At 35.6% G+C, this 142,877-nt stretch overlaps 11 protein-coding genes, 1 long non-coding RNA gene, 2 other non-coding genes and 1 pseudogene across 20 annotated transcripts; 8 read left to right on the top strand and 7 right to left on the bottom strand.

Moving 5' to 3' along the window:
• Positions 1-2,493: 2,493 nt before the first annotated feature.
• LOC142638392 (uncharacterized) lies at positions 2,494-6,396 on the top strand. Its single transcript, XR_012845010.1, has 2 exons — positions 2,494-2,668; positions 6,088-6,396. It is a non-coding gene; the product is annotated as an uncharacterized LOC142638392 (long non-coding RNA).
• Positions 6,397-14,224: 7,828 nt separating this feature from the next.
• On the top strand, positions 14,225-24,587 carry LOC142641084 (acyl-CoA hydrolase 2). The gene is made up of 17 exons (XM_075815458.1): positions 14,225-14,361; positions 14,461-14,553; positions 15,156-15,223; positions 15,348-15,429; positions 15,860-15,906; positions 16,073-16,198; positions 16,943-17,020; positions 18,668-18,755; positions 20,290-20,402; positions 20,578-20,640; positions 20,720-20,775; positions 22,428-22,532; positions 22,684-22,740; positions 23,223-23,324; positions 23,830-23,878; positions 23,967-24,035; positions 24,198-24,587. The coding sequence occupies exons 1-17, from the start codon at positions 14,337-14,339 to the stop codon at positions 24,270-24,272; spliced, it is 1,296 nt and encodes a 431-aa protein (XP_075671573.1). The 5' UTR covers positions 14,225-14,336; the 3' UTR covers positions 24,273-24,587.
• Positions 24,588-28,474: 3,887 nt separating this feature from the next.
• On the top strand, positions 28,475-31,821 carry LOC142638385 (F-box/kelch-repeat protein SKIP4). Its single transcript, XM_075812418.1, has 3 exons — positions 28,475-28,765; positions 29,777-30,284; positions 30,985-31,821. The coding sequence occupies exons 2-3, from the start codon at positions 29,791-29,793 to the stop codon at positions 31,580-31,582; spliced, it is 1,092 nt and encodes a 363-aa protein (XP_075668533.1). The 5' UTR covers positions 28,475-28,765; positions 29,777-29,790; the 3' UTR covers positions 31,583-31,821.
• Positions 31,822-32,746: 925 nt separating this feature from the next.
• LOC142639026 (uncharacterized) lies at positions 32,747-36,397 on the bottom strand. Its single transcript, XM_075813113.1, has 2 exons — positions 36,110-36,397; positions 32,747-33,599 (listed from the first exon to the last, which is right to left on the bottom strand). Exons 1-2 carry the CDS (start codon positions 36,312-36,314, stop codon positions 33,379-33,381), a joined length of 426 nt encoding a protein of 141 aa, XP_075669228.1. The 5' UTR covers positions 36,315-36,397; the 3' UTR covers positions 32,747-33,378.
• A 6,667-nt stretch (positions 36,398-43,064) lies between these two features.
• Positions 43,065-51,015, bottom strand: LOC142641055 (pentatricopeptide repeat-containing protein At1g05600-like). 7 transcript variants are annotated; one of them, XM_075815421.1, is made up of 5 exons: positions 50,852-51,015; positions 50,690-50,776; positions 48,870-50,391; positions 45,969-46,040; positions 43,065-43,680 (listed from the first exon to the last, which is right to left on the bottom strand). In XM_075815421.1, exons 3-5 carry the CDS (start codon positions 50,337-50,339, stop codon positions 43,645-43,647), a joined length of 1,578 nt encoding a protein of 525 aa, XP_075671536.1. In that variant the 5' UTR covers positions 50,340-50,391; positions 50,690-50,776; positions 50,852-51,015; the 3' UTR covers positions 43,065-43,644. The 7 variants fall into 7 exon arrangements, 5 of the variants coding, with proteins under 5 accessions (XP_075671536.1, XP_075671534.1, XP_075671535.1 ...); XM_075815419.1 differs by having other exon boundaries at positions 43,066-43,798; XM_075815420.1 differs by having other exon boundaries at positions 43,066-43,798; positions 50,690-50,742.
• On the top strand, positions 44,001-45,248 carry LOC142638318 (uncharacterized; annotated as a pseudogene).
• A 17,520-nt stretch (positions 51,016-68,535) lies between the features above and the next one.
• On the top strand, positions 68,536-72,386 carry LOC142638147 (riboflavin biosynthesis protein PYRD, chloroplastic-like). The gene is made up of 3 exons (XM_075812145.1): positions 68,536-69,652; positions 71,067-71,365; positions 71,595-72,386. The coding sequence occupies exons 1-3, from the start codon at positions 69,248-69,250 to the stop codon at positions 72,208-72,210; spliced, it is 1,320 nt and encodes a 439-aa protein (XP_075668260.1). The 5' UTR covers positions 68,536-69,247; the 3' UTR covers positions 72,211-72,386.
• TRNAV-CAC (transfer RNA valine (anticodon CAC)) lies at positions 68,553-68,626 on the top strand. The gene has a single exon. It is a non-coding gene; the product is annotated as a tRNA-Val (tRNA).
• Positions 72,387-74,876: 2,490 nt separating the features above from the next.
• Positions 74,877-77,864, bottom strand: LOC142638711 (voltage-dependent chloride channel 1, chloroplastic). The gene is made up of 4 exons (XM_075812778.1): positions 77,030-77,864; positions 76,472-76,639; positions 75,884-76,090; positions 74,877-75,300 (listed from the first exon to the last, which is right to left on the bottom strand). The coding sequence occupies exons 1-4, from the start codon at positions 77,756-77,758 to the stop codon at positions 75,124-75,126; spliced, it is 1,281 nt and encodes a 426-aa protein (XP_075668893.1). The 5' UTR covers positions 77,759-77,864; the 3' UTR covers positions 74,877-75,123.
• Positions 77,865-79,496: 1,632 nt separating this feature from the next.
• LOC142638311 (uncharacterized) lies at positions 79,497-82,737 on the bottom strand. The gene is made up of 2 exons (XM_075812329.1): positions 82,488-82,737; positions 79,497-79,802 (listed from the first exon to the last, which is right to left on the bottom strand). Exons 1-2 carry the CDS (start codon positions 82,599-82,601, stop codon positions 79,737-79,739), a joined length of 180 nt encoding a protein of 59 aa, XP_075668444.1. The 5' UTR covers positions 82,602-82,737; the 3' UTR covers positions 79,497-79,736.
• A 1,815-nt stretch (positions 82,738-84,552) lies between these two features.
• LOC142638252 (uncharacterized) lies at positions 84,553-88,089 on the bottom strand. The gene is made up of 3 exons (XM_075812272.1): positions 87,493-88,089; positions 85,886-85,940; positions 84,553-85,247 (listed from the first exon to the last, which is right to left on the bottom strand). Exons 1-3 carry the CDS (start codon positions 87,856-87,858, stop codon positions 84,916-84,918), a joined length of 753 nt encoding a protein of 250 aa, XP_075668387.1. The 5' UTR covers positions 87,859-88,089; the 3' UTR covers positions 84,553-84,915.
• A 1,222-nt stretch (positions 88,090-89,311) lies between these two features.
• On the bottom strand, positions 89,312-97,471 carry LOC142640458 (serine/threonine-protein kinase BSK3-like). Its single transcript, XM_075814565.1, has 11 exons — positions 96,933-97,471; positions 96,167-96,482; positions 95,855-96,075; positions 95,305-95,440; positions 94,953-95,086; positions 94,746-94,851; positions 94,249-94,334; positions 93,896-94,084; positions 90,832-90,984; positions 90,420-90,533; positions 89,312-90,065 (listed from the first exon to the last, which is right to left on the bottom strand). The coding sequence occupies exons 2-11, from the start codon at positions 96,246-96,248 to the stop codon at positions 89,811-89,813; spliced, it is 1,476 nt and encodes a 491-aa protein (XP_075670680.1). The 5' UTR covers positions 96,249-96,482; positions 96,933-97,471; the 3' UTR covers positions 89,312-89,810.
• Positions 97,472-102,694: 5,223 nt separating this feature from the next.
• TRNAP-UGG (transfer RNA proline (anticodon UGG)) lies at positions 102,695-102,766 on the bottom strand. The gene has a single exon. It is a non-coding gene; the product is annotated as a tRNA-Pro (tRNA).
• A 59-nt stretch (positions 102,767-102,825) lies between these two features.
• LOC142638700 (uncharacterized) lies at positions 102,826-103,975 on the top strand. The gene is made up of 3 exons (XM_075812763.1): positions 102,826-102,968; positions 103,081-103,142; positions 103,577-103,975. Exons 1-3 carry the CDS (start codon positions 102,911-102,913, stop codon positions 103,700-103,702), a joined length of 246 nt encoding a protein of 81 aa, XP_075668878.1. The 5' UTR covers positions 102,826-102,910; the 3' UTR covers positions 103,703-103,975.
• A 17,733-nt stretch (positions 103,976-121,708) lies between these two features.
• Positions 121,709-127,425, top strand: LOC142640399 (AT-hook motif nuclear-localized protein 11). The gene is made up of 5 exons (XM_075814470.1): positions 121,709-123,279; positions 124,748-124,815; positions 125,164-125,295; positions 125,963-126,124; positions 126,981-127,425. Exons 1-5 carry the CDS (start codon positions 122,847-122,849, stop codon positions 127,209-127,211), a joined length of 1,026 nt encoding a protein of 341 aa, XP_075670585.1. The 5' UTR covers positions 121,709-122,846; the 3' UTR covers positions 127,212-127,425.
• The last annotated feature ends 15,452 nt before the right edge of the window (positions 127,426-142,877 follow it).

The following is a 142,877-nucleotide window of genomic DNA, read 5'->3' as shown; positions in this document are numbered from 1 at the left end:
CTTTAGCTAAATTTTAAGTGAAACCATGTTTTGAAAATATAATTTCAACACTTAAAATTGAGTTTTATACTTTGTTTGATAGGAAGAAAAGGGACAGAAGGGATTCATTTTTCATGGCTTAGTTTGAAGGAATGTGAAAAGAATCAAAGATGAAGGAAATGTGGAAAGAAATAGTTTCCATGAATCCCCATTCCCCCCCCCCCCTTTTTTTAACTTTTCCTCCAAATCTTGGGAAAATTACACTTTACCACTTTAAATTATACACCAGGTTATACTTTGTATCATAAACTATTCAAATGCACACTTTACACCTTAAACTACCACACTTATTACACTTTGCACTCCGATGTTAGTTTTGCGGTTAAGTTAAACGGAAATTAATAGTACATGGCTTGTACATGATATTTGCTTAAGTGAAGCATTGTTTAAAGACAAAAACACCTTCTTCATAAACAATTAAAAACAAAAACTTATTACATTTTTTTTTCCAGCTCCTTCTCTCTCGCATGCGTAATTGCGTACAACTACAGATCTAATGATTTCCGCTGAACAAAATATATACTATATAGAACCCATAATAATAGTATATTTACCATTAGGGATGGCAAAATTGGACATGACCTACAAACCCGACACGACATAACACGAAATTAGTAGGTTATGAGTTGAGACTTTAATGGATTCGTGTCATATTTAGGTTGACAATACTAACCTGTTTAATAAACGGGTTGGGTTAGTGTCCATTATATGAAACCCGTTTGACCTGTTTAAATGACATTTTACCAATATACCCTTCAAATCCTAGGTATATAAACTTATTAGTTGTTATGGTTTTTTTTTGGAAATATTATGATTGATTATTTGTGATATTGAGATATGTTTTTAGTTTTGAATGATTATTAGTGATGCAGTTACTCGTTATTTTTGAATTTTATATTAAAAATATTTATTTGTTTGGTTTTTCATAATTCATATGGTTAATACTAAATTAAGTTTTTTTTCTTGCATTTTGATAAAATCTAATAAATAGGTTGACATGACTAACCCGTTTAATAAATGGGTTGTGTTAGGCTTAAAGAATCCTGACCCGTTTAATAAACATGTTGGGTTAAGGTTGGCCCATATAGTCAAATACTTACGAGTCAACACGACACGAACTCTATACTCGAACATGAATTGTCACCCCTATTTAGCATATGATTTTTCATTTTAAAAGGAACAACAGAAAAAAGCTACAATTATAGAATGGCTTTTTGTTAACTTGGTACGTACGAGCATTTGTATGATTTTATCAAACTAATTTTAAGTCTACGCTCGGTATATGATGTAATCTCCTCCATTTTGTATATGTATACCATTTTTGAAAAAAGTTTTATTAGGAATTGAAAAAGTTTTGACAGTTTTTTCAATTCCTGATAAATTTTTTCCAAAAACGGATTTGTTAATGAATGCCCTAATGACATACATTAACTGGACCCATGATGTATTCACCATTTTGTGGTGGAAGATAATCAAATTCATTCTTGCAGAACTTTTGGCACGCCAAGATATTTCTAGAATACGATTATGTATAATGAGCATTTTATAAGAAAAGTTGATTATGTTCTAAAATATTTTGCTTTCCAGCAATGATTTGAGAGAGGGCAAGGGCCCGGAAAAATAAGGAAAAGTTTTTGTTTTAATTGATTGTGAAGTGTGGTGTTTTTGTCTTTTAATTTTGTTTCACCTCATCAAAATCATGTGCAAATCATTTACAAGTTATATGCTATTAATTTATGTTAAACTTAATAGTGAAAGTAACGTCGAGTGTAAAGTGTCGTAAGTGTGATAGTTTAGGGTGTAAAGTGTACATTCAAAATTATTAATCTGATATATAGTTTAAGATCGGGTGTAAAGTGTCATAAGTGTGATAGTTTAGGGTGCAAAGTGTGCATTCAAAATTATTAATCTGATGTATAGTTCAGATGGTAAAATGTAATTTGCCCATAAATCTTAGAAAGAATTGTTTTTTTTTAAGAGAGAGTTTCATCCTATAACAGTTTTTGGGTGTAGGCAGGAATTAAACCTCAGATCTCTTATTCAAACATTAAAAATTTTACTAATTGAGTTAACTCGAACCCACAAATCTTAGAACGAATTGAATTTTTTTAATATTACTTTTATATTATCATAATTAATTACCATAGAGTATACAAATTTATAATTTATAGAGATAAAATAGTAATATATCTTTTATTATTATTATTTTCCGTTCTCTTCCTCTTTACATCTAAAAACTTTTTTTTTTCTTTTAAGTGTTTTCCTTCCCTTTTTTTCACTTTTCACGTCTTTTTTTTTTCTTTTTTTTTTAAAAAACTAAAAAAGTTTCCAAATAATTTGATAACTGTATCAATCTTTAAATAATTACTTATCATTAAAAAATAATATTATTTTACAAAATTTACCACCTAAATATCGGCTATAAATATTAGATTCCCAAAGGTTCCTTATCTCAAGTCTCAACCACACACACACACCCACAGCATCTTCTCTTCTCCGAGGGTGAGCAGTGAGCACCTTGCTTCTCTTCCCAAACCCTTTTCTCAACACTTCCCCTTTTTTATTCTGAAACTAAATTTTCTCAGATCTCAAACTTTCCCGGAAAATCTTCGCTGGAGCCGTTTGCTCGGTGAGAAAATATGCTCCAATTGTTTCGGTCCCTGTTTGGTATCGCATTTACTGTTCATTATGTTATTTTTTAAGCTAGCTCTGTTTGGATTTCAAAATCTTTCATGCTTTCTTAGACCCGTGTTAGTTTTGGTTTAGAAAGATACTTGAATTGGAGCTACGATAAGTGTTGTGGGGGGTTTTGGTGTTTATGGTTTTCCAATGTTTAAAGCTTTTACAGCTACCAGATGGGGGTTTTCTTATGTTGGGGTTTTGGGCTTAATTCTCATCTGGGTCTTTGCATAAAAGCACTTTTGTTGTCTATAGTTTGCTCTTTTATGGTTCAACGCTGCTTGTTTGTTGTGATCTCTTGTGTCTTATATTGTTTTTGTGTTCCTGTTTGGTTGCTGAGAAAGTTGAGGAAAATAAAGGAAGTCAAATTATGACATTGATGGGGTTTTTCAATTTGGTCTGCACGAAACCGAAAGCCATACTCGACCAACCCCGAAATTTTTTATGGTGTGGGTGTGTGGAGTTTCAAGTTTTCATGGCTTCCAAAATATGGAAATTCCGGAGGATTCATAAGTTTGACTTAATTTATTTCTTTTTTCATTGGCAATCAAGCAGGATCTCGAGGGTTGCTTTAATAATGTTGTTCTTTTGTTCCTGTTTGGTTGCTCAGAAAGTTGAGGAAAGTAAAGGAAGTGAAATTATGGCTTTGATGGTTTTTCGATTTGGTTGCATAAAAACTAGAGCTTTACTCGACTGAACCTGAAATTTTTGATGGGGTCGGTGGATGGAGAGTTCAAGTTTTCGTGGCTTCCAAATGATGAAAATTCCGGAGAATTCATAATTTTGACTTAATTTATTTCTTTTTCATAGGCAATCAAGTAGGGTCACTTGATGTTTCTGTTTTCTTGAGATCCTTTCTATTTAGGCTTAATTTTATTAGCATTGATTTGAAACACACACAGTTTTCTTGTGCTAGTTTTCTTTGGAACATACTTAGACAACTTTATATGGGGTATAGATATTAATCATTGGTATGCAATCTATTTCACATTCAAAGAATGTATTCATTTTTTTATTTTTGAAATTTGGTTGATGATAATTTTTTGTTCCTTGGCATTATATTAAGGGAAAAGAATAGGAGTACAGGACTACTATCAAGTTCATATGTGAATTAATGGGAAGGTCTCTAGTGTCTACTTTAAGATCAAGATTTTTACCTGCAGTTGTTCCAACTAAACAGTCAAATAGGTTCGCATGCAACAGCTTGAGAAAAAGGATTGGTTAGAAGTCAATTCAAGTTGATGAGTTTTAACCATCTATGTTTATTGTTTTAATATCTCAAATATATTTTAAGAATTGATTTTTAAATTACCAAATTTAAAATTTAATGTAGGAAATCAAGTTTAGCTGATTTTTAGTATAGTTGATCTACTAAGTGGGACTCATCATATGGGTTCCCAATCCTTTTTTGTAATATCTACATGATTTGATATGTGATGTTAACAAAAAAAAGAAAAGAAAAAAGGGTCATGATGGGTCTCATTTAGTAGATCAAGTCTACTAACCATAAACTTAATTTGAAGATCTTTACATTGAAATTTGATAAATTTGGATTATTTTGGAAAGGATATTCAAATTGATTGGCTAAAACTCATCAAATTAACATTTGTTTTTAGTATGCTTCTTGTTTCCAAATGTAGCAATTATATCCTAATCCTTTTTTCATACGAACATGTCATTGTGGACAATTTGTATAGTTTGAGCTATCCAATGGTCAAGTTTGATAACCAAATTCCATTACGTGAACGTCTTTTTATATGTTGGAATTGTTGTTGTAAAGCATGTATTTGGATTGCAAGATTTGATCACATCGTATCCAATGTGTCAACAATATACTTAGTGTTTAACTATGTTAAAATCGTATTGGACACACACACAGTCTTTTGACATGTGAGTCTCTTGAAGAAGGTATGATACTTGATCCTCCTTAAAAAGGCGTGTTCTTGACCTATAAGAGTGGTGGTTTGTAATATTATCAATATTTGCTTTTGGTTGATATATATTTTCCTCATCCACGCAATGTGTTTTGCACTATTTTCGAGCAATGTTAGTAACACAACATTTTACACAACTTTTGTCACAACTCGCCACGTGGCAAGTTGTGAGTGGTGGAGATGTGAACCCACATGGACTCACAATTTTTTCTTCATCACTCATGGCTCACCATGTGACAAGTTGTGGCAAATGTTGTGTAAAATGTTGTGGTACTAGCATTGCTCTTTTTTTTTTGTTTTTTTTTTTTTGTTTCTGAAATAAATTATTAACCCTTTATGATTATCCAAGTATTGACTCATTAAAATATTCTATTAGAGTTGATGGAAGGCCTTGTGGAATTTTAATCATTTCATGGTGTAGATCAATTATGGTTCTAGCTATGCAATTAGGTTTTTATGCCATATTATATGAAGAAAAAGGGACTGCTTACGACCAGTGGAGGGGAATTCAAAATTATTTTGCATTTTAAGTTCTAACCATCTAACTATCATCTATTCTATATATTTGATCAAATTAGGTTGAATATTTAAAGTTAAAAAAGTAGATTAGCCGAATTTTATTACACTTTGTTCTATTTTTTATGACTAATTATGCTAATATGCTCTAGCTCAAATGGCACTTCCTTCTCCCATGAATAATGATGGAGAGTAAGGTTGTGTTGTTTATGCCTCATGTTCTAATAAGGTGCAAAATTTGTATTGTTTAGTGTCCCTGATAACATGTTGGTTTTGGGAGGAAAAAGATTAGGATATATCCTATGATAAGTCTTGTTTAATAATTTCATTTCACTAACAGCTTTACCTGAAGCCTTTTTTTTTTTGGGTTGGTTTTTGTTACTCATCACGACTGGATTTTAGCCTACTCATCACTCAGTTGTAATACTTCTAGAAAAAGAATTTTTAGATTGGATGGGTGCAAATACCAAAAATTGCCTCTCTTTCTTCTTTTTTCTTTTCTTTTCTTTCATGCTGATATGGCATGAGCATAGATGATTGTATTGTTAAACCTGTTTGAAAATCTGTGTGTGGACTTGCTGTCACATTTGGATTCCTAAGTAATTCCCGCTCTATTTTCTTGTGCTTGGGCCTTTTCAAGTTGCTGCAGCACTATTGCAAGCTCAATTGCTTTATGCTACATACGAGTTACAAGACTGGTTACAATCAAATCCTCAGTAAAGAGTTAACCTTTTTTGGGATAGTTATATGACGGTGTACTCTGTAATTACTGCCATTGTGTAGGTTGTGGTTGCTTGATTACTTGCATTGCAACTGTTGCTCATTTTGCTGTTTTATATCTTTATTATGATTTTGCCTTCATGTGTTGATTATAAATTTATATTTTGTTTGTTCCTTTTTTTTTTTTTTTGGTAATTAGATTTTGTTGCTTATTCTAAGATGTGTACTCATTTTTGGAGCTGGGGAGAAGTGGGTTTTGCTGCACCAAGATCTCTTCGTGGACTTTAAATTTTATTTTTATTTTTATTTTTTTTTAATTTAGCTGCTAAAATATTTGGAATTTTGCTCAACATTTTGACTAGATTCAAATTGTCGACTGACTTTTGCCAACAGATGTTGAATTTTCTACTATTTCTGATGTAGTTCAAGTTTGTAGTTTCTATACCAGACCCGGATATAACCTACTTCATTAGTAATTTTGCTGCATCGTGATTGATCTCTTGTTGAATCTGGTAAGCTAATGCTTGGTCAATCTATAGACTATAGTTATGCTTGACAAGGCTTGTCGATATTAAACTAAGCCTTGTCAACCTTGAAAAAGCATTGAGCAACTATCCCCAAATAATGAAATTATCAATTGTCCACTAATTCCTAGAAACTACTTCAATATAAGGATCTAAAACGAATCCACCAAAATTTAATCCCAATCATCAATTATTCACTTACTCTGAACCATTTCAATATGAACATCTCAAAAAAATGAAGAAGGAAATGGCTCCTAAGAGCATCTACATTTGTATGTGCAAATTTTTTTTCATTTTGCACATCTAAAATTTATTTTTTTTATTTTACACATTTTTACAAAACATCAACATCAGTTTACTTATTATACACATTTATTCAAATAAAATATTTATTTTTTAACACGGTGAACAATAACCATGAGAGTGAGGTGAGAAAGGAAATGAGAAAAAGAGAGTGGAGAGAAAAAAGAATAAAAAATTATTTATACGGTAAACAGTAATCATGTATATATATGCACAGTTACTGTTCATTTACAAGACCATTGTGTATATTTAGACATTTTTACAAAGACTGGTATAGGGGTTTTTGGGTTAAAATGTGCAAAATTGAACACTTTTTGTATTTTAAAAGACTAACCACGAGCTGGTGTGGTTGCTCTAAGGCTTCATAATATCCATAAAATCTTGGGTTCAAAATCTCTTGCTATCATCCTAGGCCCATTTTCATGAGATTTTTCTCTGTAATAACTTGGTGTGTGTAGGACAGAAGGATTGGATATACTCGAGAGAATAATCAGATTATCAAAAAGGTTTTGATATTCTCATTTGTATAATAAATAAAAAAAAATAATAAAAAAGAGAGTTTATGTTAGTATGATATGTGGATTTGAAAGTAAGGTATGTATATGTTAAAAAAAGAAAAAGAAAAGTATATGTCCACTTATTTAGTATTAATAAAATATAACAAAACAGAAGGTACATATAAATGTTTCTTAATACATATCACTTCAATCATTTATGATACATCAAAATGGAACTTGATACTCTTTTGAATCCTAAAATCATCTATGATATGCTATAAGTTGAGTGAATTGATATAACATAGTCAGCAATCAAAAAAGGAAGAGAGGTCTTTTACCAAAGGTTGTACGTGGATGGTAGGCAGGGATAGCAAGCTAAGCTCTAGGTACAGAAATTAGATGAAGAAAGGTCCTCCTTGATAGCTCATCCAAGGATCTTTAACATGGGAAGCTTCTAATTGGGAAATTAAGAATGTCATGCAAGACTCGGGTTGGGACTGGAACCAGATTCCTTTTGATCTCCCCTCATACGTCAAATTAATGCTTCAAGCCATCCCAATTACTCTAACAGGAAAAGGCAACAACAAGTTAGCTTGGGTTGATAATCCTAGAGGCATTTTTTATTTAAAGAGTGCCTATAGTCTTGCCATGGGTGTTGATCCAAGTCCCCTTTCTCAGCTTGCAGGTTATGGAAATCCTTGACTTTGCCTCGTATTAAAACATTCTTGTGAATGTGTGCTCACAATAGCATTGGAGTGGAGTGTCTCACGAGAAGAGGGGTGGTAAATGATGAGTATTGCCCCCATTTGTCAAAGAGAAGCAGAATCAATTCTGCATGCAATAAAGGACTGTCCTCGGGTTCAATCTGTGTGGAGGCAACTGGGTGTGCAAGCCACAAATCACGGGTTTTGGATGTCAAATTTACAGGAATGGTTGAAATACCAATGGGAAGATGAGTAATAGCTTCCTTGTTGGTAAACCTCCTTGGAAAAGATTTTTCATTTTGCTGTTTGGAATATTTAGGGTATGTTTGGTAACTGTTTTTCTCCTTATTTTTTGTTTTTAAAAACAATTTTCTATTTTTGAGACTCGAAAACTTGTTTGACAACTCAAAATAGATAGATAACAAAAATTGTTCTCAAAACACAAATTGTGAAGAAAATTGAAAACATGCAAAACGTAGTTTTCAATTTCTACTTTTCAAAAGTCAATAAAAATACGCATTAAATTTAATAAACTTGTCTTATTTAATGAGTTAGCATTAGAGTTCAAATCCTAGTAACAACATATTTTAGTATTTTTTATTTTTTTTCTTTAAAAAACTATCTTTTTAATTTCTACTAACCAAACATGATTTTGATTTCAAAAATAAAAGAAAATTGTTTTTTCATTATATTTCCAAAAACAAGTTTTTGAACATAACCTTAGAAGGCAGGAATAGTTTTGTCTTCAATATGAAGAACCAAAACCCAGGATTGGCATCAAACATAATCAATCAAACGATGGAGTTCATATATTGTGTATATTCGCCTAGAGGTCTGGCACGCAATATCATGAGAAGAGTTCAATGGGAGAGACCACCATGAGGCTGGGCAAAACTGAATATGGATGGGGCTTTCATTGGCAATCTGGGTTAGCAGGTTGTGGGGGTGTTGTGAGGGATGAACATGGTAACTGGCTTGTTGAGTTTTCCAAGAGTATTGGGATAATTAGCAGCTTTGTGGCTGAGTTATGGGGTCTTAGGGATGGGCTATTGTTATGCTATAATCTAAATATCTAGTCTCTTGTTGTTGAACTTGATGCTAAAGTGATTGTTGATATCTTTCATAACCCACACTAAGAGAATAATGTAATCTCACATATTTTGGATGATTGTAGGCAAATGGTGTCCCGGTTTCGCTAGATCTAGTTTTAGCATTGCTATCGTCAAGCTAATTGCTGTGCGGATGTGCTTGCTAGGATGGGTACTGATCAGGACCTTAATTTTATTTCTTTTGATTTTCCGCCTGTGGACATTAGGAGTATTTTGGAGGAAAATCTCACTGGTATGTTATTTAACAGGCTTTGTCTTGAACCTGATGTAATTCATTAGTTTTTTTTAATGAATCGTCTGTTAACCAAAAAAAAGATATAACATATATATATATATATATATATATATATATATATATATAAATAAAATCAAGAATATGAACATATTACTTGAGTGAATTGATAAATATATAGTTATTTCTATCAATTTAAATGCACAGTATATTCTTTTTATATTCTTTATTGCATGTGTTATTTGTACATCTTTTGACTTTTTTTTTTAATAGTTGAATAGTTGGAGTGAAGGGATTTGAATGCCATATGTTTTTGCTATAAATGCCAGAAGATGTCAACAATTGAGCTACAAGACTTGTTTTAACATAAATTGATTGCAAGTTGAAAATGACTGGGACTAAATTGATTGCTATCAAGATGTATAGACCAAATTGACAATTATCCTAAAATGTAGGGGACTAAAATGTTATTTTTCACCTTATTTCAGTTGTTTGCGAAGACAACTAAATGTGAAAAATAAATTATATTATAAACTATTTTGAAATAAATAATTAGTACACAGCCTATAGAGTGGTAGATGATAAATAAGCTAAAATGAAAATTGCACCTTCTAAATTTGCTTGAAATTCATTTTAATTTTCTAACTTTACTTTCATTCAATTGAGTCATCTAAATTTTCAAATTTATTCAATTTAGGTCTTCTGTCAAATTTTATAAAAAATTGCAATTAAAAAAAAGTTTTTCACACATGAAAATAACTTTAATATTAATGAAAATATGTTTGTAGATTTTTTATGAGAGATTTTTTTTTTCTTTTTTTTTCCTATTAGTTAATTGTATACTTAATGGAAATTTTTTAATCGAATTTGACAAAAAACCCGAATTGAATAAATTTAAAAATTTAGAGGACTCAATTGAACAAAAGTAAAATTAGAGGATTGAAATGAATTTCAGTCAAATTTAGATGACACAATTTGCATTTTAGCCTAATAAATACATGAAGATCTATGAATTTGTGTCATTATTACATGTCAAAAAATTAATATTTTGACATAAATGCAATAATCTTATTAATAAATAATATATATATATATATATATAATCTCATTAATAATATATATATATATATATTTTTTTTGATACAGGATAAAAATTATATTATAACCTAATCTAAGTGTATATGTGTAAATATTTATTTTGGAGACTTGAACCCTAGCCTTTACCCCTTCCACACTCCAGAAGAATTTTATACTTGTAGAGTGATCATTATGCTAATGGTACACGGTGTTACAAATACTATATATATTGAGTTGGAAGTCTACAGCCTATAGATAATAAATGCAATTTGTGTCATTATTACATGTCAATAAATTAATATTTTTGACATAAATGCAATATATATATATAGGCGAAAACAAAATTTCAGCCCTTACATTTCGGGGTCACAGTCATTTTGATCCCTACATTTTGGTAATAGTCAATTTAGTCCCTAATAATTCCAACTTGAAATCAATTTGGTCCTTACTGTTAACTCATTAATGAAAAATGTTTATGTGGCTAACAGATTGCACAGTTGGCACACTTCACTCTTATGTGGCTATTAAAATAATAATATAATTGGTATTTTTAAAAGCCACGTTAGGATCCAAAAAAATTGGAAACAGAAAAACAAATCATATTAGAGAAATTAAACAAAAAATTTTGAAAAGGAGGAGCTTTAAAAAATTTCCTAGTTTTAACCAATAAATCTTCCCTATAATTAAATCTCACCCAATACACCCCACGTTGTTGTATTTTTTTTTTTTTTTGGTTCCAAAATGTAACTTACATTTATGTTTTCATGTAATAAATTCATCTTACTTATTGTTCTTTACTTCTGAATTTAAGTGCAAAATATTATGCCAAAAGAGTTTTACTATAAAGAAGCAAAACAATAGAAACCCATTTAAGTTCTTAGTTCTCTTAAGTTAGTTTTTATTTTATATTTTTTTTATATTCTCAATTTTTGAACTCTTTTGTGTATGTTTTGATTATTGTATTTAATTTGTGAGTGTGTTGATTTTTTCAATTAGATTATCACTAGAAGAAAATTAGTATTAAGAAACTATTTTGTTTACTATTGTTTTGTGATGGCTATAGCATAGATTAAACATTATCCAAATAAGAATGATCAAACTCATTTCATATCTTATATTAAGAAATTAACACAAGACACAAAGAGAATTTTAAGGAAGAGAATTTTAAAATATGAAAATAGATAAACACTGATAAAGTCTAAACTTTAAACAATCAGATCTTAAAATAAATTTTTTATTAAAATCATTAACTTATTTTATAATTTAATATTACTATTTATTTAATAATTTATTTTTAATTATTTTAAACTTTTTGAGCTTACATATGAATCTTCATTAAACTGTGTATCGCACGGGAATTAGGAATGGCAACGGGTCGGGTTCGGGCCGGGTTTCTTTATGCCCAAACCCGATCCACGAGCTTGAACCCATTACCTGAACCTGCCTCATTTAATAAATATGTTTTTTTTTTCCAACCCCAAACCCGCCCCGCTGGGCTCCACGGGCCCCGTCCCGTCTAGGAATGGCAACGGGTCGGGTTCGGACCGGGTTTTTGCATACCCGGACCCGACCCGCGGGCCAAGACCCGGAACCCGGACCCGGCCCGATTATTAATCGGGTTTTTTTTCCGGGGCCCATACCCGCTCCGCCGGGCCCCACGGGCCCCGCGGGCCCCGTTTATCTTCTTGGGCCCAAATCTAGCCTAACAAAAAAATTTTTTTTTTTTTAAGCCCATTAAATTTTTTCCCTAAATTCAAGCCTATTCAAGCCATTTAACATGGCCCAAATGCCAAAATTTGGCATTTAGGCCACATTATAGGGCAACCAAATCAAACCAAATTATAAGTTAATCATAAATCAACAAATCACAACTAAGATTTTAAATCAACAAATCACTTAAAAAGCTATAAAATAAATCCCACAAGTCTAGGAAATTACAAAATGTCTTATCCTCCAACTAACAAATGAAAAAGACTAAGAAATTCTTACAAAATGTCTTATCCTCCATAACCGGGTTTTTATCCGGGGCGGGTTTCGGGTCGGGTTTCGGATTTTTTTATAAAACCCGAACCCGCTTCGAGTTTTTTTTAAAAACCCATACCCGACCCTATTCTTTATCGGGCCGGGTAAAATCCGGCCCATTAGGGTCGGGCCGGGCCGGGTATCCGCGGGTCGGATCTAAATTGCCATCCCTAGTCCCGTCATGCCATGCCCTAAATCACAACACAAATGCAGATATCAAAAACACAAGTTTCAGATATATGAATTTCCCTTTTAAAATCACAAATACAAACACAAATCCTAATACAAATACAAACATAGATTTCATAAAGAAAAAAAATTCAGATTTTCCCTTTCAAAATCACAAACACAAATGCAGATCCTAACACAAACATAAACACAGATTTCACAAACACAAAATTTTCTGATTTTCCCTTTCAAAATCACAAACACAAACATAGAAATCCTAACACAAACACAAACATAGAAATCACAAACACAAAAATTTCAAATTTATGATTTTCCTTTTCAAAATAAAAAACACAAACACAAACAAAGAAAAAATAATGAAAGACGAAATGAACCAAAAAAGAAGAAAGAAAAATCACGGGCGTGAGGCTGAACAAACAAAGACTTGAGGTTGAATGAGGCCATGGGGTCGTGAGGTTGAGCGAGGCCGTGAGAGAGTAGTTGAGCGAGGTCGTGAGGGGGGGCTGGTGGCAGTGCATGAGAGCTTGAGAGAGAGAGAGAGAGGGCAGTTGAGTGAGAGGAGTGTTAGAGATTTCAGTAATATATAGGTAGGGTTTGATATAAGTGACATATATATAGGTAGGTATTTTAGTAATTTTACTTTAAGTTTAAACGGGTTGGGTCGGGTTTGGGTTCGAGCCGGGTTTTTACCCAAAACTCGAACTTGACTGAGACTCGCTTCGGGTTTTTTCTTAACCCAAACCCGGCCCTATTCTTTATTGGGTCAGGCCGAGCCGGGTACCCGTGGGTCGGACAGAAATTGTCATCTCTAATAGGAATAATACTGGTATAGGAGTATTTCAGGACTTTTAGTAAAAATTCATTAAATCTAATTTCATTTCTTCAAATTTTTCTCAATTTTGAAGGAATGAAAATTTGAGATTACGAGAGAATAAAAAAGAATGACTAATGAGAGTTCACTCCTAATTTCACTCCCTCTATTAAATCTCCCAAATAAAGAAAAAAAAAATCTAAAATTATCCCTTCAATAACTTTCCCTCCTTTCAAATGAGGAATATTCTTAGATACTTTAAGAGCATCTCACATTCATAGTGAATCTCACTGTAAATTCAATCAGTAAAATGTGAGACCAAAAAAAAAAAATTTCATGCTTGGAATCTAAGAATTACTCCCCAAAACAAAACTAGTAAAAGACAAAAGTGAGTTAATTGGCAACAACAAATCTTTGCCATATCTGTGATGGGCCATTAATGTTTGACCCTTTGAAGTCTCAACAACCAAGTTGTCGAAAATGAATGGGGTTAAGTCTAATAACTCAAACATTTCTATAATTTTATGGCAACTTTGCTATGAAATGAGCCGTAATTGGTGGACATAAGCGGTGGACATAAGATAGTGAGCTCATATGGTCCATAATTTCACCATTCATAAATTCTTACGCAACAAAATTGTGACAAAGTTGTTAAAAAGTTTGTAGTCCTAAAAATATCACCAATGATTGATTTCTCTTCAACTCTCTCAGATAAGGAGGGCCCCACACAGTCGGAGAAAGCATCCACTTCCATTGGCTAGATCACATCAAGCAGTGCAAACTGTTATCCTACACCGCGAAACACCAAACCCCTAACCTTTTCTCCCTACATGTATAGCATATGATTACTCTGCTTCTTCTTATAAAGAGCCGGAACGGAACCGCTGTTGACTATTTACCGCTTTCTTATTTTAACGTCTCTCTCTCTCTCTCTCTCTCTCTCTCACTTTCACAATTTTCCGTTGCTCAATCAATTTCCAATGGCTGCAGTCGACACCGAATCAGGTCAGAGAGTTTCAAATTACAAAACAAACATTAAAAAAAAAAAAAAAAAACTATGTCTTTGTTTGAATAATTGAGTTGAATTTTGAAATGGTTTGGCAGTGATGGAGTTTCTGAGCTGTGTCCCGTTGCTACAGAGGCTACCAGGCTCGTCTCTCAAGAAAATCGCTGAAGTTGTCTTTGTCAAACGCTACGGTATATTACAATTCCATTTCTCATTATTATTATTATTATTATTACTATTACTACTAGTAGGTAATTGTAGTTATAGATTGAAACGTTTGTTTATGTATTTTATAATGAATTAGTAAGTTTTCTTAGCTACTAAACAGTAAAAACATTCAGAGTTTGTTCATTTCAGTGCCAATTTATGAAATTTTTTATGTTTTCTAACAAGGGATTAAACTAATACCACAATGGAGGTTCTTGATTGAGTTTCTCTTTTGGAATTTTTGACATGTTGAGTTTTTTGTAGTTAGATATTATTTTTTCGTGTGAGATTGTATAAGGATTAATGAAAAATTCTTATTGGATAATGTGGGTGTGTCTCTGTGATAGATTTATACCTTTATTCGCATTTTATGAGATAGTTTTGAAAGTTCCAATTTCATGAATATTTGAATTTTATTGGTGGGTTTTGAATATTTATACAAATGATTAATAAATTTTATTAAAATTTGGGCGGAGTGGCAACCCCGTTATCCCCGCACCTAGTTCCACCCATGCCCTTTTTGGAATTTTCTTTACTGAGCGGGGTTAGCAATGATTTTTTGTTTGTTTAATGTGTTGGGTTGTAGATCCTGGAGAGCATGTTGTTCGTGAGGGTGAAAGTGGCGATGAAGTTTACTTTATATGGGATGGAGAGGTAAGCTTACCTGAGATAATCTCTTTCTTAGAGTGATGAATATAGTTTTTTTATCCCAAAAAAAAAAATTCCTTGGAAGGATGATAAATTTAAAAGGCTGAAAGTTTAATCTCCTGGTTTACAGGCTGAGGCTGTCGGATCTGTTGCTGCTGATGAAGAAAATCGTACAGAGTTCCAATTGAAGCGATATGATTATTTTGGTTATGGTTAGAAATTGTATTCTGTTTTTGTTTTAATTTGTAAGCTATTTATTGTTGTCATTCAGCCAAATATGAATATGTTGGTAATTTAGTTTATTATTGTTATCATCTACAGAGTTATGTTGACCGGTTCATTTTTGAAGAGTTTATATTTTATATATGGGTTTTGGTGCAATGGAGGGTGTTATTATTTCCAAAGTATCTCTATATATGACATGTTTCTCACAGAAGGGTGCATAAAGTTGTTTGTTATTTGCTATATTGGTACCTTATTTATGACAAATTGGTGGCATTGATGGTCAAAGTGGCCTTTACTCTAGTTTATCAAAAAAAGTGGCGATATATTTATGTTGCTTCTTGTGTTATTTGCATCTCTGTATATATGCCTAATATGTTGTCAAAAAATTATGGGAATAATGTGAACTTTTTGTTGCAGGCATGTCTACACTTGTTAATGAGGCAAATGTAATTGCTTTGACTAAGGTAGCTGCAAAATAAATACACTCACATGTATATCATTTATCTTTGGCTTTTGCTTTCCCATAACATATACATCATGCAGACTGCTCAAGCTTATTGAGATTTATCTCCAGAAGCTGTTTTTGTGCATGACTGTAGTGAGTTTCTAATGTTTTGTTTGTCATGGCAGCTGACATGCTTGGTGCTACCCCGTGAACATTGTAGATTGCTGCAGACAAAATCAATCTGGAATGCAGAAAAAGCCCTCGAGACATGCTCACTTGTGGAGAGTATATTACACTTGGAGCCAATAGAAGTGTGTTTTTTAACTGTTGTTTGACAATCTTCTGTTTTGATTTTGAGTGTGTACGCTTCTGCATAGAGCTTTTTCATATTGATTTTTCTTGCTAGCATATTTTGTTCAAGCTTTCTACAAGTACAACTATTCTTATTGTGTTTTTGTTATTGTATTCCTGATTACTTCTGGGTATTTTGTTTTTATGTTCACATGCTAAGCATTACAAATGAATTTTTCCTTATGAAATTATTTTATGAAAGCTCATACATTTTCATGTAAATCATATTATACTTGTCAGATCAAATACAAAGAATTGTGGATGTGTAGTTTTAAGAGGATTAAAAGAAGAAATTCATAAGCCTATTGTGCAAATTTGGAAATAGTGAAAAATTGTCCCAACTGGCAGACAAATGCTTTGGAGCCTCATTTCCAAGCATGGGGAGTTGAGCTGCACGACTCCTTTCTTGTCATTCCTCATGGCTAATGCCACATCCTTCTTTTTATTCTTTGCTAATGTGTACATCCCTCTGCCTTTACCACCTGTTGGACCTTCTTCTTATTCTAGGGATAATGAATTCCCTTTTCGTAATAATTTGATCTAGCATTTTCTGTACAAAGTTTATTAGACTATCCATGAGTTTCTCGTGTATCACCTTCTAAATTTTGTTTTTTGTTCTGGGAAATGTTTGCCATATGCTTATACAGAAAAACTCTGAACTTTAGGTTTATGCTAAAGATGCAACTTTGTTTTTCCCTTTTAAGGTAAACATATTCCGGGGGATCACCTTACCAGATGCGCCAAAGTTTGGAAAGGTTTTTGGAGGACAATTTATTGGACAGGCAAGATTAAGCTGCTCTCTGTCTCTCTTTCCTACTGGCATGTTTTGTAAAACAAGTTTCCAGTAAAAACAAGTAATAGATAATTGCATATTGTAATAGCCTGTACTAGGGCAGAATCTTTGAACTAGGACATATTAGAGAACTTGTATACATGTGCTTGTGGTGGGTCAACGTTTGGGAAGATTTGCCAATGATAGTTATGAACCTTTTAGAAGAAGGTTTAGGGTTCAAAATAGAAAATATTTGTTTTATGAATGAAAAGAGAAGAAGAAAAGGAAAAGGAAATTTTCAAATCTGCAACAGTGGCCATGAACATTACCTGTGAATAATATTGTGAACAGTACCACAAGAATGAAAAGAAGAAAATAAAAAAGAGAAATGGAGGAAAAAGAATACTAAGACCAATGTGCTTCAATTCTCAATATAATCAATATTTTATTGATCAACTCTAACTTCTTTGAGTACAGTTATATAGATCCTAACTTTTAACTTCTCTTAGTAGAACTAGGACTGTTACTTTGACTACTAAACTAGACCCTAAGTGAGTTGAACCAAAGCCAATACATAAAGTCCCATAGGCGAAGTAAGACTTACTTTTTAATAGAAGAAAACCCAAGGCCCATAATAGTGGCCCATACCCAACAATTGTAAAATCACTAAGATACCCTTGACTCTAGAATGGCTAAATAATAATTAAATTATAAAATCTAATTAGCTACCATGGACACGTACTCTTGGGCTTTGTCTTAACCTTCAACTTCCAAAGAGGATATTGTTTCTGTAATCATGCTATGGTTGCACTATCTATCTTCCTCTTATTCATCTGCATGTATGATCTATACAAATCTAATCACTTGCAAATTCACTACATCATGTGTTTGTGGAAGTTGAAAAACGATTACTTTCTTGGAGTGTAGTCTTTAAAGTTGAATGTTGAACATGGCAATGTATGGTTTAATGTTTGCTGTTTTTTTCAATGTCAATATGTCACTTGATCTCTAGACTATCTTTTGAGAACTTTCAAGACACTTATGTCATTAGATTATAGAGTGACTTACACTTCTTTAAACAATTGTCTATATTGCTTTCATATACTTTTTTAATTACCGATTCTTCCAAAAATTTAAGCTATTAGGAAGTGAAAAATTTAACCACTTAACCATAATTGTAACATTTTCCCTCTTTTGTGGGCCTAAACTCCTCCTTAATGAGCGAGTTCCAACACATGGGATTTTGAACGATTAAAATGGGAGGTAAAATGGAGACTGGGAATAAACTCAAAAACCTCTTGTTCTGATACTATGTTAAATTACCGATTCTCTCAAAAGCTTAAACTATTAGGAAATGATGAATTTAATCACTACCGCAGCATCTGGATTTCTCTGTGCATGAATTTAAGTTAAGTTCAATTTGAATATTTATTACTGTCAACATTTATTAGTAATTTTTTGTAGTTGCTATAAGAATACTCATCCTTTTTTTCCAGTGTATTACATTTTGGGATAACCCGTGCAGCTCAAACAAGTATATTTTATATATATAAATGGAGTTTAATTTTATCGGACACAGACAGTGAATGCAACTTGGAATCAATAATGGCTGGAGCTTTTAACATACTCAGTCTTTAAGATGATGTGTGCTGTGCAGGCATTGGCTGCGGCATCAAAAACTGTTGATTTTTTAAAGGTTGTCCATAGTTTGCATGCGTATTTTCTTCTTGTTGGGGATTTTGACAGTAAGTTCATTTCTGTCACCTAGTGTTAAACTTCTGTGGATAGCATTTCTTTCCAATGTTATTACTCTGTACCAATTTTTGTCCATCTTTCTTTAGGATGTCTCATAACAGTGCATGGACGTCCCGATACTACCTTTACGTTTTTGAATTGGAATGCAGTAAAAATAATAAATATTAAAGGAAGTAGTTATGCAGATATCAATTGCATGTGACTGCCATCAAATAGTAAACAAAGCTTAGGCAGTTTTCTGGTTTTTTCTTCCTCAATTCACAAAATTTTGTTTATAACTTCAAATCCAATTGATTTTCTTTATAATAAATTTATTGACAACTTAAATTGAAATATATAATGAACTATGTGAAAAAGAATCTCAATAAAAGCATTGTTAATTTTAAGGCTTTTAAAATTTCATAGATTTAAAATTTCAGTAATTACTTCCATATATATATATATATTTATAAATTGCACATATTTTTTGATAAGGATATGTGTCATCTGTAATTAAGTTATATCCATCATCCATTATCTTATTTTTGAGATAGTCTTTTAGTTTTAGGACTCAAATTTGCGCAAAATTAGTTATGTCACTTGGTGTAATGTGAATCACCTTGGGGTTTCAACATTGAACATTCTCTTAGCTTCAACTTTAATATTTTATATAAAAATATATAGATTCCTTGAGACATTCAATTTATGACGATTGACAAACAAAAAGGGATAGAGGGATTGTTAATATTATTATGATTATTACCATTTTTCCTTTTTATTTCTGGAGGATGTATGTTGGTCTCTAATCTAGCTAATTGAAAGATAATTGTTACTTGTCTCGTCTCAACTGCAGTAACAAATAAGTAATAAGAGAAACAAATTTGTTCCCTACCAACTTAATGTTAGACTTTATATTCTCAATTTCCTTAAGACTTTTCTACCTTACATTCTTGAGAAAAGCCCCCCCCCCCAAAAAAAATAAAAAAAACCCAGTTGGAGTCATCCTAGACAGTACTTTTCCCCTCTGTTGATTTTGCCCTTGCCTCTTGTGTGTGGGTGTAACCCTAAACAGTGGCATCCATTTTGACAGAAATACTATAGCATGACTTGATTAGACTAAAAAAAGTGATTGGATTTGGAGGTGTAACAAGTCTAGGCCTGTTTCAAAATATTTCTTTTTACGTTTAAGTTGCTTGTCTCCAAGCCTCTTGTTGTCTGCGTAAAAAGCCCAAAATATTCTTCATTTTTAATGACTGCATAAAGAAGTAAAAGTTCGAACAAATTATGGCTTTGAAATGGTTTTGTGCTTGAAGTTTTCATGTCAAATTATTGATTTAATAAGTTGTGGATTCATGCAGTGTTGAAGTATATACTGTTCTGCATTTCTGCTACTGGAACTAATATTATATCTTCATGATTATGGAACTATAATTTAAATTTTTGCACAATGATATAAATTTCTGGTACCCTAATCCATTATCCCTTTCATGGATTAAAATTAGTGCGAAAGTTATTAATGGTATGCATGTAAATATGCCTTTGTAGTGCCAATTATATATCAAGTTGAACGAGTACGTGATGGGAAAAGCTTTGCTACCCGAAGAGTAGATGCGATACAGAAGGGGAAAATTGTATTCACATTACTTGCTTCATTTCAGGTATGAGTTGATTGCATGCTATAGAAATTTTCCTGAGTTGGGTTTGGCTAGTGGTTACTTTTTGATCATGATGCATTTTTGTTGCCATGAATTTTGTAATGTGGTTTTGATGGTGTGAATATTTAAAATTATTTTAGTGTTGCAAATGTAACATTTGATTAAGTTGAATTTACAGAAAGAAGAAGAAGGGTTTGACCGCCAGGAAGCAACAATGCCTTCTGTACCTGCTCCAGAGATGGTAACTAATATTTGTTTTCCATTTTTTATTAAACATTTTCCCATTTCTTGCTGTTTTAATTATTTTCTCCAACTTGCAGCTTCCATCAATGGAAGAGCTACGTGAAAGACGTCTCACGGATCCACGTCTACCAAGGTAAGATTTGTACCACGCAATTCACAGGTTATTGCTATCTGCCCTTGCATATGGACGTTCCATATCTCCACTAGTTAGATATAAATGATTCATCTTTCCTTGTGTATTTCATGTTATTCTATAAATGATTGGTTCTTGGTTATTGTTTTGTTTATTTGTTTTCTTGCTGATGTGCTTTTACGTACTTTATAATGATCATAGTAAACACTAGTTTTGGGAGTTTTTAAAAGAACATTATGGAATGGAACCAAATGGAATATAATGTATTTGGAAATTTTATAAGAAGGAACAGAAATGAAATAAATATATAGTTTTATTATTATACCCAACTCCTTTTTGTTTTTTCTTTTGTCTCAAAATAGGGATAAAATCGATAATTTACCACCATTTCATTAAAGGATTGAGTGTTCCTCCCACTTTTGGAAGGAATGTTTAGAAGGGAATGGGATGGAATGAGCATTCTATCCTAATCATTCCATTCCTTCCTTCTAAACTCCCCCATCTTTCAGAGTTATTAGGTTTAAGAAGAATGACTTGAAGAATCTGTTTATGAATCAAGAAATTCAAGTATAGGAGAATTACTAAATTCTTTATTTGTTGCTTCATAAATTTTAGGTTCGGTACAAGGCTGCCTCATTTAGCAAGCAAAACCATCTTTAGGATTTAAAAGAAAGTAAGTTATATATTACTTATCAAAAAAAAAAAAGTAAGTTATATATTATATAGGAATTCACCATTCCATAGGTTGTGTAAGTGTTTAAAGATATAAGGCTAAGGATGAATGTCCACCTTTACTTGCTTTGAAGATAAGATGCTATTTTTGGTATTGTCAAACTCACTATATAGTTATCTATGCTACATGGGAGTCTTAGGATACACGTGGTATGGTTGATAGTATACTTCTCTACCAGGCTATTAAATAAAATGTTACATGTTCATTATATATTCATGAGTACAAATTCAGTTCTTTTTTTTATGAGGAAACAAATTTCATTAAGAGTGCAAAGGGGAACAACCCATTGGAAGTATACAAGAGATACACCGAAGAGTCAATAATAAGTATAAAAAACAAATAAAAAATAAAAAATTTAGACAAGGTAGAAAGGAGAAAAATAATCACTGGCAGCAAATGCATGCAAGCGAACCTACACAAAAACAGTGCTTTCTCTATATCAGATCCTATTTGATATAAGCTTGTGAGCCTCCAGCAAAGTAGACCGTGATAGCCTTCCAGTTAGAGCCTAAGAATAAAGTGAACCATAATTATGTCTGTATTTGGCTTCACTTGAAGATAGGCACCAGAAAATCTGCCATATATGTGTGAACTGTCAACTTGTTTAAACTGTATTTTATTTAATGCTATTAATATTTTTCTGCTAGTTTTAGGAATTGATAGAGACAAGCATGGGACATTGTTTCATAGTTCTGTTCAGTTTGCTTATGTTTTGTTTTGAGTACGGTTGCTGGTTTTCCTGGGTAATGTGTGCTTTGCAGTAATTGTGAAATTGGATGGATTTTCATTGTTATTGTACCTAAAGATCATCTTTTGATTACGAGTCTAATAACTGAATGAACGCTGTAGTTTGGTTAGATTATTGACTCTAATTTTTTTCATCTTACATAGCTAAAATGTTTGTGTTTGGCTGATTCAGGACTTATCGGAACAAGGTGGCCGCTAAAAATTTCATCCCTTGGCCCATAGAGATACGGTTTTGTGAGCCCAGAACTTCAACCAATCAGACTAAATCTCCTCCAAGGTTAGCCTGGATTATTGTGTTTGATATTCATCTTTTCCTATGGGCTAAATATGCGCACCACTTATTCTAGAAATATGGATATGGTTTTTGCTTGCATGCAAATCCATGTTTACAAGCCACATCTTTTGAGTACATTTTATTTGTATTGCAGTTTGAGGTATTGGTTTAGAGCAAAAGGCAAACTCTCTGATGATCAGGCCTTGCATAGGTAAGCAAAACCTTTTTATAAATATATATCCAAGGTGGGTTCTGCTTTGCTTGAATAAAAGATGAGCAGAATAAGTATTTCATAATGACTGAGCAATGTGGCCTTTTGTATTGTTCTGCATAGTTTTTGAGGGAGCCTTATACTGTAATTATTGATACATTCCAATTAAGTTAACGTGCCATATCATCTATCTGTTATATTTACATGACTAAAAATCAGCCTCACTGTTAGTTTGACCCTTCGTAGAGGTCAGGATGAAAATTTTTGTTGTTGGGCCTTGCCCCAAGAAAGGTTTAGTTGGCATATATAAAAGAGTTCTTTGGACAGTTTACCAGCACAAATAATGCCCCTATGCGATGTTTGTTGTACTCTTAATCAAATATAAATTCAAATATTATTAATGATATCTGGATAAAGGTCCAATTTACTTGGCTTTATTTCTGTTCCTTTTTTTTTTAATACACTTTTTTGGTCATTTGCAGATGCGTAGTGGCATATACTTCAGATCTGATATTTCTTCAAGTTAGTATGAATCCCCACCGTAGGAAGAATTTGAAGACAAGTGCTGTTAGTCTGGACCACTCGTAAGTATCTGTGCTATATTACGAGATAATTAAACACCGAAGTGTGTGGCCAATATGTCAAAATTATAGAGTACTTCTATATTTCAGTATCAGTTTCACAATAGGCCCTGCTTTTATAGTGGAGCTTAAGCTGTTATATGTCTGAAAATGATGACCAAATCATATTTTGCTAACATGGTTTTAGATTTTAAACGAGAAGCATAAAGTGAATTCAGGTAACTATTGCCTAGTAGCAAACTGCATTTAAAAAAGAAAAAAATTGGACAATTCCTTTTGTATTGTTGACTAGATGCGCTGCTACTATCATTTATCAAATGATGTTTCTGGTCATGTCTTTGAAGTATCTCTGTTGGCAAACTTAAATATCCCAACATACATGTTGCCAACTATATATTGTATGTGCATTTAGGTTCACGGTCAAAGTTGATTTAAGAGCATTCCTTTGCCACTTTTTTTTTTCAATCATTAATTCATTACTATAAGCTTGTATTCATTTCCATCTCAGGATGCACTTTCACCGGCCTGTCAGAGCTGATGACTGGCTATTATTTGCGGTACGTGCCATATGTTTTTAGTTCTCATGTCTAGTTTTGTTTAGATGCTTATGCATGCAAGTTTGTTTGGGTTTATTTTTCCCCCCAGATATTCAGTCCTGCTGCCTACAATGCACGCGGCTTTGTTTCTGGTGAAATTTTCAATAGAAAGGGAGAGGTAAAGATTTCATTATATGTTCATAAACAGCAGAAACAATCTTCTTTATTCATCTTTAATTACCTCCCACTCTTTTTCACTCTTTCTTTGCTTTTTGCTGTTTTTTCTCCATCCAAGTGATGTCTGTGTCATGAGCTGATTTATGCATGTCTTGATGAGCAGCATGTTGCATCGGCAACTCAAGAGGGCCTACTTAGGGTGCTTAGAAGTACAACTCCACCTGCGTCAAAGCTGTGAACTGGTTGATGCTAGGCCGTGCCAATGGAGTATTATGCTAAACTTTTGGGTGATCCATCAGGTTTATTTGCCAAGATTTTGCCCATTCCCCCAATATTTACCTTTTATAGTAAATATTCAATAATGATTTCTGCAGTTGTAACAAAAATGAAAAAGGGCGAAAGTCAATTATTCCAACTATGTAGCATTTAAGATTTGAATTTTCTCTCTTTCTTTTTCTCTTTTAAAATTTTTATTTTATTTTGTTAAGTTTGTATAACATTTTTATTTTTATTCTATTGTCGGTATCTATCTGTTTCTAGTTTCATATAAAAATGTTTTGAATTAAATGACAAAAACCCAACTTACTAGCACTGTATTAATTATTGACCATACAACTATACTCATCCATACATAAATAATATACGAAGCGTACACTTAGCCAGTCAAATGCTTGAACAATCACAAGCCTTACTATTTTCTTGTCTTGAATCACTAATTTTATAACAAAAGTTTATTATAATATGATAACAATGTACACAAGTGTAACAAACTCTCTGTATTTCTTAATTATCAAATTATATAAAGTTATATTATATTTTACTATACAAACACACATTCACGCAAATAACATTATAAAATATATATATATATATATATATATATATATATATATATATAATGCACACAGTTAGTATCAAATAGGCACACACATATGACATAAATTTATAATAATAGACACACTCATAACAGATAAACACTCACCCTTTACTCTAAGAGAGAGAGAGAGAGAGATCTGTGATATATGTTGTTTGATTTTAGGCTAGGCTAATGTGATCAGCAAGTGCAAAAATATTTTTAAAAATAAATTAAACAAGTAAAAGAATATTTTATATATATATATATATATATATTTGAGCCCCCTCATTGCCGTGTAGTGCTGCTCATGGTACACTCTTTATTGCACATTCTGTATACATTCTATGTCCTCACGATTTTAACAGAAACAAGATTTGAAAGGAGTGTGTATTGTGTGTGCAATAGCAACTTAGCCAGTGTTTGACAATTATTACTCTTAAAATTCTATTAAACCATTTTCCAATTTCTAATCATACTCCCTATTCAATCTAGTTGGGATTTTTTTTTTTTTTAATGGAAATTATTCACGACTTGCAAGTGATCTATAACACTATATGACCATCGCTTCCCACCTAATCATACTCCCTGTGGTCTCTAATTATTCTCATGTGACCAATTTTTATCAACAATTTTAATGAGAAGTGGATGGATTTGGAATCCACGAGGGCTTTTATATAAAAAAAAATATAAAGAAAAGAAAGAAAAGAAGAAGAGAAATCTAGAATGTCAATATAATTACACATAGGGAGGGCATGGATAGGATTAGGTTATGGGTATCCTTTCTCCATCTTGTCCCTTCTTTGGACAAGAGCAAAACAGGGTGAAAAAATTTTGTCATCCCTAATGAGTTAGTATTGGTTCTAATGAAAATAAGAAAAATGAGATAAGAGGAGAGGGAATGGTAAGAGTATGAAGGAGATGAATATATAAGCATTTTGGAGATGAAACTAAGCTATATACAAAAGGATAAAATTATATATAAATCATTTATATATACACATACTTGTGGACATTGAGGGTGTGTGAATCTTGTAGTTTCCGGTTTGTTTTTCTATTGATGTTGGAGCCACTCACAAACCTGACTACTAGTGTCCTCAACAAAACAAATGTTATATGCTGATTTTGAGATGTTATCTAATTCAGTTGATGCAGTCCCAAACTTCATTGATTTTGAGATGTTTTGAAGTGAAATATTTTTCAGAAAATGTTTTTCTATTTTCAAGTGTTTGTTTACCGGTAAAATATGGTCAGACTTATAAAATATTTTCCGTTGATAGTAAAAACCTTTATAAAAATTTGTAAAATGTTTTACTTTTGAAAATTTAGTAAAACGTTTTCAAAAAACACACAGTGGATTCCCTTCTCCCATTTGGTTGCTAGGTCACCAGTCTAGTTTTTAACGACCAGTACTGTCAATCCGGAGGCAAGAGACATCTCACCGGGAATCAAGTGGTAAGAGACACCTCACTGGTGATTTGTGCTAGCGATTTGATGACCGGAGACGCCATATTGATGTCCAATGTTGGCAGTCCAATGGCCAGAGTTGACGTGCCGCAACTAGTGTCAAAGGTCTAATAACTGAAGACGCTGTTTTGTTGACCGATATTGGCAGTCCAGTCACCGAGATATCGCTCCAATGGTGATAGTTGACAATCTGGTCCCCGGAGCCATCGTTTTGACTACCAATTCTAATGGTCTGGTCATCGAAGCCACTACTCTAGCTACCGATTTCAATGGTCCGATCACCATACCTTTGTCACCAACAACTTCGATGCTAAGCCATTGATTTTGGTGATTTGCTTGAAAAATTTTACTTGCCATATTAAACTCTTAAAATCTTTTATACTAAGAGCATTCGCAGTTGACAAGGTAAATGGTATATGTTGAGAAATTTACAATTCAAAGCAAAAAAAAGTCAACATCAAGTCTTGTATCTGTCTTGTATCCTATAAAAATTTAGAATTGTGCTACAGTACCATCACAAATTTGTAAAAGGAAATAATTGTAAATTGTGCTACAAATTTAGAATTGTATCCTATTCAATCCTCTCTCCTCCCAATCTCTGTCTCACATCTCAATCTCTGTCTCTCTCTTTGTCTCATTTTTGGCTTTTATTTATGTTTTGAAATATATTATTTTATTGTGTAGATATATTATTTTAATGTATTGTATTGTAAAATAAAAATTAGGATGTTGGGAGTATTGTAAAATAATATAATATAATTGATAAAGTAATTTTTTGAGATAATAAAATGGAATATAACTCTAAGAGCATCCGCAACGAAGAGGGCATATGGCAAATGCAAGGATATTATACCATTTAGGCTCAAAACATCAGTTCCATTGAAAAGTGTAAAATACAACTATTGTAAAAAAAAATACAATTGAGCTACAGTGTGATTCTAAATGTAGAATCACACTGTAACTCAATTGTAAAACCAAATATTATTATTTTATTAGTTTTACTGTTGCTTTATCTTCTCACCCTCTCACCGGTACTCTCATCTCTTCTCTCTTTTTTCTTTCTTCTTTTTCAGTTCTCTGATTCTCTCCTTCAATCCTTCTCCCTTTCTCGTCCCTGTCTTCCCTTTCTTTTTCTTTTTTCCTTTTTTTCTCTATTTTTCCTTGAATCAAGCCTCCGTGGGTCTCATATTGGGTGGAGCATGGTTCGATGTGGCAGATCGGGGTGGTGCCATGGCCATGGATCGGGGTGGTGTCGCGCTCGCTGTGACTAAGCCGCTGTGGGTCTCGGGGTGGTGCCGTGGTGGTGGATCGGGGTGGAGCCGAGATCGCCGTGGATCGTGGGTCTCATGGGTTGGTGGCGCTCGGGTTTGATGTGGAGGTAGATGTGGCAGGTCGGGGTGGTGCTGTGCTTGCCGTGACTAAGCCGTCGTGGGTCTCGAGGTGGTGCCGTGGTGGTGGATCGGGGTGGAGCCGAGATCGCCGTGGATCGTGGGTCTCATGGGTTGGTGGCGCTCGGGTTTGATGTGGAGGCAGATGTGGCAGGTTGGGGTGGTGCCATACTCGCCGTGACTAAGCCGCCGTGGGTCTCGGGGTGGTGCCGAGGTGGTGTATCGGTGGGTGGTGGATTGATTTGGGTTTGCTGAGTTTGTTGTGTGGATTGATTTGGGTTTTTCTGATAGTGTTAAGATTTTTTGTGTGGTGAAAATTTTTTGTGTTTTTTTCCCTCTTGGTAGTTGTTTTTTGTGGTTGTTGTTGGTGGTGAGTTTGGTTGTGGTGGTGGTTGCTGGCCGGTGGCGTGGTGGTGGTTGCTGGCCCGTGGCGTGGTTGTTTCTTGGGTTTTTCTTTTTTGAAACAGGGTATCTCTGAGAGACATTTTGTATATTTTAATGTGAAAATATATTATTTTAATGAGTAGAATAGGAAAATAGAAGTTTTGATGCTGGGTGTAATAAAAAATGGTATTGTATAATTGATAAAGTGACTTTTTGAATGGTAAAATAAGATAGAATTGAAAAAAATGAACGTGGATGCTTTAAGTATTTTACTTCCAAACATGAGTTAAAAAGGAAAAGCAACCTCAGGCCTCATCAGCATTTTTACATTGATTTCAGAACAGCGTTGATTGTGAGAGAGAGAGAGAGGTTCCAAAAGAGCAACAAATAAAAGAAGATTGGGATGGCCACCAAGCCAATGCAATATTTAATTAAATTTAGCTTAAATTATTAATTTAGTTTCTTAAAATCAAAATAAATTGCTAAACAAATCAGAAAATAATAACAAGAATTAGAGTAATCAGGAAAAAAAAAAAAAAAAACCAGTGTTAGTTAATAGCTTCACGCATCGGCAAACGGCAAATACTATGTACCACTTCGGCAGCCTCATTCATTAACCGAACCCGAAGACACTCACAGGTCTCTCTAATCTCTCTCTCTCTGTCCATTCTAAATTCTCTCTTTTGGTTTTGAAAATCTTTTCCTTTTGATTTCTTTCCAACTCGGCTGTTTGTTTCTTATTCTATTCTAACATTGTTGGATTTGAAAATGAAATCAACCTACCACATTCATTTTCGTCTGATCTCTTAGAGACCAAACAGGGGATAAGGGTTTGTTCTGATCAATTTCAATGGATCTGATGAAGAGTGGTGACTTTTGATTGGGATTAAACTCATATACTTTTCATTTTTATTTATTTATTTTTGGGTTTTTCTTAAAGGGAATTTTTGTTGAAACAATTTGACTCATATTGGAGATTGTAGTCTTTAATACTGTAATTGTCTTTTTAGTCCTTATGATTAGAATTGTGGAAAATGAAATGAGTTTGTTGTTTTGAGCTGAAGATATGAAATCATGTCAAGAATGTTATTGTATTTAGGTTTTCTTAGCATTTAAATGAGTTTATGCATTTGGGTTTGACAGTATTCATTAATATTAACAATCATTTTTTTTTTTCATGATTGGTATGTCCAAATGCTGAAAAATGAAAACTTTATTAATTCTTTCATCCTTTTTTGTATTACCCATTTGCTTTTTGCTTAGGATTTGCTTTTATTACATGGGTATAATTCCTTTTGTGCAAAATTGGGTCTCAAATTAGGGGAGGGAGAGATGATCATGGTTTCAATAGGGTACTCAAAAATTCTTTTGCTTTATAGAAAGAAACAGGAAAGTTGTATGCTTCAAATTCTAGATTTTTTTTTTGTCCCTTTAATAAACTGATTAAGTGATTATCGGAATAATGCTTCCTTCAATGAATAATATCAAGGGTATACATGGGCCATGAAATGATCTGCTCAAGTTTAGGTATGACACTCAAATTGCAAATACTAGTTTAGGTATTGGATCCCACCATGTAGTTGGTTCCCAGTTTCTGTGTAATCCTACTGCATGTTCAAGAGGCTTATGATTCTCTTCTACATTTTGCAGGGTTTCACTTGCACATGACATCGAAGATTGAAATGGAACATCTTGATAGTGGATCAGACAGTGTCAGTCAAGTGGAATTGATGCCTCTAATATGTGGACTTCCAGATGACATTGCTCTTTTTTGCCTGGCGAGGGTTCCTCGAAAGTACCATATGCTCCTTAGGTGTGTTTCAAAGAGATGGAGAGACCTAGTGTGCAGTGAAGAGTGGCATTCTTACCGCCGAAAGCATAAACTAGATGAGACTTGGATTTATGCTTTGTGTCGAGACAAATTTCAGCAGGTTTGCTGTTATGTGTTGGACCCCAATTCATCAAGAAGATGTTGGAAGCCCATTCAAGAACTTCCACCACGCAGTTTGAAGAGAAAAGGCATTGGTTTTGAGGTTTTGGGTAAGAAACTCTTCTTGTTGGGTGGCTGTGGATGGTCTGAAGATGCTACCAATGAAGTTTACTGCTATGATACTTCGAGGAACACTTGGAGTGATGTTGCTCCATTATCAACTGCAAGGTAATACTCCTAATTGCAGTACAAAGTCATTTTGCACAGTGACAATTGAAGTTTTCTCTAGGTTCACTTGATCTTCACTTTCTGAAAGAACACTTTATCATGCATTTATGGAATCCTTATGCATTTTGTTCTTCATTTTTAATAGCATTGGCCAGTTGTGAGTTGTGACTTCTGTCGACATTGAGAAATGCTGAATTTTTGTGTTCTTTTGCTTGAAAACTCACAAAATAAAGACCTTTATTTTCTTGAATCTGCGTGGGAGAATATTGGACAGCCTGTTACATCTTTTTTGTATTTTTCCATATATAATTACTAGTAGGTATTTCTTTTTTAATTTTCGGGGTTCAGAACTACAAAATGATCCATTAATGAATTGGGCAAGTTCTCCTTTGAAAGTCCTGTTTTAAGGGTTGGGGACCAAGAGAAGAAGAACCCTGGTGTGTTGGGGGGGGGTGTTGTGCAAGGTTAGTTGAGGATTAGTTTTTAAAAGTTTTAATTGCTATGACCAAAAAACTCTGGTTATAGGCTGTTAGTGTTTATTTTTGTTTTATGTAGTGTTTATGCATTTTTAAGTTACTTGCCTATTAATGTATGCACACTGGTATATGTCTTTTCATCACTTTTGTTTTTCCTTATAGATCATTTTCTATTTCTTCGCACTGGGATACAGTAAATTATCCTTTAGTTTCTATGTATTCAGGTGTTATTTTGCTTGTGAAGTTCTAGATGAGAAAATCTATGCCATTGGTGGGTTAGGCTCAAATTCAAGCAATCCAAGTTCTTGGGACACTTATGACCCTTGCACAGATAATTGGAAGTCTCACTCAGATCCAAACATTGTTCCTGAAATTGAAGATTCTATAGTCATGGATGGGAAGATTTATATTCGATGTGGCACTTCTGCTGTAACTTCTCATGTGTATGCAGTAGTTTATGAACCATCAAGCGGCACATGGCAACATGCAGATGCTGACATGGTATCTGGATGGCGGGGTCCAGCAGTTGTTGTGGATGGGACCCTATATGTATTGGATCAGAGTTCAGGAACCAGGCTGATAATGTGGCAAAAAGAGACTAGGGAATGGTTACCAGTCGGGAGGTTGTCAACTTTGCGTACAAGACCACCCTGCCAGATGGTTGCTATTGGGACAACCATTTTTGTTGTAGGAAAGGGGCTTAGCACCGTTGTGATTGATGTTGGCAATGCAGGGAATATGGGAGGGGTGATGATGAGTTCTACTATATCTAAAATTACTTCTGATGATGATGTAATTAGCTGTAAATGTTTAGCAATTTGAGATTCTGTTGTAGCTGTTCTTAAACTAACCGCTGTGAGACTCTGAATGTATTACCTATTTACACGTTTAGGGGCACATTTGGATACCCATCAGAAATGAAGATGTAACACTGTATCTGATTGAATATTGGATTTCAAACTCCTTTGTATTCATAACTTTTGTCCCATGTGGACTTGTTCATGTTGTGTTAATTGGTGTGTAATACATAGAAAATTGCTTGTGAACACTTTTTTCGCTTCACCATATCTGTGGAACCCCAGTCTCTCTCTATCTGTAGTTTTTTTGGGTTTCTTTTTTCGTTTCACCATATCTGTGGAACCCCAGGTCCTCTCTATCTGTGGGTTTTTTTGGTTTCTTTGGGGTGGGTGTGGGGACATTGTGCAGCACGATTTTGATATGAACAAAGTTTGGCTACAAACATGGTTAGAGCCTTAGGCTATAAACTCACAATAGGAAGATGACGTGTCCCTGTTATGTGCAATTGGCTCCAGTCAAGTTTGTTGCCTAATTTTATCATTCTGATATTGTATAAATTTGCAAGCCTTCGGTTCAAACACTGTCAAGACCGTCAACTATAAGAGGCCTCTGTAGGAATGCTCATTGATTCTTAGGGAGGGATCACCCGCTCAGACATCATTTTTTCATTTAAGAGGGTGAGACAAAAGTTGATTGCTGTTCGGTTTGTTTCAGCAAAAGGTATTTTCTGAAAAACGTTTTTTACTACTCTTTGGTGTTCGATATTGCAGTCTGTACTTTGCAGAAAATGCAAGTTCAACGAAAAATGTTTTCCATGATCAACAAGAAACAGGTCCAATAGAACCAATGTTAATTTCTCTTCCCTTTTTTTTTTACAGATCAACATTGATTCTTCCTTTGTTTTTACAGACCAACATGGATTGACCGCAACTTTTTCCCACTTTATGTCAATTCCAAATAAAAAATCTAGTTGTCATTTAGACCTCTCCAATAACCTAAAAAACTGGAGATAATTTCTTATTTCAAGTGTATTCTCATGAATAAAAGTTTTTGTTTATATAATCATTTCAAATTACAAGAAATATAAATGATTTTCTATGCAGTCAAATAACAAAAATGTTTTTGAGCTCATTTTCAGAGTTACAAGTTACAGCCAAATAAGAAAATTAGTCAATTTTTCAACAAATGTTTGCTAGAAAACAACTCATTTTTCAGAAAACATTTACAAAAGAATCATTACATATTTAGTGAGCATGTCTTCAGAATGACCTGGTAATCCACAACCCGGGTTCTGATTCTCATAGGTACCTGCTAGCCCACGAACTGTAGTAACATTGAAAACCCAATGCTAAGTTCCATAGACAAATGGAAAACGAACAGAAATAGTCAGTTGGGGAAATTGGAAAGATAACATGATCTGACTAGTTCACAGACTGCTCTTAGTTTTTAATATATTTCAGAAGCAAGCAACCCAAAAAATTGAAAGGGGAAGAAATAAAAAAGGAAAGTTCAAAAAATATATAAACATTTGAGAATGCAGCATCCTCTCTTGTAATGCTTTGATGGTTGCAAGTGGTGCTCTGTGAATATTAACAACACATTACGGTACATATCATAAGCGATGCCCTTTGAATTAATTACAGGCACATGTGAAATTCCAAATTCTAGGTGACAACTCTTGCCATTAGATCCCTTTCCTTCCAAATGTAAGCATGTCTTCATTAAGCAGATAAAGTTGATCAACCATTGGGAGACACCGTTGTCATTACTCTTCAAATCATCAACTAATACAAAAATAACGTGAGAATGCTGAGATTTGGTCAACTAGTCTTTTTCCTCTTAAATGCAGGATGTATGATTCCGTTGTAAGAATCCAATTTGTCAATCTTAGAAATGCACTCTTTCATCCTCTTCAAAACAATAGGCATAGCAGAGACATTACTAGAAATTTTTTCTTTAAGTAATCGTAATTTCTCAACAGTCTCTTGATCCTGTTCTGCATCTTGTAGCCCCTCAATAGATTTAACCTGTCCTCCTGCATCTGTATAATGGATACAAGATCAGTGCCTCATACAACAGATGGATATACTGAACTACAAACAATAGAGGCTACTGAAGTGGTTCACAAGTTTCAAAAGATAGAAGAAAGATTAAATAGGACCATTTTTAGTGTGGAAATAAAGCAAGCAACACCAGCAACAAGAAGAATCAAGCCTTAATCCAAAAATTTTGGGTCGGTTATGGATCATCAACAGACTAAGAAGGGAAAAAAAGGTATTTACTGTACACTTGGACATACTGTTAATGGAAATGAACAATGATTTCCCTATCAACATACCACCCAAAAATGGGCAGAATGCTGATGCCTTCAATGAATTCAAGCAAACTACCATTTATGACCAAAACTTGATAAAAGGCATAAATAAAAAGGTAAAGGATTTAAAAGTAAAATTATATATTAATATTATTTTTTTTCCCTAATTTATAAACTTACAAACATACTAACAAGAAAAAACCTCATTAGAAAAAGAAAAAAAAAAGACAAGAGAACACCTCAATCCTTTCTATTCCATTCATCTTAATTTATCCATTCGTTTCAATTCTTTTCCAGTAAACTTCCAAGTATAGTGTTAGCAATTCTATTTGTAAATACTACACTTCAAGGCTAAAGACAGAAAAAGTGCTCCCTATAAGGAACAGAGTGCTGAACAGACGCAGGATCTAGCTGGACAGGAGGAAGAGCAATCCCACCTCTTCAAAATGTGAGTTCCACTGCCCATACAACTTCCACTATTAAAAAAAATGCCTCAAGTTCCATATGGCAGTTTATGATGCATGCCCTTTCCCAGATAAAGCTGAGAACAAAGAATGCATCAGGAATTGCAACAGAATATGATATCACTAATGAGTTTAACCAGCTCTGTGTGCTCATGATGAAGACCATGAATCAAGAAATGGAATATTGGGTTGAGTCCATTAGAAAAGTCAAACTTTGTAATTTTCATCAATCAGAGTCGTGCTTAATTCCATGCTTATAATCAACATATTATTAGACATGTAACAAAAAATATAAGGTCTGTCAATGATAGTCAAGAACTTGCCATGGACGTTTAAAGAGACAACATATTTGCATATGGCTTTGGAAATAATTTGTGATGCATGTGTCCAAATCAGAATAATTATTTTCAAATTCGCCTTTAAATTTATATCATCTCAAGCTCATCACAAGCTTTAATCTCATCTTTGCCATGACCGCAACTCATGTTTATCTGACATATTCATGCAATGTCAACCAATGGCTTGTAATCCAATCATAACATTGTTTCCTGTTAGGAGAGTAACTCCATATGGAAATTATTAGCAGGGTGTCTGTGCAATCTACAACCCATTTGCATTGTAATTTTGTATGCGCATGTATAAGAAAGGGATACAGGGTAACCAAGGTGGATTTAAGAGGCTACTAAAATGAATCATCACCTTCAACAAACAATTATTTGCATAAGACTAGGGGTGATAAAAAAAAACCTAGCCAAACAAACCCACCCAACCAACAAGGTCAGACCTTACGGGTTTGATCGAGTGGGCAGTCTAGTGAAAGGGTCCGGCTTTGAAAGGGATGGGAGTAAATCCAGGTTTTTCTGTTGAACCTTGAGTGCCGCCGTCATCACTTCCCTTTGTTGCTAGTGGCTGTACCACCAATTGCCAACTGAAAACCAACCACTCACTGGAGGATGTATCGCAGTTGGCTTCGACCAAGTTTTCAAATTGGCAATGGTTGGAAGAGTTTCAAACACAAAATGCTCGATTCTAAGTGATAGGCTGACTCTAAACCCGAGCCCAGCTGACCCATGAACGCCCCCTACATGGGGCTATGATACAAGACATGACTATCAAACCAGATAACACACAGGGAAGCACAAATTCGATCAATGAAGACTTTTTTTTTCTTCTTGTAAGTTAACTCTTCATTCGGAAGTAGTATTAACCCAAGAATGATGATTTCATCTTTGGTCCCACTCATCACTTTCAATTTGCTAATCGTCTCGAACTCACTACAGATTACAATCCATAATCTTCATCATTTGAGGGCAAAACTACTCTTTATATATACGAATCTAATAACAGACTTCATCGTTATTCCCAACCGCATTACAAAAAAATACTACTAATCAACACTAACGCGTTGCTTTATATCATGTAAACATACAATCCATCTCTTGTCATTTCCCAAGCATGAATTCTATAATTCCTTCCTGTCTTTTAGATAAACAAATCTACAAATTCAAATTTTTTAAAGACAAATGACTAACTGAGCCCTCTTTGTTGCCGAGAAAGTGCAGCAATCAACCAACCCAAACAATGTATAATCCTACACTCTAAACAAAATTTCATCATTCAAAGCCCTAAAATCTATAAAATAAACCCAAAATTTAATTTTCTTAATTGCTTTGAGAAAATTAACCCAAAATTTTTTTTTTCTCTTTTAGATTTAGTGAGCGATGAAAAAGGGCACATTGGTAGACAACAAAACCTAGAAATGGGAAATGGTACCTGGAATCGGAGCTCCAGAGGGAGCGGATTCGGGCGGGGGAGGTAAAACGGGTCTCTGAGCGGTGAGGACGGAAGCGAAAGTGGACCTGAGTTGATCGGGAAGAGTGGTTCTGTATTGCAGAAGCTTCTCAGCCATTTGCTTCACATCTCTCTCCAACTCTTCGTTTTCCTCTTCTTCTTCCGAGCTTCCCACCCTTCTCTTCATCTCTCTCTCTGGGAAGTTAGGGTTTTCAAATTTTGAAAAAAAGTTACAGTTGGGGGATTTAATTTTGGGAGCGTAGCGCGCGTATCTGTAGTGGAGACTGTAATGTAAAGTGAATCTGATGGGGAGAGGCTTACAAATTTTCTTTTATTTCATTTATTTTATTTTGCGGCTTAAGCTGCGTCTGGTTCAGTGTAAAATATTTTCTGAGTATAAAATAATTTTAGGTAAAATATTTTGAAAAATAAAAATATTTTCTAGTGTTTAGTTGCATTTTAAAAATTATGTTGGAAAATAATTTCAAGTGTTTGACAATATTTTGAAAATGTAAATTTTCTACTAGTTTCTCATATTTTCTCAGCCATTTTCTCATGTTCCAAACAAATTTTATAATAAAAAATTGCAATAATCTACCACCGGCCACTACAAACCCAGCCACCATCATCCACCACATAACCAATTAATCTGAAAAAATCATAATCAATATCAAAACCATCTACCAAAACCCATAATCCACCACCATTGAAACCCATAAACCACCATAGCCAACGATCCACCACCCCAATCGACCACCATCAATGCTTAAACTCATCCCCAACCCACCACCATTGAAACCCATGAGTCACCCCAACCACCAATCCTCCAAAACCCAAGCAAAAATGTTATTTTACAATAAAAAAAAAAAAAAAATATATATATATATATATATAAGGCAGCGATGGCGTGGGTGGGGGACTGGATCAGATCGGCGATGAATGAGAGAGAGGACGAAGGTGAAGCAGATGAGAAACTACCTTCACTGGCCGAGGGGCTTGCAGGCACGACGGTCGAGAACTGGGATGTGGTGAAATCAAGGTGGGTTTAGCTGGGTTCATCGGAGATGGGTTTGAGCACAATGGAGGAGTTGAGCCGGCGCGATCAAATCGGCGATAGGTTTGAGCGACGCGATTGGACCGGCGGGGCCGCGGGTCGAGGACTGGATCTGGTCTTCACCGGCGATAGCTCTCTCCGTCCTTCGACTTGGGCTTGGCGTGAGTGATGAGAGCAAGTGAGGAGAGAAATTTTCTGAGGAGAACGAAAATGGTTTGAAGGTAAAATGAAAGTTTAAAATGATTTCCGCCTGAAGCCCTCTTATTTTATAGTCAACTGATTTAATTTTCCCTTTGACCGAATTTTCTGAGCATCCCAAACAACAAGCACGGTGGAAAATATTTTCCTGATTTCCTTTACCGTTGAAACAAACGCAACCTTAGATTTGTATTAAGGGAAATGTTAAAAAGTTCATAAGCCCCTTACGGTGCTTGTTAAGATTTCTTTTTTTGGGTTTTACTTAGAAAAAAGAAAAAAAGTTGTCAAGAAAATGACCAAAAAAGATTTAAAAAAAATTTCTAAAAACTGTCAAAAGCTATCCAAAAATTTGAGAAGCTACCCAAATATGTGTTGTTAATGGACACCTTACAGTGCCCGTTAACACAACCCTTGTATTAATGCCGACTACTATTAACATTTATCAAAAATATTTATTATAAAAGAGAAAAGTTAACCGATGCCGTAAAGTGCTAAAGAGATTGGTTTAAGAAGTATTTTTATACAAATTTTATGAAAAAAGTTTGATATTAAAATTTGATTTTCTAAAACCTTTTTTTTTATATTTTGTTGATTTTATGTTTTGTTGAGAGCTTGGTGGTGAGACAATGTCATTTTATTGTTATTTGCTCTTGCTGAATTTTGCATATTGTATGGTTGGGTTGGAAATTCTTGTGATTATGTTGTAATCTTGGTCTTGGGGCATTTTTGAATTTTTGAGCTATTTGGTATGGTGAAATTTGGACAATATTGACTGATGATGTAAGGAAAATTAGTAGGCTAAATGCTCCAGGCTTCAAATGGCTAATTGTTTGGAATGCTTGAAAAGAAAAATACACAATCAAAGGTGACCGGGATGAACCGGCCAAGAACCCTCCGATGCTAAAGTTAGTTTCTCTCTTAAATTCTAGAGTTCCAACTTTCCAGGAGTTGTTAAAAACTTACCTATATTTGATGCGGATTAGTCCTTATATAGTAAGTCTCGGGGCGGTTACTTGTTTTGTAACTTCCCCAGCATTTGTGGAAGCTTAACTTTCGTTAACTGCCATAGGAGTTAGAATATTTGATCTCATCTTCTGTAATTGCCACGAGAAGTTAAGTAAGAAGTTAGAGAGACGAACAAAGATCTTACTGATGCTACAAGATAGTACCATGTGGTCCGATTTACAAGATTTGGTAAAGAAATCCGTATCTAAAAATTTCCTAAGGGTCGGGGAGTCATCCAGGGACTTTCCAGACGGACGACCCCTGCACCTATGGACGATCGTCCTAAGAGGGACGACCACCCAATGTTGGGATAGTCATTTTGCTATGGACGACTCCTATGGAGGAACTGGAGTTATTTATTTTTGCCCACCATCAGTTGCCTCCTTATCCAAGAGTCATCCAATGCATTGTAGAATTCATTGTTATCCTTGGACACATGCCTTGATGTTGGTAGTTAGACGTTGTGTCACATGTCATCATTTCTTTGGTTGGTCTTATGTGGTCCAGATCGTGCCACGTGTCATGATCTCATTGGAGGCCTGTCGTGTCGATTTATTTTTTCAAGGAAGATGCTACGTGGCGTCTTCTGGTTGGTTGCATCATTTCAAGTGCCAAATTTTACCGCCTATAAATAGTGGAATTCCCCTCCTACTCTTCACATTTCTTAAATTTTCTTCCTTGACATTCGTCGTCCAGAGCCTTGTCTTAGAAGTATTTTCGCATCCTTAGTCCTCCTTTGTCTAGAGCCAGGTACTCTCTTTATCCTCGTTCTTAGGTTTTCTTTTAGATTTCAAGATGTCTGAAATTGTTTCTTCGTCCAGTAATAGTGTTGAAAAGGCTATAGACGAGTATCATGACTCCACTAGTTACAGTGGTTCTAGTAGTGGTAGTAGTAATAGCAATAGTAGTAGTGGGGGAAACACGGATGAGGAATACACATCTGGTGTTCCTAGAGTTCCTTTAGAGGTTTTCCAGGAACACCTTAGGACGAGGGCATCTTCTGGGTCTCAAGCTGGTACCCCGACGAGTGTTCCTCCGTCTACTCCTTTAGATGAGGTAGAGACTATGTACAGTTGTGTTGTAGGCATTCCTTCCAAAACGGATGAAAAGAGGCTTACTTCACTTAGGAGTTGGTACCAGATTCCAAACGACCTTAACCCTAGGTTAGCCGTCCGCGGGGAGTGGTGTTGTAACTCTCGTTTTGGAATAGGTGTCTATGAAGCTTACCTCCTTGGGGGACTTAGGTTACCCCTTAATGCTTTTGCCAGGGAATTACTTACTAGGTTAGGTTTAGGTGTGTGTCAATTCAACCCCAATGCATGGAGACTGGTTGTTTCTATGCAAGTTTTGTGGAGGGAAGTATTTGAATGGGATCATCCTCTTACTGTGGACGAGTTCCTCTTCTGCTGCAAACCCTCATAAATTAATCAGTCCCTTGGCTTTTACCAATTTACAGCCAGGGGAAGAGATTATAGGTTAATAAAGTCACTTATGACGTCTGATAAAAACTGGAAGACAGAGTTTTTCTTCGTCTCTGGTTTCTGGTCTAGGCACCCTGTGGAAGTTGGCAATGATACATTTGCCCCTACACAGGAGAGTTAGGGAACCTTCGTCCTCAAGGTACTTTTTTTTTTGTACAATGTTGTCATTTGTTTATAATCGTCTAACCCTTCTCTTCTTTTCTCCTTTGCAACTGTTAAACGATCGTCTTTGAGCAAGTTTTATCTTGATCGCGTCCAAAAAGCTCGTCTATACATCGATAGGAGTTTTCATTCATTGGTCACCCTTCAACGTCTTGCAACGTGGGGACTTGGTCCTGAGCCCTCTCCTGAAGCTATAGCCCACGAACTTACAATCCGTAGACGTGAGTTTTTACTTAAAGAATTTGTTTTGATATCATCTTTTAAATGATTCTAACATTTTTTTTCCAAGGATGGCTACTATGAAAGAAAATAATGGAAAAGAGGTAGTGGATGAGGTCACTAGGCCAGAGGCTCAGTCTCAGCCTCGTCCTTTTGCTGGAGGCAAAAGGAAAAGCTTATCCAAGATGCTGGACTTGGGAAACCTCCCTAGTCGTTAAGGGAATAAGAAGGCGAAGCATGGGTCATCCAAGCCTGAAGTTATCAAGCCAGGCACTGTCCCTCCTACCTCCCAACTGCTGTCCGTCCAAGTTCTTGATGTGGACGCACCTGAACCTGCTGGTGTTACCCCGTCCAAGACCACTACTCCTGCCTTGTCTCAACCTCCTCCAAGAGTTCCCATGAACATTATTGAGAATGAGGACTTGGCTTGGGAGAGGTTCCAGAAGTTTGGGACCGAAGAGGACGTGGCGGCGTAAAAGAGTTTGAACACTCTGCTGTTCATGACCTCTTCAAGGTGTGTAACCGCACCTTTACCTCGTCCTATCATTTTATTATTGTTATTATTATTATTTAATAGAACTTTTAACCATTCGTGCAGGCAATGTCAAAGTTCATTGCAACGTCCAGACAAGCCATAGAGATAGATAAGGAGAGGATTAAGCTTGAGACAAGGCTCTGGCAGGTCAAGGACGATTGTAGGGGCTGGGCTGAAGTGGTGGGCAAGGCTAAGGACGAGGTCAAGGGGCTAAAAAATCTCGTCGAGGAGCGAAAGACTGACATTGTTGAGAAGGATACTCGTCTTGGCCATTTTCAAAAAAGGAATGACGAGCTAAGTACTCTTCTCGAGGATGCTAAAAAAGTTGTTGTAGAGGAGTTCAGAGCTTCCAGCCAGTTCACTGACCTTTTAGACACGAACTATGCCGCTGGCTTCAAAGATTTTCGCATGGACACTATTGAACGCTTCCCTGAAGTTGATTTTAGCTCCATCAAACTTCAGCTTGGTGGCGTTGCCAGATCTCTCCTCTAGATGGGTTCTGAAGACGTCAATGTTGAAGACAATGCCACCATACAACCAGTCCAAGACGAGCCTAAAACTAGAGAGAACCCTTTAGTGAAAGTATAAAAAATTTGATCAGTTTAATTTATTTTCTTTCTTTTTCTCTTTTTTTAAGTAGGAGGTCCGTTGTTTTGGACCATTTGAACTTATTTAAGTACATTTAATTCGTCCACAATCTTTAGGACGAGTTTCCAAACATCTACCTTTTTAGGCTTTTACATTCCTTAAGGGTTTTTAGACGATGATCGTCTACCCTCAAACTGGTATGAATGAATATTTATTTGCTTTTCATTTGCTATTGAACACATTATTGTATGGACAATTTTTTCTTTATTTACATTGTCCACTTGTGTAGGTGTTCAGCTCGTCTTTGTTAAGAATTTCCTCACGTCTAGCGTGTTGCCATTCTTTAAGTTTTGTTAGTATAACTCGTCTTATGAATGACGTTACTTTTGCTGGCTTTATTTGTCCAGGAACATGGCCTGTTCTTTTTCTCGTCCATAGGCTGGACGGACATTTCCAACGTTTACTCGTCCATAGGTTGGATTGTTTTGGCTAGTTATATTTATCCATGTATTTTAAATATCCTTATACATCGCATTTCCTCGTCCATTGGTTAGATGAGTATGCCTTAGACATATTTTTCTTTGAAAGCTTATAGATGTTACATTCCTGCATCCAAAGATTTTTTGTCTTGGGCCTTTAGCCTTAGCCTTGTGGATAAAATCGTGAAAATTAGTAATTCATATGCTACATACATTGGAAATCCAAACTGTATACATAACATCGTCCACAAGCTAGGCACATGTTTACAAGCTAGTGCCTTTTAGGGAATTGAAAATACTTACACACCAACAGATAACTGTCTATGACTTCGTCCATAGTTTAGAGACAGTGCATAGTTTAGGAACTGATGCACTTTTAGGGAATTTAAAATACAACACATAATACCGACGATAAACACAAGTAAATGCAGGTAAATAGGAACCAACACACAATTTTAGCTCGTCTATGGTGTTAACGTCCAGGATGGTTTCGTCCAGGGTAATGCTCGTCCATGGAGATATTTTACTGATAATATCTTCTTAAATGCTCAACATTCCAGGGGCGTTTAGATTACATTGATCACAATCTGATGAAAACTTTGCTCAAATCAATTTGGAATGACAAGTAGCTAAATCTCATTAAATTTTAAATGAAACGTACTTCCCAAACCATTGTCAATTTAAAATGTCTAAAATGTTGCAGCACTTGTACCTCTTTCCTTTATAGGCACATATGAGCATTGTAAGAGGTTTTTTATTTTTTTTTGGTGGGGTGGGGAGGATTTTTTTTGAAAACAAAGTAGTCACAAAATTACCAGGACAACTAACCAGAAAAAAACTCCTAAATTTGAATCTGTTTACCTCATTGTGCTGTGAAATTAGACTTGTAAATGAGTGATGCTAGGGTAGAACAAATTTTACTATTAAAGTCTAATAAAATGTTAGTCAAACATTTATTTATTATGTTTCTAAAACCCACCAATTACATTTATTGGAACATTAGTTTTTAAGTCTTTTAAATAAAATTTGTAATAGCTTTAGCATTGACCCTTATGATATAGTTATCTAATAGCTTTTCAAATTAGAATCCATTATCAAGTCCTAAAATTTTATATATTTTTTAATCACTCAAATCTGAATCCGCATCACAAAAGATTCTAAGAGAAAATTCACTATTCAGATTCATAACTACTTATCTTACCATTATAGCAATCAATCTTTTTTTTTTTCCTTCGAAGGAATCAATAATTTCATTAACAAATAATAGAATAGAAACGCCAATACGACACCTAAGAACATTAGTATTAGTGGTGCTAAAAGGCTAAATTGCTTTTAGCACCACAAACTACAAATTTGTAAGAGCTAATTGCACTCAACCAAGTACACCACCTACAAAAATAAAGAGCTGAAGCAATAGTCCAATCAACTAAATCCTAGCAGCTGAATTTAGGAGTAGAGAGTAAACATAAGCTCATAATAGATTTCCATACCCCTTTAGTGAAAGAGCATGGAAAAAGAGATTATTTCTATCCTCAGTGTAGCAACCTGCAGAAACCACACCAGATGTCTTCATTTATTCCCCATTGAATCATTATGGCTTTGGTTGGAATCCTGTTTTACATGACCATCCAGCCTATGAAGGAGTGCTTGGGAATAGCCAAATTAAACCACAGTACCTTCCACCAATCCACATTAATCCAATTTTCTCTGATCTCATTCCATGTTTCAGCACACAAAACTTAGGAGTTGAGGACCAGAAGGCTTTATCTTCTTCCTTTATTTCGACCAGATGCGGTTTACTTTTTATGTCCACCAACTGATGTGATCTTGCACTCTTCCAAATCCAGACTTCTATCATTTAGCACAGATGCAAGCTTAGCTTCAACATAACTAGCAGCAGCATAAATGACTCTAAGCCCATACCTTTCCAGCAATACTCCATCTAATATCCTTTAAAAGATTTAACAATCAATTCAATATAATGGGACCAGATTTTTCATTCGTAGGACTAGATGTTGTGTTATTTGATATCCTTTAATAGATGTACTAAAGTGAATTGGGTTATTCAAAGACAAACCATACCGACCAAAGTCCAAAATTAGTACATAAATCACGTCTTATCTTTTCAAATCTCTCAATATAATTTCTTGTTATGGATGCTAAAATATGTATTTGAGGTTTCCATCTTCATAGATTATAGAATTAATATACTTTTCTTTTACTAAAAGATATTTGAATTGATCCCCCCACCCCCCCAAAAAAAAAAAAATTACAGGGTTCGAAGGAATCTGTAAGAAAGCTTTGATGAAGACCTTGGCCTATCAATTGGTTGAACACCTCTCGAAAGAGGTTCAACCGTTCCAAGACAGACAATCCTGAACGATTTTCCAACTGTACTTTTTGATGTTGTAAAATTCGGGAATGCTGAATTCCTAAATATTCTTATTAGCTCTTACCTGATATCATATAAATAGCAGACAATCAAAATCGAAGTTTATGTCACATTGCTGTTTTAAATCAGCAAGAGAGTGTATTCAATCTAATATATGAGATTGCCGCAGTCAGGAAATAATTTTGACCTATGTTTATGACAAAAACGAAAATATCCTGCACTTAGCCGGATATTTGGCACCTTCAAGTCGACTAAATATTGTATCAGGGGCAGCCCTTCAAATGCAAGGGGAGTTGTTGTGGTTTAAGGTGGGTGTTTGTTCAATTTCAATTTCTTTTTTCTGGTTGCATTTATGAATTTACATCTGGAAAACCGTAGGCGGCAGAAAAGATTGTGCCGCCTTCATACCTGAACATGAAGAGTTCTGGGCTAACACCAGGGGATTTATTTACAAATAAACATAAAAATCTACGGAGAGAAGGTGACAAGTGGATGAAGGATACAGCACACTATTGTATGACTGTGGCAACATTGATTACGACTCTGGTTTTCGCTGCAGCTTTCACTGTACCGGGTGGTAGCAGTCAAGACACAGGCACCCCTATTCTCTTGAAAAGTATTTGATTTAGGGTATTTTTCATATCAGATGCAATAGCACTGTTCTCCTCTTATTCTTCAATATTAATTTTCTCGTCAATTCTCACGTCATGTTTCACAGAAATGGATTTCCTAGTGTCATTACCATCAAAGTTGGTGTTGGGACTCACCACACTCTTCATCTCTATAGCAGGCATGGTGCTAGCCTTCAGTGCAACCTGCTTTTTAGTCTTTAAAAGTGAAATGACATCGCTTCCAATTGTTATAATTGCTTTAGTTGGTGTACCAATTATTTTGTTTGTTTTGCTACATTATCAACTTTGGGTTGATATCATCCACTCAACATTCTTGTCTAGGTTTCTTTTTCAGCCACATAAAAATAGGTTTCTTTGTCTAGGTATCCGCTTCTAATGTTTCAAAAGTACCACAGTTTGGTACATAATAATAAAATCATCTTGAGATTCTATTCAGATAATCTTAATTAAAATTTCATTAATCATTTTTTTTTTGTTGATTCATCTTGATTAAATTTCATTTGTATCTTTTGTGGATTTTTTTTTTTTTTTTTCCTAAGCTTTTCAGTTGTGTTTCAGAAACAAAGGTGGGCCCCAAACATAATTTTTCTGAAATCTTTGTCATCGAAGGACCTTCTTTGGAGTGGTCCTTCATGTGTTTAAAGATGTTGGTTGTCAAAGTTATCCCAACACTGCATTCAATTGCAATCTATCAAGCTTGGAGGACAAATCATCTTCTTTGTTTTAACAGGCATGAGGGATGATCATTTGGTTCTAGCATAATTGGAGGTTTTAGGGTTTGAAGATGATAAAGGCTACTTCTTAGGTGCCATAAGAGAAGAGTCTTTAGCAAGAGGGAAAAAGAAAAGCAACTTGTGAGTTTTCTTTTGGCACATTACACCAACCTCCCATGAGGTTCACAAATTGAATTTTTTTAAAAACACTTATCATTTTTCTTTTCATTTTTAAGCAACATAAAATAATTGTTTTGGAAACCACTTCAATCAGGTATACTATTTACCAAAAGCCAAGACCCTTCAAGCAGATAGCAAATGAAAATAAAAAGTTACATCTTGGATTAAGACAAAGATTGTACTTCACATGCATTTGAGAATACCTGCAGTGTTTGAGGGAGTTTCTTTATTGAGTTTGGAGTCTCGCATTTGACACTTTGCCATGTAAGAAGAGGCTAATTGAGCAATCAAACAAGCGAAAGAGGAAAGGTCAAAGGCTGAGGTTTCAACAATTGGCAGTGCCTTGTCAGCTTCCGGTGATATCATTAATCTGTGTATATACATTAAATTGAAGCAGAATTTGAAATTTTGAAATTGACCTTAGGCTTGACATTTGATGCAAAATTTGCTACAGAGATGACATTGAGAAAGTATAGTATATACATCACACAGCATTTCATATCACTGACTAATGACAGACATGTTAGGGCTGAAGTATAGGAAAAAAAATGCAACACTAAAATGTAAGGAATGAGCAAACAATGTGGCATATATAGATGTATATAAGCAGAAGCAAAACTACAGCACTGCTGTTTTCTATAAAATATTCATTTAGAGGCCTTAGCAGAACACTTGAAAGATGTGAGTAATGTAATTTAACACCAGCATAGTTTTCCCCTAACCAGACTGCCCATATGCATGTGTTAGTTTTGTATAAGCTTCAATTTTACGAAGTAGAAAATCTTCACATCAGACATAAGCATTCCAATAGTAAATATGAGTATTATAATAATTGCTAACTTAAATTTAAGTCCAAAGAAAGTTCTCCGTTCATAAGCTCTGAAATAAGTATGTAAAAATGTATGGAAATAACAACTCACACAAAAAATTGTATCCAAAATTTCCAATATTGACAAGATATCTTGGCTTATTTTAATCTTCCAATCCTTCAAAAATCTCTCTTATATTTTATTTTATCTCCTCCTTTTTTTGATACGATTTTAGGGAGTCAGCCTCACCAAAAAAACAAAGGGTGGGAGGTATGGTTTCCTACCAATCACCTCTCCCAAACCTTGCAAAAGTGGGTGCTTTTTGCACTTGGTACTACCTTTTTTGATATCATTAAATTTCCACTTGTTTGTCTTGGCTCTTAGCTTTTAGGTTTGTATTCTTTGATCCTATTTTTCTTCTTAAGAACCAGATAAAAATAAGAGAAGCAAAAAGATAAAGGATGAATCCATATGTTATAGAAACTCACAAGCCAATTCCTTTACCCCACTAGCTAGGGAGTCAATTTTTTAAAAACCAGAGCAAACAAAAAACTGCGAAGGTAAAAAATTTTAAGGTTGGACTGGGGGTCAAATAATTAATAACAATTTAGATAGGATAAATCTGTAAAAATTAGCCATGTTTACCAAAACTATACCTAAAGAAATTTAAACAATCTTTAAAGATACTTTCACAACTTATATAGGAAAAATATTGAACCTCATGAAGCAGAGGTCACATCCCTCAGGTGCCAAAACTTATTGAGATTTAAGATGAAAAAGAAAAAAAAAAAGAAAAAAAAAAAAAAAAAAAAAAAAGAAGCCATAATACTAAAACATAAATAAGCAAAGTAATAGGATAAGTGTAATTAATTTTCAAGTACAAAAGCATAGTTTCATAAAGAAACAGAATTCCAAGTTTCACATTGTAACATCACCAAAAAAAAAAATAGCAACCAAAGAGATTTAGGGCATGTTTGTTACTGTGGTTTAAACAACAGTTTTCAGTGTTTAAACAAATATTTCACATATTTTCACACACTTTTTCACCCACATGTATTTCTAAAAAATACAAACAACATTCCTAGAAATTTCTTACCAAACGAGCCATAAATTTAAAGCAATATATAGAGAGTGGATCATAACTTACAAAATCAAAAGCACGGCCCTTTTCTTAAAAGCAGCACCCATTCAAATGCAAAAGAACACTTCTTAAATCTAAATTCAACAAAGGAAGAACCAAAACATCAATCATAAACACCACGTTCGATAAAATGATGCCATACTGTCTCACAAATGATGGAAAGTATTCATTTATTATTTGGTTAACAACCACAATAACTCAAATGGCCAATTTAGAATCAACCCCAAACTTCTGGCGTGTAAAATGCATTTTAGCCTATTTTGTTTTTTTGCCACAATTTCATTCTAACTTTACAATTGCTCATATCTATAATCTCTATGTTTATATTTATATTTATATTTATTATTACTGTCCAATTGCCTACGAGCTGTGGAGAACAGTTTTGTTTATTTCGATTCCAATGGGTTATGCCAAAGAGGGTTATTGATATGTTTGCAGCTTGGCAGGGTTCTTTTGGAAGGCATAGAACTATAGCCTTTTGGAAGACTATGCCACATTGCATCTTGTGGTGTTTTTGGCGAGAACAGAATGCCAGAAGTTTTAAGGATGTGAACAGTCTATCCTTGAAGTTAAAGCCTTCTTCTTTTGTATCTTGTTAGATTGGAGCGTTGCTTTTCATTCTTCTCCTTGTTTTAGTCTTTTAGATACGTTCGAGCATTGTAGTTTGAAAGTTTGATTGAACTTCATCCTGAGTACACTCCCTATATACTTGGTATCTGTTTTTTTGAAAAAAAATTTGTTACTTATCAAAATAAAATAATAATAATTTTTTTTTTTTTGGCAATGCAATGGAAGAGATCCAAAACCTAAGACCTCTAGCATTGGATGAATCCCATTTTTTTCCAAAGGAGTTTGAAGACTAGTGCAAATTTTAAGTAATAACTTTCTATCAAATTTGTCTAAAATACGCCTGATATCCAGTGAGAGGCTTCCTGTGAATAGTTGCTGCCTAAGATATCAGTGTTACAAATTCTATTCATGAAAAATGAATTTTTCAGATTGTGTATCTCTCAACTGAAAAATCATCCTCATTATGTTCAGATACTACACAATTGAGAAAGAAAAATATGACTATAAAAATGGTTACACCATTATGACTTCTCCAACATGAACAACCAGAATCTAATAATCTAATTAAATGTCTGAGAGCACACCTCAATGTCAGCCATGTTGGAACATACAGAAGCTGCCAACGAGTTCCATACAGAAAGTTCTGGCTTCATACCCTGGCTAATCATCTCCTCCAACCACAAAACAGCTTCGTATTGCCTGCCCACAGTGCAAAGACCCCTGATAAGTATATTATAAGTATCAACACAAGGCCAATATGATTTTATTAACATCTCCTGCAACACTTGACTTGCTTCAAGATATCTACTTTCATGACATAACCCATCAATTACAATGCTGTAAGTTTCCTTGTCTGCATTGCAACCCAATTTCTTAGCCATATTCTTCAAATACCCAACAGCAAGCACTGATTTCCTCTCATTACACAATCCTTTCAGCACAATATTATATGCCATAACATTTGGTAAACAATTTCCCTCCATTTCCTCTTCAATTACCTTCACTGCTGCATCAACATTCTCTCCCCTACACAATGCTGCAACCTTGGCTTCAAAAATTAAGTTTGTTGGCCCAAATCCTCTTTCTTTCATTTGAATGATAACTTTGTTAGCTTCACTAATCTTACCTTCATTGTAAAGATCAATAGCCATAGCACTATAACTAGCCAAACTGGGAATACCACCTCTGATCAAAGCCTCATTAATCAAGCGCTTGGTGCCTTCTATATCTTCACCACTACTACACTGACTAAGATCAAGATGCCGGAAACAGCGCTTAGGAGCCTTCAGCCCCTTCCTTAAAATCTTACCAAGAATTTCCACAGCCTTTTCAACTTGCCGATTATCACATAAAGCATATAATAAGGTTCTATAGACTACAATATCCTCACCACTACCCTTCTGAGAGATCCTCCAAAACATTGAATACAACAAATGTGTGGCCTCATTCATCCTCCCATCTTTACACAACCCTTTCATTAGAATCCGATAGCTTTCCTTATTTGGATAGCAACCTTGATAATTCATCTCTAAGAAGATTTGCAAAGCAAGATCAGAACGACCCCTCTGGCACAGAGCATCCATTAGCAAGTTCAAAGATCTAATTCGAAACTTCACTTCCCACCCATAAGAGCTCTCTAAGAACAAACGATGAGCAGCTTCAAACTTAGATTCATTGACCAATATCTGCAACAGGGTATTGAAAGATTCTGTCTTATTCACGCAGTTGAACTGAGGAATTCTTTTAAAAAGAGAGATTGCTTCATCTAGCAATCCAGCTCTTGCATAGGTTTTGATTGCATTAACAAAGACAGAATCCTTGCATTCACACGAGTCCTCTTTCATCCAATCAATCACCTCTTTCATCTCACAAATCTGACCAGCATTTCCAAGGATGCCAATGATGGTGGCATAGACTGGACCATTATGACAGTAATTGGGGTACTTGTATTTGGCTTCCTTGAAGATTTGAAGTGCCGTTAATGGGTTTTTCTGGTTCCGAATAATTTGAGAAAGGTGTGTCGGTGTCAAAAGTCTTGGCCATCTCACAGTCATAGTGTTTTAACTTTTAACATCTGCTACATCTATTCAATCATACCTCCAACATCTGCTACATCATTGAAAAAATTAATCCTCAAATATAAGCAAATAAGTTAGCAATGAACACATAATATATAATAATAAAAAAGCCAAAACTCAAAAATAATGATCCGACCCGGAAAATTTCCGGGGCCTCTACAAATTTGCTAGTGAATCAACGTATTTAATCTTCTTTTTTTTAAATAATATGAATCAACAAAGCCCCTCTTTGATGAATACAGGGACTCGGTTTGGGTACAAAAATAACATGAATCAACAAAATAAAAATTGATGAGTTTTGGAAAAAAAAAAAATAGAAAACATACCTTTGATTGGCAAATGGGGGTACTTGGCAATGATGTCACGTGATTCCTCGTACCTTTGCTCGGCAAATGGGATTCATATGAAACAAACTATTAAACAAACGTCTCAGAATACAATATATTAAATAAAAAATTAAGAGAAAGCAAAAATAGAACAGAACAGACCATTTTATCAACAACAAAAAAAACAGCACAGAAGTTCCAGAACAGGCCGGCGGTGACAGAGCTTGGACCGGCGGTGACAGCTTGGGCCGGGGGTGAGATTGAGAGCGAGTGAGAGTGGGAGAGGAGAGTGGGGCGGCTGGTGAGTGTGTGAGCTGAAATGAGAGGATTAATTATGGGGTCAAATGAAATAACTTAAAATTTACTACACTTTTCTTTAAAATGATTTCATAAAAAACCAAATACTATTTTCTTATATTAATAATTTATGAGATCAACGACTACACTTATTTTTGTTTTTTATTTTTATTTTTATAGTCAACAATTACAATTTATGTCATAAAAGAAAATAAAGACTTCTATACAAGCTTTCAGCTTTCAGGAATGAGTACAACTTTTTTGTAGTGATGGCCATCTATGCCACTGGTTATTTTAATTTGTTTTAAGGATGATATTGTAAGGTTAATATGTTTAGTTACATTTTTTTTCTAATATAAAAGGTGAAAACTCACTCAAATTTTTTAAAAAAAATTTATGATATATTATTAGTCATAAACTTATTATATATTTTTATAATTTTAAAATTATTAATTAAATATTTACGATATCACTAGTTCGACCACCGGTCAAAACCGATCGGACTACAAAACTGATAACTACTCATTTTTCCGGTTCTTTAATCATACCGGTTTTTAAATCCATAATATATGTATGTATGTATGTATGTATGTATGTATGAGGGTTTTTGGTAATTTAACTTGTAATCGGGCCGGGTTCAGGTCGGGTTTTAGCAAAACTCGGACTCGCTTTGGGTTTTTTTTTTTTACCCAAATCCGACCCTATTCTTTATCAGACTTAGTAAAACTTGACCCATTAGGATCGCGTTGAGTCAGGTACTCACAGATTGGGCAGCAATTGTCATCCCTACTAGTGATTTATTAGTGAAGAACCTGGTTTAGGAGGACGGTCCGATTTGATTTTCAACTCTTTTTTTTTTAATTAATTAATGTTATTTTTTTGGCTGAATAATTGTATTTGAAAACATAAAGATGAATTGATCTTCCTAAAATTTATTAAATATATTTATGTAAAGAAAAAGTGACATTATCTGTTCTAATCGAAACTCATTGGGTAATTGGTATTATGAAAACATGAGGGAGATTGGCCCTTATTGGCTTGGAGAAAGAGAAAAATTAAGAAGAGTGAAAAAAAAATTAAAAAAAAAAACTGAGAATGTAAGAATCAAAGAGAGAAAAATTTTGAGAGTCTGATTGAAAAAAAATTGAGATTGGTGATGTAAGTGCACAATTGCACCTGGACCCAAAGACAATCACGGGCTCAGGCCCAATGAGCCTTAAATAATAAAATTTGTAGAGTGTGGGCTTGAAACCTAGGATAGAAGTACTGGGAGCTCGATAACAGACTTTTATAAACAAATACAGGTAAATAATGAACAATAATTGCAATGGATCTCCTCGGACTCGAGCCGAGGACTACTTCTTTATTATTTCTCTTTCTTCCTTAAAGATTACAATTTCTCAATTTCTTTCTTAGCTACCGCCCCCCTTTCTTTGGCCTTTACCCCCATTTTATACTTCCTTCCCTGATACTTTTTGAACAGTGACTAGAAGTTTCCACCTCACTGTTCAGGGGTCACCTCCCCATTAATCCGGCCAGGGAGGTAGGTGCAGAGCCTTTAATGCGGAGGTGGCAGCCTTTACTCTTGATATTTTCTTTAATACTGGTGCATCTAGAAGATTCAGGATGTCCCCTTTTATCCATTAGTCTTTCCAGAGTTGTGCCTTGGCCTTTATAATAAAATCTTGAGTTCTCTTGGATCTGTCCGAGGTGAAACTCTCCCTCGGCTGTATCCTCGGACCCTCGGCGCATGGGCCAACTCATAGAGTTTAATCCTGGAGCAGGTCGGCCCTCCATATTACAGCCCAAAGGCCCATAGGCCCACTTGGATCCTTTTACTCCCCACAATAGCCCCTCAAAACTTTATTTTTCATCATCCGAGGAGAAAAATAGGGTTTTGATCCAACGAAGACTTCCTCCACACTTTCTGTAAATAACTACACGTGTGAAAACCGTTTCGCGTTCCGGAGGGCGACACTTGGCGGTTTTATTTTCAAAAACGCGCGTATTTATTACTGTAAGTTACACCTTGTCCCCCACGTTCAACGGTGAGATGAGTATCCAATGGTCCTTGTTATTCCATGAAAATTTGGGCGGGACAAATACAATTTCGAGGCCGCTTCCCGCACGTCGTGACGCTTCGGGAACCTGCGCCTTCATTTATTTCTCCAGAGACTAATCCCATCAAAACATCAGCAATCACCTTTTGTCTACACAACTCCGTGGAAACTCGCACAACTTCAAGTCTGTAAGTTCTCATTCCTTTTTTTCTCTTAACCCTTTCTCCTCGGACCCTGTCCTTAGCTCTCCTTATAATCATTCCCCCTTTTTGAATTTAGCCTTTCGTTCATATTTGATGGGAAAGTTCAAGTGTCTAGTTGATACCGCCGCTGGAATGGAAGGCTTCAGAGCCAAGTATCACATTCCCGGCGATGTAGGTTTAAAATATTGCCTGGCAGAAGCCGTGGCTGGCTCTAGGAAGGAGGGAGAGGTTATCATCCCAATGGTAGCCTTTGTAAAGGGTGGGATGACCCTCCCAATGAAGCCTGTAACTAGGGAGTACCTTCGCAACCACCGGTTGTGTCCCGATCAGTGCCTCCCAAACGTTTTTAGAGTTTTGGGTAGCGTCGATGCTCTAAACGAGCAAATGGGTCTAAACCTCACCTGGCACGATGTCGTCTTCCTATACGAGTCCCATAAACTTACCAATGTAGGTTACTACATTAAATCTCGCTCCAGTGTCGTTAGGCTAATCTCCTGTCTGCCCAAATCCAACAAAGGCATGAAGGACGACTACCTGATCGTCTCTGGGAACTGGCACGACGGACTCCACACCCCAGTTTATAGGGGAGATCCAGGTGCGACACCTTAGGATTAACCTCCCCACCGCACAACTTCCTCTAACACTCACAAAAATGCGTATTCACATGTATCCATGTCTATTTAAGTTTATTATATGTTGTGTGAATCTGACCATGTTCGTTTGCTTTGATGTCTTTCTTTGCAGATAAGCAACACGTGCGCCCACGCTTGAGCCACTGCAACGTTGCAGATCTAAATCGGGTACTGCGCTCCGAGGTGCTTGTCAGCGAGGACCTACAACTTAGGGCTGCTCACTTGATTCTAGGGTATGATCCTGTATCCTCGGACTTCCAGGCAATAGAGAACGCCATTATTGCAGGTGACCGGCGGCGTAGGAAGATCAACGTAGCCAGACCTCACTTCCTGGACGATCACGATCTCCCTGACAGCCCTAACACCATAATGTATTTACAACCGATTGATGCGGTCCCTCTAGCTACACACTCCAAGGCAACTGTCGTCCCAGAGGAGCAAGTGTCTTCTTCAAACACGCTAGACGAGGAGATAGAACAGTTCCAACTTGAAGACACCGAAAGACCTTGAGGGAACCAGTTCGTTGTACTCTCTGACGAGGAAGAAGAAGAAGCCACTGAGGCCTCTGGAGTTGCAGGGTTAGTCGTTGCCCGACCAGAGGACGAATCCGAGGAGGATATGGACAGGATGCAGGGTCTCCTAACCAAGAGAGCTACGAAGGTTGCTGAGAGAAAGACGGGGGGGTCCCAAGCTCTTTCATCTTTGCCACCTCCCCCTCCTCCAGCTGAGCCAAAACTTCCAGCCGAGGATCCCAAAAAGAAAAAAAAGGGGGAGGCCGAGGGGACAGACAGCAAGGAACCAAAGAAACCGCGACAACAACCGCCACCCGTTCAACAGCAGAAGCTGGATAAAGGCAAAGGCAGGGCCCGCTCAGTTGAAAGCGGGGAGATCAGGGACGTGGCCGAAGTGCGCCAAGCACCGGCCACCTGGTCCCCTGATTTAAGACTGGACGGCGCACCTATCTCCCCGGTCCGCATCGGGCGGCCCAGCAAGGTCATGCCCATCACTTGGCAGAAGTGTTGGAACGCCCTCTTCTGCTGCCGAAAGATATGGAGACCTTGGAGAGGATGAGCCAACCTCAATTATTCCTATCTCTAAAAAGGGATCTAGCCCTGGTAAGTTTAACTTTTTAGGAAGATTACATTTTTAACAGCATTGGATTATTCATGAGTGTCCTGCTATACCTAATTTCCTCATACTTTATTGCAGGCCGTTCAGGAAGTCTTCATGGCCGAGAAGTTTATAGAAGATTCTAGGAAGAAGGCCAGAATAGAGCTTGAAATCCGGATGGAGACTGAGAAGTCCTTAGGCACGGCCATTGCTGAAAATGAGAAGCTTATCTCTGAGGTGGCTGAGCTAAAAAGAGAGAGGAATGGGGCCGAGGCAAACCTGAAGACCATGAAGACCCAGATAGAAGGGCAGCGCAAGCTCTTTCATGAAAAAGATGATGAGCTCTCCCGAGTCCAAAGGGAAAGCTCGGATTTGGAAAAGGAACTTGCGCTGATGAAAGAAAAAGCTGGCGCATTTCAACGCTCTTTAGAAGCTGCCAAGCAGGCGAGTTACGAGGAAGGGGTAGCTGCCACCGAGGAGCAGCTGACAGAGGCTTTCGCGGCCTTGTGCCGGGAGTACTGTCAGAAAGTCTGGGGGGAAGCTCTAAACATAGCAGGAGTTCCTCTAGCCTCGGAGCTGAGGAAGTCCGAGAATGTTTGGCTTCCCCTGGAGATACAGGAGATTGAAGAGGCTCCTGCTGCTGTTCCTACCCCTGAAACAACTCTTCCTGCTCTTCCTCCCATGGTCCCAAAGCTAATTCCAGATCCTACAGAACCTTCAGGTTCCAATAAAGAAAAGGAAGGAGGCGGGGATGCTGAGAAGGGCCTGAGCCAAACCATAGAATCCAATGTCCCTCCAACGAAGGCAGCAGACAAAGGAAAGCAAGTTCTGTCTCCTTTTGAGTTGGAGCTGAAAGAGACCGAGGCAACCAACACTTCTCAGCAAGATCCTCCTCCAAAAGCTTAGGACCTAGCTTAGAACTTCTCTTTCTCTATATTCAGACTTAATATGTAATGTATATCAAAATGATTAATGAAGAACAATTTTGTTTGATTTTCACTCGTGTTGTATCTGTTTTTACTTTATTCTTTTTGTACTTGTCGCAAAAGTTTCCCATTAATACCTAGCTAAAAAAAAAGGGTCAGAGTAAACAAATCTAACTCCAAGGATTGCACAATCATAACCTCCACGCAGTCGTGCGCATGTTTTAGTATTACAAACTTAACAGTAGATGACATGGTTGAGATATCTTAAACAATGCCTTGGTTAAAAAAAAGACCTCATATAACGATTAAACCCTTATAATGTGTGGTATTGTTTTCAGTAGGATGTAAGATCCAAGGACCATTCCTTACACAAATTTGCTTAACGCTTAAAGATATAAAACTTAAGATCCGAGTTAATGACCAGTAAGGCACTAATTTCCAGACGCAATAAGAAATTAACTTTAATCAAGTTTGTGGTCCGAGGACAAGACTTAACCAATTTCCTATTTGATTCTTAAGATCAGTAACTTTAAATGTTAATTTTCTCAAAGTAGGAGGTCCGAGGACCCGGCATAACTAAGGTTCTGTTTAATAAATGACAAGATATCAATTTCCACAAGGTTTGTGGTCCGAGGACGACACTTAACCAAGTTTCTGTTTGATTCTCAAGATCAACAACTCCAAATGTTAATTTTCCCAAAGTAGGAGGTCCGAGGACCCGGCATAACTAAGGTTCTGTTTAACAAATGACAAGATATCAATTTTCACAAGGTTTGTGGTCCGAGGACGACACTTAACCAAGTTTCTGTTTGATTCTCAAGATCAGCAAATTTAAATGTTAATTTTTCCAAAGTAGGAGGTCCGAGGACCCGGCATAACTAAGGTTCTGTTTAACAAATGACAAGATATCAATTTTCACAAGGTTTGTGGTCCGAGGACGACACTTAACCAAGTTTTTGTTTGATTCTCAAGATCAGCAACTTTAAATATTAATTTTCCCAAAGTAGGAGATCCGAGGACCCGGCATAACTAAGGTTCTGTTTAACAAATGACAAGATATCAATTTCCACAAGGTTTGTGGTCCGAGGACGACACTTAACCAAGTTTCTGTTTAATTCTCAAGATCAGCAACTCCAAATGTTAATTTTCCCAAAGTAGGAGGTCCGAGGACCCGGCATAACTAAGGTTCTGTTTAACAAATGACAAGATATCAATTTCCACAAGGTTTGTGGTCCGAGGACGACACTTAACCAAGTTTCTGTTTGATTCTTAAGATCAGCAACTTCAAATGTTAATTTTCCCAAAGTAGGAGGTCCGAGGACCCGGCATAACTAAGGTTCTGTTTAACAAATGACAAGATATCAATTTTCACAAGGTTTGTGGTCCGAGGACGGCACTTAACCAAGTTTCTGTTTGATTCTTAAGAATAGTAGCTGCAAACGTCAGAGGTACTCATAACTTTGAAATATTAACTGACAAAAGCACATTTTATTAATGACAATACCTTCTAAGATTATTTACATTCCATGGGCGTGGTACAATTCTTTCGTCTAGGTCAGCTAGTCGATATGACCCTATGCCTGCTACTGAAACAATGCGATAGGGGCCTTCCCAGTTGGATCCCAGCTTACCCCAAGCTGGGTTCTTAGAAGTGCCTACAACTTTCCTTAGTACAAGATCACCAGGTGCAAGTGGTCTTAGCTTCACGTGGGCATCATATCCCCGTTTAAGTTTTTGTTGATAATAAGCCATCTGGACCATGGCTGCCTCACGTCGTTCTTCAAGTAAGTCAAGATCTTTCTCCAGAAGTCCATTGTTGCTCTCGGGGTTAAAAGAACTCGTCTTCAGGGTGGGAAAGCCAGATTCCAGGGGTATCACCGCCTCGGCTCCATAAGTCATAGAGAATGGTGTTTCTCTAGTGGATCTGCGCGGTGTGGTCCGATACGTCCACTGGACATGTGGGAGTTCTTCTACCCATCTGCCCTTCGGTCATCTAACCTTTTCTTCAGCCCACTGACAATGACCTTGTTAACGGCCTCGGCTTGCCCATTTCCTTGAGGATAAGCTGGGGTGGAATATCTGTTTATGATGCCCATATCACCACAATACTTCCTAAAAGCCTTGCTGTCAAATTGAACACTATTGTCTGATATAAGCGTATGAGGTATCCTGAATCTAGTGACGATGTTCTTCCACACAAACTTCTTAGAATCAACGTCTCTAATGTTTGCCAAGGGTTCAGCCTCGACCCATTTAGCAAAGTAATCCGTTTCTACAAGCAGCCATCTTTTGTTACCTGCTGCCCTTGGAAATGGCCCCACTATGTCCAATCCCCACTGTGCGAAGGGCCAAGGACTGGAAAGGGGGTTAAGAACTCCTCCAGGTTGATGGATGTTAGGGGCGAACCTCTGGCATTGATCACATTTCCTGGCGTAGTCCTGAGCCTCCCTTTGCATATTGGGCCACCAATAACCCTAAGTCAGAGCTCTGTGGGCTAAGGATCTTCCCCGAGTGTGGCTGCCACAAATCCTTTCATGCAATTCTTCCAGGAGCCCTTCCGTTGAGTCAGGGTGCACACACAACAAGTACGGTCCTGAAAAGGATCGTTTATACAGTTTCTGATCCTCAGACAACCAGAAGCGTGGCGCCTTTCGACGTATCTTATCCGCTTCAGATTTGTCCTCGGGAAGGATGTCATTCTTAAGAAAAGACACGACCGAGTCCATCCAGCTAGGAACAGGCCTTATCAAATGAATGCGAGGCACGTTGACAACGATAAGAGAGGGTTCTAGCAAATCCTCAACGAGGATAACCCTAGGTAAACCTTGAGCCGAAGACGTTACCAGCGTGGCTAAGGAGTCTGCATGGGTGTTTCCGCTCCGAGAGATATGAGTTAAGACGAAGGAGTCAAATTCAATCTGCTGACGCTTGACCTGGGCCAAATATTCCTGCATCCTTAGATCCCTAGCCTCCATGGTCCCCGTGACCTGGCTGACCACCAGTTGAGAGTCCGAGAACACATGGATTTCCTTTCCTCCCATTCTATGTACCATTTTCATGCCTACCAAGACTGCTTCGTATTCGGCCTCATTATTAGTGGCCGAGAACGCCAATCTCAGAGATTTTTCGAAAACAATTCCCTCGGGGGAGATTAAGACAAGCCCAACACCTAATCCTTTCTGATTGGCTGCCCCATCCACATACACTTTCCAAGTCGGAGATACCGCAGCTGTGATCACACCAACTGATTTTTCACCCATGCAGGCCTCTTTTAGACTTTCTTCCGGCAATGGTTCGGCAAATTCTGCCACCAAGTCAGCGAGGACCTGGCCCTTCACCGAGGTGCGAGGCTTGTATTTAACGTCAAAAGCCCCCAAGATGGTCCCCCACTTTGCTATCCTGCCTGAGTAGTCGGCACTACGTAGCACTGCTTTGAGAGGCAATTGGGTCAAAACCACCACAGTGTGAGACTGGAAATAATGAGGAAGTTTACGCGTGGCGTGGACTACGGCCAGGAGCGCTTTTTCCAAGGGCAGATAGCGCACCTCGGCCTCGTTCAAAGACTTACTAACGTAGTAGATCGGTCTTTGCACCCCGCTTTCATTCCTTATAAGGACCAGGCTGACCGCGTGGACAGCCACTGCCAGATAAGCAAACAAAACCTCTTCTGCCTCGGGGCGAGACAAAATGGGCGGCCGAGAAAGATATTGCTTGAGTTGTTGGAAAGCTAACGCGCAGTCCTCGGTCCATTGGAACCCTTTCCATTTATTCAAAAATTGGAAGAAAGGACGGCACCGGTCAGCTGACCGAGAGATAAATCTATTCAATGCAGCAATTATTCCGGTCAATTTTTGGATCTCTTTTGGGTTCCGAGGCGGCTGCAAATTCTGAATAGCCTTGACCTGTGCTGGGTTCACCTCGATGCCTCTGTGGGTAATCATGTATCCCAAAAACTTTCCGGATCCCACGCCAAAAGAGCACTTTGAGGCGTTAAGGAGCAGTTTGTACTTTCTTAGCACCTGGAAGGTGTCGGCTAGATCTCTCATGTGTGAGGGTATTGTTTTGCTCTTAACCACCATATCATCTACATATACTTCAACGGTCTTCCCCAGTTGCTGTTCGAACATTCTAGTCATCATCCTTTGGTAGGTAGCCCCAGCATTTTTCAACCCAAATGGCATAACTTTATAATGATAGTTCCCGGTTGGAGTAATGAAAGCAGTCTTCTCTTGGTCCTCCAACGCTAAGGGAATCTGATGGTAACCCTGGAAGGCGTCCAGAAAACTCATCCTAGGATGTCCAACGGTAGCATCCACCAGTTGATCAATACGAGGCATTGGGAACGAATCCTTGGGGCAGGCCTTGTTCAGATCAGTAAAGTCCACACATACCCTCCACGTTCCATTCTTCTTTTTCACAACGACTGTATGGGCCAACCATTCGGGGTAGAAAACTTCTTTGATAGCCCTGCCCTTTTGAGTTTAAGCACCTCTTCCTTCACGGCCTCGGAATGTTCTGCGGAAGAACGCCGAGGTGGTATCTTCTCGGAACAATAGTTGGGTTGACATTTAAATGATGGAAAATGAAGTTCGGATCGACGCCAGGAGCTTCATAAGGATCACACGCATAAACATCAATTTTGTCCTTCGTAAATTCTAACAATTCGATCTTCTCTTGGTGTGGCAAAAGTATGCCGACTGGAAGAACCTCTCGAGCCATTGGCTCTTGGAAATTTCTCTAACTCCTCACAATGTGTCTCCTCTTCTGTCACCATTCCGGATGAATCGGGGAGCCGTTAACTGCTATAAGTCTTTGGTGATTAAAGCCGAAGGCTCGGCTTGCGATGCGATGCGCGGCCGATATGCCTTTGCCTGGCTACCGATTGGCTGCGAGGATTTCCTCGACACATTCCCGAGGGGAATTTAACTTTAACATGTAAGGTAGAGGAGACAGCTCCAAGCGCGTGCAGCCAAGGCCTGGCGAGGATGGCTGTATATGGAGAGTACGCGTCAACCACAATGAAATCCACCTCAACCGTTTCTGAGCCAGATTGAATGGGCAAACGGATCTGTCCCTTCGGCACAACGGCTCTCCCTTCAAAGCTTATAAGCGGCGAATCATAAGGAGTAAGATCTTCCAACTTCAACCTTAACCCCTTAAATAGATCAGGGTACATGATATACGCACCGCCGCCACGATCTATCATCACCCTCCTCACATCATAATTTCCTATCCTAAGCGTAACTACAAGGGCATCATCATGGGGCTGGATAGTCCCTACCTTATCCTCGTCGGAGAATCCTAAGACGGGCAAAGTGCCCTTCAACCTCTTCGGCCTGCTGCCCGCATCCTCGGCCTGAGAATGGGAAACCGCCATCACCCTAGTGGGACCTGAGCCGGTCCTACCAGTGCGGCGAAGATAACAATGATTGTTCCCAATGCCGGCCGAGACGAATTGTTCCTCCGATTGTTTGAGCCGACCGGCTGCCACTTGATAGGTTGACACAAGTGCTGCTTCAGTTTTCCTTCACTGACAAGCTGCTCCAAATGGTTCCAAAGGGTCCGACAGTTCTCGGTAGTGTGGCCCACATCCTGATGGTACTGACAAAAGAGGTTCTGATTCCTCTTCGCAGGGTCCCCTGACATCTTACCAGGCCATTTGAAAAAGGGCTCCTTACGAACTTTCTCCAACAACTGATGCACTGGTTCTCGGAACACAGTGCTCACGGCCTGAGGTGCTGCCGAGCCGGACTACCCAACGTAATCTCTCCTCGGCCTGTTATTGTGGTACCTGTCCGACCTGAAATCCCTTCTCTCCTGCGGGATAACCTTTTCCTTTCCCTTTCCTTGCTGTTGGTCTTCCTCCACTCTCTTGTACTCGTCAATACGGTCCATGAGGCGACGTACACTACGGACGGGCTTTTTAGTCAAAGACTTTCTCAGGTCGTGATCAGTAGGAAGGCCTACCTTAAAGGTATTAAGCGCCACCTCATCAAAGTCGCCATCTATTTCATTAAACATCTCCCAGTAACGGTCGGAGTATGCTTTCAACGTCTCCCCTTCCCTCATGGTCATGGATAACAGCGAGTCCAATGGCCGAGGTACTCTGCTACACGTAATGAACCGCGAAGCGAACGCTCTAGTAAGCTCCCCAAACGAACCTATAGACCCCGATTTAAGGCCGTTGAACCACCTCATAGCAACGGGTCCCAGGCTAGAGGGGAAAACTTTACACATCAGGGTCTCGTTGTGAGAGTGCACCGCCATCCTCTGGTTAAAGTGACTCACGTGCTCCACCGGATCAGTCCGGCCATTGTAGATGGTAAAAGTGGGCTGGGTAAACCTTCTGGGAAGCCTTCCTTTCTCAATCCTCCGTGTAAACGGAGATTTGGAGAGTTGGTGCAACGCCCTACTCATAGCATCATTGCCTAAGCCCCTAGAACTAAGCTTCTTACGTCGGCGGGTTGGCTGGTCGTCCTCCTCACCGGAGGACGTTGCACTGGTGGGGGAGCGCGACCTTGAGCTGTAGCCACCTCCCCTATCCTCCTCCGAGGAAGAATTAGACGAGGACGGTGAAAACCTACGTTTAGCACGGCGTAACTTCCTCTTCAAACGATTGATTTCCCTCTGCGTGGACTTAGAACCCTCCTCGTGGGTAGTGCTACCCCCACCATGAGTATGGCTAGCCCCTGGGTATTTTGTGTGGACGCTTCCCTCACGATCCCTTCGACGCTCAAGACGCTCGAAAAGATCCTCCGGCTGTGATCCCTGTGACTCTGCATGGTGAGAACCCAAGCCTGCCATAGTATTCCCACTCCTTCTAGACTAGACTTCCCACAGACGGCGCCAATTGTAAGTGCACAATTGCACCTGAACCCAAAGACAATCACGGGCTCAGGCCCAATGAGCCTTAAACAATAAAATTTGTAGAGTGTGGGCTTGAAACCTAGGTTAGAAGTACTGGGAGCTCGATAACAGACTTTTATAAACAAATACAGGTAAATAACGAACAATAATTGCAATGGATCTCCTCGGACTCGAGCCGAGGACTACTTCTTTATTATTTCTCTTTCTTCCTTAAAGATTACAATTTCTCAATTTCTTTCTTAGCTACCGCCCCCCTTTCTTTGGCCTTTACCCCCCTTTTATACTTCCTTCCTTGATACTTTTTGAACAGTGACTAGAAGTTTCCACCTCACTGTTCAGGGGTCACCTCCCTATTAATGCGGCTAGGGAGGTAGGTGCAGAGCCTTTAATGCGGAGGTGGCAGCCTTTACTCTTGATATTTTCTTTAATACTGGTGCATCTAGAAGATTCAGGATGTCCCCTTTTATCCATTAGTCTTTCCAGAGTTGTGCCTTGGCCTTTATAATAAAATCTTGAGTTCTCTTGGATCTGTCCGAGGTGAAACTCTCCCTCGGCTGTATCCTCGGACCCTCGGCGCATGGGCCAACTCATAGAGTTTAATCCTAGAGCAGGTCGGCCCTCCATATTACAGCTCAAAGGCCCATAGGCCCACTTGGGTACTTTTACTCCCCACAGGTGAGAATCAACCTAACATATCATTTTAGTAAATTAGGTTTGGATTGACATATTTTTCACTCATACTTATTTTCATTTTCCAGGTTTGAATTTGAATCTAATTTTGTCCTCTTCATTTAAACCTCCACTATTCATCCCACTCTTCCCATTTCAACTTCTTCTTTATATATATATGGGGTAATTACACATAACCCACCTGTGGTTTGGGCGAAAATTACTTTGTCTACCCGTGGTTTGAAAAGTGTCACTTAACCCATCTGAGATATATTTCGTTTGTTTTCTGTAACCCACCTCTGTTAAAATCAGGGATAAATATGTATTTCTACACCCCTTTTATGTCTCTCTCCTCCCAAAAAATAAAAAAAGAGGCTAAAACAAGAGGAAAAAAAAAATCAAAAGATGCGATTTGTAAGAATTTAGAAACTTGTCTCAAGAACTCCAATAAATCACAAACTATATTTTTTCAAAAGAAAATAAAACAAAAGGAAAATTTTACTTAACCCATTAACTTTATTCTTCTCTATACATTAATTTATTCCTCATGCTCTTTCTGCCCCCCCTCTCTCTCTGTTCTGTCCATGTCTCTCTCATCTCTTACACTCTAGTTCAGATCGTCGGTAGCTTTTGGTCGTGGTGGCTTGGGTGATGACTGTGGAGGAGCACGAGTTGGCTGTGTTGGTTGGGTATGGGTTTTGAGGAGGAGCATGGTGTTGGATTAGGTCTGAGTTTTGAGGAGGAGCATGACATTGGGTTGGATCTGGGTTTTGCCAAACGTCATCGTAATCGACTCTCCCATCTTAGCCAAGTCTATCTCAGTGGAAACGGCAACGGCAATGACTAAGGCGACGGTTGAGGCTAGAAGACTAACGACGATGGCTTGAAGATTGGTCATTTCTGGGTTTATATCGCGTGTGTCTTGGGTTTAGATCGATGTTTCTGTGGTTTCTTGGTTTGATCGATGGTTATATCGTGTAGGTTGTGGATCTTGGGTTTGATCGATGTTTCTGGGTTTTGAAGATTGGCCTTAGGTCGTGGTTTCTTGGTCGTTTATGGGTTTTGAAGATTGGTCTTGGGTCATGGTGTTTGATTGGCAATGGTGGCTGGTGATTCGGCGATGGGTTTGGCAGTGGCAATGGGTGTGGATCTTGGTGGTTGTGGCTAGTGATTTTGTGGGTTGTTGTGGTTCGGTGGTGTTGGCCGGTGTTGTGGTTTTTTTTTTTTTTTTTTTTTCTTTTCTTCTTTCGATTCTGTGGTGTTTCAGTGGTAGTGGTGGTGATGGCTTTGGTGGGTTCTTCATGTTCTATGGTTTTTTGGGTATGTTCTTCATGTTCAAAATTTGTGTGAATGGAGAGAGAGACAAATATCACTTTTTGATCTTGTTTCTCTTGCATTTTTGTTCTATTTTTTTGTTTTAGAAGGAAAGAGACATAAAATTTGAGCAAAAATACCTATTTACCCCTGATTTTACCCCTTGAGCACCCTCCTTTTATAAGCCAGATTTCAATGGTGAATTCTACCCATAGGTTTGTAATAATTGTCTACTACCATTATAGGGTAAATTAATGCCTCCAATAAATGTAGTCAATCATACATCCTTCAGCATTACTTTAATCACAAACAAAGAAAAAATGTAGACAAATTTCTTAACTTCCTATTGTCAATCTGCTCCAACATCCTTCAAAAACTTCAATTTGATATATTTTTTAGTGTTGTTACAACATCTCTCATGTTTAACCTTTCTTCAGGTGCCACTATTAAGTAATCCATACTCCATAGCCGATTTCATAATGGACAAAATACAATCCAACTTAGCTTTAAAATTCTTTTTGCCTCTCTTTAGCAAATTAGCAATCATAACTTCAATTATTGAATCAGGTAGTGCCTATTTTACCCAACCTTTTAGGCTCATTTCTCCAACAAACATTTCATTTGTGAGATTCTTTCTTGTGAATGTTTCTAGCAACAAAATGCCATAACTATACACGCCGCTGCGTGTGGAAATGATCCCTTATGATCCATACTCTACCAGTTTGATTGAAATTTATTGTTAGAAAGTATCCAATATTGTTACTTGATAGTAAAAAGAAAAATGCTCAATACTTTTTTGAGACAAATTTGAGTTTGTGTGTGTATTTGTAAACATAAAATTGAATTGTAAACTATAAACATTACCTGGTGCCATGTAACCAATAGTGGCCATTGTCATAGTTTGTGTCATAGAGTCTTCATTGCCTAAGAATTTTGAAATACCAAAGTCACTCACGTGTGCAACCGTATCTTTGTTTAGGAGAAAATTGTTGGGCTTTAAATCACAATGAACAACAGGTACAGGATAACCATGATGGAGATACTCCAATGATGATGCAACATCTATCATCATGTTCAATCTTTTTAGCATATCCAAGAAGTGTTTGTGAGAATACAACCACTTCTTACTTGTCAAAAATAGAAAAAAAAAAAAAAAAAGAATACAACCACTTCTTAAGGCTCCCCTTGGGCATGTACTCCAGTACCAAGGCTTTAAAATCAATGCTACTACAACTACTAATGATTTTCACAAGATTTTGGTGGCGAATACTGCACAATACATCACATTTAGCTTTGAAACTCTTAAACCCTCCTTCAATATTCAATTAAAAACTTTTATGGCAATACTAGTTCCATCTAAAAGTGTCCCTCTGTACACCGAGCCAAAACTCCATTTCCTAACTAAGTTATTTTCACTGAATCCATCTGTATCTTGTTCAAGTTCTATATATGTTACAAGGGTAGTTTTTGTATTTTACCCTTATTCTTCTCTTCAATGGGCAAATACTCTTGTAAATAAGGGTATGCATGGCTAGTGAAGATGAGAAAACCCATATTTTTTGCATCACCAGTCAGGTTAAAGTGTTTTTTTTTTTTCAGCCAATCCTAGAGATAGGTTGGATTGGATTGGATTGGAGAGTTATGCTTTAAATATTTCAATTTCATTTATAGTAAAAAATTGGACTTATATCAATTATTCAAATATTTTTTTAATAAATTATTACAATTCACTTAATGCCTATCCACAAGTTCCAAAATATTTTAAAAGTCCGCACTTAATGCATATCCAGATTTCTTCTTCTGATATTTGATAAACTTAAGTATGCACTCAAAATTTTCTTAACATCATTGTGATTCCTTTGGTACATCCTGCAATTAACTCCAATAAACTAACTATTGGAAAGATCCCTTTCAACGATAGAGGCATGTTTATTGATGAATATTGGTACTGGAGTCTGGATTGGTATTGCAACACTGCTCAAGTTTTCTCTTCTTTTGAATGTTATTTTCATTGCAACATTGACATTGTTTAGCATTATTTTCATTAATATATTGATTTTTTTTTCATCCAACTCAATTTTAGCCCCCTCCCTTGGTGATACAACTGTGATTGTGGATGATGTGTCTGAAAGTAACCTTAACACACAATGAGGACATATGCATTTCATATTTATGCAAAATAAATTTTGCATTTAGGGTAGGAAAGGAAAAAAAATTGCAAAATATAAGCCAAAGATGTTGACTTTTATTGATGCAAAGGAAAGCTCAATATGAGAAGGGAAAAACCATGAAAAAAAAAAAAGGCATGACTTCAAAAAGTGGGTTTGTACTTTGTAATTGGTTTTGTCTTGTTGTTCTTGTCTTTTATTTTTAATGTAAAATTTTTTTTTTTGGTGAGTTTCAATTTCAACAAGAAACATGAGATTATTTTAATTACTTATTGTATTATTTAAATATGTATACTAATATAAATAAGGTTAAAATGCAAAACTCACCCTCTAAATTTCACAACTTTTTATTTCAATCGTATAAATTTGTATTTTGTCATTTCAGTCCTTTAAGTTTCAATCTTCTTCAATTCAATCTTCCTTTAACATTCCATCCATGTCTACCGTAAATCATATTCAATTTTTATTTAATTATTTATTTGTTAAATTAAAGAAAAAATGTTAAATAATTTTTTTTAAACCCAGAAATTAACCCCCACCCATGTCGTCCATCACTCCATCCCCACACCTGAAGAACCCCACTTTTTTTCAATTGTCAGAACATACCTGAACAAAAAAGAGCTAGTAGTGACAGTGGTGTTGTTGGGTTGGCTCAGTTCCAAGAGCAAGCACCTCAAGGAATAGGTGAATTGGTACAATTCCAAGGGCTTTCATGCCTTCACTTTCGTCATTAACGTCAGCGAGCTGCTGTGGTTTGATTTAGGAGTAATTCTTAGGTACTCCAAGAGTACAGAGAATGATGTTCCCTCCTCTCACATTCATGGTGAGGTCCACTCTTTAAATTCATGGTGGAGTCCACCATGAATGTGAGAGAAGAGAGCACCATTTCTTCGTGCTCCGGAAGCACCTAAGAATTTTCCTTGATTTAGGCCAAAGAATTGAGTAGCGAATTGCGGCATTGGCAAACGAGCTTATATCCTGGCCTATGATTCCTAGGTTTCGGATAAGGAAAAGGATGGTAGAGAACACTGCTTGGTTTTCCACACATTCAGCAATACCGGTTGGTTTGTGTAGGTTGATTGCTCTCTTAAAACTTAAAATTAAGCTTTCATTGGTTTTAAAGGATCTGGTGTTGGAGTTTATTAATTGTTGTTTGCCTAAGTTGTTTGATTTCATAAATAATTAAATAAAAATTAAATATGGTTAACAGTAGACATAGATGGAATGTTAACAGAAGACTGGATTAAGGAAGATTGAAACTTAGTGAACATTTGGATAGCGTTGCGTCCAGCATCTAAGTGTTTGTGTCATTAAATAGTGGGTCATGTGTATTGTTTACGGGACCTACAAACCTTTTTTTTCAGCAAAATTAACATTAAAACTGAGTCTCACAACTCTATTAACATATTTAAAAATTATTTTATTACAATATTTTCAGTTTTCAACAATAAGCGGTATCTAAACAAACCTTTAAAAGACTAAAATAACAAAAGTTAACTTACCGGACTTAAATGAAAGTAACGAAACATTGAAACCTAGAGAGTGAATTTTAAATAATTTTTTATAACACTGGCCAGGAGCTAGTTATAGTCATGGCAGCTAAAAATCTCGCCGCCTGTCTGGGTGGTGTAGTTGGTTATCACGCTAGTCTCACACACTAGGGGTCCCCGGTTCGAACCCGGGCTCAGACAATTTACCACTAACGTTTTGGGCTTTGGGTTTTTCTTTTACCTCACTGATTGTAAGAACCGCATCTCTCAGTCACTCACTCTCACTCTCAGCTCTTCTCTCCCACAACCCAGCACGCTGATCTGGTTTTGTCTCCCCAATATGGGTTTTGGGATTTTTTGTGGATGCCGATCTCAGTTTCTGCCACCGGGTTTCTATGTCGATCTGGGTTCTACCGCAAGGTTTTAGTCGCATGTTTGTTTTGCTAAAAACCGTGAAAGAACACCTGCGTTTGCTGGGTTTCTACCAATATCGAGTTTTTTTTTTTTTTTTTTTGGTAGCTAATTTGAGTTTGGGTGAGTTTGTAGAGAAATTCGAATTTAGGTGAGTTTGTAGAGAAATTCAAATTTGGGTTTAAGAATTTCTGCTTTGATTCATGGTTGTGCTTTGAATGAAATTAGAGAATTTGAGTTTGGGTTTTTCGTGATTGAAGGAAAATTTTCATTTTACATGTTGGCAACCAAACACGGTAAAATGAAAACATTTTCAATAAAATATTTTACATTTGAAAATATTATACTTCAATCTCGGTGTCCCTTTGCTGCATAACATATTCTCACTCCCCACCTGGGTTTCATTTTCCAATGAATATTCATACTCAAAGATTTTCATTTCCCAATTACATTTTCACACTTCCGAATGACTCGCCGACTCCTCATCTTATATTCCCTTCTTTCCCTCCCCCATATTCCACCCACCACTCCACCAAACTTGTGTCCGAATCTGGGTTTTGCAATTCACTCAAAAGGGTGTCCAAATCACCAACTTGTTTGAAGAATCTTGGTGGTTTGGTTAAGGTCAGATGTGGTGGAATGGCACAAAATAATGAGAATGATGATGATGGGTTTTACATGAGGAAGTGTGTGGAGCTTGCCAGGAAGGCAATTGGGCGTACCAGTCCCAATCCCATGGTGGGTTGTGTTATTGTCAAGGATGGAAAAATTGTTGGTGAAGGCTTTCACCCTAAAGCTGGACAGCCTCACGGTGAGGTAAAACCCGCTTTCCTCTCTTTTTTCTCATGTGCAATAAGAATGAAAGATAGTTTTTTTTTTGTGTGTGTGGTACTGTGGTGTGTATTTTTTTTTTTTTTTCCCTTTTCTTTCTTCAGATTTGTGTGCTTATTTTTGAGCATTATGTAGGTACTTAAGTTTTGTGGAAATATTGTTTTGGCACTTTGAAAGTGGTGATAAAGGCTCTAACTCGTGGATTGTCTAAGTTTGTGAAACGCCTATTATCTATTTTTAGTTTAGTTCGACCTTAAAACTCTGTTTTGCATGGAGGGGGAAAAAAGAAGAAGAAGAAGAAAAAGAAGAAGAAGAAGAAGACTGTTTGATAAGCATGTTTGGCAGTTTGGGTAATTCTCTGTCTTTTCCATAAACTGATTCTGAACTTATAATTTGTTTTGACGGTAAGAGGTTTCGAATGTGCTAACATAAAAATGGTTCTGCATTATTGTATTTTGGAATGAGTAGTTTATAAATAGTTATGTTCTTATGGTATTTGTGTTGGGTTAATTACATGCTACTATCCTAAAGGACCTAAACTATGCCAATGAACTCTGGCTCGAAAGACCGTTCCTCCTATCACAACATCCAATGGAGGTGGTAAGTCATGAATTAAAAAAACCATTAGATGCTTGTGAAACTTACTAATCAAAAGATTACTACACTGGACTACTTTGCAAAAACATTTACTACCATGAGCTACAAATAAAATAAAATTTCTATTACTTATATATATATAAAAAAATAAAAAGAGACAAATCAAATAAATGAGCCTTAATCTATTCTTTTAGCAGTATTAAGTCCATTTGTCAAGTAGCCTTAGCTTGAAGTGACCTTATGAAACAATGATTGCAACTTAAAAGAGTAAAATTTTTCTCTCCATTGCAAGACTAGTTAACCAGTTGTGGGATGCCATAGCTGTCACTGCAAAAAATCAATGTTCACTCTAAAGAGGGGGATATATATATATAGACACACACACACACACACACACACACATAAATAAGAAGAAAGATAAGATTTGTGACCAGGAAAATGTTGTCATCTTGTAAGTTGCATAGAAAGGCTCCTTGATAAGGAGAAATATAACTTACATTACAAGCACCAGGTATGCTTCATCAATTCAGTTAAGGGCCACTTGGTTTATGGGTTACTAACAGTGAAAAAAATAATCAATATAGTTTATGGGCTTATTTCTTCAGATTTGTAGTTTAAGGTAGTAAATTGGTTTGGAGAAATAGTTTAGTATTGCAAAATGTAATTTACCATTCATGTATATCTAGAAATTCAATGTTATTCTCTGAAAAATGATAGAGTTGGAAATTAGAGAGAGAATTATAATATCTTGTTTATGTATAGCCTTTGCTGAATGTATGAAGTCAAGTGGTGAAATTTGCAGGTCTTTGCTCTGAGAGATGCCGGGGATTTGGCTGAGAATGCAACAGCATATGTGAGCTTGGAACCATGTAACCACTATGGGAGAACTCCTCCCTGCACTGAAGCATTGATTAAAGCCAAAATAAAAAAGGTAGTGGTCGGGATGGTTGATCCAAACCCAATAGTGGCTTCAAAAGGACTGGATAAACTGAGAGATGCAGGAATCAATGTGACCGTGGGCGTGGAAGAAGAATTGTGCAAGAGGCTCAATGAGGCCTATATCCATCAAATGCTGACTGGAAAGCCTTTTTTAACACTCAGGTAAAGTTACCACATTTTTTATATAATAGAAAGAATGCCATCGATCATTAAATGGTTTTATATCTATTTATATTCGTACTGTTTTATATTCTTGGTTTTTTTTTGTAACACCTTTAATTTTTTTGTTTAAAAATGTTGCTTGGGTGTTCTTATATTTTGAATTTTCTTGAAAACTAAGTAAATATAAACAACAATGTATTCCATTTAAAGAACTCTCTGTAACCTGCAGATACTCTCTCTCAGTTAATGGCAATGTTTTAGATCAGCTTGGTGAAGGAGTGACAGAGGCTGGTGGATACTACTCACAATTGTTACAGGAGCATGATGCAGTTATACTGTCTCCCACACTATTAATTGATAAGCTCTCCATTCCGGCATCCCAAGAACCTGGAGCCAAGCAACCCCTTTTGATTACAACAGCAAGAAATCCTAGTCCTCTGACCAGAATCGCAGCTCTCTCCACTGAAGAAACTGCTAATGTGATTATCTTCACAGACAAAGAGATGGATGTAGTGGAGAGAACAGCTCAACAGGGAATTGAAACAGTAGTTTTGGATCAGATAAATCTGAATGCAATTCTGGAATATTGTAAGCGCCAAGGATTTTGTAGTGTTTTGCTGGATTTGAGGGGGAACTTTGGAGATCTTGAAGAGCTTCTAAAACAGAGTATTGAGCAAAATTTGTTGCAAAAAATTGTGATGGAAATTTTGCCAATTTGGGGTGGAAGTGATAGTGATAATGAGAATTTGCAAGTGGCAATTAAGAGTCTGGATAGAGGACTAAAAGTGAAGAAGTTACAACCCATAATCTCAGATAAGAAAATGGTGCTAGAGGGTTATCTTTAATTTGATTGATTCTGTGATTGGAACTCATTGCAGAATGCAGACACAACATATGTGCTACAACCAAAATTTTGAATTCCATTCTATTTGGAATGGCCATTTTGTTTCGGGCCTTTCGGCACAACTAAGTGAACTTTAAAAACATATTTCAATGGCATGTTCGTGAATATTTTGAAAAAGTGGTCCGCACATTATCTTATGTTTCGGTTACTAAAAAATTGTTCTAGAAAAATGGTGTCAAACACACATCTTTTGCATTATATTAAGTTCCCTAAAAATAGTTTGCCAATCCAATTTTTTGAAAATTATTTACATTGTTTTGAAAGAAAAAAAAAATCAATGTGACAAAACATGCTATTCATGAGTTTTTAATATTTTATGAACTCTTGTGCTATGTATTTAAATGTTTTAAATCTTTTCATGAATTGAGATGGCTTGACTATGGATTTCTAATAAAGTCATTGATATATATAGGTATAGACCGGTATCCAAGTATTTGATTTTAGTAGTTGAACCAAATGGAAATTTTATTATATACTTGCTATTGCACCTTCCGTATACGTTTCATTTTAAAATCATGTTTTTGAGGTCACAAAACACGATTTCAGTTAAGACAATTTCATATTTTTAACTAAAATTGTGTGACAGTGTGAGTAGGTGATTGTGTAATACGGAGAATCTGAACCTTCTTTCATATAATAACCGTTTGTATTTATATTCAAAGTTAAAGCATCCATTATATTTCTGTCAGATAGGCTTAAAGCAAAATTAGGATAACAATTAAAGTATACTGGTCCATTATGTAAACTTGTTTCCATCATGCCTAAGAGTGAGTTATTAAGGGGGGTGTTTGGCAAGCTAGTTCTAACACATTTTAAACAACATTAGACACATTTTCACACACCTTTTCACCCACACGTATATCAAAAACACCCAAACAATATAACTCAAACTCCTCTCCTAAACGCCTCCTAAATCTTTAATGTCTGTCATCTCTTAAACAAAGTAAAATACTTGAATTTAAAGCTTATTTTGTTAATGGCTTTACAGCCAACTGAACTAAACCAATATGTAAAAAGGCATATTTTTCTTTATGTTGATTAACTAAGTTTGTCGAAAATAACTGAATTATTTCATATTCATTAAATAAAGAGCAAGTTCTTTCAACAGTTTTTATAGTGTAATCTGTCATGAAAGCTAACTTAGAAAATGAAGTCTGTCGGTAGATTTTATCAGTTTTTTCTGTGTATAGAAAAGATGATAAGAAAGATTACTTAATAAAGCTAATTGAAAAAACAACACCTATAGAAGAAAACCCAATAGATATAATGCAAAAGAAGTTAGATATGATAGAAATAGAAAGAGAAAAATGTATGATAAGAAAATGAATAGTAAGAAAAGGGAGAGAAAGAATAGAAAGACAAAATAATAGTACCCTAAACATAGCTAATAAAGAAATTAGTTCAATGGAAACAATACGGAAGAAGTTAGACATGATAGATATAGAAAGAGAAAAAAGTATAATAAGAAAAGAAAGACTACTAGTACTCTAAATCAAAACGGTCTCTAGCTTAGAATCAAGGCATTGACTACTACAACAGTAAAATCTCAAGTTGTTTGTCTTTTTTCTTTGCTGTCATGGCAATTTTACCTGAGATTCCATCTTACTATAGCTTATCTGGCTTTCACACCTCACTCTTTCTTTATATATCCATTTTTTTAATTAAAAAAAAGGGTATCATAGTCCTCTAACCTCAACATGTTGGCCCGGCTAGCTTTACATGTTGGCCCAGCTAGCATTTGTATGCGAAGTTCTGTAAAATGATAACCCAGAGATATGAACTACTTATTTTCGTATGAACATAAAATGTGCACCACAACCACAACCGCAATTGAATTTAATCCTAATAGACACTCAACAAAAAAGAAGAAGAAGGAATTTAATCCCAATAGACAGTGGTAATTTTTAGTTGTGTTGACAAACTTTACCTGACTAAGAATGCTTGGTATGAGGCTTGCTTCCCTAGTTCACACATTGCAAACATGATTAGAAATTATCTCCATATTAGGATACAAAATGACAACTTCAACTTGTATATATAACCATCATCAAAATGCAAAGAGAAATTTAATTGACTAGAAAGGGATTTGGATGGCGATTTTGGCTCAAATGAATTTAATTGCAAGTGCGATGAATGGTACAGTGGATTGACGAGCTAGAGAGGTTTTGTCAATTTATAGAAGCTTTTCAAAGGGTCAACGAAAGGATCATAGGTGCTGTAGAAGCTTTAGGGCGAATATGCTGGTGGGAAATTGGCAGCATTGAAGTTATGAAAAGGACTACAAGCAAATATCTTATTAGCCAAGAGCCTTCGTCATAGCATTATACTTTTCTTTAATGAGAGTGATTGCAATGGCAGGATGCAAATGTATGTTCTCCCAACTTGTTCTCAATTGGTCCAGTGGAAATCTCTTGAAGATGAGGTGATTGAGCTGTCATATCTCATTCTTTTGGTTAGGAAGAATAGGGTGATTTAGCCCTCTTACATCAACATTGTGTCCTTCATCAAGATAAGAAGTAGAAAAGAAAACAAATTTTGTTTTTTGATAAGTACTGTTAGTATATATACTTTGACACTGAAGAATCGTTCAATATAGAAATGCAGAGCAGCCCAAATTGGTGATTTATTCTATCACCAAAACAAGTCTATTATATACATATGAAATAAGAAAACATATTTCATGGGAGTAAATAATTTCATATCTACATACTTTGATGCTAAAGCTCAACTATAATGTGTGATTTATATGACAGATGATGCATGTAACTAGCCACCAGCTCTGCAAACAGGGAAATATATGGGTACCATGCCTAGTAGCCCAAATTGTGAAAATAAAAATGAGCTTCCCATCAACCTAAGAAGTAGGACGACCATTTGGTGAATGCTCCTTAGAGTGGCTTCTTATTTTTGCAGTCAACTGAGCTTGAATTATTTTGTCACTTGCGATTGCTTCCTGAATGTTGTTGTGAACCAGCTTGCAAAGCTCATCCAGTGCCAGCATTGGAAATGGCTCTTCAATAAGAACACCAACCTACAGAAATCAATTACCATCATATTAGAATATGGAAACTGTTTTTTGTTTGCAAAATATGCAACAGCTTGTGGCCACTTGGTGACACAAAGCAAATACATTGTGACAGCATTTTTAATTCATTTGAGAGAGAGAGCATGTTGCTGAACACTATACATGAGCCTTCAAATCTCTTTTTCATTTTATACTAAAATTGAAATTCATTAATGGGTTTATTTTCTAAAGTGCCCTTGCCACATCAGTCATGTCAGGGATGAATGATTCAGTCATAAAACAATGGAATTTTCTATAATAATGAGAGTAGAAAAACTGGGAACGAGATTTTTTAGTAAGTAGAAAAACTGGTCAAAAAATCCAGATTTGGTCTTTATGTTCAAAATATTGGAAAGTGAATATCACATTGAGAATAATTGAATAAGGACAAAACCATTTCTTCTGGGTCATTTTCAAATTTGAAACATGTTTGTTAATTGTATATTTCCTTAAAGTTCCATGATTCAAAGTAGTATTTCCTATTGCTTTACTAGCACACACATACAAATCCAATCACATGCATAATAAGGCAGACAGAAGCAATACATACTTCTTCTATGCAGAACAAAGAAGCAGCACTCATGAAAGTAGCGGGAATCACGATCCAATGGCAATCATCCCAAAGTATGATAGGAAGAGTGAGATGCCAGAGGACTAGAAACCTTGAGGTCAAGCGAGTGTAGGACAGGGGGATGGGGATACCCAAAAGTTGTTCACAAACACCAATTCCTTCATGGAAACCAGAGATCTTTGACTCCTGCATTACATTTGGAAAACTACAACCTGAATAAAAAAATTTACACAATGCACAAAATTTCGGTAGTTTTGAGCATGTATTGGCATATAGAAACATTATAGTTTTAACGTAAATGTTTCTGGAAAGCTTCAAGAATGTACAAACTGCATAAATGTTTCTACTTGATACCAGTGACTTTTTGATTCCTAATATTCAGCAGATTAAAAATCAAAAGTCCGCCAATTTTACACCTGATTGTCTATAATTTTTTTTAAATTTAATTTACACGACTGTGTAACCATTATCCAACTTCTTGGAATGGAATAAAATAACCAAAACATAAAAAAGAAAAACCCTGGGATCACTTTTGGAAACTCTTAGATACCCCAAGAAGGGAATTACCAGTGCATTTCTCCTTGATTCCTCCAACTTTAGCATCTGGAGGCTTTGAGAGATGAACTCAATGATGCAACGTGGCCGATGCTTTGAATTGAGTACTATTGCCAGATCTTCTACTTCAAGCACATTCTGGAGCTCTTGCCTAACATCTAAGCCATAAATCAAATGACACTGCACTAAAACTGTTCACATCAGTAAGTTTGTGTCACCAAGCTAAACCTGACCAAATCACATTCTCCAAATTACAGAAAGAAAAAAAAAAAACTAAAAAAACTAAAAACATTGAGCCTTTTCTCATTCTCCATTTTGTTGCACCAGCACATTACTTGCTTCAAAATTCAATTTACAACATTAGTAAAGCTTATTAGGCTACCTACCATCCACTTCTCCTAGACATTTGCAAAAGCGAGAGTTTTGTGCACTAAGTACGGCCTTTTTTTAATAGACCTTCTAATTAAGTACAAATTCAAATACAATTACTTCTTTCCCTCACTAAGCTAAAACAGAAGCAAAATATCATACCAAAAAAAGCAAATTAAACAGAGAATGTCTAACACTAACCTTAAGCGCAACCGGAAATGCCATAATGTACTGCAAAAGCGCCTTCTTGAGCGGCGCATTGACTGAGTTGTCAACCCCAGAAATCACCTGCCTCGCCAAATCATTCGTCCCGGCAATCACCTTCATCCACGCCTTCCTCCCCTCCTCGAACCTCGAATACGAAGCCTCCGTCCTGAACACCAACAACAGCGCCAAAGCCGGTGCTGTCAACTGGTACGGCAATGTGGAGGCCCTCAACACTGGGAAAAAACCCGGCAACCAATGCAGCGACACAGCAGAGTTGTAGCCTGCAATCACGGCGGCAAAAGAAGTGAAGGCGATCACCGGAGGGACCAAAGATAGGATCACACGGGACGTGAGGCTCGAGGAGACGTGGCGCCAGTGGCGAAGCGAGCTCCTGTGTTGAATCCATTTCTCGTGGTCGTAAAGCGTTCGTTTCTTTCGCATTCCTCGCTCTTTTATGTGGTCGGCCCAGTCGGGAATTGCGTGGAGGATTGAGAAAAGGAAGTCAGTGTCAGTGTCAGAGGAAGAAGGAGGGGGTGCGGAGTTTGAAGAGGAGTGGATCTTGAAAGAGAGGGTTTTGGGTTTGGAGATGAAAATGGTAGTGGTGGTGGTGGTGGTGGTTGTTGTTGGTGGTGGGTGTGGTTTGAGGAAAGTTTTGGGGGTGAAGTTGGAAGAGAGAGAGATATTGGAGAAGGGTTTGATAGGGTTTGTGGTGGTTTGTGTCATTTGTGGGAGTTAGGGCTTTGAAGGGGAGGCAAAGAGAGAGCATGTTAGGGTTTCAGAGAGAGTTAAAAAGACAGAGAGAGAGTGAGTGAGTGACAGGGAAGAGAAGGGAGTGGATGGGTTAGTTGGAAACGGTTACTTTTGTGATGGAGGTTTTTACACGTTCAAATGTTTTTTTTGGATAAAAAACGACTGTCGTTTTTTGTCTCTTGAATTTTTTTTTTTAAAAAAAAAAAAAAAAAAAAAAAAAACTAATGAACTACAAGTGTGTCACTTGGAGGAAAAAGAACACTCTCATTAGAGGGTGGTCTCTCTCTCTCTCTCTCTCTCTCTCTCTCCAGCCAGCAACCCCCATTGCAAGCATCGTTCCATGGTGAGCCTACTTTTTTTTTTTAAGGTGTCCTTATTTTTAGTGAGGAACTCAATGTTATTTATAACCCCAATTTATTCCAGAAGCTTTAAAACCCTACCAACCTGAAGTAATTTAGAATGATTATTATTTATTTATGGTGATCAATCGTGGTATTCATAGTTTTGGAATATGTTGCATGGATCTCTCGTTGTTCTGTATGGAGAATTTCCTCTATACTTTCATGGGTCGTCATTCCCTCATCTCCGGATATTTAACTTGAAAAGTAAGTCCCTTCCTCTTTAGATATTTAGCTTGGAAAGTAGGTTATTTGCGTTGTCTTTTTTGAATCTTATTGATAGCAACAAGTTTTTGTATGTAAATCTTATGTTCTTTTCTCTGTAAATGAAGAGTTCTTTTTCATAGGGTTGTAGTTGTGCTGGTCACCTCTTTTATGTTTTCTAGATTATACTATATATACTCCTCGTAAATATTTTCTTAACAATAATATTTCAATGAATTTCATTCAAAGATTATATATACATATATATATATATATATAATTTTTTTTTTAAAACCCTCAATTGATTGAATTCTCAATTCTTGTATGCGTGTCGTTAGATTCAATACAAGTGTGTTTAATTTTGGTAAATTCTGCTTTGTTAAGTTAAGAGGCTAATTATTTATTGTTTGTAATGTCAACCGATCCCTTAACAAGGAGAAAAAATTAGGGGTCAAGCTTAGGTTCAGTGTCTAATAGTACTGGACCCGTTGAGATGATGACATGTGTCTACTTTTAGACACGTGTCACCATCTGATTGGGTCCAGTGCACTAGATGCATTGGACCTAAACCAAGTCCAAAACTTAGATACCAAATACAATATGCATTAAACAAATTTATTGTTAGGACTCTCACAATTAACTGTAGACCCCCACAAAAGCGAGAGCTTGCATTGGGCATGACCTTTTATATCCCTTCAATTAACTAGTGAAAAATGTCACATTGGGGATGAAATCTCCACAAATCAAGGTCACAGAGAGGTATTAGAAGAAATTAAATAGATCATAGTAGTAGTTCTTGCCACAACAGGATCAGTAAGAAGAGCCTTTGGAACCCCTCAGTACCACCAAAACAGACAGAAAATTTTGTGGAATCAACTTGTGAAGACCATGCAAATGGGTCTATCTCCTGGTGGCATATCAGGGACTTATTATTTTTTTTGAAGTTGCAACCCACAACCACAAGCACTAAAAACATATGAGATTTTGGCAGGGCTCAAGATCTTCACATGCTTTTCTTAGATTGAGCGTGAGCTATTTCCAGGCTCCATCCAAGCTAGCTTGGAGAACAGCATTTTTTTTTTTTTTTTATAATCAATAATACAAGTATATAACCATCCATCATGCAGAGTATTTGATTGCAGCAAGAGGCCCAACAATATGAAATTTCCAAAACAATAAAACATGTGTTAAAAGAACTAGGTCCCGCATAACAACTTTCAAAAATTCAACACAGGTTTTAAAAACCTTACTCAAGTCCACGATATTCCTATACAAAGTGAACTGCCCAATAATTAAGGATTTTCCTTTGCACTGTTGGATCCCAGCTTCACCATTTGGTTCTCTTGAAGTTACTTCTTTGTTCCAAATACAAACTCTTTCACAGTGTTTTCTGCTGACAGTATCGCCTTCTTAATCTGCCATTGAAAATTTGTGTCATCACAAACTCAGAAGAATACCAATCTTTATCATAGTATGAATATGAGTTAACCATGCTACAATTAAATAGATAAATCAATTTCTTGTCAACAATAAAGGCAAGCACATATATTATCTTTTATTAGCCAAGGATTGCCTCAGCAATATGGCTATTACTCTACAATATGGAACACGGTTAACTTTCTGGTCTACACTGTTGTACATGCTCTACTTACTATTTCATGAATATAAATTATGCATTGATCTAAAATTTTCAACTTAACATATAAAAATCCAAAAGTAATCCATGGTTCTTGCTTTTTCCCCCTAATGCAGTAGTCAAAAGTAATATCACAGGAGGCTTAAAAAAAAAGCTTACAAAGAGTCCATAAAAATTAAAAGTGTATAACCCAGAAGATTGGGTGTTTGTATTTGTGCATGCACGCACACATACTTATTATTCTGGTCAACTGAAGATAATTTTTTTTTTCCAGCTGAGTGCCATTTCTTTTTCTTATCCGCCAGGATGAAACTTTGCAATGCATTGTCCACTGCATACAAGGAAGAAGAAAAAAAGAGAAGGAAGGGGGGGGGGGGCAATTCTGCTTCTTCTTTTTTTTTTTTTTTGGGTTTAAGTACTATGCTTCTTTTTCATATGCAAATAATTTCTTTACAAACAAAATTTCTTTAGACAAACATGCTACACACAATAACCATTTTGCCAATTCCCTGGTTTTCTCTTTAAATGTAAATCCTTCCAATGATTTGCGTCTTCATAGAACAGAAACTGCTAAATCTTATCCCAGAAAAGATGTTTTGATATTAAATTCTAAAAGTTTTTACACCTTGAAGACATTAAAAGTTCATAGAGAGAGAGAGAGAGAGAGAGAGAGAGTCTGTGTCCTCTACTCTAAGACTATGTTTTACCTACTAAGAACAGGTCATATCTTTCATCCTATGCAGGATTGGTAAAAGCATCAAGCACACTTAAGCACACAAGCTTCTTCGAACCTAGGCACAACAAGCGTGCTTAATGAAGTAAAGCACACATTTTTCAGATATGATGTATAATAAGTAATAACCTCTAATAGAAAGATCCATAAAATATAATATAAAAAAATTAATAGACTCGATATAGTAATATACTTTTTCTATAGGCTCAAATGGATAGGGCAAGTGCACAAAGTTTGTTAGTTCAAATTTTACACAAGGTACTTCAATTTCTTAAATTTTTTATATGGTAATTTGAAACAATTATCAATGGACTATATGACTTATCTAGTCATATAAGTTTAATCATAACATTCTATACAATTCTCATGTACTACATAAAAATACATAGCTGTGATAGCTATGATCAAAATAAAGTATACCGTTCCATCAAAATAAATCTAAAAGGCAAAGACCAGAATAAGAAAAGTACATAATTCTTGTTTGAGTCCTTTGATATGTAAACAAAAAATTGTGTAGTACAACACCTTAGAAGTTGTGTTGGTATAAAAAAAATCAAATATCCACGTAATTCATTTAAGGTCAAGCGGTTAATTTAAATAATTCATATTTTTTTAGCCGAAACAAGATTAAAAAAAGAAGTGCATATCCAAAATTTGTACTTCTTTAGAAAGCACCAGAAAGCGTGCTTTGTTATTCTTCAAATAGCATCAGAAAAGCATGCCCAAGGCATGCTTCAATAAAGGAGCTTTAGTTCGGCCAAGGCCAAGTAAAATGCTTGGACCTTTGGAATTTGTGCTTTGAACTTAGATGTTTAAGCAAAACACTAATACTCTATACCATGTTTCTTTCTACATTTACCTTGTATGATCCTCCCCTCACCTGGGTCTTCGTTGGACATAGTCAAATCATTAGAATAACCTCCTACCACCTTACCCCTTATATGGACGCATCCATTCTAACTCCACACAAACTGTCTTTGCCACTTGTTCACCTTAGCACTCAGTTTCTCTTTTTCTGAAAAACCTAAGATTCTATACCACAAGGCATGGCTAACAATAATTGAAGCATTGCAGTCAAGTATTCTATAAAGGCCAGGTGCAGAACCCCCAATGTAAGCGAATTGCAGTCAAAGTATTCACATTTTGACGAGAATCAAGATGCCAATGAGGTCTAGCTAAAATAGCACCTCATTCCCTTGTATGGGCAAGGTAGAGGGTGAGATCAGAGGGTTCAAGATCCATCAGGTGCATGTATAACTTAACAATAGACAAATTATGACAGAAATCAATATTATCTCTTTATTGACTAAATTGGGCAAAGGGAAGATATCTTACTCAGCCAATATATACCAGATTTTGCAACAAACAATCAAAGAAAAATTAAAAGCAAAAACATTTGTAATTTAGTAAAGGAAATTAAGAAATGAATATGATATCAGATAAAAAAAAGCATTCAAGATATAACAAGATAAAGGAAATTAAAGAAAACCCACATCACAAAGCTTCAAACTTTAACCATACAAAAGCATTTGCTCCATTTGTATGCTAACATATTCTAGAATAGCATACGTCCAACAGCCAAAAAAACCCCAACTTTTTATTTATTTATTTATAAAGTCTCCCATAAAGTTTCCATCTCTTTTTTCCTATAGATTCTTTACAACCAACTAGACCCTCAGACTAAAAACAACAAGGAAATAAGATAAATGATTTAAGGAGAAATACACATACAGGGTCCAGAACATTGGGTTCGGAGCCATAGTCAGCAGTCAAAAGAAAATAGGAAGCAGTCAGAGTGGCCACCATAGTTGTCCTTCTCACAAGCTTGTCTGTCTGTGGGTTCATGCTTTTTCTACTTCAACTTTGCACATTAAGGACTCTGAGAGAGAGAGAGAGAGAGAGAGGGTTTTAGATAAGAAGAAGATTTTGGAAGAAGCTGGGTTTTAATATCGGAAACGACCCTCGATGTTTGTCAATTTATCATTGGTCTCTTTGCACAGCGACTAAACATGAAAATAAATTAATAAATAAAGGGCCCAACCGGTGACCTTTCGATCTGCAGTCAAATGCTCTACCTCTAAACTATGGACCCTTACTTGTCTACCATTTTATTTTATAAATAAGCTTCTAGTTCATTCCCCCATATGCTAGCTAATTGTTAGATGAGTTATGGTAACTTGTAGTCTTGAGGGGAATAGTTAATAATCTATTTTTAAAAAGTTTTGATACTATTTTTATAAAAAATAAAAAAAAGTTGTCAGAATATTAATTGTTTTTTTTTTCTTTTCCATAAAAATTTTCTTTAAATGGATTATTAATTAGTGCCCTAAAAATACCCGTTAGCATTTCTCTTGTTAGATTTATTATTATAAATTGTAAATTATACCCCCAAAAATTTGGACATGTTTAGATTTTACATCCTGAAATTTTAAAATTTAGATTTTATCTCTTGAAGTTTTATTTTGTTTGCACTAATAGCTTCTCAATCCATATTTTCTGTTAAGTGCCAAATAAATTTGCCACGTGTTTAATTTGTCCAATAATATCATGCCACGTCATTTTTGTAGTATTAAAAAATTAAAAATGATATAGCCTAATAAAAATGACATGACATCATTATATTGAATAAGCTAAATATGACTATACGAGTGGCAAACTTATGTGGCACTTAACTAAAAATATGGACAAAGAAGTTGTTGATGTAAATAGAATTGAACTTTAGGGGGTAAAATTTAAATTCTTTCAAATTTTAGGAGTATAGTTTGCAATTTAGCCTTATTTTTATTATATAATTCTAGATACAGGTTTCATTGTTGGAAACATAAGACATTTAAAAGATTTCCTCCCATTTAAATCCTTTAATTTGAAAAATGTAAGACATGAGACATTTAAAACAGACAAATAGTCTTAATAAATTTATGAAAATCACACAAAATCAAATAAATGTCACATGCCTCACATCATGCTAAAAATTAGAAGAAATTGAACAATTTAAATGGAATGGTATTTTATACCCCACCAGGCAATGCCATTAAGCTACAAAGCTTTTAACTCTTAGCTAATGTTTTAAAATAGTTTCTCAAAAAAACAAAAGTTTTAAAATTGGATGGTTTATAAAACCATAAAAAGAAAAAGGTTCTTGAAAAGAGATTTAATTAGAGGCTGGATTGCTATGATGCAAATTAATTTTATATTAAACATAACAGATAAATAAATACATAAAGTTCCCTAATATTGAAGCTCCAAAATATAAAAATTAGTTTATTTAAGACCACAAATTTTTTTTCCTTTTTTGGTGGGGGATGCAAAAACAGTGTTAAGCGTCTTTCTTGACAGTGTCTAAGTTTGACATCAGCCAACCTCATGGATGATCTTTGTATTCTGCCCAAAAATAGAAGGAAAAATATAATCATTTTACAAACGGATGGAACTCTAAAGATCAAGTTGTAAAATTAAGAAAGATTCAGGACTAAATTGGATCGTTTTAAAAACTTTTTAAATACTCCCTCCATCCCACTTTCTTTGTCCTCAATTCCATTTTGGGATATCCCAAAATATTTCATTTCTACTTTTAAAACTCTAAAGCAATCAATCTTTTTAAGGATTTCACTTCTACTTCTAAAACTCGAGAGCAATCTTGTCTTCCCAAAGTTTTGCCATACACCACTAGTATGAATCCTGGCAGCTCGCCATGGTCATTATCTCAAAAGAAGTCAAAAAGATATAAAATAATATCTAATTTCATCACTAAAGCTTATAACTCAACTGACATTTTTTTATGTTTTTAAGAGTAACATTTAGAGTTCAAATCTCATCCCCAATTATCAAATATATGCATAAAACAAAACATTAAAAAAGAACAGCCCATGCATCAAAGCTGCTTAAGGAACACCAACCAAAGAAATTGGGGTGCCTAGAAAGAATATTACAGAAACAGACAGATAACAAGAAACACTAAGCTATCACTTCTGCAGATCCCTATGACAACTTAGTTGATCCTAAAATATGCAACAATAAAATTATTACATCCATTGGGGTAGGTTCTGCAAATTTTCAGCTGTCAAAGTTGAATAAATTAGTGTACACACGAATGCACGTGCGCATGCACACACATAGACTCTCATTATTTTCCTTAAGCCAGCTACAGTGCGAAAGGGAATTACTTTATTGGATTCCTCAATCGAAACGTTTCTTTCGTTTCTCCATAATAGGCCGGTTCCTTGGCTGAATAAGTGACAAAGTTCCAGCCAAAAGCTGATCCTCCAACAATGTGTATCCCTTGACTTCGACCATCTTCAGCCCGCTGCTTCTCTGATGGTTTTGAAGATACCCTATCTGTTTGAGGCTGCTCTGTTGTTAGTTTAAGATCCTTGGGCTGCTCTTGTGGTTTTTGAGCATCCTGGTTTTGGCCTTCTGGCACATTCTTATTCTTACCCATGGAAGTTGTTTCTGCTGTGAACTCCCTGTGAAGTTCCACCAGAAGCTTCATCTCTGCAAATTGCAAAGCAAATCTCACGAACCAACATAAATTACATTCTTCTTGTCCACCTTAATAAATAGCAACAGGCAACATCTCGAGGACTTGGTTCTGTCATCAGGAATCTTAGATTCTATAATTGCTGGAAGTGAATGGGCACAAGAAAGGGTGCTGCCTAAGAAACTCAGGACACAATATTCATTCTCTATGATCAGTAATTCTAAGTCATGAATAAGACCAATGGCTCTTTAGTATGGATGCAAAACCATCTCATTACACTAACATCATTAATTCAGGGTGACAACAAGCCAACGAATGATGAACTGACTTCCTGTTACAGGATCAGCTTCTCATGAGATTGGGGGGGGGGGGGGGTGTGAATAAACCTTTTCATTTACATATCTATCATGCAAAGATAATTTAAAAGAATAATTTGATGATACTAATTTGGAATAAGAGATGATAAAGTACGATAATTACAGAAAAAAGATGAAAGTGTGATGCCTAAAAGATTGAGACTGGCACACAAAATGGAAGATGCCTTTATTAACCTTTTACATGGAGTTAATGTTTAGGTAACCAAATTGCACAAACACAGGGATGATTCTGTTCACATGTGTAAATAACATAGAGAGTGTTTTGATAAGCTTACGTTCTCGTATTTCATCAGCTGCCTTGCATTTCCGAAAGTCAGGGGTCCGGAGAACCTTCAATATGATAATCAAAATAAATAAAAATCAGGCCTATCATGATTGATAAAATCTATCACACAAATGAAGAAGTTCCAAAGCACTATCATGTCGCCAACAGTGGCTATATCTCAGATGAAATGTCAGGAACCTTAAATTCCTTTGATCATGTATTTGTTATCCCACAATGAAAGAAAGGAAGGGGAGAAAAATCTCAGGAGCACTTGACGGCTCAATTCATCCATGCACAAACTATTGTAATGAATGTGAGAAAAATACAAAAGAAATAATACACAGGTCACTTTAGAGCACGGTGATGGGGGAAATGGAAATAGTTAACAACACTATAACTACACAACCATTAGTCAATGCAGCCATGTAAGCAATTACAGGAAATGATGATGATTAATTACAAAATATAGGGAAAAAAAGAGAATATATACAAAGATTAGAGCTTTTTCTTCAAGAGCAATGCCTAAAACAAGATACTTTACAAAAACATCAAAGTTATCCACCCTACTGATTAGGGAAATTAGTTTTTATACCGTATACATGATGGGGATTCTCTTACAATGCATAACCAAAAAGCATATAGATTGCATTTCAAGGTCAACGTACAATATAAACTGATAGATCCCCTGTAAGCCTTGGGAGAACTTTTATACACACTGTGTACTTAAGCAATTTCCTCTTATCAATAGAACCTCTGATTACTCATCAAAATAATATACATAGGTCATATGTGGCTTAAAATTTGAGATCAAATTACCAATCCTTTTGCTGTTTCCAAATAGGTCTTAATCAATAATTAAGCATACTCAGGGTACCATAAAGCATTACATTTTCCTGAATGCTGCATCAGGCAGTAATAAAAAAAAAAAATTATGCCAATGCATATTACACCATGCACACAACACAAGCCAAACAACAACAAAAGAAGGCAAATAAACTATACTTCCTCAATCCTCAGTGTTCCAGGTAAAATACATCACAAGCAATATCTCTCAGTCACTAAAAATAGATCTTGTTCCTTCAGCGGTTTTTAATTCATCAAAATTTACCAACTTAGGGTTCTGCTAACGATTTGAAAAGACCTTACTGTGATTATAACAAGGCTTTCCCATGTCATTTCTAACCTCAAATCCCATGTCAAGCAACTCCAAGCCATTCACAAAAAAATTAATATAACACAGCAGTGACAGGATTGCCTTTTTTAGAAGCACATAATTTTAACATAAGAAATGTTAAATTTTGTCCCAATTCCCACAATCCTACCAATTTTCTCATAAGTACTAATAAGACACAAAATATTACGAAAAGGAAAAACATGATCACATCATCATACATCAAGAAGAGAAACCCAGAAATGAAATTAGTAAAAGACTTAAATACAACCACAAATCCTGTACCCAATTAGTGCCAATATGCACTTAAAAGAGAAAAAGGAAAAAAGAAACATAAACATGCATGAAAAAAGAAACCCAGATATGAAATCACACAATATCTTAAGAACCAACAGTAATTCTAAGTAAATTTGTAGCTTTGAGCAAGTGGGTATGAAGAATTTCACCTCGAGAAAATGGGGACGAAGATCTCTAAGAATAGAGCGCATCTTAAAGTAGTTGGAGTTCTGGAAATGAACACTAGTAGTAGTGTCTAGCGGTCTCTTCTTGGACTTGGGAGGAAGAGAAGAAGGAGGATTTGGAGGGGGACACTGCGCTGTGTTTGGGACTTGAGTTGGAGTTGGAGTTGGTGTTGGTGTTGGTGTTGGTGTTGGCGTTGCTGTTGGTGTTGGCGTTGCTGTTGGTGTTGGCGTTGCTGTTGGTGTTGTTGTTGTTGTTGTTGGTGGTGGTGTTGGTGTTGGTGTTGGTGTTGTTGTTGTTGTTGGTGTTGGTGTTGGTGTTGGTGTGGTCTGAGATGCCACAGCTTCTTCCATTGTTGATGTCTGGTTTGAATTCTGACTTCGGAGTTCTGGGTTGAGTTCAACTTTCGAAGTCGATCCTAAGGCCAAATGCAGGACAGGGGTGTTTGGCTCACACACTTTATTTCTTTGTGAGTTTGTAACGGATGTTACTTCAATTTTTTAAAGATTTTTAAAAAGTAAACAATTAAATCTTCAGCTCATTCAAAAAAAAAAAAAAAAAATGTGCAACAGCATTATGTTTGTGTTTAAGAATAATATAGTTTGAGTGTTTAAGTCATAAATCTTAAAAGTTCAATTTCCGATTTTTGAAATTAGGGCTAAATTGTCATATTTTGAAAATTCAAAATTGCATTTATTACCTTTTGAAATAATAAAGTTTGCTTTGTATTTGCTGAATTATAAAGCTTAGAATATTTTTTTTTCCTCCCTCCAATGAAATAAGCTATATATATATAATTTTTTTTTTAAAACCCTTGTTCCCTGTCAAGATGAGAGAAGTGTTGTTGAGTCGTCCCACATCAAGATACTCAGTGTTGTTGAGTTGTCCCACATCGGTAAGGTGTGATATTGAGAAGGGGTTTATCACTTGCTCCGCAACCTAACTGCCGCATTGCAGTTTTGGTGTTGGCGTGTGAGTGTATTCTCTTATCTTATTCCTTTTCTCCTATATATGTGTGTGTGTTTCTCAAAAAAAAAGATGAGAGAAGTGTTTATGTATATTTAAAAGTCGGTATTGTAGAAACAAGTTTCTCAAAAAAAAAAAGATGAGAGAAGTGTTTATGTATATTTAAAAGTCGGTATTGTAGAAACAAGAGTTAGGCCCTTTCAGATTTAACCATTCATAAGCTTTCGAAACATGTGTTCACTTAAGTTACAATGTGTTTGATTCTCCAAAAAAAAAAATTACAACGTGTTTTTTTTTTTCAATTAAAATTTTCCTTGAAAAGATAATACTATCTTTCTTGTTGTTTTGAACTTATATTTCCCTTTCTTTTTTTTTGGGATTATTTTGAATTTAAAACTACTTGAATTTTATTGGTTTATACAACCAACTGTTTAAATTCAATTAGGGAACTTAATATATTGCATTTAGATTATATATTGTATCTACATTTTATCCTAATTAGGTACTTTACTTAATTGTAAGCATGTACTTAAGTTTTTCCAATGAGGAATTTTCTCCTCCAAATCCTCTACCGATTTATCGTTGTGCATTGTATTTGTATAGGTTGGAATTTGGCACAATATTAGTAGTTAAATAAATACTAAAATAATGTTAATCAATATTTATCTAAATACTAATGATAGTAATAAAATTCAACAACATTCATTAGCCCTTTCTTGATTTATATTAGTCCAGCCTGACTTTTCCATAAAATTACATCAGCTTGTCTATTAGATAAAATCAAATTTCCGATTGAAAAAAGAAGGGGAAAAAACTACATAGAATGTCTTTCACAGGTGCTTTTAAGAGCCATCAATCAAATGCTTTTGGTAATATCTTGATTCTCATATCATCCACAATAGTTTAAAGAATGGTACAATCCAAAAAACCAACGATTTTACATAAGCAAGAAGAAAACAGGCATTCAATCTATACACAAATTACAAACTTGTGTAAAATCTCTTCCCACTCATTTTTCACATTTTCTTTTTCCATTTTCATGGAGGGAGAGGCAAAATGCACAATTGAAGAAATAGTAAACAGAATAACAATAAACTTCCCAGCCCACAAAAAAAAGAAAAAAGGAAAAGCCAAAACCCAAACCTATCCAAATATTGTTTGTCCTAAGTTTCAATCCAATGACACTTTCAAGAGCATATATCTTTAGAACATGACTGCCCTGTGGAATGAGTGCCTTGCCTGGAAGTGAAAACCATGCAATCAACAACAGTGGTTATCAATCTTCATCTGCCAACTGCCACAATGGGGAGAGTGAGAATGACAATCTCCACTTCAAATTTCACTTCTGTCCAGCAGTAGCATTTCTCTTGGCTTCAAGAATTGTACCCTCCTTAAGAGCTGCCTGTGCTTGATTCTCCATCTCAAGTGTAGATAGGGCAGCAGACTGGAGATAAGAAGCAATGTGCCACACAGGGGAAACAACTTGAGCTTGCATTGCATCATTGAGTGCTTCCTGAGGCAAGTCACTCATGAGATAAGACAAACTACGGCGTGCATAAACTGTTGGGGAAACCATGGTTCCACCATCAACAAACTGCAAGTTAAACAACAAACCATCAGCACATTTATAACCAATACATGCATCTTAAGTAGCAAGAAGAATAATCCATCTACAGTCATGAACAGGATAGACCCTAAGGAGACACCCAACCGGCATCACCCTGGAAACAACTACTACTTAGGTGATGAGGTTCCAGAAAATCTCCAGCAAAACAGAAATAATATTCTAGAAGATTCACCCATGACAAGATTGCCTGTATAACCCCAAGGGATAGCACAATTGGCTGGAGACCATGCCTCATGAAAGGGAAGTCATTTGAATCTCTCATTTCTCCCCTTCAGCCAAAAATCACTTTAAAAAGAGAGGGGGGGGGGGGGGGGGAATCACCTGTGTATAATTCTCTATTGCAGCTCTAAAATCTTTCTGACGAAAAGCAGTATCACCCTTTTTCTTTGAATTCAATGTTTCCTGCATTTGGTCGGTCCACATTTGAAAAGAGAGCTGTGGTGCAACATAAGATAAGAATTTTAATCATCAATATGTACGAGGTTCTTTGCATGTTAGATGGAGACAACAGGAGTACAGATACATAAGCAGGTACAGTTAAAACAGCACAAATGTTTTAATTTTTCAGCCATAACTCCATGCAAGCATCTTTAGAACTTCTCCAATGCCTGCTAAGCCCAAGAATGATTGTAGGAAGTAGAAACTAAATTTTAGACAAGGCTAAACATGCAAAAAAAAAAAAAAAAAAAGACCCAAGTGAATGAATCATTATCATTTGAAACATATACAGAACCTCATTTGCCACTCCTTCGTCATCTTTATATCCAACATTTTCCAAGACCTCATGGATGGCAGTCAAGTCCCTTCTTGAGCATGCCTCACCAAGTGGGGACAGAGGAGAGAATGAAGCACTGTGAGGAATACCCATCAAGACATGAGAAGGTACCTGTATAGGAAAGTGATTTTTATTAAATATAATACCAATGATGATCATAATAATAAAATTAAATTAAAAAAAAAAGAGTACAATGATACAAAAGGGAGTTCTATGAACTGATACAACCAAATGGGGAGTGTTTCTGAACAAAAATCAGCTACATGAAACGCATCAACCAGAAATATACAATTTAATTCAGCTAAATTACTATTTTATGTGTCCAAATGAAATGCTTGTCACACTTGATTTTAATGTACTTCGCCATGGTTGGATAAGGAGGATCTTAAGTCCGATGGTTGGGCCCTTTGACTAACATCTCAGGTTTCTGAACAATATAATCAAGAAAGAGTGGAATGACAAGATAATGGGATACCAATACCTGGTAACTTCAAAGACTTCAATACTACATAGGTCATCATCTTCATCACTGGGTTTCAATACTCATCAGTAACCCTATCAGTCACATTCATCTTTCGTCGATAGCTCACTTCACATAGACATATTCCATGTAATACCCCACATACTTTTATTTGAGGTTATTATTAAATTTTCTTTTAAACATAATTGATGGGCCATAGGTATTCTTTTTATTAGTAGCTGCAGCCCGCTACCTCACTAAGCCCACATCTCTAATACGAACTACAGGGTAGAGAAAGCGATAATCAGGGTTTTCATAGGAAGGGTTTTATCAAAGATGCTAAGAGGTGTTTTTCCTTGGAGTTTAGAGCACATGCAATTGAAGAGGCAACCAAATTGTTCAAGGTATGATTTCTCAACATTAGAAACAAAGAATTAAGGAGTTAGAATTTTATCATGGAAAACTTTGATGTGTAGATTGTTAAAATGGGGTCTTTGTTTCCTAGAATTGTTGTTTGCACTATTAAATCTTGGATTGCCCACTGCCCAGTATGTGGGTTCTTGAACAGATTCATGGAGTTTTAATTCCTAATTCAAGAACACGGCTGTAAAATTTCAATTGTGGTTAATATATATATATATATATATATATATATATATATATATATATATATTCTGGCCGATGGCTTTAACGTTGTTTCGTTGGGATATATATATAATCCTAGTTTTGGGCCACCGTGTGTATCCATGAACAAAGTCATGGATCTAAGTATTATTCATGAATATGGCCTTCACGTTTTCATCGGAGTTATATAATTAAATCCTAGGTTGCCCATTGTGTGTCTCTAGAACAAGCCATGTATTACAAATCTCTATTCAAGTATATGGCTCTTACATTTTCATTGGGGTTTTATATTAAATCCTAGGTCAATGATATTTTGGCTACTGTCTTCCTCATGGCAATATGAATTTCGATTAATGCAGGGGAATATTATTGGTTAGAATATCATTGGTTAGAGAAACTTTAATTTAGTGTTAAAAGCGTTATTAGTTTAGCAAAGTTTAATACTAGTGAGTCAGTTTGTATAATTTTATAAGATTTATATTTTGTAGAGGATATTAAGTATATTTCCTTGATTGATTATAGGTCTTATTTAAGAGTATTTTGAGACTATATAGAGGGTGCTTCAGCTAGATTTTCAGAGTGATTCAAGTGCTGTAAGTAATTATGTATAATATGCACAAGTTTTATTCCTTAGGTTCTTAGAAGTTAAAGATTTTCAAAAGTTATATTTTTAAGCTTACATTTTTAAAAGTTTATCAAAAAGCATTTTTACAACATTGAAAGAAAAACTTCGACTTTTTTTAAAATAATGTTCTAAAGAGAAATTTTGAATATTAAATAACGTTTTGAATGACCGAATCTCATTTAAAAGATGATTTCTAAACTAAACTATTTTCTGAAAAGAATTGAGGTTCAAAGTAGGTTTTCTAAAAAGGTTCTTGTTCTTTAAATTTGTTAAAACCAAGTGATTTCAAAGTCTTATTCCTATTCTCCAAATGGTATTTAAGATATTTCTTTTAGCAAATTGAATTTTCAGATTTACTCAAGAATTGTAAAATATTTATATAATTCCTCGGTTCCTATTTGTTCCCAAAGGGAGTCAAGCATCCTTTGATTCTATTTCAATTCAATATTGTGATATTCGATATGTCTCTATATTTGGAATAATTATTAATATTAAGAAAATTATTCTATTTTGTATATGTTTTGTTTTGTGATATGTGACTCAAAATTAGTGTTTTTAGAGTTGATCAGATATATGTGTAAATCCACTCACAGGATTGTATGTGAGAATATATGATGTGTATATGTGACACTGTGCTCTGATCAATTATCTGTATATGTTTTCAAATGACTTTAAGATTTTATTATATATGTATTAAGTGGTTCTTTATATGTTCTAAAAACTATATTTGATATTTTGAGTGAAATTGTGAAATCATACTCATGCTTTGCTTGACTCTATTCCGCTATGTATTCTGTATAATTATTTACTAGATATGTGGCTCACCCTATCAATTATTATTTTCAGATTAAAGTGTAGTTGAGAATATAGAACTCTTGGATCACTTTGTAAGGTGCAAAGTAGAGCGTGGAAGTTGTAGACGATTTCGGTATTACTTGAAGACTTATAGAATTTTAATTATCTTTATTTTGTAATTTATGTTTTATATAGTGGAAATTATTTCCAATTTGTGGAGTTTAGATTTTTTTTGTAAGAGGTTTTAAAGAGTATTGTTTCTTTGGAGTTTTAATTTATTTTGGATTAATTATGTTTATTGAGTTATATAAGTTCAGCAAGTTAGTCATGCATCTAAATTCATGTTCTATGTATTTGGGTCGTGACATTCTAAGAGGTAGCTTATCCTATTCTCTACAACATTCCAAGTTATAGATCTAGAGCCTATTTAGAAACTTTTATTAAAACATCCAGAGCAGTCAAATGATATTCCAATTTTGAGGTTGAGAATAAAACGCCTTATTACTTGAGAAACTGACCTCTATTTCCTTCTGAAGAGGAGTCAAAGCAGCCACTAATGACTTTGGATTAGGCCGTTCTCGAGGTTCATACTGTAAACATCGGGAGGCCAACCTTACCAATTCAGTCCCATCATCATCAGAAAACTGTCCTTCCAAGCAAGAATCAGTCAGCATCTGAAGATTTCTGTCCCGAATCAGGTCAAGGGCCTGGAACGAATCACTAAAGAATTAGTCATTGTGTTTAAATACATCAGAGAAAATGTCAAGTGCAAGATTTATAACATATTTATTCCAAGTATTATTAAGGGTAGATGCAACTTTAATGAAAATTTCATTTATTTTTCTTAAAAAAATTACTTACAAGCACTTACATGGCTGGGGGGAATATGCTTTCCACTGATAAGGTCAAGCAAAAGAGTACCAAAGCTGTATATTACACTTTCTGGTGTTACTCTCCCTACAATACACAAGGCCCATGAAATTTAGTCTTCAAATATCAAATCTTCCAAGTCATAGTATTTTGTAATGTGTCAAAACACAGTATAGATTATAGTATAGATTTTGCATCATAGAAGAGCACAAACAGAATTGACAACGAGGACTCAACCAACAAAATTAAATGATATTACAAAATAGGGTCCTGTTAACGGGCACCCTTAGGACATTTGTTAATAGACTATTTTAGAAAAAATTTAATACCACTTTCATGGTAAATATAAAAAGCTATCAAAAAAGTTAGTTTTTTTTTTTTTCTTTTCTCATAAAAAGTTTCTAAAAATAGTTCTTAACCAAATGTCCTTAGGGAATCTGTTAACTTTTCCCTACATAATATAACAAAAAATTATAATTTTTTACAAAAGGTACATACCGGTTCTTAGATACTCAGGAGGAGTGAATGCTAGATTTGTGCTATAACTTTTTCCATCCCTACTATTTTTCATCAGGCCAAAGGTTGAGAGTCTAGAATTACCATCCTGCAAAATTCTAATAGATAAATAGAGGACTGCATAAATAGAGGACTGCAAAATCTAACTAGAATTATGGTTTCAAAGAAGAGGAATGATAAAATAATTACCTCATCAAATAAAATTCTGTAAGCATTAAGGTCATGATAAAGGGCACGCCCTTTGCTTGTACAGTATTCTAAAGCTTGTGCAAGATGTAGAACAACCCTTAGTCGCATTGCCCATTTCATAGGTTGTGTTTCCCCTGATAGAAGATAGCACCATATTATTTCACATCACAATAATTTGGAAAATTGGTGGTGGAGCCAGCAATTTTAACTAAACAATACTTATCACATTGCTCCTTTCATAGGAGTTGGCATTATATATGGTGGCAAATGACGCACTTTTTAAAAATTAAAGTGATTAATATATACATATATATATATATACACACACTACACATTAATACAAAAGACTTACAATGAAAAAGGTGCTTTGCAAGAGTTTCATTAGGCATATATTCTGCCACAAGCAATCGCTCATCACTTTCACAACAGCATCCAAGTAGATTTGCCAATCTATGGTTGCGGAGCTGACCAACAGATCTTGCTTCTTCCTATAGTTATGAAAACAAATTTCAGAGTTAGCACAAATCTAAAAGGACCAAATTAACTAAAGATAATGAAACTGTTCCTACTATCATATTGAGCTCTATGAAAACATATAAATAGATATTGCCTTTGATCACCAAATATACGAGGCATGGTACATAACTGCAAAACGATATAGCCATAAACAAAGAAGAAATTGAAAATGGCTAATTACCCCCAAAGGAACTGATAAAAGCTTGTGGCAACAGGGGAATGAAGTTGTAATTTAACATTGGTGTTGAAGAAAATTTAGAACAGACCCATAACTAAGTGTTCATTTAACGCAGGAAAAATCATGATTTTGATGAGAAGCATAAGGTGAAGAGCCTTATGACACAAAATAACAACAAATGTCCAGTTAGAGATAAATAATAATCTACCATAAATTGCCGGGCATCAGGCCAAGCCATCCTGTTAAAGCGTTTGACAACAATCCTTGTCTGATTTTCGAGCTTCCCTTTATAAACAACATTCGGAGCTTTCTCTCCATGCTCTGATACAATATTTTCCACTGCAAACCCAGATGTAGCATTTTTAAGTTGATCAAATGTGAATTCACGGAATGCAGTCAATTGGTTGAGCTCACTCTTCTCCTCATTCTCTGCAATAAACACAATAATCAGCATCCATCAACCATCTACTTAATTCTCCACAATAAAACACAAACCACACTGTAAACCACTTGTACGCACCAACATCAGGAGTTTCAAGAACCGATGCCTTCACTTGTGAATTTGAGCAACAAGGCATGAGTTTAGAGGACTGACAACCCATCTTCTAAAATAAAAGCTTATTTGGCTAAAACCTTGCAGTGATACACCTATCTGTGTAATAAAACTGAGTGCTGCACATCCAAGCAACCCAGATTCACATGCACTAATTCGACTTTATTGCAACAATAGCTAGCTTCTACCAAACTATGGTTTCCCGATCTTGAATGGTTGAAAAGCACGCTAAAACAGGTTGAAATGGCAATTTTCCACTTAAATTCCTCAGAACCACAATGCCCTGGAAATAAATTTAACAGGTCTGTTTTAGTGAGATGATAAGCACCAAACAATGCAAATTGCTCTCAGATCAAACACATTATCAATTAGATTCTTCTGAGTATTCACAAATGGTTTTAAGTAAATAATCAAATAATGAGAAACTAATATAAAAAATTTATAAAAAAAAAAATCCAGGTGAATCTGTTTAAATCAATATGCAGATTTGCCATAAAGTTTTTTGGTTGCATTGGCAACCAAAAACACAATGCAGTAGTTAAATTAAAAACATTCCATTTCTTTGTTCAGTTATCAGCCTTTTTTTTCTTTCTTTCCTTTCTCTGCTAAGAATTAATTGCTAACTAAGTCAGTAACTGCAGTTTGTACTCTTTACTAGAATCATAAATGACCCAATTACTAAATACCAAGAAAGAAAAGAAAAGAAAAAAAGAACACACCAAAAAGAAAATACCTTTGAAAGCTTTACTTTCCTTACTGAGTCAATCTAGTTGAGACCGAACTCAAAAAAACTTGATGACCCAGATTCCAAAACCTAAAACCCAGTAAACCTCAGCTTCCCAATTCGCCCTAAAACAGCTTCTGTCTCCAATTGCAAAGAAAAACCCTGATTGAGTTTCAGTTCTATCCGATCAAAACAACTAAAACCACGACCTTTTTTCCCCCGATCAAATCAACAGCTTTACAAGATCAACATTTTCCCTTCAAAACGTCGTTATCAAAGTAGTTAAACCAACTACTTCTCGATCGAACACTACAAATTTTCAAAACAAGAACCCAAAAAAAAAAAAAAATCAACTTCACAGAGTTTTCAAAACCCAATAATTCTTCAACTTCTCGATCTAAAACTTAAAACCCACAAAAAGAATTCAAACAAAACTAACAAATAGCAAAAACCCAAAAACGAGAAAACGTGGAGGATGAAAAAACTCAAAGCTCAAGATCTATGAATAACAAGAAGAAGAAGTTAGAGTTTTCTTCTATAGCTGTTTTGATTTGGTCTTTCTTTTTTTTTCTTTTTTGTTGACAAACTTAATTATTACCGACATGTCACGATGATGATTATTCAAAGTTCTGGAATCTGGCCATTATTTTAATCAAAAAAAAATTGTCGGAATAAAAATATAAATAGTAATCACATGAAGATGTTTGTGACTGTGTTTGTTTCTTGTTGTTACATTTGTTTTGTTTTTTGTTTTTATTAATGTTGTTAATAAAAATTTACTAGTTTTTTTTTTTTTTTTTTTTAAAAGCAAGCAAAGCACCGCCAATTGATTTAGATTTTTATGTGGGGTTTTTTGGGGGCCAACGGGCAAGAAAAAGTGGGGAGGTCTTTAATCATTCGGTCTTTCCTCGTGCTCCCATTACTCCCGCCGTAATCATTTCTATTTTTGTGACCTTTTCAACAAAAAAGGAACTTCAGTATACGGCGCCGTTTGTGCTCGTCTGCTCGAGTTTCATTTGTCATCATCATCATCTACACCAACACTAGAATTTTCCTAAACTTTTTTTTTTCATAATGTATTTGTTAATGGCTGCTCCTAGACACTTGATAATAGCAACAACCAAATTTTAGTTTTAAATTTTTTTTTTCGTTCTGAAATCATAGTGTTTGTTACTTTCTAAAAGTTGCAATGCATATACAAAAATGCTATTTTTTATAGGATCAAGAAAAAAGAGTGACAAGTGTACGTGTGTCATAAAAATATAGAAAAGTAATTACAACATGTTGCAGTAAATGATTCATTATCAAATGCCCTAGGACACCCATTAGTTAGACTATTTTCATGATTGTTGGTATGAGATGTTTGGTTTGGTGCATAACAAAAGTGGTTTCACCAACCAATAGTCATGCAACTTTACGACATTATTTGGAGTCATGTATAGAGAAAATTTGAGTTCAAATCCCCCCTCCCTCTCTTTTTTTCACATGTTGTAACTTGTAACAACTTTTAAAAAGTGATATTACTTGAATCACAACTTGTTATCTTAACTAGTTGTGAACTTAGCATTGATCTTTTTGCTAACATAGCATCCAAACTTCTTCAAGTTCCTAACTATTTTTGTTGGCATGTGTATGTGTAATCCTTTCATTTCACACACAAGATGATGACAGAGAGAAATCACTAGAGGGACCCTAAGATGTTTGCTATGAGTTTTTAACCTAATACATCATGAAGCTCATTAGACTTTCTGAACTGCTAGACTAACTCATTGGGTTTCATAACATTACTATTTAAAAAAATCCAATAATTTAGTTCTTTGTAATGACCTGCTTCACTTGCCTTTGGTACAAGTTAGGTTCTATTTCAAGGTGAAGAATGTAATATATTATAAATTTGTAATATATTATAAATTTACACATACATAAGATGTTTCATCCTTATGTTATTTCATTATTTGATAGAATAAAATTTTAATAAGTTTATTTATACAAATAATTTCACAGTTGTTGAGATGACAATTTAATATTAATAGGTAAAAAGATGATGTTAGTAATTGGCTCAAATGAGAACCTTTAAAAAAACTTATCAACTCAATTGTTGTGAAATTTTTTGTATTTGTAGCAGCACTTGTAACATTTTAGTTAACATGTCAACGCATACATATTTAGATCTTTAATAAGTTTCTACCCCCAAAAAAAGAGTTAACTTCACCAAATGACTTTTGAGTGGAGTTTGTGGTGTGCCTTTGTGTTAGTCTGTTATAATTTATTTTCCCTCTTCTTTGCGTGTGTGTTTGTTTCTCAAAAAAAAAAACTTCACCACAAGGGCTCACGTTGTTGCTTTATTTACAAAAAAAATTTGAGAGGATCGTAATCCTTTTAATGTGACGAAATAAATGCCTTAAGGTCAAGGTTTTAGTTGTCTGCTTTGTTCTTCTCAAGCTAGCATCCTTACATGCTGCTTCGCATAGATTCAAAAGATTTTACTTGATTTTAAAAATTAAGAATTTGAATATTTGTTGATAAAAATAATTGTAAATAATTTTAGTTTTGGTGAATTAAAAAAAAAAACTATTAAAAATAGTTACAGTTAACACTATGTTTGGTTAGGGTGAAAACTGAAAAGCGAGAGGATGGAAAATGGGTGAAGGAAGAAGAGAGAAAAAAATGAGATTTTTTTGATTGTTTGGTTGGGTGAGCATAGAGAGAAAATAAAATGGGATAGATAGAGTTTTCCACTTGAACCCATCCTTTTTTTCTCTCTTTCCAAATTAGAGAGAAAAGATAAGAGAAAATGGTATTTAAAAGAAAATTTACAAAATTAATACAAGTTTTTCATTCTTCTACTTTTAATTATAAGGGTATTATGGTAAATTTTTTTATCATTCCACTTTTCTATCCTCTTTATCAAATACACATGATGAAAAATACACATTTTTTATCATCTCAACATTTTTGATTCTCCCATAAAGTTAATGAAAGAAATTAAGCGCGAGCAAGAAAGTCAAGCTTTTGCCATATGATACGTCTTTGACTATTTTAGTTTTTTATTTTTTTATTTTGTTATGCACTTTTCTGTAATTCTGCTTTTAACAATTTATTGAACATTTTGGGAAGTTACAAAAGTGGACACAAAACATGTTATATTCCAATTTTATATATATAAAAATAAACATAGATACACAATATATATACATATATACATATATATATATATATATATTGTGGTTTATGTAAATCAAAAACATTTAACACTATTGCAAATAAATTAAGAAGCAACCATAAATAAATTTTTTAGATTTATTAAAGATTTTACCAATTAAACTAATTAAAACCCACATAAGTTTAATTATAAATTTAATTGTTAAAGTATGGTATATTTTGTGTGCAAATTGTTTGTATTTAAAGTAAATTATATAATAATTAATGAATAGTATCTCATGGCTTGGAGGATAAGAACTACAGGTGGAAAAAATTCAAAAGTTTCAGTAGGCAATAAATTGTAATGTGGAAAGCAAGACGGACTATTATCACAAAGTTGTTGCCAATTGTTGACCAAAAGTTTTGAATTGATATGTCCAAAGTCTAAAGTCTTGTGGCTGAGTAAGATTACTTGGTCTTTATCATGGACGACTTATATTCAAAATCCCTTTTTTCCACTTGTTATATGGGAGGGGAAAATAGATTGTCATCCCACTTGATATAGGGGAAAAAATTCTCAATATTTAAAGCCCAGCCTAATCACAAATTCACAATGAGCAATGGTGGATTAGAGTAACTATTAACTATTAGGCTGCGTTTGTTTCGGCAGTAAATAGTTTTCGGGTGTAAAATGATTTCAGCTAAAAACATTTTCGGGAAAAGAAAATATTTTTAGGTGTTTGGTAACATTTGAAAAAATACTTTGAAATTTTTTTTCAGGTGTTTGGTTGTCATCTTGAAAATATTATAGAAAATGCATTTTGTATTTGTTGCTCACATTTTCTCACATTTTCTTAGCTTCCAATCAATATATAAAAATCTTTTCTCAGATAAACACTGAACAAACAAAGCCAAAAAAAAAAAAAAAAAATCATCACATTTGGGAGAGAAGAAGGAAGAGAGAGAGAGGAGAGATCGTGCGATCGAAGGATTCGATCGCGCGGCGGAGGCTTCGATCGCGCGATCGACGGCGAAGGCGAGACACGTGGCGGAGGTTCGATCGCGCGATGGACGCCGAAGGCGAGATCGCACGGTGGAGGCTTCGATCTTTGCTTGATCGCGCGGTGGGGATCGATCTTTGCTTGATCGGCGGTGCGAGGCACGGCTCGGATGGCGAGATTGCGCGGCGTTTGGGCTGGCTGGAGTTTGGCTGAGGTGAGCTTGGAGATGAGTTTTGGACTGTGTGAGGAGTGTGCTGAGCTCTCTCTTTAGGTGTGATTTTCGGAAATGGTTTGAAGGTAAAATCAAAGTGGAAATGATTTTCCGTTGGAAATGGCTGATTTTTCGGTCAAACTGTAAATAATTTTCCGTTGACCGAATTTTTCGTGGCTGCCAAACATACGTAAACGCGTAAAATGATTTCCTGAAAGTGTTTTCAGCCTTAGATTTTAAATTGGAAAATTCCATGACAGTGGAGTATTAATTGTGTCTGTAATGTGTTTATCAAAGTTCTAGATTGCAAGTCCAAAATGCCGCCATAAACAAACAAAACTTGATGATTTTGATTTCCTTGTGCTTGATGCTTGATTGATTGGACAAGGGTCTACGACAATTGATCTATTGGAAGAAGATTCTCAACAATGGCTTAATTGATTGAGAATTGTGATAAGTGGGTTGTTGTGTTGTACAGTATTATTCTCTCGTCCTTTTGGTGTTTATAGCATTTACATCCATGTCTTATCACATCTTATTATGACATTTCATCCCCAGTTGCAAGGGGAAAATTACTAAATAGCTTTTATTTTTAAACTATAGAAGTAAATAATTATTTTTTTCAAACTATTTAGTAAAATACCACTCTTTTAAAATTCGACATTGCAATATTCAATATTAGTTTCACTTAATAATGTCAAATTCTTCACATTTAAAAAAAAAAAATTTAAGAGCAATATACACACATAACTGATAACTCAATTTTACTAAAAACTTGATATTAATAATATTGAGTTTCAAATCAATAACACATTATTACATAGTATAAAAAAATATATTACAGTATATAGCTATATAGTTTAAAAATTAAGGCTATTTAGCCATGTAGCTTTTTGTGCCTAGGTCTTCTGTTAATAACCTAGCTATGTAGCTTTTTTTTTTTTTGGAGAAAAAGGTAAGCAAGATTTTATTAAAGGAAAAAACAAACTAAAAAGCAAAACAACAACCAAACTCAAGGAAGATTCGATCGGAAAACAACATTTACATCTCCGGGTAAATTTTTTATCCAAATCTCAAGATTTGCAGATAAAACTGTTTTTTTTTTTTAGCTAGACTATGGGCTAATCTATTCCCATCCCGCCTAACATGTTGGAAAGCTATGTAGCTTTTTGTGCTTTTTATCACTTGCAACAACCCCTTCAAAAAAAAAAATCATTTGCAACAGAAGGGTGTGGTGGTGCTTTTTCACACAACAACTTTTCTTTTAGAAGAATACAATATACTTTTTTAACTTTTTTAGAATATACTCTGTACAACTTTATGGGTAACTCTTTAACTTTAAATTAAATAAATAAAAAAAAAAACAGCGGAAGCAAGCAATAAAAAAATAAAAAAAACAAGTTAAAAGCAGGAGGAAGGGGGCATTCCGAGAATCGAACTCGGGACCTCTCGCACCCAAAGCGAGAATCATACCACTAGACCAAATGCCCTTACATGACATGTAAAGAGAACTAATTATTACTCACTCTAAATCGCAACTTATAAAAAACTATTCGTATTAAAATTCCCTAGGTTTAGGGTTTTAAGCATTTGGTCAGAAAGAGCTTGCGAACGCATACACAGTGTGACAAAAAATGTCGAAGAAGAACAACCTCACCCGTAGAAAAAATCAATATGCATTCGATCTCAAAAGTAATCACACCTCCAAATCTCTCTCTCTCTCAATTTCCTCCAAATTTATATATATATATATATATATATATTGTATTGTGTTGCTAATTGGGTTTTGCTTTTTGTAAATCAGGAGAGAAAGAAGAGAAGGAAAAGCTGGCCAAGAAGCTTCAAGCCAAGAAGAACAAGATGAAAGTAACCCTCTTTCTCTTTCTCTGGATTTCCTTATAATATTTTTTGGTATTATTTTCAATATTATTGTTGTTATTTATTTATTTATTTTTGAATACTTAAAGTGAAGGTTTTTGTTCAGAGTTGGTGATTTCTGTGATTAGCTCAGTTAAAACGAAATTTTTTCTGTTTATTGGGAAAACCCATTATTCAAAATGTGTAATTTTTATTGTTTTATGGGTTTTCTGAGCAACCCATTACAAAATTATAAAACAATTGGTGTTTCTTTTTTAAATTTTTGATGAATGTTAGTCCGTTTGAATTTGATAGATAAAGTTTGGTGTATGATGAGATTTGTAGTAAAATGTTAGGTGAGTTAATTTGAAATGGCTTGTTGTGGTTATGAATGTTATCCCATTTAAATTAAAATGTTTGTCTTTGGCTGATTATGTGATTAGGTTGATCGTAGCGACAAGAAAAAGAAGGGCGGAAGTGGGTTTCAAGTGGGAAAGAGAAAAGTGAAGACTAAATTGACGGCATTGACAAAAGCTAAAGCTGCACAGGCAATGGAGCTTGACAAATGAGGTTCTATTTGGATAGTTTTATGTGTATGTGAAGAAGCTAACAATTTTGTTTTAAAAATTATGTTTTATCGCTTATTTTTTTTTTAATCCAATTTTCTTATGAAAATTATTGTGTTCTATAACTTTTATTACTTACTGGAAGATTTGGATACCATTGTAATGTCATTTTCTATGCCAACTATGTATCCGGTCTGTAGTGTCTAAGTGACTAGAGAATGGATGTGGAATATATTTAATTTAGTTTTAAGGAAGTTAAGATCTTTTGATTTGAAAGTTTGTGTTTTAACAGCTTGGGATCATACTCTTCTTGCTTTGATCAAAGTACAAGTCTGGTGTACAGAATATAAAGAAGGCTTTGAATGCTTGTCTTGTAGGAATGAATAAGGCCCCTGGCATGTAACATATGACCGGCAGATTTTTTTTTTCATGTGAAAAAGTGTTTGGCAATGCTAAGTTTCAGTTGTAGATGGGGTTTGAACTTTGGAGCAAATTATTTACTGATTAAAAAAAAAGTCAAAGAAGATGAGTGGAGGTTAAGTCAATGCTTTCAGGAGGGAGGGAAAGGGGGAGATTTTCTTTTGATTGGTATTGGCTGGTACTAATTTTTGGCATCTTTGGTTTTAAAAGGCTGAGGCAAATTAAATAATAATAATAAAATCTTGTTTACTAGATGTGAGGGGGCTTAGTTCAAGTGATAGCCCAGTGGTAATGGGCACCCTTTGTGGCGCTTCACGTCTGTTGTTCGAACTCACTTACCCCTCCCTCACTATACCTAAAAAAAAAAAATTTTCCAGGACATTGAGGTTGCAATGAGGATTTGATGATGTTGCTATACTTGATACTGCCATTGTGAGTACAACTTTACATGCAGTTTAGGCCATTTATGCAGAAGATCTTTGTCTTTTATGTGTCATCTCCCCAGCTTCCTCTCTTTTAAGAAGTCCTCATAAAGCCATTCATTAATTTGGGTAAGCTGTGGTGTGAAAACAGGGAAATTGGATGCAGGTGCTTGGCACTTTGTGCAAGCTACTATTTGCAGTAATTCATTAGAGATTCTTTTCATAAGATATTTGCTGCTATTTGAATTTGATTGAGTCATATGGATGCTTGGTGGAGCAGTGTTAACAAATATTAGGGAAGCTGTATTTACTCCACCTGTAAATTAAGCTCACTATTTGAAGGTCGAGCCTGAATAAAATTGGGAAAGTTGTATCTCTTTTGCGGCTAGGATAAACTATAGCCCTGGGGTTTCATTTACTTGGTTGAGAATTCTATGATTATGAAAGCCAATTCAGATGCTTTTGGGTCTGAACTTTGAGCTGTGATGAAAGTATGTATTGGTAAAATGAGTGCAGGCAGAAGATGGTATGGAGACACAGTGTTAAAGAACTAGGAATGATCTGATTGGAGTTGAATAAAAAACCCAATGGTTAATTTGGAAAAAAGTATTTGAAGAAAAGGGTTTGAATCAGTGTCTAGTTTAAATGGCTTGAATAAAGTATAAAAATAATTTTTTTCCCCTTTATTGATGAAATTCATGGATGGGACCGAAGCATTATTGACCTGTGCATTTATAATGGTTAGATGTAAGATTTTATTTTAAATTCATAATATTAGGGCGTTTATTGGACCTAAATTGTCAAAGATTTGTCAAAGATAAATCTGTTGAATGTTGTTGAAATTTATTTAAACTAATTTATACGAGTAATTGTTCTTCAAAAGCAACCTTTAAAGCAACTGCATCAGCGGAGGCAAAAATTTTGTAAATTTTGCAAAAAAAGCTTACTTTTTCTATTTTACACGTCTATTTTTACAAAACACTCATACCGGTTTGTATATATTCTACACATTTATTTAATAAAATATTAATTCTTTTACAATTTTTTATTATTTCCCTCACCCTTCACACTTTTCTCTTCTCTTGAAATCCTCTCACACACAAACCCGGAATCAAAGAGCAGAAACTCCAATCCTCCATCAACCCCATCTCTCTCCATCAAATAATCATTAAAAAAACACAAAGTTCCATCCTTTCAAGAAGCACAAGCAACAACAACAACAAATATCTGCATCAAAGAAAAGTGAAGAGAAGAAGCAGAGCAGAGACGTCACAATACTAGCAACAGAGCGCAAGACCAGAACAAGGAGAAGCAAAGCAAACGGTAGAAAAAAGAGAACCGAAATTAGTAACCTCTATTCCCTTCTTCAGTACATTTTAGTTAGAGATCAGAGAGAGAGAGCTTGAGGTCTTCAGCCTTGGGTTTTAGAGATAGAGGGAAGAGTGCTTAGGTTCAGCCATGGAGGCTCAACCTGGGGCTGGCTATTGAGCGAGAGAAAGAGACGGAGCTGCCTCAGATGGTGGCTCATGGTGGCGGCTTGTGGTGGCATGAAGTGGAAGAGCTTTAGGTAGTTCGGCCATGGTGGGTTTGGGATTAGAGAAATCTGAGAGAAGAACTAAGAGGATCACGGGTTAGAGTTAGAGAGTGGTGGTGGTGGTAGGTTGTTGGATTTGGTGGTGGGGGGTTGTTGAATTGGGTAGTCAGTGGTCGATCAGTTTTGTTCAGTTCAGAGGAAGAGGGAGAGGGAGAGAGAGAAGTCAGATGGAGAAAGAAGAGAGGTGAGAGAAAAAAATATAAAATAATGATATGCATAGCTACAATAACCGTGCATATATGCACGATTGCTGTAGATATTGTGCATAAATGCACAATTGTAGACCCACTGATGTGGGTATATTTTTGCTCAAAATATGTAAAATGAGCAATTTTTTCTATTTTGCAAGACTTTGCATCAACTGACGCAGTTGCTCTTAGAGTATTTGCAAATCTCTTGATCAATGAACCAAGGTTTTGACTTTTGAGATGGTGGTTTGTGCTCTGTTACCGCTAAACTACCTGCTTTGCTTTATGCCCATGGTTGTCAAAATCGCGATCCGGATCGTAAAATCGCACGATTTTACGATCTCACCTCACCAAAAAGTTTAAAATCGTAGCAGGATCGCAAAAATGTTAGGATCGTAGGTAGGATCGTGTAAGATCATATAGGATCGTAGGATTGTATGGGATCCTACCGATCCTACCATTTGGCTTGAATTTTTTTTTATTTTTTATTTTTTTTTTATGTGGGATTCATTTGGGTAAACCTAAACCAACAAGCCCAACGGGTTTTAGAAGCCCAATAATGAATTGAAGTCCCAAATTTACCCCTATGTCAACATAAAATCTCAAAAAAAAAACCTACGGTATAAGTTTAACGTTTTCAAAAACAAAACCTAAACTATTTAGAAACACAAAGCTCCAGCACGTACCTCTGTCCCGCGCCTCCTCAGCTCTCTGTCAAAAACTCAGCACCTCTTAGCCCTCTCAATGATGTTGCCGTGAGCCATCGCTACCTTTAAGCTTTCTGGTAATTTGTTTTGGTAGTTAGTACTTAGTAGTTTATCATTTATTTGTACTTTGATAGCTTGATTCCATATTGTTGTGTTGTGTATATGATTTTGACAAAGCTTTTAAGGTTTTTATTTTTCTATTTTGTTAACTAAATTAAGTAAAATTTGAAAAAAATATGAAACAGGATCTTTTCTATTTGAATCTTTGAGAAATATTAGTAAATACAATTAGTAGTTTAGAATTGCACACAACCTGTTTGATGAATTCTCTGTGTGATTTTTGAGCATGCTCTATATCTTGGTGTCTTTTTTTTACAGCTCTAGTACAAATATACAATGTCTACTTTGGCTATAAAGAAAATTAAGCGAACTTTCCATATGTGTAGATAATATTTTGGTACTTAGTTGCTAATTAAACATGTACTGAACTTTTTAGATACATTATGTCAAAGTTAAATATATTTTGCTTCGTTAGAATGACATAAGAACGATGTAGTGCATGCAAATTACATTTTATAATGCAATTTTTTTTTTAATGGATGGATTCATATTTTAAGTGATTATATAACATACAAAGCCACTATAAATATATTTTTTTCTTAAAATAGGTAGGATCTTACGATCCACGATCTGATCCTACGATCTCCGATCTTACCTACCTCCCACGATCCTACGTAGGATCCCGATTTTAACAACCTTGTTTGTGCCCTAATTTCAGGATGTCATAGACTAAATTAATGTAAACTGAAGTCAGGCCATAAAGTAAAAGCAAATTGTTTGGCAGCAAACCATTTGCTTTACTTTACGGCCTAACTTAAAACATGTCATCTTGACCCCTCTAAAAAAAATGCTTTCCATTCCCTGAAAGAAGGGAACTTCAATACCGTATACCATAATCTGTTTTTGGTAAGATACGGATTGCATTAAACGAAAACAACACGGTCTGAAGAACAGTCAGAAAAATCAAAATGAAGAGATTTGAAAATGACATCAAACGAAAACAACACGGTCTGAAGAACAGTCAGAAAAATCAAAATGAAGAGATTTGAAAAGGACATCATGCAGTTGATCAAAAATCACATAAAATTATGCTCTTGTTCTGGACCCATTCTAGCCAGAAGAGCAGCAAATATTGAGGTTGGATAGCTAAAAAGAAACCCATTTTAAGACCGTAAACAAAACGGATCTACTGTTTGTAATAGCAATCCACCCAGGTTTTAGATTTGGTCCTGTTTAGAGGCTTAGCAAGATCAGTTCAATTTAAGTGTTCATATTTGGCAAAAAGAGGATCTTTATCAGTTAGGTGCCTCCAATTGGGCTTTTGTTTCAGGCTAATATAGAATGGAGACCCAAACCTCCTCGTTTATCTCTAGAAACTTTGTATTTTTGGGCAAAAGAGAAACACTGGTGGTGGGACACAAATATGTATGGTTCCACATATTATTCAATACAGCAAATAATTTGGAATGATATGCAGCAAAGAGCAAACCACGAGTTTCTGATGTGTGGATGACCTTTTTTTCTGGTCAACAAGAATTATATCCTATTCCCCTTTCCAAATACTAAAGCTGTGAAAGCGTGTATCATCTGAACATGTAGTCATGTACCAAAAAATTATTAGAGAAGCTGCAGCTAGGGTTTGATCTTTTTACTCTATTTTTCACCTGATGTATAATTGTTTATTTTTTTGGTCTCTTGTTATAATTTTTTGAAGGTAGATTTGAAGTAATAAGTATCTATTGTAATCCTCAATCCTCTACCTGAATCTCCATCTAAACTCTTGGGTGTCTTGGACACTCATGCATTCAATTTATACTCAATCAATGTTACAAGTTCAAATTACTTCAATTAATAAAGTTTTTTTTTATCTTTTAATAAAAAAACTTAGAATCAAATCCTGTCTGCATCAAAAGAAAAATCCACTGAGTGGTGAAAATATATTCAGCTTTTCCTCAGGTATTGAGTGGGCCTGGGTTGTCCATAGTAATGTCTATTTCTTGAGAGACTAGATCCAAGGCCTGACACAACTTTCTGACCAACCTTGAAATTTTATTTGGCAGAATCTACTTTACTGTGCAGCCATGAACAATTTTATTTATTTTTTTGACTGGTTGTGAAGGACTGGGATCCAGTGCAATTCTTAAATGCAATTGCACCATGCAATTCACCCAAGTCTCTCACAATTTTTTTGGGTACTTTTTTATCTTTATTTTTTTACTTTTTCTCATTTTTTATATTTAATGGTTGAGATTTAAAATTGCTTTTTGTAACTTTAAATCTCAACCATCCATACCAATTGCACCTGATCTCAATCCAGAAAATAAATCCAGATGTAATAATAAGCTTTTTATGCCAAGAGGTGGTTGGGTTATGCGTTTTTGCAATATGCTGATTCTGTAACTACAGGACCATCATCATCATCATCATCATCATCATGGCACCACAATTAGTCCTGAACTCCCAATAGGACTATTTATTAGTATCATTATTACATAAGCATAGAGGCCCAACGCATGTGTCTTAAGTTGATGCTAGACTAATTCTTAGGAAACTTGACTGATAGGGGCTTAATGAAATCCGGAATATTCTTTTCTCATAATTTTCTTTGCCCCCTTCTTTTAATAATTTTTTTCACCGTTGGCCACGATCTTTACTCCACAAATATAAGTATTTGTAGATTGTGGGTGCAGAGTGTTAGAGACAAGGTTCAAGTATCTAGAAATGTTGACGAAGTTGTAGAAATTTTCTGCATATTCTATAGTATAGAATTTTGAAAATCTTCATAATTTATTTTAAAGAAATGCTTGAGATTATTATGTCACTTTTTTATTAAGTCAATTGGGGCATGCATTAATAAAGTTTCATTACACTTATTTTTCTTTGTTGTTGGAAGGGGTCCTTTCCCACCAATCAGCAATGGGTCTTATTGTACTCTTATTCCCATCTCTGAATTGTCTTTCTCTGTTCAATTGGCGGATGTTGGAGATATGGAAAAGACAGCTTTTTTCCCCCTAGATAAATACTTTTTTTCTCAATCTGAAATAGAGGAGAAACAAAAGAATTAGACCAAATTTCATCTTTATTTAAAGCTTGTAAAATAGAAGAAAACAAATTTGAGATGGGAATCGGCTCAGTCCAGTTTAAAAAAATTGTCTATTAAGCCAAAAGATAAATAGAGATATTGTCTTCCCTACAAACAAAGGAAAAATTTACATCGGTAGTTTTAGTTCACTCAAAATGAGAATTTGTAAGAAAAAGTGTTCAAATGTTTAATGAGTGCCAGGTGGGACCCAAAAAAAAAAAGAGGTTCAAATTTTAAGAAAAACTATAGTAAAAATGAGAATTTTTTTTTTTATTGTATATAATATTCAGAATACTATTCTTTTTAATGTTAACTTCATAAAATTATGTAAGAATTAAGGGATTAGAGATCATGATATTCTATCTTAGTGAGTTTGATTTATCTGATTTAAGAAATCTAATCTAAACTTTTACATAATATGTTTTTCTAATTGGGTGCTAAGTGGGAGCCTCCAACTCCAAGTTAGAACAGCACTATGGTTGAAGTTTCCATCATATAGCAACAAGACATTCTTAGTCAAAATAAGGATTGATTATATTCAAACACAGTTCATTTTTACCTAAAAGCTGTAATTAATTCCTCAACAAATATAGGTTGAGGGTCGTTCCACCAACCAACATAATCCTTGCTTTTCTACTCTTAGGTCATTTTCTCTTCCCATGCTCCTTTCCCCCTTTAGGCATATCCAGTATGTTGGGAAAAAGGGACTTGAACGTATAATTGGACCATAATTTAGCAGTTCATATTAATAATTGTGTTTTCCATTTACCTTTCTAGTGCATCATATTCTCTTTTCATTCGAGATTTTTTTTTTTTTTTTTGGGGAGGGGCAATGGTTCAAAGTTTTGTGCATTTTTAGTTTACAGTTGTCTGCTACTTACAATGCGATTAACATTTATAAACCTCATTCATTCATCTCCATCGTCCATTTAGTTAAAAAGAATCTTTTGATGGAGTAATAACGCGTATTTATAAATACAAAATATACTTGTCAAGAATCTTACAACTCAGCTAATTTTTGTTAGTATTTCCAACATAAATGTTCAGGTTTAAATATATCTTATTCATCATTATTCTACCTATTAATTATAAATAAATAAATAAAATATTTTTTCTTTAAAGAGAATATACTTGCCAATTGAGTACTTTTGAAATTGACTTACGAGTTAGAGCTTAGGACCAACACTTATAGCTTGCTGCAGTGGCGGAGTCACAAAGGTGCTAGGAGGACCATGCCCCCCAAAGCCCATAATTTTTTTTTAAAAAAATAAAATATGTAAATGATAAAAAATTTTAATATATATTTGCATGGCTCCTTCAAAATATGTAAATATGTGTGTATGGGTAAAGATAATAGTAGTTAGTATTTGGAATCAAGTCTCTCAAATCATCTCTTTGAATTTTTTTATAATGGTTCATAGCTCACAATCTTATTCCAATGATCTTAACTGTCTGATTAATTAAACTAATTAAATTAAAATAACATTGGTTAGGAGTTTTGAACTTAAGATTTTATAGATCTTTATAAGGCCTTGGAAACCACTAAACCAAAGGCTTGTGATTGTTTTATGCTACTATATATAACATAACATATAGTATAATATATGTAAATAATTAATCATTGTACTTTAACTTGGTTCTCCCAAAGATTAAATTCATGGCTTCGCCATTGACATGCTACATTAATAATATTTTTCCTTCACTCTGATAATATTAATACCCTCCTCTCTCCATTAGTTTGATAGTTGTTTGAAAAAGAAAAACACAATGATAATAGTATTAAAAATAAATGAATGACTAGAATACTCAACTCCAAACAGATGTGGTCATTTTTCCCTTCTATATGTCCAGATTTAGAACAACTTTAATACTTGATTCCCATTGGTTTCATGGCGTTCTACCAACCCTTGGAACTGATACACATTCAACTTGGGATTTTGGTTTCAAAATTCCAAGAATTTAATATCAAGAAGTAAATAAACAATCTTAATGTGTTTTAGTCTATGGTTTTATTTTGGTCCCCTCCATTCATCATATTCATGGTCAATTCAAGATTAATGGGTTTCTTAGTCTAACAATTATTTGTGTTTGGTTGTCAAAAGCAGTCAACATCACTCTATGCACTTTGATAGTAACAATTGTATTATTAATCTCTTTAAATGTTTTATAGTCTTACCCACTTTACGCTATTACCTTCCCAATCATATGGTTCTGCACCACAAATATATATATTATTATTTTGTTTTTCATAGTAAAATATAAGCATTAAATATACTATGAATTCCCCCACCATGTTTGGCAATATCGTAGTATAGTTTACGATCTGCTTTGATTGCAGACAAAACTCTTGGACCAAATAAAATATAGTGATACGAAATTTGGAAAAGCTCACCATAACTGAAGTGGAAACTCAATGTACTTCCATTTTTGGAGTTTAGGATGATCCCATGTCACTATTATTCCATGCAACTATCCTATAAAAGACAACCCCACATATTATTAGTTTATACATCAATTCTCTTTTTCCAACATTCTATGTGACAATATTTTAATTAAACATACTTAACCACCCACCCCCCCCCCCCCCCCAAAAAAAAAAGAGAGGAGAAGAAAAGGAATGAAAGAAAGAAAGAAGATGGAAACGTACGTAATCCCCTTGACCAAGTAAAAAAATTGCATATTCCTTCCAATAAAAGTGGACCTTGACCCCATGACTTTGGAAGGAGCGTAAACTCCAGCTTTAGATGAGAGATGCTGTACAAATTAACAAAGATAATGCCAACGCAATGTTTGGAAATTGCCATTGTCTTTATGGCTTGATGGCTCACTGCCCCCATTAATTTGCCTCCATTATTGTGGGGGCTTGTATTGGTGGGGTTGATGTTGAGGGGGAGTTTTTGAATCCTCATATCTTTGTTGATGTAAAAAAAATGTTTGAACATTTATATAATTTTTTTTTGTGACAAGGTTTTATTATAAAATTTAATGAAAATGAAATGATAAAAAAAGAAAAGGAATATAAAGTAATTATTTATCCACAATATTTTCACAACAAATTTTGAGTGATAAATTGTTATTGGTTCTAATCTGGATCTATCACTAAAATTATTTTTTTGTCAATCAGTAATAGCTAATATCAATTTGATAAACAATAATTGACTCTTTTTTAATGCTTTTGAAATATTCTCTTTAACATCTTTAGCATGCTTGAAAATTTATAAATAAATGTATAGAAAATAAAAGAAATATATAATTTTGTTGTTAGAAATTAAGTATCTCCACCTTTTATTTATGTATTGGTTTAATTATTATTTAATCCCTAACATTTGTCTCATGTGTTCAAAATAGTCTTGATATTTTAAATATGTTAATTTAGCCCTTAATCTTTTGGTATTGTGTCAAGAAAAAGTCTTTACCATTAAAAAGTAGATGAACAAACTGATGTGGCTAAAAATGATATTAAAATATTAATTTCGATGCAAATTGGGATGTCAATCTGCTAGGTGGCCTTAATTCAAGAGGGGAAAAAAAAACTTTAGTCCATATACCCTCACATGCTTACATTCAAGGGATTCATTTAGGATCTGAAATCCCAAAATAATGACCGAGAGGAGAGAATTGTGACAAATCAAAATGCTTGAAGCACTTGTTGAGGGTAAGACACATGTTGGCAATGAAATTGACGAGGCATTGATCAAGAATTTTGGAGAATGCCCCCCACCCCCCAGGTTAAGACACATGTTGGCAATGAAATTGACGAGGCATTGATCAAGAATTTTGAAGAATCTCCCCACCCACAAAAAGTCTCAATTAGTTGAGAAAAAATTTGGCTGGACTCTTCTAGTCTTTTTGTTTTCAAACTGTACTGTTTAATAAATTGACTTTAGACAATGGGTATGATCAAATAGTTTTCTAATAGTGTTGGACTCTCACTATGCTCTTACTTTATCTTTCTTAAAAAAAAAAAAAAAAAAATTAAGCTTAAGACCAGATGGCATGTGGCATCAAAATTATTATTTTAATATTACTGTTAGTCATGTTAACTTTTTTTTATCCTCCCTCAATTTTTTTTTTAACCACCCTTCACTATTAAGACTATTTTAACGCAATATAAAAAGCTTAGAGATTAAATTAATACATTTAAAATCTTAGAGATTATTTTAAAATATGGGACAAATGTTAGAGTGCAAACTGATAATCAAGCCTTATATATTCTATCAAATTTTGCATGAAAATGACAATTCCTTTTGAATTCCTGGGAGTTTTTTTTTTTGGAACATTGATTGAGAGAGAACATAGTGGTTTCAAAACTCATCCAAGGAGGGAGTAGGGGATCTACCTTCCTTTGCCTTCTCAATATTACATCTTAATGTATTTATTAAAAGACAATTTGACAACAAACTTGACTATAACATAAGGCTACAATTTCATTAAATATTTTTTTATTGGATGTAAATTTTGACAAATTTATTATTGGATTACATTTTCTTTTTTTATTCTTCACAGTTCACACTTGCAAAATTTTTAAAAAGCCAAAAATTAATAGCTATGTCATCAATAAAATATTTAAATTTCAAATTTTTTTACCATAAAATTATGTATCAAAAATAAGTTTAAAGATCAAATTGTAAATAATACCTGATTGATATAAAATTTAACATGTGTATTAAGAACACAAAGAATATGCAATTCAACGGTTAAATTTTCAAAATATGTAGTATGTTAATTTTTTTAGTAGGAATTGTAACCTTAAACTACAACCGAATTTGTAGGCAAAATTTTTTCATTATTAAAAGGAAAAGTTTGGTGATATTGAAACTGTCACCAACAAATCCACCAAAATTGTGTATTTTTGTATTGTGTTGGGTCCAGTGAGGCGAGTTTGTGAGAAAGTATGAGAATACTTTTTTGAAAAGATTTCGTGTCAGTGGCCAAACTCTTCTCAAATTAGAGATAATTGTTTTTGCTTACTTACTAGATCAACTTTTGAACATAACGATTGTAGGGATAAAAGGCCTATAAAGTATAGTGGGCCATGGGCCTTGTTTGGGGATGTCTAGTAGTCTGAGGGCAAGGATGAGGTAGAGAAGACATGCGAATCCAAGCGCCGAGGACGAACCACAACTAGGAAAGTTTAGGAAAGTAGTCCGAGGAAGAATACCTCATTGGCTAAGTAAGGCAGAGGTCATGAGATACGAGCTGCCATCGGGAACAACTTTCTAGAAGATTCTACTGATAAGGATAAGTATCAAAGGAGCATAGGTCAAATAAGAGCTGAGAAATATCAAAGGAAAAGCTGCTTCCACCGCATTGAGTGCTCTGCAGCTAACCCTCTGGCCGCATTAATATGGAGGTGATACCTGAATAGTGACCAACAACCTTATAGCTACACCAGAAGACTTCAAGAAGATGCTGAGAGGACAAGAATAAGGACCAGAAGCTTGCCCTACACATGGAGATGAAGAAGAACATAGTATATAATAGAGAAAGAAGTCCTTGATGAGGGGATCTATCGAAAAAGAGGGAGAAACATACTATAGCATTAAGAACATGACTTGTAACCAAAATCAAAAGAAGCATATATATAAGATTCAGTTTCCTCGGACTGTGCCGATGACGATTTACTTCGTGCGAAACAATCATATTCTTATTTTCTTTTCATCCAGACTCACTGCAGTTATTTTCCGATTCATTAAAACTTAGTTTTCTAGCTCACTCTCTATAAATTTATTGTACTGGTCTTTTTGGGCCTAGATCCTTTCCCCTTTAGGATAAAGAACCAAATCCAGTCCTATCTTAATGTTTAATATGTTCCCATTTGACAATCCAACATAATATGGCTTGTATTTTGGTTTAATTTCCTAGTGTACATTTAATGATATATACAGTTTAAACATCCTCTATCCAATCAACTCTCATAATGCTAACCCTATCCTTGTAGCTGAATCTCCCTCCAACTATGATGTTCCTTAAGGCCAAACCCTGTACCACATCGATTGCATGATCAACTCGAACCACCACCCATTGCCACCAGGAATCTTCTAATCCAAAAGGTTCATCCTTAGCAAAGCCAACTCTAACTTCATGCTCTTTACCTGCCAAACTCTCCCAATCAGAGTTGTGCCTTCGGCCTTAAATATCTTCAGGTACGAAAATGAGATTTGATAGCCATCGAATCTTGCACTTGCAATTCGAGATAGATGATTCAGTGCCCAATGTTCTTTACAGCCCAGTAAAGGCTAGTTGGAAAGTTCTATAGTTTTACTTTATCAGATACTACTATTTAGTTTAATTTGCTGATTTGGGTTTTTGCATGCATTTTGATTTTGTAAATTGAGTTTGTCGGTTTATTTTAATTTTGGCATAATTTGGGGAGTTGGTAACTCTCTACGTGAAAAAGTGCTTAGGAGAGTAGAAAGAACGGGTTTTAACTGCTAGAGTTGGTGTACAAAATAAAAAGTTAACATATGTATTAAAAGTATTTAGAAAATATTTTAAGAAAAATTTTATAAAAAAATAATAAAGTAACTGATTTTTTTTTTAATTTCTATGAAGATGGTACCAAATTTTTTTTAAAAAAAATGGCCTAATAACAGATGTTCAATCCACAGACAAAAAGAAAAAAAAAAATAGTGTATAGTAATGTCGGCACATTTTTAGTAATGCAATGTAATGATGTTTTGACCATTTGTTCTCATTGATGAGGTTGCAAAAGCAACAGATAATGGCACATATAAAATAACAACACCGAAAAGCGAAGCACTCATACGAAATCTTCGTTTTCCTATGTTAACCCAACTATTATAAAAGTGATGTGTACATCTCAAAGAAAGTAAATCTGTGAATGGCATTATTGGAAGATTACTGTAAAATTTATTTACTTATTTTCATCAATTCCCATCTTGTTTAGAATATTCGAAATAGAGACCATATCAATTTTCATCGCCCCACATAATAATAATAATAATTTAAAGAAGTTGCCGAATTTTGAAAATTTGACCAATTAGTGGTCCCTATATGCTATTTGTATTGTTGGTAGCACCACTTATGTTTGAAAGCTTATCTTTTGAAATTATCCCATTTTAAATAAAAGCTTACTTATACCAAAGAGCAGAAGAACATTCTCATGCTGATGCATAACACTAGGTACTGTACCAACAAACTCATTTACCATAAAACAAAAAAACTAAAGTACAAAAGTTGATCAAAATAAATGTACTTGAAGTTGTAGTTAGACACTTAGTTGGATTTAATGAATATAAATAAAAACTTTAGAAGCTAGTGAGCGTAAGAGGTGAAATTCTTCACTCTTACCAGAGAAGTCCTTCTTTCTTTTACAGAAGATATGGTCTTTTCTTTTAAAAAATGTTAAATGTGTGGACCATATCATGAGTTTTACACTAAAGCCTATATCTATTGTGAGAGTAAATAATTTCTCAAGAGTAGTATTTCTTCCTCTCATAGAAAGCGTGGATTCTTTCGCGAATCTTATTCTAGAGTCCACATATTTTATGAGAGGATGAATGATTCTTACCGTAAAAGTGAATAATTTCTTGAAATGAATTTTCCTTTCTTATAGAAGGTGTGGACTTTATCGTGAGTCTTACAATGGAGTCCACATCTTTTGTGAGGGGAGAAAGAATTCTTGCTCTAAGAGTAAAAAAATATATATATAAATATGTGTATATATTTTTGGTGCGAGGAGGGTCATGTTAGCAAAGCTCTTGTGAGATATTTTATAGGCTGATGGGCCATAGCAATGGGGCATGGAAAGTGGTAACCAGAGATAAGTCACATGCAAACAAAGTCACTACCCTTTGAGGAATGACCCAAACCCGTTGTTGGTGAGGTCACCCTTAAATGACAACTTGTCAAAGTCTTTCATGTTTCCCACGCCAGCTAGGTGTGTGCGTGGGGAGGGCTCACTATTTATTCCGTAGGATGCTCTCTCTACATGGATAACAATAAGTGATGGGACATCATCTTTGAACTGTTTGATAAATAACGATAAGATCAAAGAGATTATTTTTTAAAGAAGGTACGGTTAACACTTATAAAATTATTTCTGTCCAGTGTGTTAAATGTCAAATATTTATCATTCGATATATTAAATTCTAAAAAATTACTTTCATCAAGTATTTTAAACGCCATAATATTTGGCATTGATGAACAGTGCAATCTCAAATTTGAGACCATACTGTTTATAAATTGTAAAATTTATATTATTATATTTTTATTTAGGCGGGGTTTGCTTTCTTTTAAAGAAATAATTAAAATTGAATGAAGTTGTAAAAAAAATAAATAAAAATATTCAAGAAAGAATATTTTAAATGAAATTGTAAAAAAAATAGAATGTTTGATGTTTGGTATATTGTAAAATGAAGTGTTAAAATTGTAAAAGTAGTGTTTTTAAATTGTAAATGCTAAAATTTTTACAATTGTTGATGAGAATGCTCTAATAAGTGGAACTATAATTTCAAGATTAAATGAAAAGTAACCAAACTTTAGAGATTATAATAAAGGAATAAGTGAATTATGGGGAGGAGACAATAATTTTTAGTGTGAAATTAATTTGAAATATAATGATAAAACTAAGTTTTAGAAAGTTTTGGAGGCCAGATCTTGATTGTTGAATAAGAGATTTGAGATTCAATTCTCGCTTATACTAAAAATCGATTAGTGTCTTAGTTTAATGATAAAGAACTATCATTAATAGCAGATGCTATAAGTTAAAACTCTTTCTTAAAAAAAAAAAAAAAAGTTTTGGAGGCCATAGTCTCCAAGCATTAATATAGTATTACCCCATTCATATCTAGACATTTTTTTAAGGATGTTTTGGGAGGGACATTGTAAGTTATATTCATAATGTTGAGTTGAATTATTAATTAAGATATAAGTTCACAATCTTAGATTTATGTATGTTCAATAGTAGGGTTTGTCATTTTAAATGACCAGATCTTGTACAAAAGTATTTAAAAAAGAAAGGGCCAGACAGAGAAGATCAGGATTGAAACATGTACCACAGGTCTTATATTAACTTAAAATCAAATGTTTAGAATATAATCAAAAGATTGATACACCCCTTCAGACCACGTGGCTATAAATTCTTTAATTTAATTATTTGTGGAGCTACTATGTTGAGGCAAAAAAAAAAAAAAAAAAACTGTTGAAGTCAAATTTAGACTTTACAAGGACAACATAAGTCAAGCCTATTTTATGACTTATATTGAGTATCTTGACTTGTTAGATAATTCATAGTTCACCCCCGAGGGTGCTTTAGTCGGCATGGAACTTATTCTTTAAGTGGTTTGGGGATTGAAGGTCCCAAATTCAAATTTTGGCAATGAAAAACACTATAAAAATCCTATGTTCTCAGCATTTCATATACAATAAATACAACGATTAAATTTTTTTATCCCTTTACAAAAATATATTTTAATAATTAATAATTGAATATAGTTGAAATTATATGCGTAATATTACAGAAACAAATTATTTTACAATATTTTTACAAACTGATGTGACAAATTTTTATTAGTTCTAATATGGGTCTACCCCTAACATCATATTTATGTTTATCAATGATTATTTGAAAATTATTAAACCACATCAGCAGTTTGTAAAAAGGTTGTAAAATAGTTTGTGTCAGTAGCATTACTCAAATTATATTATTTGAGTTAGCTAGATAAAGTGAACTTATTTGGTAAGTCATAAGTGAACTTTAGGAAAGTTATTTATAACTAGCACAATCCAACCTCAAATTCATTTAAGTATAGTTTAAATATTTGTATTTATAAACATAGTAAAAACATATAAGGCTAAACATGGTTTGGTGCGGCTAGTGTTGGGGGAGGTTTTTGAGCCACACTGACGTCATCAGAATCCTTAAAATGTGAACTATCACCGCACCATTGGATCGAAATTCTAGTGACATCAATGGTGGTTTTCCTCAATATAATGGTTGTTTGCTCCAATCATCGGCAAGAAAAAGTAAACAAACATTTTACATAGTAACACAACTCAACCATGGAGTGAAAGAAAGAGAAAATAGATTTAAGATCTCAAATAAGATACAGAGAAAGTAAATCTAGCTCATATTGAGATCTCAAATGAGAGAGATCTATAAATTTTACCATGCTGACCTGAGTAGGTGAGAGAGCATGAGAAGGTCTTGATCTCAAGCAATGTTGTCTATCAAGACTTTACTTCTTGATCTCTGATGATGTTGTAGATTTTGATGAGGTTGAGGGGGGAGATACAAAAAATGAAAGGGGTACATGTACAATAGATGGGGAGGAAAATAAATTTGGGAAGATTTGGTTATAAATCAACTAGTTTGGTGTTCGTTGGATTCCAAAAGTAGCCATTAACGACCATACCAACCAATGTTAGAAACCCAATACCTCCTTTGACTACCATCACATTAACTACTGGTAGCCCTATTTTGAGGTTCAATAAGTTGTTAGCAGGCCAATCTTGAGATTCGATTAGTTGTTGGCAGCCCAATCTTGAGGTTTAATCAGCTTGGCTTCGACTCAAATTGTCAATTTGGATCAACGGTTATTCACCCCTAATATTATATTTAGTTTAATCAAGTCTTATAATTGTGAGTTTATTCACAAACACATTAATATGTTTAAGCTTATCTCGTTAAGTAAATGAATATAAATAATAAATAAATTTAGTTCCTAAGCATTTTTTTTGAGATATGGTTTCAATCTATAATGTCTGTTTCTGATAATTACTTTTTATCATCATATAAAGACATCAATTAGTTTTAAAATAGGTAGTAATTGAATTCTAAATCTTTTATTCAGAAAAAAAAAAAAAGCTTAATTAATTGAGCTAATAAATTCATTATTCGAAATCAAAAAAAGAAGAAAAGTGTCTGACACGCGTCTAAGGTGCGGGTCTGATAGAGAGTAACCCTTCTGAGGAGCCACACACTATTTCTATTTTTTCTTTTTTGGTTTTCCAAAAGTTGAGTGAAAAACAAACTAAAAAGAAAAGAAATAATAATAGCATTATCCAAAGAAGAACCCCTTTTGCTGTTGAAGTTTTTGTTTGCTTCTCATTCTGTGTCTCTCTCTCTCTCTCTCTTTCTAAGAAGAAGCCCCAGTAAAAGCAAAGCATCATCGCCCACACAAAACACAAGTAGAAAAGAAGAGAGAGAAAAAGAGAGTTTTTTATTTTATTTTATATAGTTTTAGATAGAGAGAAGAGAAGTAAAGATAAACAGCTTTTTAAAGAGAGAGAAACATACTGAGAGAGCTCTACCCTAGCCAAAACCAAACAAAAAAAACTTTCATTCATTTCTATATGCAATCCGATTAGGATTCGTGCTTTCTTTGTTATAGCTGTCTTAGCAGTAAGTGAGTATATCTTTTCTTATATTGTTTGTAGATATTGTAACTGTACTCTTAGCTGTAGCAAATACTTTTCAACACAAGCTTTTGGCCACAGACTCAGACTCAGACTCAGACTCAGACTCTCTCAGTGTGTCTTAAAAACATTTTGCAGAAACTGTTCGACCTTTAATTTCCTTCTTTGTCACTCTCCAAAACCCACCTCTCAAAAAGCTCTCTTTTTTTCTTTCTTTCTTGCCTTCAATTTCCTCATACATTCTTCCTCCATGTTCTAAGCTTTAAAGAGAGAGAGAGAGAGAGAGAGTGAGAGGGAGAGTAGTGTGTGTTAGGAAACCTGTTCGACCTTTAACCAAAGATTTACCACATGTTGTTGTCTCTTTTTGCATTTTCACATTTTGTGGCGTTATCCGAAACCTGGGGCTTCAGCTCATTAATGCCATTGACTTGAACCTACTTTTTATTTCTCTTTTTGAAAAGAAAAAAAAATTTATAATTTTTTGGTGGGTGTTGGGTTTGAGAGTTTGAGAGATGAGCTAGGTGTTTTAAGGGTTTGTTAGTTTGGTTTTTGGCTTAGAAGATGCTTGGTGTTTAAGTTTTTACCAATGGGTTGGTGAGAATGGACCTGTTTCAGTCTTCTATCTTCTCTATCTTCAACATGAAGCCTTCTAGCTAGGTTTGGTAAGCTGTAAAAGTAGCTTCCATTTTTGTCTTCTATTTGACTTAGACTAGCTTTTCACCGCTTTGTGCTCTTTCCTATGTTTTAGTTTCTTTAAATCTGTGTTTTTCCTTTGTGGGTTTTGTTTCTCTTTTAGTAATTTATTCTTTTTATTTATCCTTTTTCTTTCTTCCGCTGTTCATATTTTTTTTCCTTGTACCTAAGCTGTTGGTGCTTTGAATAGTGTGTGTATGTCTCAGTTTTCGTTTCATCTCTTAGTTTGGTTGTATTTTTGAGACAATGCATCTGCTTGGAGCTTTCTTGCTGTAGATTTGGTTGTTTGGAATGTGAACTATGTCAGAATTACTTTCTGTTTTGAAAAAGCTTGAAACTTGAAATTTCTTTCCCTTGGCATTTCCTTGTTTATTCTCAAATTCGAAACAACTGGCCTGTAGGAAAACCCTGTTCATTGATCACGAAGTGGGTCTCATAGATTTGTTTCACATTGTTGTGTGTACACATTGTGTGTGGAATTTGGCTTTATATTTAACTTTAGAACAGAGTGGAGGTTTGAAATTTTACGCTGTGAATCATTATTTGGGGTCAAGGCTGCTTGTGAAAGATTTGTGAGTAAAAGCATTTGAAGTAAATGCATGGATCGGAGGGACACTATGTCGTTATCCGGTTCGACCTCTTATTATATGTCAAGAGGAATGGCTGGTTCTGGTCCTGGAACACAGTCTGGGCTACATGGATCACCGGGCATTCGTCCCATGTCTAGTCCAAATGTACAATTTCAGTCGAATTTAGGAGGGAGTACTATGGGATCAACGTTACCAGGAGAGCCTCCAGCTTCAATTTCACCTCATAGTGTCAATGTGGGTGCACCATCTATGGTGCCGCAGACTGAGCCTGTTAAGAGGAAAAGGGGAAGACCTCGGAAATATGGACCTGATGGGACTGTGTCATTGGCATTGTCTCCCTCGCCGTCTACTCATGGGGGGACGAATACAACAACATCTGCCCAAAAGCGAGGTAGAGGGCGGCCACCGGGGACTGGCAGGAAGCAACAGTTAGCATCTCTTGGTAAGTTTCTGTGTTCTGTTCATGCTGACTATGATTCACCTAAGCACTACACTGCATTTTTGTTGATATTTTATCTCATTTTATAATTCTTGTATTCTACTCATCTGAAAAATTGGTTGTTTTACACGTAGAACCGGTTTGTACCTGCCTTTACCTCAAACTCACATAATTAATTGTAGATCTGCTGTCCTTCCCACAGCCTTGTTGTACACATCACAATTTGGAGTTTTTTGGACTAAGGATGCAACCATTTGCCTACTTTGACATTTAGTGGACCTAAATAATATCCAGGAAATCCAATTGTATTCTTTTTTTTTCCTCTTGAATCTTGGAGTTACTTACTTTGAAAATTTTTGAATAAGTGAAATCTCAACCTTAGATCAGATAAAAAAAAATGATGAAAGAGAATGCTAATGAGCGCTAGCACAAATGGCACGCCCCGCCCCTCCCCCCCACCCAAAAAAGAGAGCCTATTGGGTGCATGTGTAAGCTTACCAACCAAAAAAAAAAAGGGATGGAAAGAGAATGAATTAGAATAGAAAGGGTTATACTTTGTTGTTGACATCATCACAATATAGCCTCCATGACTAAACATAGTATTGTTGCAACAAAGAACAGTCCTGGGTATTGGGAATAATAATGACACATCATCTATATGCAACAATTAAAAATTTAATGAGACAATAATTTAACTACTTCTCAGGAGTTCTGTGGAACCAACATTGTTAAACCAATGTGTCTATATCGGATGATTATTAAAACCTTGCTCAATCTGCATCTTTCCTGGCAACTTATGTTTGATTTTGTGTTGGACTTGAAAAATTGGTATAAACAACTTTTAAACTTAAAAAAGTAAGAAGTAAATTCCTCTGAGCATGACGTTGCGATGTAATATAGGCACAGTTTTAAAGGAAGTAGCAGGCCTACTATTCAATAAGCAAGGGTATAACAGTTATTTTTCCAAGCCATTTGCAGCTTAACATGGTCAGAATCTCAGGGGAATTATTAAAATTGATGGAACTCCACTGAGCATCTAGAGTATTTACAACAGCTCAAAGCTTCCAGATTTATGTCCGGATAAAAAATCCTTACCTTTTAAAGGAGCTGAAGGACATAACATGAAGTGATGGTAAAGAGTGTATATCTTGACAAAATTGTGCATAGATGTGTCAATAAATGTTTTTTTCCCCTGCTGTGTCTATCTAATTCCTACTCTGAGTCTCCTTTTCATTGGCTAATTTATGCGTGATAAGTTTGAAATGACTACAATATAATATTGTAGCTCTGTACCTCTGCCTTTTATCTTTTTCTAATAATTTAATTCTGTCTGTTAACAGAGTATATTTTTCTTTGTGGAGTGCGCTTGAGAATATTCATTTGATATGTATTGTTTACACGTATTTTCCTAACTCCTTTCTTGCACTGGCTTCCTAGTATGTGAATTGCAAATGGTTGACTGTTTTGATAGGTGAATGGCTGTCTGGTTCTGCCGGGATGGGTTTTACTCCACATATCATCACCATTGCAGTAGGAGAAGTATGTGATTGCTCTATCGATTAATAATTGTGTCATACTGTCTTAAGTCTTTAATTTCAGGTTTTTCAATAATAAAGGAAAGGAAGCAATTTCTTCTTTAAGTTTTGTACTACCATATTAGCCCCAAAGCAATTTCTCTAGAATTAAAATCAATGTAAAGTGTAAAGTATGCTTTTGATAAGGAATTAACAAAGAAAGTTGATATTGTTCTTGTCTGCTTTCAAATGTACTAGAAGCTAATATGTTTTACAGTTCATTGATCCCAAATTTCTGCAGTCTTTTTAAGGTGATACAATATTTTTGGACATCTTATGTTATTTATTAAAGTTTGCTTATCTTTTGCTGTAGGACATTGCAACAAAAATAATGTCATTTTCGCAGCAGGGGCCAAGAGCTATATGCATCCTGTCAGCCAATGGTGCTGTCTCCACCGTGACTCTTCGTCAGCCTTCAACGTCTGGTGGCACTGTCACATACGAGGTTTGAGCATTTTCTTATAATTTTAGAGACATATTGTCAGTTCTGGGCATGTTTTTGATACACGATGGAGACCAATGCTGATCCTTTGTAGAGCTTCTCTTAAGATAAATCATCTCAGTTTAAGATTTTGTGTGAAAATGGGAACAATGCTTAAGTTTATGAGGTTTATGCCTGGAATATGATCTAAATGAAATTGCCCGAACCCCAGTTGCTAGTTTCTAAAGGATGATGTCTCAATTGAGGCTTGACTAATGACTAAGGCAATGACTGGTGTGTATGATCTGTTCATCTCAGTCATCATGGAGTGGAGCTTGAAAGTTATTTTTTGTGCGAAAATATATTTTAATTCAACCTTCCTCTGTTCATTTTAGGTAATTTTGATTCTGAAATCCCTTTAATGCATAGACATCTGCACTGGGTGTGCTCACACATGCGCATGCTTTTATATGTGTTTGCTTTGCGGATTATCCTCTGTTTTCTTTTCAGTTCTCAACCTCTAGTCTCTACAACCATTTAAGTAGTGTTATGTTCTTTTTTCTTTACCCTACTACTAAGTGCTTTTTTTTTATTTTATTTTTTTATTTTTTATAATTATAAAAACTTTTTTATTATTTATGTGTCTTGTATCTCTGATAAGAAAAGTTTTTGGTGCATTGCACTTCTGTAGGGCCGTTTCGAGATATTATGTTTGTCTGGCTCTTACTTGCTCGCAGAAAGTAGTGGCTCCCGCAATCGAACTGGTGGTCTAAGTGTCTCCCTTGCCAGTCCTGATGGTCGTGTCATTGGTGGAGGAGTTGGGGGAATGCTCATTGCGGCAAGTCCAGTTCAGGTATTTTCTTGATTGCTGTCTTTTACACCATTCTTTATTCCCCATTTAAAGTTCTCCTTCCTCCTACCTGCTAATTGATTCTTCAGTATAGTGATTCTACCACTGGGACTGGGGTCAGCTTCTTGAGAACTTTGTCTATCTAGGAATACCGAATTCAGAATTAACTCCGATCTTTTCTAATCCGTCAACATAGATTTAGTAACTTTGCCATGAAAAAATAAGGAACTCTGAAGATAAAATTTAATAACAAACTGTTTACAGTAAGCTAAAAATATGACAAATTATGCTTCATACATTGATGATAAATATGTGATTATTTACCATGAGCCAATATGATGGGGTTCATTATCAGAAGGGGAAATAAAATATAATGGGGCTATATGTAGGGATGGCAAAAATGATCCCTCCCTGCTCGACCTCACCTGCCCTGCCCTGTCTCACCTTGGATGTGTGTATATATATGTTTTATTTTTATTTTTATTGTACATATCCTACTATTATCCTCTAAATCACTTCTCTCTCTCTCTCTCTCACATCATGTCTACGTATAATTCATCAATTAATTATTTTTATAAATATCATATTACCTTCCCAAATTACTCATCTCTCTCATTGCCACCCTGCCCTCACCTCTCCTGAATCTCACTCCCCGTTAGGATGGCAAAATGCCTTTACCTTGCCCCCGACTGAACTTGCCTTGCAATTACCCCACATGGGTTTTCCCAGCCCCCAAGAGGGAATGGAGTGGGGATGGGGCACCCATGATCTGGCCCCGTCCTGCCATGTTGCCATCTGTAGGTTATACATTATTCAAGTTTCTTTATCTGAGGCTCAAATGAATGATGGATGACTCCAGGTGATTGTGGGGAGCTTCATATGGGGTGGTTCAAAGACAAAAAACAAGAAAAAGGAGGCTTCAGAAGGTGCCATAGACTCAGAACATCAGACAGTTGACAATCCAGATGCACAAACTAGCATTCCACCAACTCAAAATCTCAGTCCAATCTCTTCAATGGGTGTTTGGCCAGCATCACGGGCAATGGATATGCGTAATGCCCATGTTGACATTGATTTGATGCGGGGGTGACAATTTTTATCAATGGATGAACAAGCATTGTATATAAATTTCACCTTCGTGGCCGCTTGAATCTAATTCTCTTGATGTACCAATGACAGAAAGCCAGTTGATCTTGGCTTTGACAACTCACTTCATTTACCCATCATAGACAATGGGGTTGTACTAATATTTTTGTAGCCTTCTGGAAATTTAGTTTGAATTTGATGTTCATGATTTCTACTAATCGACATCCTATTGTACCAGTCTTTTCAGTTCCAACAAATTAAATTTTGATTGGAAATCTCATTCTTTTATGAGCATCGGTCATTGTTAAATAATCTTAAGCAGTTTTTAGGAAAAGGGCGCATTTTTTAATGCTGTATAGTCCCAATATGATTTGGGAGTGAGAAGATGACAATGCCAGAGGCTTCTGGACTATGGTGTTTTTCAGCCCTATTTGGAAAGTGTCATTTGGATGAGTGTATGACACTCTCTTTCATGTAATTGCTATTGGTATCTTTACCAGTCTTCATAAACCGCTGATTGAAACTTGAAATCGTATTTTCAATAAAAAAAATTTGAGGAAAAAGGGGATAAGATCATGCTTTGCACAAATTGTATTAGTTTCTGAAAGTCTCAAGACTGCATTACTCAATGATTTTCTTTTCCAAATAGGGCTGTAAACGAACTGAGATTCGTTGAGTAGTGCATGTTTAAGCTTGGCTTGTCAGGAAAAGTTAAAAGTTCGAACTTAGTTTGAGCTTGTGACAAGCCAAAAAATAGTGTTTGAGCTCGAGCTCATGGAAAAGCTAAAAAAGTTGAGCTTAGCTTGGCTTGACTTGATTAATTAGTCAAGCCAAACTCAAGTTTAATATCAAGCTTAAACTCGAGTTCAGGTCAAGTTTTTGAGCTTGAAATCTAAAAAATTACATTATTAAAATACTTAAATCTCTAAAATTAGAAAGAAAAAAAAGAAAATAGTAGACTCATTTTATCATGCATCTAGTCTTATTTATGAGTAACTATTATTCAAATTAATAATTTACATAATTAAATTCATTCATTCATCATTCCTTATCTACAGCTTCAACAATTGTTCAAAATACAATTTTTATATTCACGTTAAATAGTTAAGGACTAGAAAAATACTTGTTTGTTACTATTATGAATGAGAAAATACTAACATGTTTTATAATTTTATTTTAGATGATTGATAGGGAAAGATCATGTGTAGTCTACTTAATTATATATTTATTTTTAAATGTAACTATAGTCTAAAGTGGTTCTTGATCAGATTAAAGGGAGTGAAAAAAATTAAGGTAATATAGGTAATGGTCTTAGTTGGTCATGTCATTATTAAGATATGTGTAGTGAGTATTTTTAACTTATAAATGAGTCTATGCTTGAATTGTTGTGTATCAAGCTTAATAGCTCACGAGCTTGTTTGTGAACAAATTTTTTTGCTTAGGCTTAGCTTGTTTATTAAACTAGTAAGTTACCCGTGCGATGCACAGATAATATTGTAATATTTTATATAAGATGGTTTTGGAGAATGTTGTATAAATTGTAAGTGCACAATTGTACCCGGACCCAAAAGCAGGTGATGAGCTCAGGCCTAACGAGCCTTATACAATGAAATTTGTAGAGCATGGATTTGAAACCTAGGTTTGGGATGTTGGAAGTTCAATAAACAGGCTAGAGTGCCACAATCTATGCAAATGATAAACAAGTATGACAAGAAGACCTCCTCGGACGTAAGCCGAGAACGATTTGTATAAATATTCTCTTTCTATGTCAAAATTTACAATTCTAAGTTCTTTTTAGCTAAGGAGTCGCACCGCCTCTCTTTCCTCTCTCGTCTCCTTATATACTTCTTCTTCTTCACTGGTTCCTTCACGTGTCATACAAATCTTCCCCTTAGATATTTGTCTCATCCACCACCTTCTTGAAGTCTTCAACTAATAGCAGGAAGGCTGAATTCTACTATTCAGAGGTCATTTCCCCATTAATGCGGCCAGAGAGGTAGATGCAGGGCCTTTAATGTGGTGGCAGCAGCTTTTTCCTCAGATATTTCTCACACGTTCTTGCTTTTAAAGAGTGCTTGGATCACCCTTTTATCCATCAATTTCTCCAGAATCCTGCTTCTAACCCATTTAGCAAGTTTCAGGGTCATTGTCGGGCCTGTCCGAGGAGGCACTCCTCCTCGGACAACTCCTCAGACCTCTACAGTGCGGACTGACTTGTGGGCCTAGAGGCCCTGATCAAAACAAATTGGTACCAGCCAATCAGGCCCAAAGTCCAAACGTTTATTCAAGAGCTTTTACCCCCCACAAATACTATAACATAATTATTATAGAACTTTATTTATAATGAATCTATTATAAAAAAAAACAACCGTTATAAATTTTACACATATATCCATTATAAATAGTCAATTGCAATGATGAGAAATAAAATAAATAAATAAAACTTTGGAGGAATATTATAGAATAAAAGTTGATATATAATGTCTTTTTCTTTCTTCTTAATTCTAAAAACAAATACACATACTAAACACCCACGGTCAATTACATCATTTACAAAAACTACAAATTCACAACATCCAACCTTAATATCAAAATAGTAATTGCCGTATGTTGTCACCCAATATAAAATAAAAGCCCCCCTTTCCTTGGTTGTAGGCAACTCATACGGATTATGATTAAATGAAACAACAATGTTAGAGCTAGGTAGGTGCCATCGAAAGATTGAAGGTAAATGACATCATTTTTTGTCTGTGTATATTTGATATGAGATGGCTTAAAGGGCTATGGCCAGGTATATATAAAGGGGTAGAAGTGCAAGAGGTGAAAATTGTGAATTAAAATGCAAAGAAGTTTGTGTGTATGTGTGAGAGATAAAAAGTCTTAAAATATTGAACCAAATGATATAAATAATATTTATTTTTTAATTAGAAAAGTCTTAAAACATTGAACCAAAAAGTTAATAATTAATTTATTTTTATCTTGAAAATATTTCAATTCTCTTTACATAGAATACGTCACTTGGTAGTACCTTATTACTATTAGTCCTTACTTTAAAAAAAAAAAAAACTAAAATAGTGGGTATGCTAAAATAGTGTATGGTGTAAGCTTAGACAATTAATAAAATATTAATGAGATAATAGTAAAATAAGTTAATGTGAACTTTTGGGTGACAGTAAAAAAAATTAATGAAAAAGGTAAAGAAAATGTTAAATGTAAAAGTAGAGCGCCACTTGGCAGAACCTCATGCGTTCCCGCATAAGGTCTCTGCTTTTATATATATATTGATGAGCATAAAACTAAGGTTCAAGCTTGACTTATTTATAAATAAACAAACATGAACAAGTTTTTTATCGAGTTGAGTCTGAGTTGTTCATGATCGGCTTGGTTCATATATCGCCTTGTTTCCAAAAATGCATTATTTTAAGAAATTTTATTAATAATTTATATCATGTTAGTCAATTAGTCTTGGAAACTTTGTGTTGGAATCTTATTCCCACGTTAGTTCCTTTGCCACATAGGTGTCCTTATACTAGTGATCATCATAAAATGCCTCAAAACACTAAAAGAAGTCACTACAGGGGCTAAGAAATCTATATATAGTAACAGATAAAGCTAATAAAAAAATTCAATTAGATTTCAAATTAGAATTCAATTAGAGTTTAATTTTGCACTATATGTCCCATCTAATATAAGTTTTTGAATTTTTGTATCAAGTGAGTTAATTCAATGTAAAAATTGGATTTTAATTAAAGTTTAATTTTGCGACATATGTCCCATCTAATCTAAGTTTTTTAATTTTTGTACCAAATGAGTTAATCTATATATATATATATATATATATATATATATATAAATACAATAGGCGAAGCAGAAAGAAACTCCAATTGCAATTCTAAATTAAAATCCTAATTTTGTGCCATGTGTCAAGATTCATGTTGTTCCATTTGTCTTAATTTAAGTGGATCAATTGTAATTCCAGTGTACTTTTTTTTTCCCCACACTTGCATATTTCAAGGTTCATCTTCCCACATCTGCGTATTTCAAGGTTCATCTCCCCTTCTCCAATAATAACCTTCATATACAACTTTCCTGTAGTTCAATTAATGGTATGAAATTTCAAAAGAATCTCTCGGTATCAATGATGCTTGTATTTTGGTAATTTTGTATCTTATATAAGAAAAGGTTCTCCAGATATTCTGACTGTGCTTGTCTTGACAATTTTCATGGTCTTGGTTTATGCTCTGCAAAACGAATTCCAACCATTCCTAAGGTTTGATTACTGCTTTCTTTCATCTGCCTATACCGTCGTTCATTTTTGCGTAAATTTTTTATTGTTTAATTATATAATTTTGTGGTTTTCCTATAATTGATGTTGCATGTTTATTTTTTTTCATTTGCATATACTTTCTTTCCTTTTTGTCAATAATTTTTATTGTTTAATTATAAAATTGTTTTGTTTTCCTATCATTGATGTGGGGGGTAAAAGGACCCAAGTGGGCATATGGGCCTTTGGACTGTAGTATGGAGGGCCGACCTACTCCAGAATTAAGCTCTACGAATTGGCCCATACGCCGAGGATCCGAGGGTACAGCCGAGAACGAGCTTCTCTGCGGACAAATCCAAGAGAACTCAAAACTTCATTATGAAGGTCAAGGTATAACTCTGGAAAGACTAATGGTTAAAAGAGGATACCCTGAACCCTCTAGATGCACCAGTGTTAAAGAAAATATCAAGTGCAAAGGCTGCCACCTCCGCATTAAAGGCTCTGCATCTACCTCCCTGGTCGCATTAATGGGGAGGTGACCCCTGAACAGTAGGGCTGAAACTTCTAGTCACTGTCCAAAAAGTATCAGGGAAGGAAGTATTTAAGGGGGGTGGAGGCCAGAGAAAAGGGGGGGGGGGGATCAGCAACAAAGAAAGAGACTAAAAATTGTAACTTTTAAGGAAGAAATAACAATAATACAGAAGTGGTCCTCGGCTAACGTCTGAGGAGGCATATTTTCTGTTATTTTTTGTTATCTACCTGTGTTTGTAACACTTAGCCCGTTATTAAGTTCTCAGCACTTCTAATCTAGGTTTCAAACCCACGCTCTACAAATTTTATTGTCTAAGGCTCATTGGGCCTGAGCTCGTAGTTGTCTTTAGGTCCAGGTGCAATTGTGCACTTACAATTGATGTTACATGTTTCTTTTCTTTTTCATAACACGTTATCAGCACGAATCTCTACCCAATTTCAAAAGGAAGTTGTAATTCCATTATTTTTCAAACATCAAAGATTATTTGTGTAGTTTTCTTAACTTACTGTAAGTTTTCTTTTAAGGAATTAGTACTTATCCTATTTGTTTGTCTTTACGTTTTATGCTCATAATTTTAGAGATTTTTAATTGATTAAAAAAAAAATTATGAGATTCACGTTATTCTATTGTTATATATTGTTATGAGATGCACGTTATGAGATTCACATTTACTTGATTAAAATATTTTGTTAAAAATGATTTGTGATAAAGTAACTAAATCATAACTATATGTACCGTGTATGAATCAACCTTGAATATATATGTCTATGTAGCATTCTTTTATTAGAATTTTGTTTGATAAAAATATTTGTTAAAAAATTACATAATGCTAAGTTTTATTAAACATGAATAAACTAAGTCTTTTAAACATGACTAAACTCATGATTAATAAAAAAAAAAAAACCAATAGTATCACTTAAATAATAAAATGCAATATATTTATTTCCATTGTTTTATTAAATTATATCCATTTCCGTGCGGTAACATGGTTACATACTAGTTTAGTGTAAAAAGCGAGGAGTTTAATATAAATAAACCATATAAAAAACATAATTTTTGAATGATTTTATATTTATGAGCCTTTTTTCTTTGTAGAAATAAAAACAATTATAAGTCACACACACACACACACACACACACACACATATAAGTAAAGCTGAGAGAAAATGCAATTAGATTTTAAATTGAAATTCAAGTAGAGTCTAATTTTGCACCACGTGTCCCATCTAATCAAAATTATTAAATTTTTGAACAAAGTTAGTTAGTTCAGTGTAAAAATTGGATTTCAATTAGAGTTTAGTTTTACGGCACGTGTTCAATCTAATCAAATTTTTTTAATTTTTGTGCCAAATGAGTTAATTTTGGGTAGAAAGTCTAGTATAAATAAATCATAAAAAAACATAATCATATATCTAACATTATATATAAAATTATTGGAAGAGAGAGTTTGAATGATTTTATATTTATGAGTTTTTATTTTTATTTTTTTTATAACTAAAAACAATTCATTTGGCACAAAAATTATATATATATATATATATATATATATATATATATAAATATATATATAAATGGGTAAAGTTTAGAGAAAATCCACTTAGATTCTACAATTGACTTTCAATTTTGCGCCATGTGTCCTAAATTATTTATTTTTAGAGAGAGTTTTATTTCTTAATTTTAGAATCAAATGTGGGACCATATCATAAATATCCATTCAAGTGAATTATTGTGTACAAAAACCAAGGAGTTTAGAATTAATGAACATAAAAATATTTTAAAAATGAACAATTTACATTTTCTACCTAATAACATTCTTACAAATTTTTTTAAAGAGTTAAAAAAATATAAGAATGACTATCAATAATATTTAAATTATATATGTAAGATTATTATACTATGCATCTTAATGTGTATCTTTTAAGTATATCCATGCATATGCATGTAGTTACAAGCTAGTATATAATAATTACTGTAAGCGCACGATTGTACCCGGACCCAAAAACAGGTGATGGGCTCAGGCCCAATGAGCCTTATACAATGAAATTTGTAGAGTATGAGTTTGAAACCTAAGTTTGGGGTATTGGAAGTTGATTAATAGGCTAGAATGCCACAATCTATGCAAATAATAAGTAAATATAACAAAGAAACCTCCTCGGACGTAAGTCGAGGACGAGTTGTATATTCCTTCTCTTTCTATGTCAAAGATTACAATTCTTAGTTCTTTTTTTTAAACTAGAAAACCGCCCCCTTCTCCTTTCCTTTCTCGTCCTCCTATATACTTCTTCTTCTTCTTCCCTGTTTTATCCACGTGTCATACAAATCTTCCCCTAGATACTTGTCCCATCCACCACTTTCTTGAAGTCTTCAAATAATAGCAGGAAGGTTGAATTCTACTGTTTAGAGGTCATTTCCCCATTAATGCGGCCAGGGAGGTAGATGCAGGATCTTTAATACGGTGGTAGCAGCTTTTCCCTCAGATATTTCTCACACGTTTTTGCTTCTAAAGGGTGCTTAGATCACACCTTTATCCAATAGATCTTCCAAAATTCTGCCTTTAAACCGTTTAGCAAGTCCTAGGGCCTTTGCTGGGCTTGTCCAAGGAGATACTCCTCCTCGGACAACTTCTCGGATCACTATAGTGCAGACTGATCTGTGGGCCTAGAGACCCTGATTGAACAGATTTGTACCAACTAATAAGACCCAAAACCCAAACGTTTATTCAAGAGCTTTTACCCCCCACAATAGCCCCTCAAAACTTTATTTTTCCCCTCCCATCCGAGGAGAGAAATAGAGTTTTGAACCAAACATCATACCTTCCACACACTTTGCAAACCGCCACACGTGTAGGGGTCCTTTCGTTCCCTGAAAACGTCTTTGAAACTTCGAAACCCGGAACGTGCGCATTTATGACCGCAAGTTACATCCTGTTCCCTACGTTCAACGGTGGGATACGCATCGGACGGCCTAGATTGGCTCTGAAAATTTGATCGGGAGAATTTCAATTTCGAGGCCGCCTCCCGTACGTCAAAATGCCTGACCCATACCTTCATTCATTCTTTCAAAAATCAATCACATCTAAGTGTCAATCATTACCTTTTCTCTCTAGAAGCTCGTGAAGAATCACATAACCAACTCCCGTAAGTTTTCACTTTTCTTATTATTCATTCCTTCTCGGTTTCTGTCCTCGGCCACCATTTAAACCCCTTTCCTTCTTTAAACTTTGATTTTCACTCTCACCAAATGGGTAGATTTAAGTGTTTAGTAGATACTGACGCTGGTATGGAGGGTTTTAGGGCCAAATACCAAATTCCTGATGACGTAGGCTTAAGATATTGCCCCGTAGAAGCCGTAGGTAATGCTAGGAGAGAGGGAGAAGTCATCATTCCCATGATCGCCTTCATAGAAGGTGGGATGACCCTCCCCATGAAAAACGTGACCAGTGAATACCTTCGCAACCGTAGGTTATGCCCAGACCAATGCACACCAAACGTGTTTAGAGTCTTAGGTTGTGTCGATGCTCTGAACGAGCAAATGAGTCTAAACCTCACATGGCACGACGTTGTCTATATGTACGAGTGCCATAAATTAAAAATGTAGGATATTACATTAAATCCAGGTCTAGCATCGTTAGGCTGATTTCCTGTCTTCCCAAATCCAATGAAGGCATGAAAGATGACTATCTCATCGCCTTGGGAAACTGGTCTGACGGTCCTCACTGCCCAATTTAATGGGGAGAGCCAGGTGTGACTCTTTAGGAGTTAGATTTCCTAACCTATGATTCAATCCCGTTGCCTTTACCGCTTTTAATTTTATTGCACTTTATTGCTTTTTGCCTTGACATTTATCACTAGTTTGACCATGATCGTCTTCTCGGATGTTTCTTCTCACAGATAAACAACACGTACGCCCACGTCTCAGCCTTTGCAACGTTGCTGACTTGAACCATGTCCTTTTCTCCGAAGTCTTTGTCAGTGAAGACCTATAAGTGAGAGCTGCCCACCTGATACTAGGATACGACCCTATATCGGTGGACTTCCAAGAAATTGACAATGCGATCATTGCGGGAGACAAACGACGCAGAAGGATAGACGTGGCACGACCCAGCTTCCTTTCCAACCGCGAACTCCAAGACGATCCCTCCATCATCCTGTATACTCGCCTTATCGCAGCGATTCCTCTCTCGGCACATTCCCAGACAACCGCCGTCCGAGAAGAGCAAGCGTCCTCGCAACAATCGTTGGACGAGGAGATAGACCAATTTCAACTCGTGGAAGCCGACAGACCCTGAGAGGAGCAGCTCGTCATCCTCTCGGACGAGGAACGTACGCCCGTCGAAACTTCGAGTATACAAGGTCTAGTGATTGCACAGCCTGATTCTAGCTCCGAAGAAGAAGAAGATATGGACGCTTTACGGAAGTTGATGAACAAGAGGGGCGCGAGAGTCTCTAAAAAGGGAACGGGTGGGTTGCAGGTCCCTCCGTCCTTGCCACCACCCCCTCCTCCCTCCGATCCTAAGAAGAAGAGGAAGAGTGAGGCCGAGGAGGCAGATGCGGAGAGGCAGAAGAAGCTGAAGCAACAACAACAACAACAACAACAAAAACCTAGCAAAGGCAAGGGACGTGCCTCTTCAGTAGAAAGCGGGGAGAACAGGGACCTTGCCGAGGTACGCCGTGCACCGGCTAACTGGTCTCCCGAGCTTAAGCTAGACGGGGCACCAATCTCCTGCCAGTCTAGTATTAGGGCGTTCCAACAAGGTCACGCCCACCACCTATTCGACGCCTTGGAACGCCCCCTTCTTCTGCCTAAAGACATGGAGGCCCTGGAAAAGATAAGCCAGCCGCATTTGTTCATTTCGCTAAAAAGGGACTTGGCTTTAGTGAGTATCTAAGTATTATTTTCACTTTATCACTTTCATTATACCTTAACGAAAGAAAACACTCTTATGTACTTTAAAGTCGTGCTACTAATAATGCATTTATTTTGATATTTCACCACAGGCTATTCAGGAAGTCTTCACTGCCGAGAAGTGGGTGGAAAACTCTCGGTAGAAAGTTGCACTTGAACAGGAGCTTAGGCAGGAGACCGAGAAGTCCTTAGGCTAAGCCCTTGCGTAGAACGAGAAGCTAACTACACAGTTGGCAGAGCTAAAGAGAGAAAAAGACGGTGCCGAGGCCAGCCTGAAGACAATGAGGACTCAGGTGGAGGAGCAACGCAAGCTTCTTCGTCAGAAGGACGAAGACTTATCCAAATCTCAACAAGAGAATTCCACCCTGAAGAAGGAGCTTGCAAAAATGAGAGACGAGACTCGTACCTTCAAGGACTCCATGGAGGCCGCGAAGAAGGTTGCTTACAAGGAAGGGGTAGAGGCGAAAGAAAACCAATTAATCGAGGAGTTCGTCGAGTTATGCCGGTAATGCTGTCAACAAGTGTGGGGGGAAGCTTTGAATGTGGTAGGGATTCCCTCAACCTCCGAGTTGAGGAAGCCCGAAAACATCTGGCTCCCCCAAGACATCCAGGTGATAGAAGAACTTCCTCTTGTCGCACCTGCCCTTGAGACAACATCTTCTATGCTCCCTCCCATGATTCCAGAGCTAACTCCAACTCCTACAGAACCTAAGGGGTCCAACAAAGAGAAGGAACAGGGTGATAGGGCCAAGAAGACTACGAGCCAAAATGTTGAGCCCAATGTCCCTCCACCGGCGGTAACAGACAAGGGAAAACAAGCCTAGTCCTCATTCGAAATAGAGCTGAAACGCACAAAGGCTGCTAGCACTTCTGAGCAGAACCCCCTTCTAAGGCTTAGGGTCTAGGCTAGTTAGGACTTCTCTTTTTGTTATGTAACAAATTTTTAAATTTTTTGCTTTGAATGTACATTAATAGAAATTAATGAGAAACTGTCTGGTTTGATTTTCATTTGACTTCCAATTTTTAGTATAAAAATACCCATCAGCACAAAAATGAATGAATGGAACAACTAACTCCACTTCAAATATTTCAATTTGTCATAACTTTAAATAGAAGTATACATACTTAGCTTATACTTTGCAAATCATGCCTCAAGAGCATAACATATGTGACATAGCAACACACAATCAAAAACTTAACCTAGAATTCAAGTGTTTCATCAACACCTCAACACTAATGTGATATGATTTTTGTTAATGTTCTCAAAATAGAGGGTTCAAGGGCCCGACATAACTAAGGTTCTGCTTAACTTATGATAAGACATCAATTTTCACAAGGCATGTGATCTGAGGACTATACATGTCCAAGTTTCTGTTTGATACTTAGAAATTGTAACTTGAAATGTTAATTTCCCCAAAGTAGAAGGTCTGTGGACCCGACATAACTAAGGTTCTGTTTAACAAGTGATAAGACACCAATTTTCACAAGGCATGTGGTTCGAGGACCATACATGTCCAAGTTTCTGTTTGATACTTAGAAATTGTAATTTGAAATGTTAATTTCCCCAAAGTAAAAGGTTTGTGGACCCGACATAACTAAGGTTCTGTTTAACAAATGATAAGACACCAATTTTCACAAGGCATGTGATCTGAGGACCATGCATGTCTAAGTTTCTGTTTGACACTTAGAAATTGTAACTTGAAATGTTAATTTTCCCAAAGTAGAAGGTCTGTAGACCTGACATAACTAAGGTTCTGTTTAACAAATGATAAGATATCAATTTCCACAAAGCATGTGGTCCGAGGACCATACATGTCTAAGTTTCTGTTTGATACTTAGAAATTGTAACTTGAAATGTTAATTTCCCCAAAGTAGAAGGTCTGTGGACCCGACATAACTAAGGTTCTGTTTAACAAATAATAAGATATCAATTTCCACAAAGCATGTGGTCCGAGGACCATACATGTCCAAGTTTTTGTTTGATACTTAGAAATAATAAGAGATAAACCTAAGTACATATCGAAAATTTGAACAAGGAACGATAAAAGTACTTTTTATTAATAATAATACCTTCGTAGGTTGTTTACATTGCAGGGGCATTGTACAATTTTTTCATCTAGATCAGCTAATCGATATGATCCTATGCCTGCTACAGAGATGATCCGATAGGGTCCTTCTCAATTTGGTGCTAGCTTTCCCCATGCTGGGTTTTTGGCAGTACCCACGACTTTCCTCAGCACCAAATCCCCAGGCAGTAGTGGCCTTAGCTTTACATGAGTATCATATCCTCGTTTAAGCTTCTGCTGATAATAAGCCATTTGGACCATGGCGGCCTCTCGCAGCTCCTCAACCAGATCCAGGCTTTTTTCAAGGAGGCCATCATTATTTTTCGGCCTAAAAGAACTCGTCCTTAGCGTGGGAAAACCAGATTCTAAAGGTTTCACCACCTCGGCCCCATAAGTCATGGAGAAAGGTGTTTCTCCAGTGAACCTTCATGGTGTAGTTCGGTATGTCCACAAAATGTGTGGCAATTCCTCTACCCATCTACCCTTCGCATCATCCGGCCTCTTCTTAAGTCCACTGACTATGACTTTGTTAACGGCCTCGGCCTGCCCATTTTCCTGAGGATAAGTTGGGGTAGAGTATCTGTTTGTGATGTCCATGTCACTACAATATTTCCTGAAAGCTCTACTGTCAAATTGGACGCCATTATCTGAAATAAGTGTGTGAGGTACCCCAAATCTAGTGATAATATTCTTCCAGATAAACTTCTTGGAGTCGATATCCCTAATATTTGCCAAGGGCTCAGCTTCGACCCATTTGGTGAAGTAATCGGTTCCCACGAGTAGCCATCTTTTGTTTCCCACAGCCCTCGAAAAAGGCACCACTATATCCAGTTCCCATTGAGCGAATGACTAAGGACTGGACAAAGGATTAAGGACTCCTCCAAGCTGATGAATGTTGGGAGCGAACCTTTGGCATTGGTCACACTTTCTCGCATAGTCTTGAGCTTCCCTTTGCATATTGGGCCACCAATATCCCTAAGTCAGAGCCTTGTGGGCTAAGGACCTTCCCCCAGTATGGCTTCCGTAAATTCCCTCATGCAATTCTTCCAAAAGTGCCTCCGTTGCCTTAAGATGTACACATAGCAAGTATGGTCCGGAAAAGGAGCGTTTATACAATTTCTGATCCTCGGACAACCAGAAACGAGGCGCCTTTCGACGAATCTTATCTGCTTCAGACTTGTCTTCGGGAAGAATATCACCTTTTAGAAAAGAGATCACAGGGTCAATCCAGCTAGGTCCAGGCCTTATCAGATGGATACAGACGACACTTGCAGTGGTCAGAGTTGATTTTAGCAAGTCTTCAACGAGGATGATCCTAGGCAAACATTGAGCTGAGGATGTCGCCAAAGTGGCCAACGAGTCCGCATGTGTGTTTCCATTTCTAGAAACGTGAGAAAGGATAAAAGAATCAAACTCGGATTGTAAACACTTGACCTGGGTCAGGTACTCTTGCATTCTTGGATCCCTAGCCTCTATGGTCCTCGTCACTTGGCCCACAACTAACTGTGAATCCGAGAACATATGAACTTCCTTTCCCCTAGTCTATGTACCATATTCATACCAACCAAGACCGCTTCGTACTCGGCCTCGTTATTAGTGGCCGAGAACGCTAATTTCAATGATTTTTCAAAAACAATTCCCTCAGGGGATACTAAAACAAGTCCAACACCAGACCCCCTCTGGTTGGCTGCCCCATCAATGGACACTTTCCAAATCGGAGGCCCTTTTTCTGTGATCATGCCAACTGATTTTTCATCCATGTGTGATTCCTTCGCAGTTTCTTCTAACGATGGTTCGGCAAACTCTGCCACCAAATCCACGAGAACCTGGCCTTTCACCGAGGTGCGTGGCATGTATTTGATATCAAAAGCTCCTAAAATAATTCCACACTTAGCTACCCTTCCCGAGTAGTCAGCACTTCGTAACACTGACTTGAGAGGCAGTTAGGTTAAAACCATAACGGTGTGGGACTGGAAATAGTGAGGAAGCTTCTGCGTGGCATGAACTACAGTCAGAATTGCCTTCTCTAAAGGCAAATAACGCACTTCAGCTTTATTCAAAGATTTGCTAACATAATAAACTAGCCTTTGTACCCCGCCGTCGTCCCTTATAAGAACCAGTCTGACTGCATGGATGGCTATGGCTAGGTATGCGAATAGGATTTCATCGACCTCCGGCCGAGACATAACGAGCGGCTAGGAAAGATATTCCTTAAGTTTCTGGAAAGCTAAAGCACACTCCTCGGACCATTGGAATCCTTTCCATTTATTTAATAGTTGGAAAAAAGGTCTACACCTGTCAGCTAACTGAGAAATGAATCTGCTGAGAGCAGTAATCATCCTGGTCAATTTTTGAACTTCCTTTGGATTTTGAAGGGGTTGCAAGCCCTGAATGGCTCTAACCTGCGCTGGATTCATCTCTATTCCTTTATGAGTCACCATGTAGTCTAGGAACTTTCCAGAACCTACCCCAAAAGAATACTTTGAGGCGTTAAGACGCAGCTTGTACTTCCTAAGTATTTGAAAGGTGTCGTCCAGATCTTTCACATGCATAGATATTGTCTTACTCTTCACTACCATATGTACCTCAATGGTCTTTCCAAGTTGTGATTCAAACATTCTGGTCATCATCCTTTGGTAAGTAGCCCCGGCATTTTCAACCCGAACGACATTACTTTATAATGATAGTTCCCTGTTGGAGTAATGAAAGCAGTCTTCTCCTGATCACCCAACGCCAATGGTATTTGGTGATAACCTTGGAAAGCATCTAAAAAGCTCATCCGAGGATGCCCAACTGTAGCATCCATAAGCTGATCAATGCGTGGCATTGGGAACGAGTCTTTCAGACAGGCTTTGTTTAGGTCTGTGAAGTCCACACATACTCTCCACTTTCCGTTCTTCTTTTTCACCACAACTGTATGTGCCAACCACTCCGGGTAGAAAACTTTTTTAATAGCACCAGCCTTTTTGAGTTTGAGCACCTCTTCTTTGATAGCCTCGGAATGCTCTTTGGAGGAACGCCGAGGTGGTTGCCTCCTAGGAACAATGGCAGGGTTGACGTTTAAATGATGGCAAATGAAGCTTGGGTCAACCCCCGGAGCCTCATAGGAATCCCAAGCAAAGACATCGATATTGTTTTTCAAAAACTTCACCAATTCCATCTTCTCTTGGTGTGGTAACCGTATCCCAACTTGGAAGAACCTTTCGGGATCATCGGTTATGAGAAATCTTTCCAAATCTTCACACATGTGATCCTCTGCTGTTACCGCACTGGGCGCATCTAGAGTTGTTAATTGCTATAAGTCCTCCACAGCCGAGGCCGAGGACTCTAATTTGGCTTGATGCAATATTGCAGCCGATATGCATTGCCTTGCCACTGACTGGCTGCCAAGAATTTCTTCAATGAATCCCCCCGAAAGGAATTTTACTTTAACATGCAAAGTCGAGGAGACGGCACCCAAAGCGTGCAGCCAAGACCTAGCAAGGATGGCTGTGTATGGAGAATATGCATCAACCACAATAAAATCCACCTCGACCGTTTCCGAGCCAGACTGTACAGGAAATCTAATCTGTCCCTTTGGTATAACAGCCTTCCCTTCAAAACTTATTAATGGCGAGTCATAAGGAGTGAGATCCTCCAATTTTAACTTAAGTCCCTTGAATAAGTCAGGGTACATAATATCCGCATCGCTGCCTTGATCGATTATCACTCTTTTGACGTCGTAATTCCCTATTTTCAATGTGACCACCAGGGTGTCATCATGGAGTTGAATGGTCCCAATCTTATCCTCATCAGAGAATCCCAAGACAAGCACATTCCCTCTAATTCTCTTCGGTTTCGAGCTTGACTCCTCGGCCTAGGAGTGTGACATTGCCATCACCCTAGTAGGACAGGAACCGGTCC

This window comes from Castanea sativa, chromosome 6, assembly GCF_040712315.1.
Source record: "Castanea sativa cultivar Marrone di Chiusa Pesio chromosome 6, ASM4071231v1".
NCBI lineage: Eukaryota > Viridiplantae > Streptophyta > Magnoliopsida > Fagales > Fagaceae > Castanea > Castanea sativa.
Note: the sequence above shows the minus strand (reverse complement) of the source record. Positions and strands in the feature narration are given on the sequence as shown.

Bases quoted from the DNA above. Each gene is read 5' to 3' on its own strand.
- LOC142641084 (XM_075815458.1), top strand. From the start codon at position 14,337: ATGGCTGCAGTCGACACCGAATCAG. The intron at 15,907-16,072 runs GTAGCTGCAAAA...TTGTCATGGCAG, and splicing joins ATGTAATTGCTTTGACTAAG to CTGACATGCTTGGTGCTACC. The intron at 23,325-23,829 runs GTAAGTATCTGT...TTTCCATCTCAG, and splicing joins GCTGTTAGTCTGGACCACTC to GATGCACTTTCACCGGCCTG.
- LOC142638385 (XM_075812418.1), top strand. From the start codon at position 29,791: ATGACATCGAAGATTGAAATGGAACATCTTGATAGTGGATCAGACAGT. The intron at 30,285-30,984 runs GTAATACTCCTA...CTATGTATTCAG, and splicing joins GCTCCATTATCAACTGCAAG to GTGTTATTTTGCTTGTGAAG.
- LOC142639026 (XM_075813113.1), bottom strand. From the start codon at position 36,314: ATGAAGAGAAGGGTGGGAAGCTCGGAAGAAGAAGAGGAAAACGAAGAG. The intron at 33,600-36,109 runs GTACCATTTCCC...TCCATTATACAG, and splicing joins CTCTGGAGCTCCGATTCCAG to ATGCAGGAGGACAGGTTAAA.
- LOC142641055 (XM_075815419.1), bottom strand. From the start codon at position 50,339: ATGACTGTGAGATGGCCAAGACTTTTGACACCGACACACCTTTCTCAA. The intron at 46,041-48,869 runs GTGTGCTCTCAG...TTGCTCAATTAG, and splicing joins CCAACATGGCTGACATTGAG to CCTCTTCTTACATGGCAAAG. The intron at 43,799-45,968 runs GTATTCTCAAAT...AATCTTTTAAAG, and splicing joins AACTCCCTCAAACACTGCAG to GATATTAGATGGAGTATTGC.
- LOC142638147 (XM_075812145.1), top strand. From the start codon at position 69,248: ATGAATATTCATACTCAAAGATTTTCATTTCCCAATTACATTTTCACA. The intron at 69,653-71,066 runs GTAAAACCCGCT...TGAAATTTGCAG, and splicing joins CTGGACAGCCTCACGGTGAG to GTCTTTGCTCTGAGAGATGC. The intron at 71,366-71,594 runs GTAAAGTTACCA...TGTAACCTGCAG, and splicing joins AAGCCTTTTTTAACACTCAG to ATACTCTCTCTCAGTTAATG.
- LOC142638711 (XM_075812778.1), bottom strand. From the start codon at position 77,758: ATGACACAAACCACCACAAACCCTATCAAACCCTTCTCCAATATCTCT. The intron at 76,640-77,029 runs GTTAGTGTTAGA...GTTTTAGTGCAG, and splicing joins CATTTCCGGTTGCGCTTAAG to TGTCATTTGATTTATGGCTT. The intron at 76,091-76,471 runs GTAATTCCCTTC...AATGTAATGCAG, and splicing joins AATCAAGGAGAAATGCACTG to GAGTCAAAGATCTCTGGTTT.
- LOC142638311 (XM_075812329.1), bottom strand. From the start codon at position 82,601: ATGAACCCACAGACAGACAAGCTTGTGAGAAGGACAACTATGGTGGCC. The intron at 79,803-82,487 runs GTATGTGTATTT...TTTCAATGGCAG, and splicing joins AACCCAATGTTCTGGACCCT to ATTAAGAAGGCGATACTGTC.
- LOC142638252 (XM_075812272.1), bottom strand. From the start codon at position 87,858: ATGGAAGAAGCTGTGGCATCTCAGACCACACCAACACCAACACCAACA. The intron at 85,941-87,492 runs GTGAAATTCTTC...ATCATATTGAAG, and splicing joins TTCGTCCCCATTTTCTCGAG to GTTCTCCGGACCCCTGACTT. The intron at 85,248-85,885 runs GTAAGCTTATCA...TGCAATTTGCAG, and splicing joins AGCTGATGAAATACGAGAAC to AGATGAAGCTTCTGGTGGAA.
- LOC142640458 (XM_075814565.1), bottom strand. From the start codon at position 96,248: ATGGGTTGTCAGTCCTCTAAACTCATGCCTTGTTGCTCAAATTCACAA. The intron at 94,852-94,952 runs GTAATTATTTTA...AGAATTTTGCAG, and splicing joins ACAGAATTTTATTTGATGAG to GATGGTAATTCTAGACTCTC. The intron at 94,335-94,745 runs GTATGTACCTTT...TGTGTATTGTAG, and splicing joins TCCTGAGTATCTAAGAACCG to GGAGAGTAACACCAGAAAGT.
- LOC142638700 (XM_075812763.1), top strand. From the start codon at position 102,911: ATGTCGAAGAAGAACAACCTCACCCGTAGAAAAAATCAATATGCATTC. The intron at 102,969-103,080 runs GTAATCACACCT...TTTGTAAATCAG, and splicing joins ATATGCATTCGATCTCAAAA to GAGAGAAAGAAGAGAAGGAA. The intron at 103,143-103,576 runs GTAACCCTCTTT...TTATGTGATTAG, and splicing joins CCAAGAAGAACAAGATGAAA to GTTGATCGTAGCGACAAGAA.
- LOC142640399 (XM_075814470.1), top strand. From the start codon at position 122,847: ATGGATCGGAGGGACACTATGTCGTTATCCGGTTCGACCTCTTATTAT. The intron at 123,280-124,747 runs GTAAGTTTCTGT...CTGTTTTGATAG, and splicing joins GCAACAGTTAGCATCTCTTG to GTGAATGGCTGTCTGGTTCT. The intron at 126,125-126,980 runs GTATTTTCTTGA...GGATGACTCCAG, and splicing joins TTGCGGCAAGTCCAGTTCAG to GTGATTGTGGGGAGCTTCAT.